Source organism: Cibotium barometz, chromosome 29 (assembly GCF_041138505.1).
Source record: "Cibotium barometz isolate CiBa-2024 chromosome 29, ASM4113850v1, whole genome shotgun sequence".
NCBI classification, from domain to species: domain Eukaryota; kingdom Viridiplantae; phylum Streptophyta; class Polypodiopsida; order Cyatheales; family Cibotiaceae; genus Cibotium; species Cibotium barometz.
The window spans coordinates 22,071,383-22,215,561 of NC_141074.1; the positions used below are offsets into that span (position 1 = coordinate 22,071,383).

Consider the following 144,179-nt stretch of genomic DNA (forward strand, 5'->3'; position numbering starts at 1 on the left):
ATTTAACATATTGCCAAGTAGGCTACATGACCAATTGTTATCTCGTAAAACGATCCACACATGGAGTTGGTAGACTTTACACTTGGATACCTTGTCCTTACGTTATGGGGCCCGAATGGCCATGGGAGATGGGGAACTCATTCCATGTCGATCTTTAAAGTTGTGACCCCGATAACAAGGGGGGAAGGATATTGGCACTTGCCTTCCCCTCAAACAAATTTAAGTGCTAACTTTTTTCTTTTGGGACGGTAGGCATGAATCCTTCCCCTTCGGCTTTGTAGGTTGAATGATGGCATGTGGTCTACTACTCCAATAAAACATCAAGCCTTCAAGACTAAATTTGACATATGTGCTTGTTTCTTAAAACATCAAGCCTTAAATTTGACATATGTGCTTGTTTCTTAAAACAGTGATTGCATCTTTCACACATGTGTTAAGGAAGCATGTTTCTCAAAAAGAAAATTATTTATCATTCATACTCTATTATATAGCATTGTATACATGTGTATGGTCCAGTATCATGGGGTTGTCAAGTTCTAACACACACACACACACTTTCTTTTTCTTAATTATATCATAATTTTTTTAATATCATACGTACACATATGTATGGGAATAAAACCATACTCTTTTATAAGGCCTTTTTTCTTTAAGAGCCTCTAGTATGGCTCATTTCTTGTTCACACAAAGCACCTTCAATACATCAAATCCCACTATGCATGTATAGCTGTAAGATGAAAGCAAATCCAAGCTTTAGAAAGATTCTATTTTTTGGGATCATGGCACTCTGTGAACATGGATCATGATAATCCCGCTCTGCTCAACAATCCCACTTAGCTGAATCGATCCTACTCTTAGTGGATGATTGCACTCACGACCGATGTGACTTGGCCGATTCACCTGATTGACCGATTTGATTGTTGGTTGGTGATCCGTTTGTGCAAACAATTCTAGAATTGGACCGATCCTAGAATCGTGCCAATTCTGTTATGTAGTTGTTCATCAACTATAAGGCACATGAATAAAATTATGGCTTGCTTACTATTGGTTGATGTTGTGATGGACAAGGAGGTTTGTTTCCTTGCCACCAAATAGTTCAAAAGGCACATTAAAGGGGGTCCAAATCTGCTCTTTGTGTGCAATAATGCTCAAATGGCACATGGGCTAGACAAGAAGAGCTCAAATCTTCTCTTTGTGTGTAGCAATGCTCTCTGCCCCCAAATAACCGATAGAAAAGAAGAGCTCAAATGGCATAGGAGGCTAGACACTTACCTAATTACAAGCTGAATCGATGGGCGAGGTCAATGGATTTGGAGAGCTCTCTGCACCAGTGTTTGCCCCAGTAGGGTCATGCATGTTGAAAATACAAGTGAATAGGGTGTGTGCGAGAACAAGCCCTTGGTTAGAGGCTGTAAAAGAGGATGAGTAAATGTGAAAGAACCTGTGAAAAGGTGAGAAGAATCTACTGGGAGAGAATAAAGGGTAGCATGAGAAGATTTAGGAAGTGTGGAGATATTCTGGGAAGTGTGGAGATATTATGGGAAAAGTGAAGAGGTGGAGAGAATCAGGGAAAAGAGGTGGAGTGAATCATGGAGAAATCAGTGAGATTTGATGCTTGATGTAAACTCTATAAATTGAGGCATTGTCCTAATGAGAATTTGTTGGTTTTTGAGTATCCATGCCTACATTAATCTATTTGCTAATTACCCACTAATTACATCTTAATTATTTACTAATTACATCTTAATTATTTGCTAATCACCTTGTTAAGGATGTTGATTCTAGTATTTGATCCACCATAGCTCATCACAATGCCCTAATTTCAACATGGTATCAGAGCCATGCTAATTTGTGAGCCAATTATCTTGCTAATTATTTTGCTAATTAGGATTAGTAGAAAATTATAATTTTCCCTCTTTTTTCAACTAGTTTTTGCACCCCCAGCTAGTGGAGGAGCTCCCTCTCCTTGCACACATCACATTAGGCCAAATACTTCCAGCCATAGCTAGCCAACATCATTGGGCTCTAGCTTATGCAAGAATCGTAGCAAACCGCCGAGTAGAAGTGCCGATTTTTGCAGCTTAAGGGGTGCCGTTTTTCTGAGCTGTTTTTGACATTACTACTTCACCAAATCAAAGTTCTCTAATTCCTCTTAGACCAAGGTGTTTTCAAGCATGCTCTACAAGCTGGTGAAGACAGAATTCAGTTTCATCAAGTCTACAGTGAGATCCAAGCTCTTCATCAAATCTGCAGGTGACTTTAGTAAAACAGAGATTAAGCTTTCAATATTTGGTCAAATCTTCTTAATCCTCTACTAGACTCATTGCTATTGATGCCTTTGAAAGCATTTGAGCTCATTTGAAGTCTAAAGCACCAGATCTGGACTCCCCGCATACTCTGTTTTCTGCACACAAAACAGTGGATTAATTTGCTAATAAGTGATTAATCAGTGCTAATCACTGTATTTTGGTGCAATTGAGGGTTCAAATTAACCATTAGGTATCTGATACAGATCCCTATAACTTCAGATTGCAATTCGGAGTTGGTTTGATACTCCAACCATTCCGTACAAATTGGTTACCCTTGATTTAATGTAATTTTTGGTGATTTTATGCTGATAAATTTATTGTAATCATCTATTAAACACCAGATTGAGTTGTAAAAGGGTAGACACTGCCCTTGAATCTTGAAATTGGATCAAGAGGTAATACCCCCTTCACATCACTATGAGTACAGCACAGGAAATAGGGGGAGCAATTTTACACATGGCAGACAAAAACCATGTATTTACTCATGAGGAAAAATCTGTGGGGATTAGTTGAGGGAAGAGATGAATGTAATTGCTGGCCACTTGTATTACATTTTAATTAATTTTTTCTGAGCATTAAAATGATGGTTAGCCATGCTACTCCTCTCTTCTTTTCCTTGTACTTCGGGTTATCACACCCAGCCCATAACTTTTCAATACCAGAGCTGCCCACCGCTCATCAGCATCAGCACCCACTTACCAAACCCGACAATTTCCCAGTCGGTGCTCTGTATTTAGCAACCACCCGCACATCACACAGTTGTAATAAAAACTTCGAGATCTCCATCATCCGCTCCAAAAAAAACACGTGCTTATACCAGCTCACTGTCTGCCAAACCACCCGGCCTGTACATTTGCTAGGGCATTCAGAGCAAAGTTTATTCGCACACCACGCGTCCCATATGTACACAGACCCAAAATATCTTTCAGATTTTAGCCTGACAATTAGCAAATAATTAAGACGTAGGGTAATTAGCAAATAGATTAATGTAGGCATGGATACTCAAAAACCAGCAAATTCTCATTAGGGCAATGCCTCAATTTATAGAGTTTACATCAAGCATCAAATCCCACTGATTTCTCCATGATTCACTCCACCTCTTCTCCCTGATTCTCTCCACCTCTTCACTTTTCCCATAATATCTCCACACTTCCCAGAATATCTCCACACTTCCTAAATCTTCTCATGCTACCCTTTATTCTCTCCCAGTAGATTCTTCTCACCTTTTCACAGGTTCTTTCACATTTACTCATCCTCTTTTATAGCCTCTAACCAAGGGCTTGTTCTCGCACACACCCTATTCACTTGTATTTTCAACACCTCCCCTCAAGTGAATACTCTCTAGCACACCTGGACCCTATACCAAGTTTCTCTCTTACTTGATAGCCCACGACCAGTGCCTCAAGTCCCTAAACTCCATAGTCCTTGACACACTCTCTCTCTATGTGTCCAAGGCTACTATAAGTGTCCGCGACCTTGACTAAAGTGCTCACACATACATCTACCACGTGGCCTACATCATCGGTGGCTCAGAGGTGGTTTTACTTTGTTGGGGCAGGTTACATTGGGTTGTGGGGTCTCTCTCTCTCTCTCTCTCTCTCTCTCTCTCTCTCTCTCTCTCTCTCTCTCTCTCTCTCTCTCTCTCTCTCTCTCTCAAAAAAGATGATCTGACTCCACTTCCTTTGGAGTCTCCATGAAGTTTGCCGATGTCGTTCCTTCTCCACTGGGTTTGCTGTAGCAGTCTCTCGCCATGTGTCCTGGCTTTCCACATTTATGGCAAGTGAAGGTCCTTCCTCCTACTCTGCCTCTTCCTCGTCCTCGTCCTTGAAAGAATCCTCCTCGGGTGGTGAAGAATGCTTTTTCTTCTCCTGTTGTTGAGTCGAGCCATTTCTTCTATTTGCCTCTGCTGTCTTGCTCTAGTAGAGCTGCTTCTATCTCGTGTAGCTTCAATTCAGGTACATTCTTTAGTGTTGCTACAATATTTTCATATTCACCTTTGTCCACACTCTTCAGAAGCACTGCTAGTGCCTCATCATCTTCTACCTTTTTGCCAATAGCCAGCTGTTGCTTAATGCTTTTATATTTGTTCAAGTGTGTGATTAAAGATTCACTTTCCTTCATCCAATTTGTAGAATTACATTAATAGATTTATCTTTGAATTTTTTGCTTGTGTGCCAAATAATTTATTGAGTTCATCCCATGCATCTTTTGCCCACACTTGGAAGCTTTTTTGGGCCGCCACCTCGACATCTAGAAGGGAGGAAAGGAAGAAGGATGGCCGCTTCGGAGGAGTGGGGTCGCCGAATAAAAGATGGAGTCATCGCCCTTGCTGAGGAGCTGCAGCTGCGGAAGGTGAAAAGGCGGCCGCCTAGTACGAGAGCTGCTGGAGAGATCGCTTGTAGATAACAAAGGTGTTGGCACTAGCTGGAGGTGCCTGGGTGTGGAGACCAGAGGCGACGGCTGGACGTGGGCTGCTGGGGCGGCTCTGGGCATCTGCAGAGAGGAAGGAAAGCCGCCTGGTGTGTGTGTGAAGCGCTTTGCTGAGGCGCTGCTGCTGCTGCAAACGTGAAGAAGAGGCTCATGATGGTATAAAGGGTGGCAGGTGTGAGCGAAGGGTTGCTAGTGTAAGGTAGAGCTGGCGGCCGTGGGTCCAGAGGAGATGTTGCACGCTGGAGTGATTATGAAGAGCTGCTGGGCTCTGGATAGCGTGGCTGCAGGTGAGGCTACAGAGCTTCAGGAGTGTTCCCTGGCGATAGACAGGAAGGGTAGCGCTAGAGTGCTGGAGCAGACAGGTCGTCGAGTAGAAGGAGTGGGGCCGTCGGGTAAAAGAGCCGCCTGGTGAAAAGAGTTGAGCAGTGTGCAGGCAAAGTAAAGCTGGCCGTCGTGTGTACAGGAAGCAAAGGCTGGTGAGTTTGAGGCTGGTTCAACTGAGGGCAGCAGAGAGAGAAGAGCTGTAAGCAGCATTGTAGAGATGCTGAAGGTGGCAGCCGGGGTGTGAGAGAAAGAAGATCCCTCTGGAGAGCACAGTGCAGAGGTCGAAGAGAGCCACAGTGTGCGACCGCCTTGTGAAAGCTGTGGGAAGAGAGGCTTCTTGAAGGGCTGGAAGGTAGTTGGTAGCGCAGGTGAGGCTAAGGGATGCAGGTAAAGGGACAGGCTGGTGTGGGCCTTGGGTGATGTGGCTTGGGCTGGATGCTAGAGGAGGTGATGCTGTGTTGAGCAGTTGGTGTTTGTGCTGAAGAGATTGTGCAGAGGCTCTGGTGGTTGGCGAGGCTGCTGGTCACGACACACAGAGAGTGGGAGCTGCTGAGTTGAAGGGTTGCTGGTGTGGGCGCCTTCTGAAGAGTAGTAGCTGGTCTTGTGTGGGCGACGATTGCAGGCAGAGAGTGGATGCTGACCAGAGAGGGAGCCTTGGGTTTTTGTGTGTGTTGGATGCAGAAGAGGTGCTAATGTGTGGGCTAGAGACAGTGAGCTCGCCTACGACACTTGGCAGGTAGCAGCTGGACAGAGAATAGCCGAGCTATAGAGGAAGTGAAGAAGGGTTGCTGGTGTGGGCGCCCTCTGGAGATTGCAGAGACCAAGAGACAGAGGCTTGGTTGTCAGACGCAAGGGTGTATTCCCTTGGCAGTATATCCTGGCCAGAGTCCTGGTTTTTGGTATATTTGCTGAGTTGTACATGGTTGGTGCTTTGTATCTTTTTGCTGAAATAATCATCTGTTTATGGGGGTTTGAGTTATCTTTATGGTGTGGGTGGGTGGTGCATGGTGAGAGAGTGTTTCTAAGTTTGGGAGGTGGAAGAGCTATAGAGGCAGGGTTTTCTTTCTTTTTTTCACCTCACATCCTTCTGGTGCCCCCACTGAGGAGTTGCTCAGGCATTGTTTGACTAAGGATAGCTCAGGGATTTCTCTTACGAGGGTGTATGCCCCAGAGTAGGAGATTGAAGGAAGGTGTTTCTGGTTTTTGCTTGGGGTCTGAAAGTGAAGTTTGAGGATTAAAATGATGTCTTATCCAGAGTTTTATAGTAGCCCTAATGAGGATGTGGCAGATTTCTTGGAAAGGATGGAGGTTGCATGCATAAGCAACCATATTAATGAGTCGGTACAGGTGTTGCGGCTACTGAGCATCTGTTTGAAAGGGGATGCAAGGACTTGGTACAGAGCTTATGAGGAGTCATTGAGGGTTGCTGTTCCACATCTTGATATGACTGAGAATGGATTAAAGACAGCACTTAGCAACAGGTTCAAGAAGGTAGAAGACCCCGACAAGGTTTGGCATGAGGTGCAAGCTCTGACACAAGGTGAGTTTGAATCAATAGATGATTATATGAAGAAATTTTCTTTGCTATGGGAGACTCTATGCAGGGCTTTAGGGGAAGACCAGGTACCCCCTGACATGATGAAGAAAAACAAGTTTGTAACCGGGCTTAAGAGGAGTATTCGCTGGAAAGTGGAATTGAAGAAGCCCAGGTCTTATGAGGATGCGATAGAAATTGCTAAATCAAAAGACTGGAAGTTGCAGCGGATGAATCAGCTGGGGATGATTCCAGTTGTAGCACAGCCGGAGATTCGTAGAGTGGAGGCTACACCCATGAATGCAGTGATTGAGAGGATGAAGCCCTCTGAAGCCCAAGCTATGCAGATGGTCCCACAAGCTAGTCAAGGAGTACCTATGGTTCCTGCAGGTTCTACCCGAAGGTGCATGTTCACACATGGATGACCATGGGGAAAAACCTAGTGGGACAAAAATGCCCATGGCATAAGTGTATGACCTCATGGTGAAGCACTACCAAATATCTAACAAAATCCCCTATAGTACAAATGATTGCATATCAATATCTAAAAGGGAAGAGGCCCAAAGCTTTGGAGAAAGCATCAAACTTTTCACGGGATAAGGCTTAGTGAAAAGATCTGCCATATTATCATGTGTACTAATAAATCAAATTGCTCTCTCCTACATGGAGCCTCTCTCTAACATAGTGATAATACAATTCAATGTGTTTGGTCCTAGCATGCAAGACAAGATTTTTTGCAACTACCATTACACTCTAACTAATGTTAGGAGTGAGAATAGGAGTAGGGGTGTCTGAAGGGACATAAAGATCCTCCATCAATCTTCTCAACCATATACATTCAACTGTTACAGTGAATGATGCTTTATATTTAGCTTTATAAGACAATGTTACCATAATTGGTTGTTTCTTGCTTAGCTAAGGATATATACGAATTGCAATTTCCAAATGTGGATTGCCATGTATCATAATCGCCAGCCTAATCGGAATCACTAAAGGCCTACAGTTATAAATCACCCCCTTGGCATAAAAAAATCCAAGGTCTTGAGTGCCTCTTGCAAGCATCAAACTATACGTTTAACTACCTATGATGATGCTTAGTACATGGGCAATGCAATAACTTTGAAAGTTGTGACACACCATATTGGATATATGGCCACGAGTTGCATAAATAGATTAGGCATCGAACAATTTAATTATAAGTGGTTATGTCAATGTTCACTAATATCCTACAAACCAAGTTTTACACCACGTTTCATTGGATCCGTTTATAACTTTCCATATTGAGGCTCTTAAGGAGTGCCTTGATGTACTTTGACTATTTATTTAATGACTATACCATCATCTTACAACATAAATTGCATACCCAAATATTGTTGCTGAGACAAAAGAAAAATCTTATGGAGATGGTTAGAGTACACGGTAAAAGGTTAGCAACTTCCATGCAAGTTGTGGGTGGAAGCAGTTCTTTGTGCTACCTATGTGTTGAATAGGTGTCCTACTAAAGCTTTGAAGACTATCGCTTCTTTTGAAAGAGGACTCTTATAGAGATGGTTAGAGTGCATGATTAAAGGTTAACAACTTCCACATAAGTATTGGGTGGAAGCAGTTCTTTGTGCTACCTATGTGCTGAACCGTTGCCCTACTGAAGCTTTGAAGACTATCGAGGCTTAGTTCTATAAAAAACCTAAGGTTGAACACATGCGTGTTTTTGGTTGTTTGGCATAGCACATTTGTCAACACAAAGTAGAACTAAGCTTGATGACAAGGCAATGAAACGCATTTTTTCGGTTATAGTGTTGAAGAAAAGGTTATCATCTCTACAATTCTCTCACTAAGAAGCCTATTGTCAGTATGGATGCTGTTTTGTAGAGGATTCTTTCTATCCAATGACAGAATTCTCTCACTAGACTATTATCATTAGAGATGTTGTTTTGTAGAGGATTCCTTCTATCTAATGATGAAATTCAATAAGTATGCCTATGCCAATTCGAACATATTTGGTGGGTTGTTTCTTGTGGCAGTTTCTATTGATTCTTTGCCTAAAAGGGGGGAATGCTCAAGGAATTGATGCACCAACTTCAGAGATCAACTGAAAGATGTAATAAATATGAAAGACTAGCAATCAATAAATACAGGGTTATAGTTAGATGGATTAGAAGTGCCTTGTATGATATTAAATCATCTACTCCTTTGTAGAGTAAAACCAAATCCGGTGTGCTCAACCCACTTCTTTAGCAGATGTTGCTGAGTTTGCATTTCGTAGTTCTCCACGTGATGAAGATGAACCTAAAGTTTCTACATGATGTAGATGAACTTGAGCCTTTTGAAGAGGCTCAAGAAGATCCAAATTGGGTGAAAGATATGGAGCATGAAATTCATGTCATTCATAAAAATGGGACTTGGGATTTAGTGGATCTACTATTTGGCAAGAAAGCTATTAGTACTAAATGGGTTTTTAAAGTTAAAAGAAAGGCAAATAGATGGATCCGTTCGCAAATTCAAATCCATACTTATTGTTTGCAAAAGGTTATGCCCAGCAAAAAGGGATTGATTATGACCAAACTTTTGCTCACACTTCCCGTATATGACCACTATTTGGTTTGCAATTACTTTGGCATAGCCAATCATGAATGGAAAGTGCACCGATTGGCCATCAGAACAACATTCTTAAATGGTGACTTGTAGGAAGAAGTTTATGTGAGTCGACCAATACCCAACTCGGTCAAGAGCAAAAGGTATACAAGCTTAATAAAGCTTTATATGGTTTGAAACAAGCTCCTAAAGCTTGGTACCAGAAGATTCATGCCTATTTGACTTGACAGGGATTTAAAAAATAGTCCTATGGAAAGCATTCTATATGTGAAAAAGAACAAGTAAGATTTTCTTGTTGTCATTCTTTATGTAGATATCATGCTATTGACATGCATCAATGAGGATTTCATTACAGCCTTCAAGGCTAACCTTGGCTCAAATATTGAGATGTTGGATCTTGGTCTTTTGTATTATACACACTAATACTTTATGTCATAAAATCTTTGAATGCACTAGACATATATCCCCCCCCCCTTCTGTCTGAACGAAGAGTTTAAATTTATAATCCAATTTCATTTTCAACCATAGCAACAAAGTATTGAAAATGATACAATACCTCTAATTTTTCCTTCATAGGGTAAGACCAATTGTACTTGCTATAATCTGAGAAAGGTTGGTGAGCAAGTTTACCAAGGAAGATCAATGTGACAAAGGATAAGTTTCCTCCAAAAGAAGTAGTCCTCATTAGACCATACACATCACTATGTATGAACTGCAATTTGTGATCAACTCTCTCTGCTACATTCTTTGGAAAAGCTTGGCAAGCAAGTTTGCCAAGGAGGATGAATCCTTCACAAACATATCTTGGTGGTGGATCAACTTGAGGAAGATCCTCCAACATCCCATGTTACTGTAAAAGCATCAAACCACCAATAGAAGTGTGGCCAAACCTAGCATGCCATAACTGGGCATCTTTCATTACATGAGAAGTGTCTATTATGGGGTAGATAAGCAATGTTACACTTGTCATATATGTCCAATTTGTACAAATCACTTGTTCCATTAAAACACAATCTATTTGTCATGTTCTTGAAATGAAAAGTACATTTTGAAGACAAAGATCCTCACCGCTTATAGTAGTGGTGAGAGCTATCTCACTAATACCTTTGACGAGGTAACATGCATTGTTGGCACATGTAATAGTGTGATCACTTTGCGTAGTCTCCGTACATTTGACCAAAATTCTTTGAGAAGTTATGTTCTTAGAAGCACCACTATCAAGAAACCAACTATTAAAGACAGTTACACTAAGACATGCATCCTGTTCATGATTATAACTACAAATAACCATTAGTGAAAAGTCTTGATAGACAACAATATTGGTAGAGTCCTCTTTCTTGGAGTCCTAATTATTAGAGGCAAAACTATTGGAATCTTTGTTAGATTCCTCTTTTGTTCTTTTCCTTCTTTTGAACTTTAAAGTAAATTTTTATTGCATGGCAGGGGTTCTTGTAATATCGACAAGTAACCTTCTTGGCTATTCGGAATTACCCTTTAGTCTCATAAGTTTTATTGGAATTGGTCTGTATTGCCTCTCAAAGAAAGCTGAAGGGAAGTATTTAAACCTAAATAAGATTCAAGCAACGAGTTAAGGGTGATGTTAATTGTATCCTTTTTCAGGAATAACTTCATCAATTTTGAGAAGTTGTTCTCTCAAGTCTTGTGATTTTGCTAAATGTTCATTCATGGATCCCTTTTCTTGCATATTTTCATTATCAAGTTGCCTTCTAAAATAAGCAATCCTTGCATTATTTCTAGCCTAATACATAACTTCTAGAGTTTTCCAAGCAAGCATAGATGTTTTACAAAAGCGATTGTGTGGAACAATAGACTTACTGACAAGGCAATCTTAAGCATCATGTGAATCCCATCTTCTTTAGTTACCAGTAATTTGAGAAACTTATTGTTAGATCTATTAGTCTTGATGTGTTTGAGGATTAGTAGAAACAATAACACCAAGGTGGGGATCGTCACCACTAATATGACCCCATGCATGAACCCTTTATAATAATAGTTATTGGCCATACTTTATTGGAGAATTTGAGAATGAAAGATGCTAAAATAAAGCTTGAACTGATGACAGCTTGTGGTGCTGATGAACAATCTATAAACTATTGAAAATTAGTAATAGAACCTTAAAGGTGAAATCGAACGATCCAAGAAATTAGAGTCAAGAGATTCAAGAAAGTAGTCATTTGATCTGAAAAGTTGAATTGGGCAATCTCGAGAAGTGGAATCGGTCAATCCCAAAAGGTAGGATGGGACAATCCTAAAAGTGGAATTAATCGAGGAACTGGAATCACAAAAAAGTGGAATCACCAAAATAGGATCGTGAGAGTACTGGAAATCGTTTTGCGATTCCAAACAAGGATCGTTGATTGAATAGTGGAATCGGTCGGTCCAAGAAATCAACAACTCCAGAGTTGAATTGGCCAATTGCAAAATCGGCAAAAAAAAATTCACAAAATTGGACGGTTGCAACCAAAAACAACCCACGATAAAAAAAATTCCAAGAAACGAGTGATTTTATCCCACATGCACTTGCAAGTAAGGCAATGGAAACTAGAGTCAAATCATTATGGTGACTAATTAACCTAAATAATTAGACCGAGATCAAAATGATTTGACTGTGAAAACTAGTCGTTGTGCTGGAATCGCTTGTACAAATTGTGTGTTATATTGCTTTTACTTCAAATAAAAGATCTTACACAAGAAGAGAAAGAAGTCTCTTTCACTATTGAGAGCGACAACTTCAATGGAAGCTTGAACAGTAAGACTTCAATCAGCACCATAATAAAGAGCTTTAACTTGAGCTGCAACCAAGTAGAACAAGCTATATAAGGCTTGTACACAACCAAATGAAAAGACAAAATAGAAAAAGTTATGGAAAGCTTATACACAAGATATATAAAGCTTGAACAAAATGTAGAGAAAACCAGAATGCAAGGTATGGAAAAGTGTAGAGTGAGAGAGAATGCCAAGCTCAAAGGAGAGAGATAAAAGCTCTCTGCAAGTACAAAAAAGAGAAAGTACAAATGAGCAAGTGACCCTAAACTATAAATAAGGTTTCTTATATACTAACTAACCCTAAGGTGTCCATTCACACATGGATGACCATGGGGGAAAACGCAGTGGGACAACAGTGCTCATGGCATAAGTTTATGCCCTCATGGTGAAGTACTACCAAATATCTAACATTCGGTGCATAAGTCGTATAACATCATGCAAGTGCTTGGGAGATCAAAAGATATAAGAGTGCCTAACGCTTGTATCAATTAGTTGTGACACCAAATGTTTTAAAAATAATGTTCCAAATCAGGCATACAAGGTACAAGCAAAGTTGTGAGCAAAGGGTCTTAGGCTTGTTGGCGAGATTCACTAAAAGTGTTCCTATTGTGCCTTTTTTGTGTATTTTAAGGGCTTGACTCTGCCACTCCTCTAGACTCAATTGGACTTGACACACTTATGCCAACTGCATCTCACATATGTGACTCAACTGAACTCTTATGTTTGTCTCTCTAGCATAAATGACTCAACTTATGAAATATCAATTGTGTTTATGTGTATAAGTAATGTGAGCCTTTTTAGGAATTATGCTTGGACACATTTTGGTGTTTTGATAGCAACTCGACTCTTGAATCTTATGCCTTAGGCTCATTTTGGGCCTTGACGACTTAATGTGGCAGTCTTGACACCATGCTCAATTGAGGTTTCAGGTAGGGAAACTAGGACTTCTTGTTGAGCTGTAGAAGAGGATAGTTCTTGGATTTGCTTTTGAAGCTACTCCTACTCTTCAATAGTCCGTGTTTTCTCTCTACTTTAGATTTACTTTTATCTTGTGTAAGGGCAACCTGTGCTACGCTACTTCCTTTCCAAGACAAGGAAAATAAAATTCGGGAACCTCTTTCTGAGTGTGCTTACCTTTTCCCAGGTAGAACCTTCTTATGGCCTATCCTTCCACTTGACTAAACACTCTTGTCGTACAGAGTATTGAGTTCTTTTTTCTTGGAAATCCAAGACTTTTTCTGGTTTGTGTGGTAAGGATGGGGGTTCAATAAGTTCTACTAGGATCTCTTGATTGACGAGATTATCGTCATCACCCAACTTCTTTTTTAGTCTACTAATGAGAAAAACTAGATAAACTTTAGAGCTTTCTGGTAAAGCTAACTTATAAGCAACACTACCAACTTTTTTAAGTACTATGAATGGACCACAATACCTTGGAGATAGCTTTGGACTTTTTCCCATTTTCAAAGATTCGGAGTGTGCGGGAACCTTTAAAAACACTTTATCACCTTCCTTAAAGATGATTTGTCTACGATCTTTGTCTGCATAATGTTTAGCACGGTCCTATGCTCTCTGAACATTATCTTTCACAATTTTTGTCATCTCGTGGGGAGATCTTGAAGAAAATCTTTAACCTTTTGTATCTTTTCTTTTTCGAGTCCAATGGCCCATGATCCTCGTTTTTGAATATTTGGTATAGTTGTTAGTAAATCAATATGGGAAAATACGCATCCAATTGGTTTGCTTCTTAATTATGCTCGTAGCATAACCTTTTGGATTTGATTCACTCTCTTAGTTAGATCATTGCTATGGATCATTAATCGTACTCAAGCTTAGCATAGTATCCAATATTTTGAACACAGTATGCCAAAACAACTATTAAACTTTATATCACTGTCGCTTACTATATTGGCAATCAGCCCACATATATACGATTGATATACTTAATAAATAGGCGAACTAACTCTAGCATACTCACTATCTTTTTGTTGGAATGAACCAACACCTTTTAGTCAACCAATTCATTTTATCCAAACCAAATGATGGCCTCTAGTCATTGTGGATAATCCTTGAGAACTCTCGAGTTCTAGATCTTACTCGTTAACAGACATATACTTTACTTTGGCCAAATCTTTATATAAGTGTCGACTAGCTTGACATATCATTAGATGAGAAACTTCTCAATCGGTCAACAACTTTTTGATTACCTCATCCTCATTATCTACTAAGTATACCATACCACCTAGTAACAACAAGATACTTTGGGCAATCCACTATTGCGACTAGACCCTCTTAAATGCAGATGTCCTTTGGTCTAGCCAATAAATCCTTTAATATCTCACTAATTAAAGTGGGACAATGTCACCTCGGACATTCTTTTTATGGTAGTGTGGTAAGCTTAACAATTCTGATTACAATGGTGAATAGGGATCCCAACATCATATCTACCATCTAGGGAATCATGTCACTTATCACAAACTACCCTCTTTAGGAGACTTATCGCTAATAGTTGTGTGTGTCTTGAAAATGGGGCCACTATACTTTAGGATGAGTACCATCTGATCACTATGGCACACCACACATGGGCATCATGCGGATTATCAATGCACTACCCCTAAAATGATTACAAGCAAGCACTCTTTACTTTAAGTTGAAGGTTAAAATCTTGACAACTCTGTTCGACGAGCCTTTTGACCTTTCAACTCCTTTATCTAGACAGCCATTTGATACTCAAAAGGCTAAAAGCTATTTCAAACTAGGTACCATACCAATGACACTGTTGCCTTAACGTATGCACCATAGCATACAATTCTCTTTCATACTAAGTACTTTTCTTGGACCTTGTCCAACTTCTTACGGAATAGGTTTACCATCTTACAAAGAATAGTTCCTATGCCATCATTAATCATATTCGTTTCCACCACAAGGGTTTAACTTGGATTGATCATTCTATAGCAAAAGCTATCATAAGCTCTAGAAACAGTAATATTGGGGACTTTCCCTTTCCCTTAAAGTTAATATGTCCTCTGAAAAATTAATAGATAGAATCCCAAAGGGACATGCGATTAAAGTTAAATAACCAAAAGAAAGAAACCCACTCAAACTGCAAGAATGAAAGCTTCATAAATACATATAACCACATGCTGAAATTCTTTGTGTTGAGGTGATCCAAATATAACCGAAATCTTTTGATGTTCACAGATAACCTTAATCTTATCACTTCATTGCTTTAGTAAAAGCATCAAAGGACAATAAATAATAAAAAGCCTAGAACTCATAGACACCAAAAGATGCAGTCTGTAAAAAAATTAGAAAGTACCATAACTCGAATTCCATAGAGTCAAAAAATAAATGCCTTCCCATCACTTCGGACTAGCTATAAATAACATCAAACGATTTACAAACAACATACTAATAGGACACACAAATAAACTTTCTTGTCCTTTCCATTTTCTTTGGTTTGTGAACCCTCTACCATGCTCAACAAACCAAGCTTAAGGTAGTGGGATTTATTATGTCCCTTGCCCATGCACAATAGAAACTTAGGTTTTCTTGATTTTCTTTCTCATAGTCCTTTGACCTTAAGAAACACATGGGTCCCTTAGTTTTCTTAGCTTGATTGCTATTTTTGCATAGGTCCTTGCTGTTTTATGGGACCTTGAAACATAGGACCGCATGCCATCATAGACGACTTTTGTGCATCAACTACACGCTTGCATTTGTCGACCGTGTCGTCAAATAAGTTGCCGATGTAATGAGTCAAAGTGAGATTACGCAATGATCCCATGTATCCCAATTTTATTCCATCTCATTTTCTGGGAGGAACTTCTTTTTTAATAGATTCTCAAACCCGCCCAATCGTGGGGTGGGTCTTAGACTACGTGAGACTCATCCACCACTTTTGCAAGAAGGTAGTCACCACATCTTTTTTTTTTCTTTCCTTCTTCTCCCCATTGAAGGTGGGAGACTTTAAATCCTTTAGAGAAGAACGGTGGTGGTAGAGACCCACTGACATTCACCTGGCCTCTAGGGGCAGAAGGAACGTTAGACATCCCTTCCCCACGAGGAGAAACATTCGATGTTTCTACCTTAGACACAAGTTGTGGGGAGGATGCCCTCAAATTGTTCTGGATTATAAGAAGAATCCTTTCATTCTTAGCCTCTAGGCTAGGCTAACCGTACAAGACTCAAGACTTTTGAACTAAGTTAGACAATAATTTACACATAGAAACATATCAAACAAAAAGAGCCGTGAACGAAGCATAGCTTACAGATTGAGCACTATAAAATGCTGGTCCTAAATGCTCAAACAGGTCATATAAAGAATTCATACATAATGTGACTACTCATGAATGCCTTCAGCCAAAAGTAAACTACTTTAATCCAAACCGGAAAACAAAATTGCTACTTACCTTTATCTTTATCCTTGTCCGTACTGTCGACGACAAGCTTAGAAATACTAAGACCTAATATGAGCACTTCAAAAACATAGATTCTCTTTACGAGCCCCTTTTGAATTCTCATATGAGAAAAATTGACTCAAACCTACTTGTTGCTTAGATGAATTTGAAGCTTTATGTTTGCCATCACTTCTTTGATCATACAGTATGACCAAGATAGTATACAAGAAAGAACTTTTACATGCATCACATTGATGAATGTTACATACATAAAAATACCTCTTTATATGCATAAAACACACCTTAATTGCTTTCTCATATGTGAACATGCATACAAACTAGCAAAAACTTTCTAAATAGGCTAAAAACATATGCAAAGCAATGCAAACATGTCCTTAAGCATAGTCGGAACTTGTTATACCTATGTGCACACATTAAAACCTTCACATGCAAGCAACTCTAGTTAGGAAAATCTCACACACAATCATGCTTTTCAAAAATCGACGATTTGCAATCGTGGAGAAACAAGCTCTTAACTGATCATCACAACTGGATGCTATTCAAGAAAAAGCATGTGAAAAAGATTGCAAGGAAAGAATTCCCTTATCTTGTTATCTTGTTAAATTATTTCCCCTTCTGTATGCACACATTCGTACTCCTCATGACCTACAAATTTCAAGTCCAAGTTCTCTCGATCGTCGTATAAGGGATCGAAATTCCACTTGAGTAATTCCTCCGTGGGAATAAGCTCTTGGTTACAAAGGTTTAAACCTTAATAAGGTATAACCTTTGATTTTATTTTATTTTTTAAACTCTGAGATTTAGTGAATTTCCAGTGCTCTCTGCAACACGATTTTTTTCTGAATCCGGCAACTCCATGTTTTCTGTTTAGTGAGTGGCAGGGGGTTGCATCAACCCACGCTAATGATGGCTGAGGGTTGTATTAGCTCCCGCTGGCTATTGGTCGACTGCTGTTGATGATATCGGTGCTAGCTATTGTGCCGACCAATCACCTTGGTGGTAGCTATGGACAATATAGGTCGGCTAGCTTGCCTGCTTGCCAACAATGATAGTTGGCGTTGAAAATTAGGGTGTCTACGTGCCTAGTTTGACAGATGTTAAAAGAGTTGTTATGCGTGATTGCGCGCCTCGTTACTTGTGCTCATGAGCTACGCGATCACGGATTCAAATAGAGCCGGCTCTGGGCTTTCTTGCCGGTGTTTGTTGTTACAACGGTAACAACATTGGTGGCAATGGCGAATCCGATTGGTTTATGGGCAGTTAGGCTAGCGATCTCCTTCCCAATTTCATAGCGTTCAGCGCTTAAGGATCCAAGCTCTAATACCAGTGTAAGGACAGCTTATGCTGCACTACTTCCTTCCCAAGATAAGAGTGCTAAGAGCTCCTAGTTCTTCTCCCAACCATAGCCAAAACTAGGTCACCTTCTAAGATTGGAATCCACTCTTTTATTAGCTAGTAAGCTCTTCACATGTGCCCGGCCATTCTCACTAGTGTCCGGCCACTCTTAAGTTCGTACCTGGTCATTTTGGCTCCCCTAAACCCCACCCGTGATTTATTTGGATGGTCGAGCTCTCTAGGCTCCCAATAATTCCATTGTCATGAGATCTTGCCTTTTGGGCCTCCACACCTATATTTGTGTAACTTTGTAAGGTCTTTGAGCATGATGATGATTTTCTTTTCTCACTTTAGGAGGGTTGCATCATTGTGTGGACTGCATCCTTGGCACCCAGATTTGGCTCCTCCCTTGGTAGTATCCTTGGGCTACTAGTATGGCTTTCTATTTCTTCTCGACCTGGGTATCCACACCAGCTTATCTTCAACTTTAATCAGCATCGGGATACTCTCCTTCAAGATCCACACTTGTTTAGGTCTTCTAATCTTGGGCTCTAGCTATTTGGTAGGCTCACGAGTTGGCTTCTTTGGTGTCTTTTTGTATCCAAACTTACTTCAATTGGTTCTTTGGGGGTTTTAAAAAATAGAGATAGAAGGACTGGAAGTATTAGTTGCTCGCCTTTGGTTTCTCTCGTAGTTCCTCCTTGGTTTTTGATGAGGCTTCACCTCCTTTGCTTGAGCTTTTGGCTCCTTGGATTTTGGTCTTGAGGGGTTTGGTGAGGGTTAAAGGGATGAGGCCTTGAGTTTATAGACGATCACACTTATCAGCTCGATAGGGGACCAACTTGTAGTAATGTTAGTTACCTATGGATCTTGATAAAGATCTATCTTAGCTCTCCTTTAACGAGAAGAACATTCATTGTCCGTTGTGCTAGCTTGATAGCGGCCATCCTCACACGGTCCAATATATGGTTGCAATCATGTTTGGCAATCTATCCTCTTCCAATGATGATCTCTTCTAGCGTAGTTCCTATAGTCATAACATAAAAACTACCTTCCTTGGGGTAGGAATTGATGTGGAACTTAAGCTTTAACATCCCTTCACATTCGTTATAAAGGCATGAGACTATTTATATATTGAAGCTTTTGTCAAATTGAGGGCAGGTTTTCCTAATAAGACCCAAGTCTCATATGACATCAGATTTCTACCTACTCATATGTCTAGTAAAGCAAGTTTGGCCATGGTTTGATTATCTATGGGGAAGTCTAGGTAAAGCCTTGCGGGCTTAACCTCTTCCTCCTCATGGTCATTATGCATCTCCGCCATGTGGATAAGCATAATACCTCTCCTTTGCTTTTCTTTTTTATCCCGAGCTTTAGCTTTCCATTTGGCTTGTCTCTTCACCTCGGTGTCTTGTTTTCTCTTTCCTTTAGCCTTGTGAATGGCTTAAAGTTGCTCGTAAGATAGGGCCCATAGTATTTTCTAAGTTTACTCCAATTGATAAATCCTTCCATTTTGGACTCCATCAAGGGTTTTTAGGCATGCTACACCTCGAGTCATGAGTTCATAGATCCTGAAAGGTCCCATCCCTCTCAGTTTTAGTTTTCTTTTATTTTTCTTACAGTTGTAGAGTAGGACTAGGCCCCCTTCCTTGAACCTTTTGGTTTTGACATTGGCATCAAACCATCTTTTCCTTCTCTTTTCTATGTATTCATGACCACAACTGAGTGTAGCCTTTTTTCATCTAGTTTCTTGAGCTTTATGAGTCATTCAAATAACTCATTACTTGTCCATTTGATTTACTTTACTACTCTCGAGTTTGATTTACTTTGTTACTCTCAAGTGTTTGGGATCATGAATTCAACTGGGAGTATAGCATCAAGTCCAAAGACTAGGTTGCACAACTTATCTTTGTAAGCATAGTATTCGTGCTTTCAATATGTCAATTCGTTTGTGGATAATATGGGGAAGAATTGTGGTGCATCATCATCAATTCTTCTAAAATAAACTTCACCATATCACGTAAGAAGTTAGTCGCTTGGTCACTAATTGGCTCCAAAGGACATCCAAATCTACTGATGAGTACTCACAAATGAACTTGGTGGTGGTTTCCATATCAATGTTTTACCGTGGCCTTAACCTCAACCCACTTTGTCACGTAGTCAGTTGTTGTCATATGATAATGTATTGCACACTTGAATACTTTAAGTGGTTGGACTGATCGGTCCTACAAAGTCAATGCCCCATTTGGTAAAAGGTCTAACAAAACAATCAAATGTATAGTGGAATCCTATCCTTTTGTTGTGGGCTGTTGAAGCATTGGCACTCATGTAACATTTGATGTATTTCATTGCATCACCGAAGAGTGTTGGCCACCACCATAGTCTTGCATAATAGAGGACTTTTCTTACTACGATGTCTTTCCTGAAGTTTCCTATCGCGACTCCATGAGCTTGTTCAAGAATATCAATGTACTCATGTCTTTGCATATGCAGAGTCTTAAGACGTCATCTTCTCCTCTCTTGTAGAGTTGTCCTGAAATGAGTTGGTACATGCCTACTGCCTTCACCAACTGGCATTTTATTCTTAAGGACATGATCTTATCTAAGGGGAGTCTAATGCTCAAGTAATTAGAAATCTTGTAACTCCACCTTGGCACTAAGCTTATTTGAAATAGAGACGCATCCGTAAGATCATCCTTGACCCTCATTGGTCCCTCTCCATTAGAAAATATCAATAGGTGATTAGCTCTAACATGAGATGTTCCCTTATAAATCAACATCCTGAAATCAAATTCAAGAGAAGAAGTAATAACCACCTTGTAATTCACCTTATGGCACATGGTTTGTTTTACAAGTTGTTTACAAGGTAAAGCAAAGCCTGATGGTTTACAAAAAATTTAAACTTGTTTACTAAAAGATAATGGCATAACTTCTTTATAGCATAGACCATTGCTAGGCCCTCCCTCTCTGTGGTTATAAAATTCTTCTATGGCTCATTAAGTTCTCTGCTAGCATAACAAATAGGAAAATCCATGTTCTTTTTGCCAAGTTGTGCCAATATGCATCTTATAACATAGACTGATGCATCTACATGTACATGGAAGATGACATCCCACCTTAGCTCTCTAAGTGAGGACACCATTTCTGAGGGGATATCTCTACTTTGTGACTTTTATTAATGACTACTCTAGGCACGCCTAGGTGTTTCCATTGAAAGGAGAGTTTGAGGTTTTTACATACTTTAGACATTTTATTTCTATGCATAAAAATGTGTCTACATGTAAAGGTGGCACCCTTCATACAGATCGAGGGGGGGAATATATGTCAAAGGAGTTTCATGTATATATGATTAAAAGAGGCATAAAACATCAATGCATATCTATTATGGGGATGGCACATTGCATGTTATGATATTGGCACATTGTTCAATTACTGACATATGTGCTATGAGTGACATCGAGCTATGACATGCCTGCTTTGGTCACTTAAATTTTGGTTGTTTGTTACATCTTAAAGGGCAATAGATGGTGTCAGAGTTGCCAAAGTTTGAGTAAAACATGCATGTGAGGGGTGCATTTTGGGCAAGATGCAAGAGGCATCATTCTTAAAAGATGGATCAGTAAGGATTATCTAGAAATTACAGATTATACATAGTGCTATATGTAGTCCTATGAGGACACCATTGATCGGGGAAAATCTCTAATTTGTGAATTTTATTGATGACTACTCCGAGCACACCTAGATGTATCCATTCAAACGTTTTTACATGTTTTAGACATCTTGTTTCTATTGGCTGAAAATGTGTTTATATGTAAAGTTGGCACCCTTCATATAGCTCAAGGGGGGGGAGGGATGTATGTTAAAGGAGTTTCATGTATATATCGCTGAAAAGGGCATAAAAGTTCAATGCATCTCTCATAAAGATGGCACACTACATGGTTAAAGGCTAGGATTTGCATGACGTTTTTTGGTTGTAGGTAATCATGTGTGCCACTTATGTGCTAAATAGATGCCCCACCCAGGCGTTGTAGACATATACTCTTTATGCAGCTTGAAATGGCAAGAAACCCTCTATGACTCATTTGTGTGTTTTTGGTCATCTTGCTTATGCTCTTGTACCTGAGTAACAACAACCCAAAAAGCAAAGGGTATAGACTCTACCATCTAACCACAAAGTGGATTTTGGTGAGTAAAGATGTTGTGTTTATTGAGAACTCAATTCAGCCCATGCTTTTCTGCAAAAAAAAACTCCAAAATATATGCTTACATGATATCTTTGATATACTCCTACATTTGTAAAATATGGGCAACCATATGTGGAGCAAATGAAAGCTCAACAAAGTGCTACGAATCAATCCATACTGGCTAAAAATAAACTTGAATTTCAACCCATAGATTAGCCTATTGATGAGGCAACTATGGATGATGCAATGGGGGTGAGGACAAGGTGACCATACAAGCATTTAAGAGTATGCCAAAATGGTTGGTGTAGACATTGCAAGATAGCAAATTAGCTACTCTCATTTATTAACCTAGTAGGATACGTGTAGGTTCTCATCCATAAATTTTATTCTTTTGTGGATCACGCTCTCATTACTAGTATATACAATGAAGAGGAACCTAATTCCTCTAGAGAAGCACAAGAAAATGGATGTAGGCCATACTGGATGAGTACGACTCTATCCTAAAAAATGACACTTGGTATTTGATAAATTTGCCTTATGGACAAAATGGCCATTGGTATGAAGTAGGTTTATAAGCTTAAGAATAAAGCTGATGGTAGTGTTAACAGCTACAAGACAAGGCTTGTTGGCTTGTAAAGGGTTATGCTCATGAGAAAGTCATAGATTATGATGAGACCTTTGCACCTATGTCTCGTATGACTACTATGATCAGGTGTATCATTGCATTGGCAATGCATCATGGTTAGAGTGTACATTAGTTAGATATCAATGCTTCCATTTTTAATGACGATTTGCATGAGGAAGTTTATGTATCTCAGCCTCATGGTTAGAATGCACATTAGTTTGATATCAAGATTGTCTTTTTGAATGGTGATTTGCATGAGGAGGTTTACATATCTCAGCCTCATGGTTTTGTTCAAAAGGGAAACGAGTCTAAAGTATGTAAGTTAAGATATGGTCTTAAACAGGCTCCCAAAGCATGGTATGAGAAGATAAACACATACTTGGTTGCAAATGGTTTTTACAACAGTTCAATTGAAAGTACCCTCTATGTAAAGAGGATTAATGATCGTAATTTGGTCATTATTTTATATGTTGATGACATGCCACTCACAGGCCCATGAGGACAAGGTTTCAACCTTGAAGGTTGAATTACATGTCATTTGAGATGAGAGATTTGGGCTTGTTGCATTAATATTTGGGCATACAATTTATGCAACATATGATGATGGTATTGTGATGTTATAGTCAAAGTACATACAGAGAAGTTGTAAGCCTATTTCCACACTAGTAAACATATGTGCTAGGCTTAGTCTCTAGGATGCAGGTGAATGATTTGATTCATCACTCTATCGGAGCAAAACTATTTGTGTGTCTCATCTATCTATGTAATAGGAGGCTAAACATTTTATTTGGGGTCTCCCAAAATTGAGCAAGTTTATGCACAGTCTGAGAAGTAAGCATTGGCAGGCTACTAAGCGAGTATTTACTTATAAGGTACTCAAATCCTAGGCATATTTTATACTAAGGGGGTTGATATTCACCTATATGATCTTAGTAATTTCATTTGGATAGGATGTTATGACACACGAGTGTTCACTAGTGGCTTTTACTTTCACCTTGGTGATTCATGTATATCATGGCTTAGCAAGAAGTAGCAACACTAGTCACTTTGAGCTATGAAGCTGAGTATAGGGTAGAAAAACAACTATGCAGTGTGTATGGCTAAGATGCCTTTTGGTAGATCTTAATGTTGGATAGTAGTCCCCCACCTCCATCTTTACTAAAACAACCATAGTGTATTAGTCGTTGTTGTGGTGAGGAACAACAACGTTGGATAGCAGTCCCCCACCTCCATCTTTACTAAAATAACCATAGTGTATTAGTCGTTGTTGTGGTGAGGAACCCAATGTTTCATTCTCGCACAAAGCACATTGAGGTGAATTATCATTATGTTAGGGAGAGACTCATTATAGGAGAGATTAGACTAGCTTATGTCTCAACACATGACAATAAGGCATATATGTTCATGGAGGCTCTCTCATGAGAGAGCCTTCATTCCACGACAATGTGGAAGATATGTTCACAAAGGCTCTCTCATGAGAGAAGGTTAAAGCTTTTGTTATTGCCATTTGTGGACTGATTAGCCATGTGATCTAGGTACATGTTCACATCATCACTACATGGGGGATTTGTAGTAATTTATATGGTAGTGATGTGTAGTGGGTTGGGGTTTTCCTCTTTGGGAGGTTTTTTCCCTCAAGCGTATGTACACACTCTTATGAGTGTGTGTAAGTGACCTTATTACGTCGCTTCACTTGTACTTCAGTTATTCTCATCAATCTACTTTGAGTGTTATGCTTCTATGTATCTCTCCTTGCTTACTACATCTCTGTGTGTGTTGTTACCTTGATCTCCACTCCAACAATAATAATGTGTAATTTTATTAAAAGTAATATCATTTTCAATCTCCACTCCAACAATAATAATGTTTTTTAAAGTAATATCATTTTCATCAAAATTTTGGCTTCATATAAAATGAAGGAAAAATGCGCATATTTTGTGAAAACGTTTCCTGAGTGTTACTTTTATTATGTGACACTACGTTTCACCGTGCATAAACCGTATAAAACCTTGCTTCATAGGTGAAGGATTCAACATGTGAGAGCCAATCACAAAACCAAGAACGATGTTGATGGGTCCCATGTCAAGAACAAGTAAATCAGCTTTGCATGTGTATTCTTTTGATAGCTCTAAACTCACATCTTGACACATCATTGTAGAATTGCCACTTGAACTTCATAAAAAGTTGCCAAAGATATGGGCTGTAATTTGAGACTGCATAATGACTTCTTATTCACAAAACTGTGCATATTTTTGCTATCCACCAAAACATGAGCCACTCTACCATTGACATTGACCTTGAACCTCGAAGTGTTTGCACCCTTGCATCCCGCATAAAAATGTTGAGATAAGGGGCATAAGGTAGGCTTCATGCTAGCTGGATCAAAAGTACACATAGTCATCTCATCATCATACTCTTCTAAAGTCTCTTGTAATGTACCACCAAGGTCAAAAGGCAACTCCTCATCTAGTGTATTTGGCCTAGAACCACCACTATAAATGGTAGGATACCTAGGAATAGTGGGAGTTGACGAGGCATCCCTTGCAAACTTTCCAAATATTGAGGCATTTAAATAAGCTTACCTCCACTCTGCCGGTCCTCTATATTCATATTTGTCTTCATAAATCTTGGCATACATAATTTCTTCATGGATAGTAGAAGGCCTTTGTACTTTTATATTTGCCCTAATTTTTGCTTTAGACCCTTGATGTATCTTAGCATCTTGAACTTTTGACTAAATCCTTCCACATGGAGAATGAGCTTCAAGAACTTTTGTGTGTAGTCCTTAACCTTGCCAAAGCGTTGTTCCAAGTCATCCCATTCACTAATCAACTTGTCATTTCTCAACTTGGAAGTGAAGGAATTTTGCATTTCACCTTTAAAAGCACCCCATGTGGTGATCTCATTTCACCTTTAAAAGTAAGTGTTACCACTAAGTGTGTGTATACTACCCAGAGTGTGGTGATCTCATTTCCCTTTAAAAGCAAGTGTCACCACCAAGTGTGTGCATACCCCTCCATGTGGAGTGAAGAAAAGTACACCTTAGCATGATCACTTCTTAGCAAAGTACAATTTCGAGGTGCCCTAATATTCTCTGTTTTAGGGTTTATGTAACAATGCTTAAATTCAAAATTTGTCATCACAACTAGAACTCCTTCTAGGAGTTCTAGTTGTGATGACATGAAAGACTCTAGCTCTACATGCCAAATTCAAGAGATTAACGTTTTGAGCTTGAGCATCATTTTACAAGAACTAACATGAATATTAAAATAACTAGTGCAACAATCACACTACACCATTTCAAGGCACTGTTGTAAGGCTATGTACAGATCATGGTATCACAAGTTGACATTTTCATTGGCTTGCAAATGCTATCATAGGCCACACGAAACAAATGGAAACTATCTCAAGAAAGATGCTACTCATGGCATCACAAATACGACAAGTATGCAATTTGTGTAAAAGTAAGAAACATAAGGAGAACAAATCAAAATAATTTATTATTTGATATCATTTTGATTTTAGTTTGTCATTGTTGCATTATTCCATATACGAAAAAAGATATGTACAAATCTAAGGTCTTAACACATTACAGGACAAGGAAAAATATTCTTACACACTCTCATTCCAGAATCAATGAAAAATAAATGATCGATTAGTTAAGATGCATCAACATGTTGAAGAACAATGCCAAAGCAACAAAGCCTTTATCATGCATAAAGTTACACACCTTATAACAAAGTAGATACGATTGGCTAATGATGGGAGATACTATGGAAGAGAATTTGGATACAATAACTAATTCGAAAACATGAGGTTATTCAAGCAATACTTATTTTCAAACTATAGTGTGACCATGTGACTGCATCAATTAAGTAAGTCTAAGCCTAGAGTCACATCCCTCTTCTAATATCTAATATAATAGTAATAATATGAATTGAGAAAGTACCAAGTGAAACCACAAGCACCACATTGACAGTGCTGAAATTTGAAGCCTTTCAAAGGGCATCCAAGCCCTTCAAACCTTCTAGAGAAGTCATGGGTTGCAAAAGAAGGCCATTGTTTTAAAAATTTCTCTAAAGTTTAAACATAAATATATATTTTGAAGGTCAAGACTTTGCAATTTTATGTTTGCGAGGATCAGTTTGAGAATTGAAGGCAAGTGAGAATGCCTAAGCGAACGACTCACACGTACTCCAGCGAGGATGCTGCACCGGATGGCCCCGAGTCTGATCTGTACGTTTACTACTGCAAACATTGTGGTTCGCACGTGCTAATCACGGGTATTCTCTCTCTCTCTCTCTCTCGCGTAATCATTTTTCTACACATTCTTTCCGTCGATGGATCTTAAAGAGGAAACGCGGAAATGAAAAGCCTTGACTGATTATCACACATGAAAAAATAAAGCTCAAGGGATATGCCTGCCCGTGGCACAGGCTTGCTATGGCAACATCCACACCCACATCCAATAGGCTGACTCCTCGGGCGATTCTTTCTCACGAATATTGAAGACTGCACATACAAACTATTTACCAACCTTGGATGTGCAGTATTTTATTAAAGGGAATAGAAGACATCAGGCGCATATTAAAAGTATGTGCAAGATTTGGGGACGGTAAGTCATGAAGCCCAACCTTTTGAAGATAGAGAAACGCCCCACCACACCTTGGGGTGCGAGGTTCACATGAATGTTTGTATCTGGGTTTTGTACTTGTTGAGAGTTGTATTAGGAGCCACCATGTTGAAAAACATTGAAGTGGAGGCTATGGTGGATCAAATAGAAACATGGCTATGGCATTTGATGAACATAGAGAAGTAAGGGGCAGAGAGAGAGAGTTAGAGAAAAACAATGGTGAGAGAGATAAATTGCACGACTCAATGATGTGACTTGTATTACTTCAATCAAGTACAATGCTTTAATAGGCTTATAACCTCTCCCGTGTGACATCATTGCTTGTGTCATTATAGGTATAATATCTAGATATTTTAGTGAACCACTATAAGAGTGGGTTCATACACAATGCATATGTAGCCCTTTTTAGAGGTTGTTTACACACCTGTATCCTTTTTACAGGTTGTTTACACACCTGTATCCTTTTGTACTTGGATAAGACTTGTTCTCGAACACTCGCCCTCAAGTGTTATCATAGTACACTTCATTTAGATAAATCAATGTCTATGACATAGTTTCACTAGAAGTTGTGTTTGGTTTTGTCCTTGGACTCTGGAGTAGAGTACATTGTAGTCAAGCCACCTTCCATATAGTAGACCTTTAAAAGGACCCACGAGTCTTTATACATTGGAAAGTTTGCATCTTCTTTGTAAGTTTCTTCTTCTTCTTGTGTGACATTGGCCTTCGCTTTCTTGTGAAAGTAATTCTTCTCATTGTGGTTGTTTTTCCCACAATGTCTGCAAGGCTTCTTTGAATGGCAGTCCTTCTCTACATGATTGTTCCTTCCACAAAGGGAACACTTTATATTTTTGAAGTTCTTCTTTGTGAGAAAAAGCTGTCTCTCTCTGCATTGTTCTTAATCTTTCTTTCTTCTTCCTTGAAGAAGGCTATGACCCTTCCAAGGTAAGATTTGGCAAGGTCTTTAGTGTGGTGATGAGGTTCTCGTAAAGCTCTTCCGGCATGGATTTTATGATGAGTAGTGCAAGGGCCACATTATCTTCAACTTATATCTTTAGATTTACAAGCTGGTTCATTAAGGACTTCATACTGTTCACATGAACATTAAAGTTCTCATGTGGTTGTATCATAAGACCAATTTTCATAGGCTTCTTTGAAGGTTGGGAGATCTACAACATGGTTTATAAATTATTAGAGAGGCCAAGGCCTATGAGGCCAAAGGCTCTTTGATCTCTAAGCTTCCATGCTTTCTAAGCTGCATCTTCATTCTGGGGCAGAGAGTGATGCACATGCGATGAACAAAGGGTCTACGTGAGGTTCTTGAGTTGGTGCTAGTATTGGAGTATAATTACCATTGTTTGCGGAGGTAGAGGCGACCACGGAGTAGCTGCGGGTAGTTGAAGGTGAGCGTTGAGTTAAGGAAGGAGGTGAAACTTCTGACAATCGCCTAGCTCTGATACCAAATATTGAAAAACATTGAAGTGGAGGCTATGGTGGATCAAACAGAAACATGGCTATGGTATTTGATGAACAGAGAGAAGTAAGGGGGACAGAGAGAGTTAGAGAAAGACAATGCTGAGAGAGAGAAATTGCACGACTAATGATGTGACTTGTATTACTTCAATCAAGTACAATGCTTTTATAGGCTTAGAGCCTCTCTTGCATGACATCATTGGGTAGGTCATTACAGGTATAATATCTAGATATTTTAGTGACCCACTCTAAGAGTGGGTTCACACACGCATACACATGTAGCCCTTTTTAGAGGTTGTTCACACACCTTTATCCTTTTGTGCTTGGATAAGGCTTGTTCTCCAACATGTTAGAATATGTGCATCTCATGTGTTGAATGGAAACTAGGCCTTGTACTGGGTTGGGCACATGGTTACCATGAAATAGCCTTGAAACCATGAAACACAACACGTTTCGCGTTTCGTGAAACCTTGAAATGCCATTTCATGTGCTCAGTTTTAAGTCTCTCTCTCTCTCTCTCTCTCTCTCTCTCTCTATATATATATATATATATATATATCCGTTTTGCTCCAACGTTTCAGTAAGCACTTGTCGAGGGGTGAAACGTTTCGGCGTTTCTTGCTCCGTTTCGAGGTGAAACATTTCGGGGTTGAAACGTTTCGCGGTGACGTTGGTAACTTGGGCATTTATCACATGCTATATATAGATTTGTGCTAGTCGTGGGTGATTCATGCAAGTCGGCGAGGTTCATGATGCCAGTCGGCTAGTTTCATGGCCTCCTATATAAAGGCCTCCTCTCCTCTCTCTTGTATTCATCCATCCACAAGGCATATGTCCTCAGTCATTTGTTTGCTAGTATAGCTCTTGTAAACCTCATGCTATGATACAAAGGTGATTGTCACGTGGGGAAGCTCTAGGGGTCTTCTTTCAGCCCTAAACACCATCTTGCAACATGCTTGATGCAAAACGCATAGAGAAGAGTGAGAGAGAGAGAGAGCTGAGTATAAAAAGGATGTACAAATCTTGCAGCCATAGGCTGCCTCTTCAAAAAGGTAGAAATACCTATTCTAATAAGACTCAGCTCCTAAAGAACTGAATGAATCACAAGAACACAACACAATACTATTTATAGTGTGGAAAAACCACTATGAATCGGTTGACCTGTTGTTGGCGAGATCCTTGGACAAGTCTCGTTCATTTGCTGCAGTCGATTTAGATCAGTCTCGTTCATTTGTTGCAGCCGATTTAGATCAGTCTTCATAAATGCTGGTCGACAGCTCCTTGGGTTGCTCCAATGTCTTCCCTATCCACACGTAGCTGTTGCATTTCTTCAATCAAGTCCTGATCTGCTTCTAATCTTATTCTTTACCTTGGTGACCTTCAAGGAAATAGCTTTGGGTTAAGCCTATACGTCTTGCACATGAGAATGATTTGTCTGATATCGCTTTGTCTCTGCCTCTCTTCCTCTCGCATTCTGCAACTTCATCATGGTATCATCGCTCTAGGTACCCGGTTGCGTTCTCGCACTCTCCTCCTTGTTCTGCCGTCTGCGTTTTGGTGGGCTGCGTTCTTTTGGTGGTTGCGTTTTCTTCATCAAGAGCTTCTTGTTCATCAGCGTTTTGCTTCTAGCGTGCTCCTGGAGGTTGCCCTTGCGCTAACCACAAGGCGTCTAGGTGCAAGCCTGGTTGGTTGCGTTTTTTGCTTCTTTGAGCATTTTTTGTAGCGACTGGTGGTGTTTGGTCTGATTTTTGCAGCAAGGACAGCAGTGGAGGGTGGTGTGTTTGGGTGTGGTGTGGCGTGACAAGTGGTTTCAACGGATCCTCTTCTTCCCTGATTTCCCTCTCCTTCTGGTACGTTTTGGTGGACTGTTTGCTGCTGTCCAGCCCCTCTCTCTCTCAGTTTTGAGAGGGGGCTGATCGATCCTTGTGCCTTGTTCCGTTGGAAAGTGCTCAAGAGAAGTCCTGGAGTGTTGTGATTCAGTTGGTTCAAAGGTGTGCTTATGGAGAGTGGACTCTTGTTGTGGATACGGCTACCCCCTTATGAACAAGGAGGACAAGCTTGATGGGACAAATTATGCTCATTGAAAGCTAAATATGTGGGTCTGGGTCATTCATAAGGGTTTGTGGAATATTGTTGAGTGTCCTAAAATCTCGAGGCTTAGATCTAGGTTCATGAGGATGAATTTCTTGCGGAGCTTGAAGACTGGGAGGATGGTGATTCTAAGGCACACTCGGTGCTTATGTGGACCATCACAAAGGAGGTCTCATTGGCGGTGCAAACCCTCGGTAGCGCATACGAAGTTTGGTCTAAGTTGGCGAATCTCTATGCTCGGGATTCCTTGATGCGGGTAGTTACTTTGCAAGGTTATAACTTGTTTTTTTGTAGGTAGTTCTATGCAGGTGTTCTTAATGAAGGCTTGGGTCATCCATGACCATTTACTGGCAATGGGTGCTGCCTTGTCATAGCTACGGGAAATGATGGAAACGCCTTTGGAGAAGGGGTGAAACGCCGTTTTGTGTAGCTGACGTGCTGGAAACACGGTTTCTGTGTTACCAGCATGGGTGAAATGTTTCATAGGACACGAAACGGCCGTTTCGTGTGGTCATATGCCACGTGGCGGGCAAGCCCCAAAAAAACCCCAAATGAAGATGCGATCCATGGCGCCCAATGGACTGTACCAAAAAACGACCAAAAAACGGTGGCCAGTACGAATAATTTTAAAAAGCCCAAGTCGTCATCAAAACGGTCGCCGCAACTTGGGATCGTGTGGAGATTAAAAAAAAAAGCCCAAATCCTCATTGGAACGGCCGTAGGTGTGGGGGCGAAAAAAAAAGGTTAATTCGGCTACCTGGTTGCGCATAGCACTGAGAGTACAAGCCATTCGATTCTCTCTTTCTGTAGGGACCCGTTTTTCAGCTTTCTTTCCTTACTTTCTTCCACTCCCTTTGCACTGCAAATCCTCCCCTTTTCTTTCACTTATCTATTGCATTGCAATTTGTTGGATAGTACACATTGTGCCGATTCTTGTGTTTGCCCCTTTCTTTTCCATCCCCATTCTTGCAGGCTTTTCTTTGTCATTCTCATGGCATCTAGGTAGCCACATCTTGAGAGAGAATGAGAAGGAATTCACCCAAGTGGATATTGTTAATAAATATGACTCCAAGAGAGGTGGGGCAAGAAGATTTCGTTGCCGATATTGTGGGCTGGAAAGAGGTGGCTCTGTCAGAATATGCAGCAGAGATGAAGACAAAATCTGAGAACACAAGAGCAAGTGCACTGCAGAAAAACAACAATAGAGAAGAAGAGAGAGAGGCATGTAACTCTGCTATATATACACAAGAAAATCTCAAATACTGAATACATGATGGGGGGGGGGGGGGGGGGGCTAGGGGCCATTTTATATGGCCCCTAAGAGCTAGTCGGCCAGCCCAAAAAACAGCTGACAGCAGCTACAGGCCCATGACCTGCTCCCACCTCTAGTCGGCTAGCAAATCTCTGTCGGCCAGCACTCAAGGAAGATCAAGGAGAGGCAGAGACAGTCGGCCAGCATACAAAACACTCAGACCAGCAGTCGGCTAGTGTCTGGATCAGCCAGAGCCACAGAACAACCTCCCACACCTGGTAAAAATAGGGAAAAATATGGAGAGGGGAAAAATGAGAAAACACCTAAATCGGGCGAGCACACCCACAACAGAGGCCCTGGTGTAAATATACAGACAGGAGATGACTGTTAACACCCCCTCTTAGCTCCTTGATGTGAAACCAACCCCAAGGATGTAAAGCTTTTATAGCTTTATTAACATGATTAAGGCTTAATTAACAAACATAAGACAAATGCTGATAGAAAGATTGAGTTGAGTTGTTTGCATTGAGACAGGGGCCTTTCTTAAATAGAGGCCGAAAGAGTACAAGTGAAGAGACACATCCCTGGGAAGGGGTGTGGCTCGTGAGTCAACGGTTATGTCCTTTGGACTTAGGGGTGTGTCTTTTAATGAATAGACATGTCCTTTGATAGTGACCCATGTGTAAGGGTTTGACCCTTCACAGGTGTCCTTTCAGTTAATAAGGGATTAAGGAGAGATTAAGAGAGTTAGTCACAATCGTGACATTCCCTCCCACTTAAAATAAGACTCCGGCTAAGGAGATGGTTGTCTTTGAAAGAATTCCCGAAGAAGTTCTGGATATTCATGTAAGTCTTCATCACTTTGCCAAGTAGAGTCGGAATCATCAAGATCTCTCCATTTAACCAAAAATTCTGTAGTGAGTTTATGTCGTGTTTCTTTCTGTTTGACATCAAGAATTATCTCTGGAATTAAGAGTATGTGTTCATCTTCGATTTCTGGAACATAATCCAAATGATCTAAAACTGGAAAATCACTGTCCACAAACTTCTTGAGCCAAGAAATGTGGAAAGCTGGATGAATTCTACCCCAAGAAGGTGGTAACTCCAACTTATAACTGAGAGATGAGTTCTTCTTAATAATACGAAAGGGTCCATAATATCTTGGACGAAGCTTTGGGAAAAGTGATTTCACTGTCTTGTATCGATGAGGGGCAATATATAATAATACCAAGTCTCCTTCTTGAAATTCAATGTGACGACGACGCTTATTAGCTGTGCGTTGATATTGCTCTTGGACGCTGATCATCTTATCCTTAATGTGTAATAGAATATCTTGCATTTCCTGAATGAGGTGGTCTGCTAAAGCCACTTCATGTTGAAGAACAAAGTTGGCAGGAATAAGGGGAGTATGGCCATAAGCTGCTTGAAAAGGTGTCATTCCAATAGCTGAATGATAAGAATTGTTATAAGCAAATTCCACCAAAGGTAAATATTCTTCCCATGAAGCTAATCGAGACTGAACATAATGTCGCAGCATTTCTTCCAGAATCTGATTAACTCGTTCCGTTTGTCCATCTGTCTGAGGATGATAAGCAGAGCTAAAGAGTAAATTTGTACCAAGAGACTTGAATATCGAAGTCCAAAAATGTCCTGTAAACTTTGGATCTCGATCCGAAACTATAGATTTTGGCAATCCATGAAGTTTGAAGATATACTGTATAAATAGTACTGCAATATCTGAAGCTTGGGCTGCTTTCTTGCACGGGATGAAAATTGCCATTTTAGAAAATCTATCAACCACCACAAGAATCTGTGTATTGCCTTTAGAAGAATGTGGCAATGAAGTGATAAAATCCATACTAATACTTTCCTAGCGTTCATTGGGAACTGGAAGTGGTTGAAGAAGACCAGCTGGAACTTGTCTGCTAGCTTTCATACGTTGGGACACGCTGTAACAAACTTAATAACATCTTGCTTCATTTGAGGCCAATAGTATGTAGCTGTCAAAAGACGATAAGTCTTGTTGATGCCTGGGTGTGCAGCATAAGTGACCTCGTGATGTTCTTTCACCAATACTCTTCGAACATGAGTATCATGAGGTACACAAATACGGTCCTGATAATATAATAAACCATCCACTATTGTATATGCTCCATAAATCTTTAAGTCGGAAGGAGTTGCATTCTGAGAATTGAGAATTCGAAATGCATTTCCAAAATCACGATCTGTTGAATAACGGTCCTTGAAACTTTGAGGTATATCCATTTCAACTGTAGAAATAGCCAAGACCGAAGCTGACAGCATACGACTAAGGGCATCCGCAACCACATTGGTAAGACCAAGAACATACTCAATTGTCATATGAAAATTGGCTAAGAATTCGACCTAACGTGCTTCCCTAGCATTCATAACTGGCTGCGTGAAGATATATTTTAAAGAATGATGATCTGTTTTCACCACTGATCCGCACCAAGGAGATAATGTTTCCATGCATGATAGGCATGAACAATAGCTAAACATTCCTTGTCATATACCGGGTATCTTCCTTGAATTGCAGAGTGCTTATGACTGTCAAACGCAATAGCACGTCCTTGTTGCATTAAGACGGCACCAGTGGCAATATCAGAAGCATCTGTGTAAACATCAAAGGGGAGAGTAGGGTCTGGAATAGCCGTGACAGGAGTTGTTGTCAAAGCTGTCTTTAAATTTGCAAAAGCTTGTGTTGCGGCTTCAGTCCATTGGAATGCAGGAGCGGACTTTAAAAGTTCGGTGAGAGGAGCAGCTATTTTGAAAAATCGATGAACCTTTGTGTGATAGAAGTTGGCAAGTCCTAAAAAAGAACGAATATCATGGATGTTTGTGGGAGTTGGCCAATTGACAATAACCTGTATTTTCTTTGGATCCACGGAAATTCCGTCTGTTTTGAAACAACATGTCCAAGGTATTCCAAGGATGTCTTGAAGAATTCACTTTTGCCTGGATTAATATAAAGAGCATTGTCTCGAAGCACCTGGAAATGTGCCTTGTGGTCTTCCATATTACGACTGAACACCAGGATGTCGTCAAGATAAATAATGACGAACTTGTCCAAAAATGGATGAAAAAGATCATTCATCAGACTCATAAATGTTGCAGGGGCATTGGTTAATCCGAATGGCATGACCAGGTACTCGTAATGACCATATTTTGTGCGAAAAGCCGTCTTACATTCATCACCTTCGCGAATGCGAATTTGATGATATCCAGACTTAAGATCAATTTTGGAGAAGACCTTTGCATGGAGCAATTGATCAAACAATTCATCAATGCGTGGAAGAGGATACTTATTCTTGATAGTTAACTTATTAAGGGCACGATAGTCGATGCAGAGACGCATAGACTTATCCTTCTTTTTCACCAAAAGCACTCGAGCTCCAAAAGGGCTTTTACTTGGTTGAATATGTCCTTTCTCCAAAAGTTCAGTAAGTTGTCGCTGTATCTCCTGAGATTCCGTAAAAGAAACTCGATATGGAGCACGAGTAGGTGGAGCACTGCCAAGAAGAATATCAATAGCATGGTCGACTGGTCAACGAGGTGGGAGAATCGCAGGAAGCTCTTGAGGAAAAAGATCCAAGTATGGAGCAAAGAAAGTTGCCTGAGATACATCACCTTTGTATCTATGTCCTCGGGAGGGTCGTTGGCTGAATAGACCATTACATCAGGGCTGATCATTAGTGTTTTCCTCTCCGGCTGCTGCTGCTGCTGGTACAGTCCGCCTACAATAGGTGGAACATGCATTCTGCTGCTGCTGGATTGGTAGCATACATCTGCGTTTCACTTCAGCATACATCTGCATTTCACTTCAGTAGTGATCAGCGCTTACATTTGTGCTTACATCTCAGCTCACATCAGCCTTACATCAGGCAGACATCGGCGCTTATATCAGGCTTACTTTGGGACTGTTATCTGCATCAGGCTATCGGTGCTTACATCAGGCTTACTTCGGGACTATTATCTGCATTTTTGGGACAACAGCCTTCTCTACTTCTTTGGAGTCTCAGATAGAGCTCCTATATTGGATTTTATCATTTATACATATATATCCCCATTGCATGCTATGTGATTTGCTCTGATCTTTCGTATATTTGGTCCTTTGGTCTCTTTTGCCCTCACATTTTGGCCTTCTATAGAGCATTTTCTCATGTTATGTTGGCCGATTGTTAAGGTTTTGAAACATGTGGATGGAGATGTGCCTTACATTGGGAAGATTTATTAGGCCATGGATCGGATGGTTGAGAACATCCGTTTGATAGAGACTAATGTAGATAGAAGACAAGAGTTGGAGGATCTTGTATTGAGTAGATAGAACCAATATGATTCTCCACTACATAGAGCTGCCTATGTGCTTGATCCAGAGTTTCAACACAAGGGGAGACATCAGCAAGCAGACGGTGAGGTGGCACGTGGTTGGAATGCCACTTTGCAAAGGTTGGTTGGTACTCTAGAGGAAAGACGCAAGGTGGAGGATCAGCTTGCAAACTACGACAACAAAGAGAGAATGTTTGGATGGAGTGACGCACAACATGACAAGTTGAAAGTTGAAATTTAAACCTTTATTTAAATCTATGTCATATGAACCTTTATTTGATGTTTGAAGTTTAATTGTGGTTTTTCAAATTTTCATGTTGTAGGTTTCATGTTGGTGCTGTCACTTGGTGGGAAGACTATGGTGTAGAAACGCTAGAGCTTCAGTACCTGGCCATTCGTATTTTGGGGCAGGTGTGCTCTTCATTAGCTTTGGGGCGTTTATGGAGTACCTTTGGTCATATACACTCAAAGAAGAGGAATCCCCTTGGGAGCAAGAAAGCTGATGAGCTCGTCTTTGTTAATGCAAACTTGCGTTTGGTAACAAAGATGAAGCACGAGTACATGCATGATAAATACATTGGCTTTCATAAATCAAAGGTAGACACGAGCTCCATCATTGGTGATGTAGTTGAGGAGGCAGAGGGTGATGGTTAAACACATGAAGATGGCATGGAAGAAGCTTCACTAGAGGAGGAGCTTTAGGAGGATGAGGCTATTTCTATAGCATAGAAGAGTCTTGAGGTGTCAGGACTCTAGAGGCTAGACTCTAGAGAGTAGCTTCCTTTTGGCATTTGATTTTACACTTTTTTGTAATGACTTGGTCTTGACTCGTATTGATGATTGAGTGATGGATTTAGCTTATTTTGTGATTATGGTAAGTTCTAAATGCTTTGATTTCTCGTGCAACTTTAAAGTTTTAAATTGTGAAGTTTCAAATCATAAATGTAGAGTGTAGTATGTACACTATAGACTCTAGATTTTATTTCTTTAGCACATGTTTTACATTATAGTATACATGTGGCCTCTCAACTTAGTGACTTTCCCCGTAGGGGCTCTTAGGATAACCTAGGATGACGTGGCATTTTTGTTTTCCCATCCTCAAAATTTCCATTTCCGTTTCCTCGTTTCTTGTAACTATGATTGAGTTGGTTGCACTTATCCTCAGGAAGCTTTCTCCGGAGTAGTTTCTCAGGCTTTGCGGTGCCAGGCCACAGAAAACAAGCTAGATTTTGATGACCTCAGCTCCCTTCTTTTGGAAGAAGAGTCCATCCTCATTTCACAGGATAAGGTCAGGATGTCTCTTAATGTCAGGATCACGTAGTTGCTACAGTGCAGAAGAAAGGTTGGAGCCGGTGCTACTCTTGTGGGAAGAAAGGTCACTTGGCAAAGGATTGTTTGTCTAAGAAGACCATGATGCTTTTATTGGAAATGTTACAGGTTCAGGTACACTAGATGAGGGTGAAAGTCTTTTGGCTTCAGCCCAATCCACCACAGGCAGGAAGAGGGCACGTATTGCCGATGATGAGGACCTCCTGCCACAAGATGTGAGAGGTACAGGGGAGGCATCAAAGCAATCCACTCTGCGTTCTTGTATCTCATCATCACAAGCTTGGGTAAAGGAGCGGCAAAGGGTGGCAGAAATGGAGATTTGTCGTACTCTTATTGAGTGTAATATATCCTTCAATGTGTTAAGGACAGACCAATGGAAAAGAATGGTGAAAGCAATTGCGCAGGTAGGGCCTACTGAGACGTGGATAGGTCTTGAGTATACGAAGATGCGTACATCCATGCTGTCGAACTCATTCACACTCAGATTCCCGAGGCACATGACGAGGATGCACTGGAGCTTGTTGCTGCTGAGCCAGAGTTCGATGAAGAGGGCAATGGTATCAATGATGGAGGCATGCTCTCTTCAGAAGACTCATCATCTTCATCTGATGATGAGATTTGAGACTCTTGCGTCTAGACTCTAGAGTCTAGACAACTGTAGTGTTTCATTGTTTTGCTTTTTGCACTTGTGGACCAGGACATGTGCTGTAGACATGATATTTGTACTCTCTTTTATCATCTATGACTTTCATGGTTCTTGCTTATATCACTATGACTGTTGACATGAGGTATTGTGTAATGGGCTTGGTAACTGATAATTGATTTAAACTTTAAGTAATGAGGTTCAGTCTTTATTTTAAGTATTTTGGTTGCTATGTCTACAAAATATTCAGGTTTCTAGGACTGTTTACAAATGGTACGTACTGTTTACGTACCTTAAAATTTGTTCCGTACAGAAGTACGTTCCGTACGTATTGATAGCGTGCCGTACACTACGTACCTTTCCACCTTGCTAGAAGGGCAGAGGAGGAAGATGTAGAGCCACTTGTCTGGCAAGTTGGCAACACCACATGCAAGAAACTCACCACCAACTGATGCTGAAGCAGAAAACGCAGCCAAAAAAACTTCACAACCTGCCTCTGTGTAGAGCAAAACGCAGCCTTGACGGCTGGCTGATAGCAACAAGAAGATGGTGGCTGGACCAAAAAACGCACCAAGGTACAGAAATGCAGCCATTGTAGAAGACTGATCTGCAGCTAGGAGAAGCTATGGAAGCAAAACGCATAGCACAGTTGAGGAAATCGGTGAGCAGATTGCAGAAATGATGTAGTAGCTTGAACCTAAGCGAGTGATACCATGTTGGAGAATGCACAGGCGGAAGCATGAACTGAACAAGAGAGAGAGTAGAGAGATCTTGTGAACAAGATCACCTTTTATAATAGCAAACAGCTTTACAATGGCTATAGCCAGCAAGAGATGTTGAACAGTGTGTAGCAAGGGATTGGATGACGAAGTGAATAATGGGGAGGCTTATTACAAAGTGAAGATGTGAACTTGGCCGATTGCCTCTGGAACAGGCCAGTCTGCTCATAGTTGTCAGGTACTATACCGTAGGATTTGTACGATACAATATCGTATGGGAAAATACTGTATGATATAATTTTTTTTTCTTACCGTACGATAAAATACGGTGTTTTAAAAAAATAGTTATAAACTTGGGTATTTCCAATTCGAGATATGGAGTATTTTAAAAGGAGGGAAGCATCATAGAACAGAGGAAGTCCGCACGGTATCGTATCGTACAATATTCTGTATGATATGGTCTCGTATGCTGTGTGGAAACAACTATGGACCTATTGACGACTCATAACACAAGGAGAAAATACATAAAATACCCAAAATAGGGTTTGCCGAAATAACACTGAGATGCACTAATTCTCACAGTCCACTGTCGGGGGATAATGGGCACGGTGTGTCCGTAGGCTCATGTTTTTATACTTGGAGTTCACTGCACACTAGTGCGGAAATTCGGAGCCAAGTAGATTTCTTTGTTGTTCAGGGTGACATTGTGTTTTGAGGAGATAGGTGGGTAGGTGCATCTTCTGCTGTCACGATTGTGACTAACTCTCTTAATCTCTCCCTAATTACTCCTTAATCTCTCATTAACTATAAAGACACCTGTGAAGGGTCACACCCTTGCACATAGGTCACTATCAAAGGACATGCCTATTCATTAAAGACGCACCGTTTCACAAGGATGTGCCTCTTCAATTGTACCTTTTTGGCCTCTATTTAAGAAAGGCCCCTATCTCAATGCAATCATTCAATCTTTTCTTGCAGCGTTTGTCTTATGTTCATTAATCAAGTCTTTAATCATGTTAATTAAGCTATAAAAGCTTTACAGTGATATCAAAGCAAACTTTTTTTCCACCTGTGACATGCCCAAACCCTAACCCTAACCCTAACCCTAAAATCAATCCTAGCCCTAACCCTAAAATCAGTCAACCCAAACCCTAAAATTGGGTGTAGCAGGCATTGAATGGAAGAGAAAGAGAGAATGCCCCATCAAATTCAGCCCCAAACTCCCAATTTTTGTTGATTAATGCCGGGCCAGCCATATGCAGAAAATTCTTGAACAGAGGCAAGACAACATGCAACCTACCCAATAAGGGAGCTTACTTCTTTATCCGGTACCCCTTCGTGGAAAGGCACCCCTCCTACCCTTCATCGAGTAGACACACCCCTTCGTGGGTTCGCTCCAGTCGGTTGTCCGTTTGAGAGTCAAACGACGAGTAGATGTTTTTTTAAATTAAAAAAACACAACACAAAAAAAAAAAAACGCTAAGGGCCTAAGGTGTAAACTGCCATGCATACAAAAAAAAACCATACGTGAGCCACAACAAACGGGTGCCACCTGTTCGTGCCTCTTTCTGCGTGCGCCAGCCTACAACCGCCTCCTCCTTGACAGCTCCAGCTCGCCTAAGCCCTTCGTTTGAAGTGTGCATCTTGCTGTCTACACTCTTTGCTTGGACCAGCTGCTCCCCTTTGAAGACTCTCGTATGTTGGACGGCAACCTTCTCCCTGGTGCTTCTCCTACAGCAGCAACATCATTTATGGCAACATTTTCCAGGTGTGATTTTTCCATCTTCTTGGGCACTAAAATCTCACATAATGTGGCGCATTAGAATATCGGAAACCCGTCACTTCATTCTTTTGCGTGCTCTCCACTCATCAGGGGCCGATATCAACTTTTACGGGTGTAAGAGCACCTCCCAGATCACGTGGACTCACATTACCCACTTCTCCGACTTCTTATGGGTGGTAGAGGAAACCTATGAATTCAGTTATTTACAGGATACACCCTCACAGTCCATACTGCCATCTCCTACCCGTGTTTCTCCACCGGTCTCTGCCCTTGTTCCAATGAGTGTGCTTGCCTCTTTACAGCCCACTCATTATCGTGTTCAGATAGCCACACCAGCTTCTCACCTCCGAGAGTTCGATGTGTGGGTGATCCGTGTTCGTACTTTCGCACAGGATTTGTATCAACTGTTTTTTTATACTCAGGTGTCATCCTTATCTGGGCGCTATCCTTCCTGAGCGCAGCATCATTTTTCATGAATATTGCACCTATTCTGAGAACATTTATCCATCTTCGTTCACGATGCACCCTTCTACACCAGATTATACACCTTTGACACCAGCAACTGTCCCTACCCCTATACCTTCTTCTCTAGTAGCAGACTCTCATGCGAGCCCAATCCCAGAGGATCGCCCTCATTATACTAGATGGTTCATAGCCGCCTCACCAGCACGTAGCCTCTCCTCACTGGATTTACAGATGCCGCACCCTCTAGCCGATGGTTCTTACTAGAGCCCAACGGCGTCATCAGTAGCAAAAACCCCCAGAGCCTCGTCACCCTGCAGCCTCTACATCAACATCTTCTCTCATGGCGGAACGTGTTGACACCGGCTCCTCTAGAATGGTAGCAAGCTTTGCAGCAACTTCAGCAGCAGTTCGAACAGCAACTCCAGGAGTCCATGGCATCCTTGGCTTCACAGATCCAACAGCTCCATACGGACCGCCACTCCCACACGAGTTCAGTACCAGCAGCAGATGCTTCAGCAACAGTACCAGCAGACGAAGACGTCATTCCTTCCGAGGTAGAAGGCCACGACCTTAAAACTCTGTATCGTCTTTTACAAGCCAGTAAAACAAAGAAATTGGAAATTGAACCCCTTGAATCTTATGGTGGTCAACGCAATAAGCGCATCTTCGACCAATGGCTCTACAAATTGCGGTTATACTTTGAAACCATGACCCTTTCTAATTCCAAAAAGGTGACTTTTGCGGTATCCCCGACTCATCTCACTAAAGGTGTTTACACACTTGCGATGGGTGTTTGATCGTTTGATGAAGGGCATTAAGGAAATGCCATTAGGCTGTGGAAAAGCTTAGGAATAAGCAAATATAGCCCATTCAGCTTGTAGTTCCTTGTCCACCATGTTTACATGTGTAAAGCCCTAAGCTACCCCCCAACCCTAACACACACACACACACACACACACACACACACACACACATGCACATGTATGTACATATGCATGCACACACACGCACGCACGCACACGTGTGCACGTGCACACACATCAAAGACACTGCTTTATTGTGGTGGCAACGACAACGGCACGCCGGGAAATCGCTTACAATGTGGGAAAAATTTGAGCGGGTCCTCCGTAAGCAGTTCATATTGCCAATGCAGATTTCCAAGCCTGTACTCGCTTACGCCATTTGGACTAAAATGGTTCCTTGGCCTCTTATATCTCCTTGTTCACCAACTTGATACTGGAGATTGACTCCTTGTTCCCAGCGGACGAACTCCATGCCTTTGTTGAAGGTCTTTACTCCACACTGCGTGCCGATGTTTAGAAATATAATCATGTTGATCTTGCTGATGCCATACGTTACGTCGAGCACGTGCAGACATTAATTCTCGAAATTCGGCCTCTTTCGATCAAGCTAATGCCTTTCAGAAAGCCAATGGGTCTCGTATGAACCGAGATAGTCGAAGAGAATCTTCTGGCACTTCTACCTCCTGGCCTAATCCCTAATAGAATAATTCTCAACAACCTTGCCGACCAGAAGGATCGTCCTCTTTTCAGTCACAATGTCCTCAGTCCTTCCAACCATGCAATTCAGATCGTGGATGGGACCAAGGACGTGACCAACTCGCAATCCTCGTCCTTCCACTATTCCTTCTGTATGGGATCAACTAAAGATAGGATTGTGCACAATTTGCAATGAACCTGATCGTTGGTTTGAGTGCCCCAAAAGACCAATCCATCGACAGAATTCCAATGCTGAACCCTCCACTTCCGAGGAGAAACCTCTAGTTGCTGGCAAATGAAAGCGTGCAGTTAATCACCATGCTATTGCACATGCTTTGGTGATCACCTCTACTGCCATAGCTCAATCTGCCTCTTCACCGTTACCCCAACAGTCTACTCAGGTTTTGGTTCTTCAAGGTTCTATTTCCAATCACCCCATTCATGTGCTCATAGATAGTGGGTGTTCTCATATTTTTGTGGGAACCACCTTAACCCAGAGATTGAAGATTTGGACTTCTCAAAGTGCTGTTATTTATGAAGTAGAGCTTGCCGATGGTTCCACATCCTTGTGTAACACCGTTGCCAAACATCTCTCCTTTCGAATTCAGCACTGTCATGACAAATTGGATTTCCAAGTCATGTCTTTGGCACATTATGATATGATTCTTGCTCAAGAATGGTTGTACCAATATGATCCCCTCATCAGTTTTTGGAACCATTCCATACAATTTGCTCAAAATGATGAGCTTGTAGCACTCGAAGGCATCAGAGACCAACCCTCTACACCAACCCTTTCAGCTCTTCAAGCAAAACAGTGGGTCCGCAAGAGTGGTTGTTCCTTAACACTTTTAATGGTCTATTCAGCCAAAGATCCCATTAATCCAAGCAGAAGTGAATTCTTCAAGACATCCTTGGAGTATCTCGGACATGTTGTTTCAGCAGACGGTATTTCTGTGGATCCAAAGAAAATACATGTTATTGTCAATTGGCTAACTCCCACAAACATCCATGATGTTCGTTCTTTCTTGGGACTTGCTAACTTCTATCACACAAAGGTTCATCGATTTTCAGAAATAGCTGCTCCTCTCACAGAACTTTTAAAGTCCACTCTTGCATTTAAGTGGACTGAAGTCGCAACTCAAGCTTTTGAAAGTTTAAAGACAGCTTTGACCACAACTCCTGTCATGGCTATTTCTGACTCTACTCTCCCCTTCGATGTTTATACGGATGCTTCCGATATTGCCACTGGTGCCGTCTTGATGCAACAAGGACGTGCTATTGCATTTGAGAGTCATAAGCAGTCAGCGATTCAAGTAAGATACCTAGTATATGACAAGGAATTTTGGGCTATTGTTCATGCCTGTCGTGCATGGAAACATTATCTCCTTGGTGCGGATTTAGTGGTGAAAACAGATTATCATTCTTTGAAATACATCTTCACGTAGCCAGTTATGAAGGATAGGCAAGCACGTTGGGTCGAATTCTTAGCCAATTTTCATATGACAATTGAGTATGTTCTTGGTCTTATCAATGTGGTTGCGGATGCTCTCAGTCGTATCTCGCCAGCTTCGGTCTTGGCTATTTCTACAGTTGAAATGGATATACCTCAAAGTTTCAAGGATCGTTATTCAAAGGATCGTGATTTACAATGGTATTAGAGCAAACTTTTTTCCAACCTGTGACTTGCCCAAACTGTAACCCTAACCCTAACCCTAACCCTAAAATCAGTCCTAACCTTAACCCTAAAATCAGTCAGTCCAAACCCTAAAATTGGGTGTGGCAGGTATTGAATGGAAGAGCAGGAGAGAATGCCCCCATCAAATTCAGTCCCAAACTCCCAATTTTTGCTGATTAATGAGGGCCTGCCATATGCAGAAAACTCTCGAACAAAGGCAAGACAGCATGCAACCTATCAATAAGGGAGCTTATCTCTTCAGCTGCGGCACCCCTTCATGGAAAGGCACCCCTCCTACCCCTCCATCGAGTAGCCACACCCCGTCGTGGGTTTGCTCTAGCCGGCTGTCCGTTTCAGAAGCAAATGACGAATGGATGTTTTTTTAATAAAAAAAAACACAACACAAACAAAAAAACGTTACGAGCCTAAGGTGTAAATTGCCACGCATACAAAAAAAAAACCTATACGTGAGCCACAACTACCCGGTGCCACCTGTTTGTGCCGGTTCGTGCTTCTTTCCGCGTGCGCCAGCCTGCAGCCGCCTCCTTCTTGACGGCTCCAGCCCGCCTCAACCCTTCGCCATGTGCTTCTTGCTGTCCACTCTCTCTGCTTGGACTAGCCGCTCCCCTTTGAAGACTCTCGTATGATTGACGGCCACCTTCTCCCTGGTGCTTCTCCTACAGCAACAAGCAACAAGCAACAGCAGCATCATTTATGGCAACATTTTATAGGTGTGATTTTTTCATTTTCTTGGGCATTAAAATCTCACATAATGTGGTGCATTAGAATATCGAAAACCCGCCACTTCATTCTTTTGCGTGCTCTCCACTCATCAGGGGCCAATATCACTTTTTTACGGGTTTAAGAGCACCTCCTAGATCACGTGGACTCACATTACCCTCTTCTACGACCTCTTATGGTAGAGGAAACCTATGAATTCAGTTATTTACAGGATACACCCTCACAGTCCATAGTGCCCTCTCCTACCTATATTTCTCCACAAAGCTTCGCCCAAGATATTATGGACTCTTTCGTATTATTAAGAAGAACTCATCTCCCAGTTATAAGTTGGAATTGCCGCCTTCTTGGGGGGTAGAATTCATCCAACTTTCCATATTTCTTGGCTCAAGAAGTTTGTGGACGGTGATTTTCCAGTTTTAGATGTTTTGGATTATGTTCCAGAAATTGAAGATGAACACATACTCTTAATTCTAGAGACAATTCTTGATGTCAGACAGAAAGAAACACGACATAAGCTCACTACAGAATTTTTGGTTAAATTTTTGTGGACGGTGATTTTCCAGTTTTAGATGTTATGGATTATGTTCCAGAAATCGAAGATGAACACATACTCTTAATTCCAGAGACAATTCTTGATGTTAGACAGAAAGAAACACGACATAAGCTCCCTCTCTCCCTCTCTCCTATGTTTTACTTCCGCATTGTGCAACTTTATCACAACACACCATACTAAAGTAGGGATGCTTAAGGTTGTGGGTGATGAGTGGCCAAATGTTGCATGTGTGGAAGCCTTGCTGTATCTAGAGCCATAAGCTTGATTAAGAATGAGATGCTAATCAAACATGATTAAGACAGAGGAGAGAGAAGAAGAGAGAGATAGTTGGTGTTAGGTTTTCTTGTAATATGATAGAAAAGGTTACTGAATGATTGTGCATGATGTAGGCCCTTGGTCTACCCCCAAAGGGGTGAGCTCTCGCCCCTTCGACATTCCCTCCATTGAGTGCTACTTTTGAATATGCTGAATGACTGAATATATGTGTAAGGATTACTGTTATTACTTAGTATTTCATCCACTATCTGTGTATTTAAGACTGAAACTGAAAGTAGACTTGAACACAGATGTTTGATTGATTGATTGAAATTGTGATACAACAGGCTTCTTATATAGGAGTTCAAGAGACACGAATGAAAAGACACATCCCATGACCAATACTCATGACTCTAGGCGAAGAGACACATCCTTTGGACGAATAGCTGCAACCATTGGATGAAGAGTTGCAACCCGAGCGAAGGGGTGTGACCAGTCGTCGAAGGAGTGTGGCTCTTGATGAAGAGGCATGTCTCTAAAGCGAATAGTCGTGACCATCCGAGTGTAGGGGTCCTCTGTAATCATGTCACTTCACAGTATGTGTAACCATGAGGAGACTGTGTATAATGAACTAAGTCACAATCGTGACATTCCCTCCCATTTAAAATAACACCCAGGGGTAGTTGTTGTGACTCTGGAAGTAGGGAAATGATTGTATTGCTTCTGCATCCAAAGCTCTAGCTGCTAGATCCCATGTCATGGCATTATTGTTGACCATAACAATCTTGCATATACCAAACTGAATATTAACTGCATCTGCAACTTGTCTCATCTTTACCAAAAGCATGAGAATCATATCTGTAACTTGAGTAGAACTTTTGTTAACATCATTGGTAACTTCGAGCTTTGTCCAAGAAAAGATTGAATCTTTATCTGCTTTTAGAGAAACCATAAGCAAACTGTCTTGAATCTCCAATATCAAGGGTTGTGTCACCAAACTTTGCATTTGGTTAGTGACCATCATTTGGAAATCTGAAAGGGATTCCATTGGCTTGTCTGGAACACAAAAGTCTTCAAGTGTTGTCGTAGGTTGAGAAGAAATATCTTCCATATGCTTTTCTTTGCTCAGAAAGTTGTTCTCGGGACAAGTTATGTCCAAAGATTCATTTGCACCACTGGAGGTAAGGACTGGAGTCTTCATTTTTGAAGAAGAAGCATCAGTCATCACCACGGCGTCAGGTATCTGGTTAGAGGCAAAGACTTCGTTTTGCACGGGCGGTGACGAGGCTAGTGCTTCTGCCTGGGTCACGGCAAGAAAAGGAGTTGTGGACATTGTATTTGTCACACATGTACAAGAATCTTCTGAATCTTCAGCTTTCTCAGCGGGTATTAAGGCTTCCAATGTAGAAGGGGGAGGTTGAGGTTGTTTGCGCCTCTTAGACCTCTCAAGGATGCTCTTGCACAACGTGAGAATGAGTAAGTCTTCAACACTGCCACCAAGAGCTTGCAAGGACTTGAATGTAGGGCATTGCTCGCGAGGGGAAACTTGTCCAACGTCGCGGCGTTCACGACCGAGTACTCGACTAGGGTCGGGCACACGTGCCACTAAGCCAGCCCATCTTGGTATGGCTGATTTCTTTCCAAGATGTGACGCTCTTGATGAAGAGGCATGTCTCTAAAGCGAATAGTCGTGACCATCCGAGTGTAGGGGTCCTCTGTAATCATGTCACTTCAGTATCTGTAACCATGAGGAGACTGTGTATAATGAACTAAGTCACAATCGTGACAATATGAATGCAAATGATGATGTATGCTTTTATATATGCTTGAGCTGCTGGTCGGCTAGCTACAGGTGCTATCTGACTTCTGCTTTGGACAAATAATCATAAAATAATAATCTTAAATGCTGCGCTTCTCTTCACTGCTTACCCACACTTGATAGCCTTCATCTAGATGCCTGGCCGCCTACTGCTTGGGTCCATGGAGGGTGCCGACTGGTCACTAGAGCCCTCCATGAGGCTTATGCTGATGATGATGCCGATGATGATGATGATGATGATAATGATGATGATGATGGTGATGGTGATACTGATGCTGATGTTGATGGTGATGATTCTATTGTTGATGGTGATGATGCTACTGCTTATGATGCTCTAAATGTTGTCCTAATCAAGAATTATGCTGTTGATGTTGGAGATTAAGCCATGGCATGGGCGTGCACGTGACATCCCCTCCTGCCAAACTTGATGACGGGGTGGACACTCTGTCATCCTTCCTCGGACTAGTGACTTCTGATTTTGACCTTCTACTTTAACTTGACTTTGACTTTGACACTTTTTGTCTGAACACCTTTCACTTCTGATCTCGAGTTCCAAGTCTTGTGAAGAATTGAGCATCTGTTCCACTGCTGTCCCCATGCTTGCTATCCTTTACCCTTTACACAACGGTGGGTTACCTGTAGGAACTGATCATGCGTGTTGCTAGGCCTTTGGAACTGATCTGAGAGCTTAATGATGTACTGGTTCTGAGTACATACCCTTAGGAAAGGCTTTCCTCTAGCTTTGCTTGTTGTGGACCACTCCATCTAATACCTTGCTGCATTCTTCTGATGGATCTGTGGACCTCCTTGGGACTATGCTTAGTGGCTGAGCTTGAATGCTCTGATACCAATGCTGCATGCGTGGAAGCCTTGCTATATTGATCCACAGTCTTAAGCCTGATTAAGAACGAGATGCTGATTAAACATGATTAAGCCAGAGGAGAAAGAAGAAGAGAGAGATAGTTTGTGTGAGGTTTTCTTGTACTAATATGGTACAAAAAGGTTACTGAATGATTGTACATGATGTGGGTCCTTGGCCTACCCCCGAAGGGGTGACCTCTGGCCCCTTCAACATGACTTCTATTGAATGCTACTTCTGAATATGGTGAATGACTGAATATATGAATGCAAATGATGATTTATGCTTTTATATATGCATGAGGTGCTGGTCGGCTAGGCATAGGTGTTGTTTGCCTGTTGCTTGGAGAAATAATCATAAAATAATAATCTTAAATTCTGCGCTTCTCTTCATTGCTTGCCGACGCATGATGGCCTTCACTCAGATGCCTCGCTGCCTACTGCTTGGGTCCTAGATGGGTTGTCGAATGGTTACATGGAGGCTGTCGCGACTGGTCACCAAAGCCCTCCATGAGGCTTATGTTGATGATGATGTTGATGTTGATGGTGATGATTCTACTGCCGATGGTGATGATGCTATTGCTTATGATGCTCTAAATGCTGTCCTAATCAGGGATTATATTGTTCATGTTAGAGATTAAGCCATGGCACGAGTGTGCACGTGACACCAAATATGATGGAATTAATAGATGCGCAACTTGTAAATGGTCTGCATGTTTAATTTATTATGTTGTGTACCTCCATACACACATTAATCAATAAACCCTTATAAACATTAAAAAGGGCCAAGTGTAATTGTTACCACTTGCAAAATCCCATATGAAACACATATTATACTCAAATAGGGTCATGCACATGCGCCCCCACAGGGTTTCTAGATGTCCCCGGCCCTATGGACATTCAGAGGCATAGGTTCACTCATGCACGTCATATGTCAAATAAACATGCTTAATGCATAATGCATCATTCTATTGGCCCAAACTCCCACTTTACAAGCTTGTACTTTGGTGTAATTTAACATGCGGAAGCTTCGTGGTCGAATCGCTAACTTCAATGCTCAGAATTCAACAATCTTTCATGATGAATATAACGCACAAAACTGAAGTAGAGGTGCAGAAAAGAGAGAGAGAGAGAGAGAGAGAGAGAGAGAGAGAGAGAGAGAGAGAGAAATGAAATGAAATGTTATATTAACGTCTTCAAAAGGCCAAAGTGACCTATGAGACCAAGTTCCAACCATGTGACATCTGATACACCGTCTGGAAAAGAAAAGAAAGAACTGAAGGTAAGTATCTAGCCCTACAATACATCAGGAGGGAGCATTCGGAAGCAATGACTAGGGAGAGTGGGAAGCTAATGCTACTAGTCAAAATGGGATACATGAATACATGAATATGGGGGAGTACAAAAGTGATAGTGAGTACAACAGTATATGGCTGGAGTGGAGGGAGAGAGAGAGAGAGAGAGAGAGAGAGAGAGAGAGAGAGAGAGAGAGAGAGAGAGAAGAGAGAGAAATGAAATGAAATGATATATTAATGTCTGTAAGAGGCCATAATGGCCTATGAGACCAAAACTGAGAGTACATCTGAAGTTGGCGTCTCATCAAAGAGAACAACTAAATGAAACTAAAAAGTACAATAAACTGATTGTCTTACAGTTATATGAACTGTAAGTAAGACTCCTAGATGATACTGAGTAGAACATATTGGAAAATGTATATCAAGCAGATCCATGACTCCTAGATGATACTGAGTAGAACATATTGGAAAATGTATATCAAGCAGATCCATGTTTGTTGATCAGTTGAAGTATTGTCCTCTCCTCAGATCAAATATCCGTGCCATGGGGCTGTCTAGAATGGAGAGGTCGTAGAAGGGAGGTAGGCACCTCTGATGCCGAGCGATAATGGATTTTATCTGGCGATGGTGAGGATGCCATGGTCGGGATCCTGGTGGGCGTGGCCGACGAGCACGACATAAGATGACTACTCTATGAGTGGTGACTCCCTGGGAGCGTGGTTGGTGCCCTGATGGCCCAATGGAGGAGGTATTAGGAGATGTGTGGGCTGGGTTGCTGGTGCTGGTGTTGGTGCTGAAGAAATCTGTCAAGATCCTCTGTCTAGGTACATCATGGCTCGGTCTCCTGTCTGCCAATAGGGTCTCTCTGTGTCTCCTGAGCTCAAGTAAGAACAATCCTAGGCATCTTTGATTCTCAAACTCCATGACCTTGCGTAACGGCCCAAAACCCTCTCGGAAGAGGCAGTGATATCTCCCTCGGATCTCATTATAGATTGTACATCGGCAAATGTAGTGCTCCTCTGTCTGTGCCTCCTGGTAGCATAGCTGACAAATGCGGTCATCCGAGATTTGATGCACATATCGCCTTGTCTCAATCCACATCTGATGTGATGAGGTCCGGATTTGTCCAATGGCACAACGTATCCCATGTGATAGGTGTACATCCATGTACGCTGGGCGGTTGATAAAATCATCTGGAGAGAGGTGTAGAAAATGGCTCTTGTAATGAGCCATTTTCGTGCCTAAGGCCTCAAGGGGACTAGTCCATGTCCTCTCTGTGTCCACTGTGATGATATCCATCTTGATCACGCAGTTTTGCTCTGAGCAGATGATGAGATCCAAAAATGGACAATTCAGACTGTACTGAAAGGGTGGTAGTGCCTCTATCCGCAAACCATGTAGGTCAAACTATGATCTCATCATCTGAGCATACCAGCAATGAGTATCTCCATCCTCTGCCAACTGTATGGATGAGGTCTATGCCAATCGGGAGTACCTCTGTTGAGGGAGCTCCCATAGCCGTTGTAAAAAGGTAACTGCCTGGAATAGGGCCTCGGTCACTACTGGTGCGGCATTCAGCTCAGCCTTAACAATCTCATGTGGTACTGATGATTTGCTCCGAATCATGCAGGCAATCATCATAATGAGTGGTCTCTCCATTTGCCTCCATCCCTCTTTGAGATCTGTGGTGTATGCTGGGCCCCCAAATTGGAGCTCTGTACTGGAGGGTCGGTATGACAAGCTAATCAAATAGCCACAATTTGGTGTGCGGCTCTTGAAACTGTATGTGTGCTCATTGTCTCTCAAGTGCCCCCAAGGTTGCATGCCCTCGAGCTAATCTAGCTGCTACTGCCTCCTTCAGGGAGAAACGCGGTCCTGTGAAAGTAACTTCCAAGTAGACATGACCTGACGTACTCAACCAGCTCCCCTCGGAAAGTGAACTGAGGCTTTGATCTCGTCACCCATGCGTGTGTGGTGTTAAACACCATAACCTTGGTTTTCCCAAGGTTCATTGTCACATCTCTATCCGCATAGAATGCCTGTAATGCATCTAGATGTCTCTGTAATCCCTTTGGAGAGTCTGAGATTAGAACAATATCATCGGCATATAATGTAACTCGCGGCGGGTGCCCGGGGGACTAGGGTCTTTGACACACTTGTTGATACCATTAATGCATATTAAAACACTTAAACATAAAAGCTGGACAAAACATCCACAAATGCTGAAAATGGAGTTTGCACGTGTGACACCGCATAGAGGCCGGAATGGGCCGACCCCCCATTTTATTACCCGAGGAGAATAATATCATGTACAAGCTTTGAGGGCCTTACTCTCCCCACGGGAGACGCCGGATTATCCATATACAAATGCCATAACACAGCCCAACACGAGGCTACCAAGCCGGAACATAGGCTGTAGAAATGCCGAGCCAACAATATAATCCATATACCTCCGTGTGGGTACTGATTCTTTCCCAAAAACCATGGGTCTTCATGCAATAGAGCTGGTACAGCAAGAACAACTCTCCATTCAGCCGGTACAGCAGGTACAATGGTTGGTACAGCCGGTATAGTGGCTGGTACAGCAGGTACAGTGGTTGGTACAGCCGCTATGGTGGTTGGTACAGCAGGTACAGCAAGTACAACAAGTACAAGGATTGGTACAGCCAATACAATGGTTGGTACAACAGGTACAAAGACTGGTACAACAAGTACAATGGCTAGAAATCATAATAAATGATTAAATACCCTTGCCTTCAGTATTTCTTCGCGATGGAAGCCTCCAAAACAGTCCCCAACAGCCAGTATTCTTCATGGGCAGCCTTCAAGTGAGAGAGAAAGAGAGTAGCCATCATTAGGGCAGCCTGTAACAGTGGCAGAGGCTAGTGTGCAGCAAGAGAGCCTCTATTAATGAAGAGAGAGTGCTCCAATTTATAGATTTGGGCCTCCCATGAGCTAAAATGGCAAGAGAAGGCTACAATGACAAGTGGAGAGCCACACAATAGCTGAAGTGACAAGTGTGAGGCCACTTGTCTCAACACTTTGATCCACTTTCTGACAAGTGTCAGGCCACTTGTCTCACTTTGGTCCACTTTCTTGCCACATGTCCCAATCTAAGAGATGGGTCCTTCCATAAACTTTATCTCTAAAAATATCTTAACTAGTAGACATTCTGTCACAGGCACTTTGCCAACTCTTGGTATATACTCAATTCTAGATGTAATGACGCGAACAGAATTTCCATCGGAGTCGGGCCAAAAATAGCAGCTCTCTCAAATTTTAGGAGTGTGGTCCTTTGTATTCAAGGATAATCCCCCATTCCCAAAGCTTGTACTTTCCAAATATTTAGACATCCTGGAGTCCACTAGACCCCTTTCATACTGGGAAATGTCCAGGCTGGTGACATCCTCCCCAGCTTCTTAAAAGTTGTCCGCAACTTTAAGCTTCAAGCCAGATATTCAAGATATAATCATGTCCCTTCAAGTGAGCAAGACGAGACAGTCTCAAGAATCCAATATAATGGAAGAATCCATGTCCCAAAGAAATGAGTGAGACTAAATAAGTCTCCATAATACCAATATCAAAATCATGTCCCAAAATAAATGGGCGAGAATTCCGTGGATATGCTAGACACAGGCACAAGAGCCAATTGTGTCTCAATCACCAATATCAATGAGATAATCATATGCCAATGAAAATCACCAACCAAGTGCTAAGACACTTAAATAAGTGCCATGCACAAGCAACTAGTGCCTCGCACAAAAACATATGCTATGCACACAAGCTGGTGCCATTCAAGAGCACAAACCATGGTGACAGAAAAGCTAGTTCTCCATAGTTCTGGCAATCCTTCTCCCAATCCCAACAGTTCCCATGTTCTCCCATACAATCCCAACTCTGATCAACAAGCATGGTGTGGAAACAATGAAACACTCACTCCACAATCGCAACGCGAATCCACGTGTATGGTGGAGTGTTCATTGAATTGCCCTCTCACAATCCCAACATGAATCCACATGCATGGTGAGATGAACAAAACCTCTTGGCCTCTGTATGGGGAGATAGTGATTTCAATAAGTCCAGATATCATAATCATGTCCCAAGTAAATGGGCGAGACAAATCAGTCCCATAAGTTCAGATATCATAATCCAAGCTCAAAGCACACAAACATGTGCCAATCCACATGACCCTTGGCGTACACATAAGTCCCTTGCCAACCAGGTATCATGTCCACTTTACCACTTGCACTCCGTGTTTGTACTCTGACCACATGTTGGGGTAAAGGCGTTATGCCCACCCTTATAGTGTGTACAAGCCCATAAGTTATAGTACATAGTACACTTAGTACTTTTAATGTACTAAGTGCACTATGTGTACTAGTGCAATATACATGTGTGATAGGGGAGTCACACACTCATGCCTCATGAGTTGACTTATCCCCACAACTCTCTCTCTCTCTCTCTCCCTTGTTCTTCTCTGTGTATGTCTCCCACATAACCTAACCCTAATTCTCATTCTCCCACACAACTGGTATCAGAGCTAAGAGGTAAGCTCCTGAGTCCTGCCAAACTGCCTCTCTATTCCTGTGCTGGACAAGCAATTGGGGGCCAACCCATCACCAAAGCTGTGCGAACTCAGGCGATAGCGCCATAGGCAAGAAGCGATGAGCATCAAGTAGTCAATGGTGCGGTGAGCGTGGAAGGTCGCAGGCAGGCGTGTAACGAAGGGGTGTCAGCGCTGAACGTTAGACGGCGTAGAGCTACCGGTCGGAGGCGCCGTCAACGAGCGAACACGTACGAAAGAAAAACGCGTTGGTCGTCGGCTGGCGGGCGGACCTTTACGCGTGGTCGCTTAAACTCTGCCGTGGCCGTTTTTTTTCGCCACACTCCAAACCTGTCAAGCCTCACTTGTGTTCCGCGAGCTACGCGTGTTATGGGACAGTCGTGAGGCGTTGCTGCAGTCCCGCCACTGGTATCATCGTTGCTACAGTCCCGCCACTGTTGCCTCACCGCACTTCATCACTGCGAGAGAAGCCATAGCTTGTCCGTCTGGTCTTTCGCCTGCCCAAACTGGTCCTTCGCCTGCCCAAAAACAGCCACGTGTCCTCTACAGCAGCAGCAGCTAATTATCCACACGAATCAGCAGTCAACATCAGAATTGCCCCTCAAATCAGAATTGCCTCTCAAATTCAGCCCAAATTAGAGGTATTTTGCTTCAATTTCGGGAATTTTTATGTCCATTATTTGCAATTGAGCAGGTACAGGTGCCAAATTGCTCAAATTTTGAGCAAAATTAGCAAAATTGGGTGACATTGGTCACACCCTAGGTCAATTGGCAGGAAATCGGTGACATTGGTCACATTTGCAGTCAATTGACAGGACATTGGGCATTATAATTTGGGGCTTTTGATGTAATTGTGCAATTAAGAACTCATACATGCTGTATGATGTGAAAAATCGCACATTTGGGCAAAATTGCAGCAAATTGCAGTGCAAATCAAGGGGCTTTTGTGCCGATTTGGTTGATTTGCATGCAGGCAATCGCATTTGATGCTGTGGATAATGTGCTGATGCCTTACAAGCACTCAATGTGCCTGTAAATCAAGGGGCTTTCATGAATTTGATGTATATGTGGCCAGGGGGAAGCATCGTGAACACTCTGGATGCCTTCATGTGCGTCAATGTACCATGTATGATCAGAAATTGATCTTAAATCAAGGGGCTTTTCAAGTTCGTATGCTTGTTGAGCTTGGCAAAGCAGCAGGCAAGACATTTATGCCTTGAATCCTCAGAAATCAGCTTGCAGTCAAGGGGCTTTTGCCCAATTTCTGTTCGGGACTGTTGTATGCAGTGTACGGGACTGTAAAAGTCTGATTTTCACTCATTTGGACAGCCAGAAGAGCATTTATTGCTATTGTACCTGCTGGTACAGATTTGGCACAGCTTTGTGCAAGTTTTGGCATGGCTGCACATTGTTTTGAGTGATCAAAAGGTTCAATTTCAGTTGCTGTACTTGCCGGTACAGGTTTGGTACATCATTGGTGAGCACTTGGTACTGCTGTACAGTACTTTGGAAGGGCAACAGAGCACATTTAAGGTGCTGTCCAAAATCTGCAGCAACCAGATTTTGTTGATTTCATCACATAAAGTGGGAGAAAAGTTGCATTTGTGCTTCCGCAGTGGGAGATAAAGTTTGGGAGAAAAAAACTGTGAGCACTTTGTGTGCTTTTGGTGCAGTGTTTGCACATTTTTGCAGGGAGTCAGGCATTGACAGGTTGCATTTTGCTATGGCAACCACAGGTGAGAGCTCTTCATTGCTTCACATCAAGAAGCTTGAAGGCTCGCATAATTATGATATTTGGCAAACCCAGTGCTACAATGTGTTGCTCCAGAAAAAGCAGCACAAGCCTATCAAAGAAAGGGGTGTAATGCCCGCTTCTCTTACTGCTGAAGAGTGGGAAGATATGGATGAGCTGGCAAGATCTACTATCATGTTGTCTGTGTCAGACTCATTACTTTTCAGCATTCGTGAAGAGAAGACAGCTTGGGGAATGTGGCAGAGATTGCAGGACTTGTATGCCCAACAAAGTGCCTCAAGCAAAGTGTATTGGTTGAAGAAACTCATAGGTCTTCAGATGAAGGAAGGGGCGTCTATGAGACAGCCCATCTAAATGAGTTTAATGGTATTGTCAGCCAGGTCATTAATCAAAAGTTGGCAATGGACGATGAGTTCAAAGCCACTTTTCTGTTATGCACTTTGCCAGAGAGTTGGGACACATTCAGGACAGCCACTAGCAAATCGCATGCTATGCTGTCATATGCAGATGTTGAGGGTGCTCTTCTTCAAGAAGAGATGAACAGGAAAAACAACTTTGTTGGAAAGTCCAATGCAATGAATGCACGTGGGAGATCCCAGCAAAGGGGGAAAAGCCAAGAAAGGGGAAGGAGCAAGTCTCGCTCCAAAAAGGATTTGGAATGCCATTATTGTGGCAAGAAGGGACACATTAAAAAGCAATGCTACAAATGGAAAAATGATCAAAAGGAAAAGGGAAAAGGCAAAGACAAAGAGAAAGATGAAGCCAAAGATGTAAAGCCAAAGGGCAAAAGTGGAGTCAAGATTGAAGAAATCAATGTGTCACATGCAGGTGGCAGTGAGGATGAGGTCCTCTTTACGTCTTCACTTGATGCCCATTCACTTTTTACAGGTGGTCATGGTATGCACTCATGGATCATTGATTCAGGTGCCTCCTTTCATGTCACAGGTTGCAGAGACTTGTTTGTCAGGTATGCACTCATGGATCATTGATTCAGGTGCCTCCTTTCATGTCACAGGTTGCAGAGACTTGTTTGTCAGGTATACTGCTGGCAATGAAGGAGTGGTTTATTTGGGTGATAACCATGCATGCAAGATTCTTGGCAGAGGTGATGTGAGGCTTGTGTTTTCAGATGGCTCACAGCTTATGCTCCATGATGTCAGGCATGTGCCTGAGATCAAGAAGAACCTGCTTTCTACTGGACAGCTTGATGATGCTGATTATGTTACCACATTTGGTCGTGGAAAGTGGAAGATTAGTAAGGGCTCACTGGTTGTTGCCAGAGGCTCTAAGGTGGACACTCTTTATTTCATGCATGCAGGTGTTTGTCACCATGCTAATGTAAATGCAACCGAGCTGCCGGAAATCTCTATGTGGCATAGCCGGTTGGGACACATGAGTGTCAAGGGAATGGAGCAATTGTCTCGTTTGGGTTACTTGCCTTCTCTAAAGTTTTCAAGTTTTCAGTTTTGTGAGCATTGTATATATGGTAGGCAACTACAGTGCCCCCACAAGAAAGCTCTTGGACAGAAAGATGCTCAGTTAGAGCTTGTGCATACAGATGTATGTGAGATGCCTCAGCTTTCTTTGGGAGGGGCAAAATATTTTGTGTCTTTTATTGATGATGCCACACTCAAGGTGTGGGTTTATCCTCTTCGTTTGAAGAGTGATACATTCTCAGTGTTTGAGAAGTTTGTTGCTCTTGTTGAGAATCAAACTGGCAAAACACTGAAGGCTTTGCGTTCCGACAATGGTGGAGAGTATATGTCCAAACAGTTTCAGGACTTTTGTGATGCTAAAGGCATCAAGAGGGAGCTCTCTACTCCTTATGATCCTCCACAAAACGGGACAGCAGAGAGGATGAACAGGACCATTCAGGAGAAGGTCCGTTCTATGTTGCATTACCTCATGGTTTTTGGGCTGAAGCTGTTATGACAGCCGTTCACCTTATAAACAGGTCACCTAACACGAGGCTTGGTGGGAAAGTGCCAGAGGAAGTATGGACAGGGAAGCCTCCGTCATACAAGCACTTGAGAGTGTTTGGTTGCGTTGCGTACGTGCACATACGCAGGGAAATGCGCACCAAACTTGATCTTAAGTCTCACAAATGCATATTCCTAGGATATGGTGACAGAGGTGAAATGGGGTATAGACTTTGGGATCCCATGAATAGAAAGATCATACGCAGCAATGATGTCATTTTTGATGAAACATGCATGTATAAGGAGCCTGCAAGGCAACAGGAGCCTGGCAGAGTCATCTTTGATGATGATGGACATCATGGACAACAACCAAGGGCTGTAAATCAGCCATTACAGCATGAAAACCAGCCCTTAAATGGTGCTGAAAATGGTCCAAATGGACAGCCAGAGATGGCAGAAGATATCCCTATGGATATACCACAGTTAGAGGAGATACCGCACATGATTTTTCAGCCTTATGGCATGGAACAGGAGCCACCAATGGGTGATATGCAGGCTGGACAGCAACCTGCAAATGATGGTCATTGGGTACGGAGGTCCACTAGACCCTCTAGAGCCCCTGACAGGTTTGTTCCAGGGGTTGACTACTTGATGTTCACTGACTGTGGGGAGCCCTCATGTTATAAGGAGGCTTTACAGAGGGCAGACAAAGCTCTATGGGAGCGTGCCATGAAGTCAGAGATGGATTCTCTGCATAAAAATGGAACTTGGAAGTTGGTGCATTTGCCTGCAGGCAAGAAGGTTTTGCCAAGCAAATGGGTATACAGGCTCAAAGTTGCATCAGATGCAAAGCCAAGATACAAAGCCAGGTTAGTGGCTAAGGGCTTTAAGCAGGAATATGGTGTGGACTTTGAGGAAATCTTCTCTCCAGTGGTCAAAATGACCACACTTAGAGCTGTGTTAGCTTTGGTTGCACATGATGATCTGGACTTGATTCAGATGGATGTGAAGACTGCTTTTCTTCACGGTGATCTCCATGAGGAGATATATATGCAGCAGCCAGAGGGTTATGCAGTGAGTGGAAAGAAGAAGCTTGTATGCAAGTTGAAAAAGAGTCTTTATGGGCTCAAACAGGCACCAAGGGAATGGTATCATAAATTTGATACATTCATGAAATCTCAGAAATTCAGGAGAAGTGACATAGATCACTGCTTGTACACCAAAAAAGCTTTGGATGGCAGTCTATTGATCCTCATCTTGTATGTTGATGATATGTTGATTGCCGGGAAATCTCGTAAGGAGATGGATGCCTTGAAGCAGAGGCTGCATCAAACCTTTGATATGAAGGATTTGGGTGATGCAAATCACATCTTGGGTATGCGGATACTTCGGGACAGAAATCAGCATGTGTTGTATTTGTCTCAGAAGGAATACATTGGCAAAGTCTTGCAGAGGTTCAATATGGACGGGGGGAAGAAGACTAGTACTCCTTTGCCTCCATATGTGAAACTCAGTGCTATGGACAGCCCACAGTCAGATAGAGACAGGGCTGATATGGCCAAGATTCCGTATGCTTCAGCTTGTGGCAGTCTCATGTATGCCATGGTCGCTACTAGGCCGGACATTGCATTTGCAGTGGGAGTGGTTTCTAGATACATGGCCAACCCTGGCAAGAAGCATTGGGAAGCAGTGAAAGGTGTCATGAGATACCTGAAGGGCACACAGGATATGTGCATTTGCTTTGGCAAACAGGATGCATTAGTGCATGGGTACACGGATTCGGATTATGCCGGTCATCCAGATAACCGGAAGTCTACTACCGGTTATGTGTTTACATTCACAGGAGGTGCTGTGTCATGGATATCCAGGATGCAGAAGTGCACTGCCTTATCTACTACAGAGGCCGAGTATATTGCAGCCACAGAGGCTTGCAAGGAGGCATTATGGCTATCTCGGTTAGTGGTTGATTTGGGATATACAGGGGATGTTCCATTGTTGCATTGTGATAGTCAGAGTGCCATCCAGTTGGCAAAGAACCCTGTCTTTCATGCAAAGACGAAGCATGTGGATGTGAAGTATCACTTCATCAGAGAGGTGATAGAGAACAAGCAAATTCAGCTTGTTAAGATTCACACGGATGACAACCCGGCTGATCTGTTGACAAAGAGTTTGCCTCCGGAGCGGTTTGCTCATTGCAGACACTTGATGGGCATTGGATGAGGCCAGTTTCAGCCTTGATATGGCCTTGTATATTATCATGTATATGCTGATTTTTCTTTTCCTTTACTTAAGGGCACTTTGCCTTTAAGTGGGAGGTTGTTGGGGTAAAGGCGTTATGCCTACTCTTATAGTGTGTACAAGCCCATAAGTTATAGTACATAGTACACTTAGTACTTTTAATATACTAAGTGCACTATGTGTACTAGTGCAATATACATGTGTGATAGGGGAGTCACACACTCATGCCTCATGAGTTGACTTATCCCCACAACTCTCTCTCTCTCTCTCCCTTGTTCTTCTCTGTGTATGTCTCCCACATAACCTAACCCTAATTCTCATTCTCCCACACACCACACACTTTGGATGAGAGGTGGGCTCAAGTAACAAGATAAAACAATCACTCGCAGGCATAAATAGCCTGGTGTTCCTTAAGCATTTTTGCTGCACATAGTTTATAGGCACTTTGGCCACCAACTCACTTTACCCTCTTAAGTGCCCATGTTTCCTTCCCTCTGCTCTCTATTGTTCCACCCATACAAGGTAGAAACAATCTTCAAGAGAGCACGTAGGACAAGAGAACACTACACAGGGTATGTTGTGCTTGACACTACCCTCTGAAGTGCCCATGTTCCCTTCCATCTGCTGTCTATTGTTCCACCCTCACATGGTAGAAATAATCTTCAGGAGAGCACGTAGGACAAGAGAACACCACACAAGGTATGTGAACCATGAGTTCCATAAGTCCAATGCATCCCAAATAAAGGGAGCCAAAAAGAATAATCCATCCCAGTAAAAGGGAATCATAAACATAATCCATAAACATGAGGATGGATCCAAATCCCTAGAAAAGAAGTCTAGGAATCCATAGACCTATATACGATAATCCTTGTATACCATAACTCTTACCACATACTCCGTGCTAAATGTTTTTGGCTCTGAGGAGGAGTAGAGTAACAGTGCATAAATACTATTAACCTTTTACAAAGGGGGAGGCTTCTATTTATAGGAAAAAGTGAGCCTCTAACCAAGCAAATTGATTTTAGAATTTACCAGATCAGTTTGGTCACTTTTTGATCGTTTTTAGGTCAGTTTAGCTTACTTTTTGGATCTAGGTGAAACAGGAGAGAGGAGAGATGAAAATATCTCATTATTTATGAGATTAAAACTCCTCCTCACATGTGAATTAGGCGCCTCTTTCATGAGGGGAATTCCCCACACTGAGGTGTCAAAAATGCATCATTTCTTCTAAATATCTCTTCTTTTTTTAACTAATAAACTTTGTCCTTAGTCAACTCTTTATCTTATGTGAGTATTTACTCATTTTTTGGGAGATTTTTTTTTATTTTTCAATTTATCTCCTCCCTACATTTGGATTAATCTTATTGGTCTATAGGAACCTTAATTGGAGCATAATTCAATTTTTTTTGAAAATCTGGACCCTTAGATACTTATTTTTTATTAATTCCAATTGCATATTGGAAAGTTCTTTTTGAATTTCTGATTCAGGGGAAACCATTTTAGACACTAGGAGGATTTTTATATCCAAAAATATCTCAATTTTGAATTACCTCCCTCTTGACATTTTCTCTCTCTAGATCAAAACAGGGTAAAACAGGATCTTTCTTTTATTTCAGAGAGGGGAATAATTATAAGATCAGAAGGGGAGGTTCTTACACCTGCACACCTCAAAAGCTGGAGGGAGGAATCTTACAGGCATGACCATGTGCATGTACACATGATACAACCGAAAATGTGACACAAAAAATTTCTTCCACTACTCAGTGTCTGGAAGGAATCCTTTGATCGCTAGCTTGCAAAGTAATGCTTTGCACTCTATATCCGGATCTACAATATTCAGCCTCTTTTCTTGTCTAGGACGTATAACAGTCTTCCAAGTCAGTCAAAATTGGGTGTCTAGTGTACCATCCATCAAAAAAAAGGTACAGACCAATCTCTCTAGCTGGCCAATGCATCCACGAGAGAAGCACTGATAAGAGGCAATGAACCAGACTGAGGAAAGCACTTCTTGGTTAACCACCAAAGCTCTGGAGGCTAGATCCAATCTCCTGGAACTCCAATGAAGAAGTTTCTTCCTCCTGCTCATAAGTACTAGTGCAAATTGTTCTGTAGGCGATATATGAACCCCAACTTGACACCCCAAATATATAGCAGTACAGTCTTTGTCAATCCAAGTAAACTCAAGCTCTATACCCCAATTGACTCTTTGGGAGTCACTAATCCAAAAGCCAACCGACTTATGTCAATTAATGATATAGCCCTTGCAGCCAAGCAAAATTCCTCCAATGCAATCTGAAAGGAACATAAACATATGTGTGAGGCCTGGAGGAATATTGTTAAAATATTGCATCTTTTCTGGTGTCGTGGAGCTGTCGGCCTGTTTTCCTACAGCCGACTGCTTCCTTCACTAGTATATAAGAGTTGCTCCCTTATTCATTCCAACATATCATTTCTGCCCTATTTGCTGGCTCTTGTACTCTGTAACCTCAAGCTTGCAATCTTTCTCTCTCTTATGTTCATTGCTTCGGCTTGTGCACATTCTTTTATGGTATCATTCGCCTAGGCTCTGGTTGGTGCACAATCTGTTTCTCTACGTTTTCTGCTTCCCTAGATTCTCCAGGTTGTAGATCCTTCAGAACAGTGGCTGCGTTTCTCTCTTAGCTGCGTTTTTTGCTCTACAAGCTCTCCAATTGCTGTCAGCCAGTCCCCAGGCTGCGTTTTCTTCTACGGAGGCAAGTGGAGGAGGTCTCGCTGCAGATTTAGCAAGTGCATCAGACAAGTGGCACATCAGCTCTTCTCCCTTCAAGATCCTCTCCCTCTACCGGTAGGAGGTTCTCGGTGGTGTGTTTTTTTTTTGGGTTTCTTTTGCTGCTGTCCAGCCTGTATCTTCAGAGGGGGCTATTAGTTCCTAGTTGGATCCTGTGGAAAGGCGCTCGAGAGAGCACGTGGATTGCTTAGCTACAGAGGTTGTTTGAGACATAGCTTCTTTGAGGCAGACAAGGGTCCCCCCTGCATGAACAAGGAGGACACGCTTAGTGGTACAAACTATGATCACTGGAAGCTACAGATGAAGGTCTGGTTCACACACAAGGGTCTCTGGGAGATTGTTCAGGGCCACGAACGAAAGCCTGAACGCCCTACCAGCTCTAGGAAGTGGACTCAGGACTAGGAGGATGCCTTTCTCACTGAACTTTCAACTTGGGAGAATCAAGACTCAAAAGCTCACTCTGCACTTGTACGAGTCATCTCACCAGAGGTCTCCTCCGTCGTGCAAACATTGGATTGTGCTGCTTCTGTTTGGAGAAAGCTGACAGACCTATATGCACCGGACTCTACAATGCGGTCTGTCAACCTTTTGGGTCAGCTCTTTTCTCTGGAGTTTACAGCAGGGACTTCCATGCAGTCATTTGTGATGAAGGTTGAGGTAATTCACAACCAATTAGTGGCAATGGGTAGTGCCCTGACCTCTTCTCAGTTAGCTGCTCTCCTTCTCATCAGGCTTCCTGCAGATTATGACATGGTTTCCCGAGCTTTGCGGGTTGAGATCACAACACGTTCCCTTGAGTTTGATGATCTGTGTACTCTCCTCTTGGAAGAGGAATCCATCCTAGTTTCTCAAGGGAAATTGAAAGTTTCATCGTCTATTGGACCTGATTAGGCACGCTCGATAGTGTAGAAGAAAGTTCGGAGTCGGTGTTACAAATGTGGGAAGAAAGGCCACCTATCAAAGGATTGTCAGTCAAAGGACAAAGGAGGACAAGGGCAAGTCTTCGAAGAAGGGCAAAGACAAGTCACAAGACACTGACAGACTCGTCTAGTGACAACCTCAGCTCTCCCAAGGCCTTACAGTCTGGAGAGAACATGATTGGTGTCCTGCTCTGATCCCAAGGGCATCCCCTGCGTGCTGTCTTCCAGAAACGGCCTGTGGGCGGGTGAGGGAGCTTTCAAAAGCTCTCTTCTATTAAATCTGGAGCATGGGACCCGTGTGTCGGAGTTCCAAGTATAAAGACAGGCAAGTTTACTTGATGGCCCGGATGAGTTCCAGGATCAACCAAGTTTCCTTCATGGTTCGGATGAGTTCCAGAACTATTGGTTAGCAGAGACTATGGTCAGGATGTGTTTCATGTTCATTTGTTTGAGGTTATTGGATGTGATGTGTTCACAGTTCTACTTTGAGTTTGGAGCCAAGCAGATTTTCTTTTGCTCTTTACAGTGGCATTATGTTTTCTGAAGACAACAAGCTGACATGTGCATTTTCCGAGGTGTACTCAGTACTGGCCATGCTGAGGTGTCCATGATCGCACTTTCGTCATCAGTTTTCTTCCGACTTTTTTGCACACTTCAAGATGCAAAGGGGGTTCGGATGAGTTCCAGAACTATTGGTTAGAGAGACTATGGACAGGATGTGTTTCATGTTCATTTGTTTGAGGTTATTGGATGTGATGTGTTCACAGTTCTACTTTGAGTTTGGAGCCAAGCAGATTTTCTTTTGCTCTTTATAGTGGCATTATGTTTTCTGAAGACAACAAGCTGACATGTGCATTTTCCGAGGTGTACTCAGTACTGGCCATGCTGAGGTGTCCATGATCGCACTTTCGTCATCAGTTTTCTTCCGACTTTTTTGCACACTTCAAGATGCAAAGGGGGTGTTAAAATATTGCATCTTTTCTGGTGTCGTGGAGCTGCCGGCCTGTTTTCCTACAGCCGACTGCTTCCTTCACTAGTATATAAGAGTTGCTCCCTTATTCATTCCAACATATCATTTCTGCCCTATTTGCTGGCTCTTGTACTCTGTAACCTCAAGTTAATAAAGCTCAGTTCTTGCTTGCAAACTTTCTCTCTCTTATGTTCATTGCTTCCGCTTGTGCACATTCTTTCAAACATAGCAGTATCATCAGCAAGCTTTGAGTCCAAAAGCTCATCCTCACTACGCAAGGGTAGACTCAGACCAAAAACTCAAGTAGTGGAGTGAAGAAAAATCTCATAGCCCCGGTAATAATGAAATATAATAGGGGGGCTAAGGGGCATCCGTAGCATACAAAACGAGAGATCTGGAAACGATCACCTCTACCACCGTATGCAAGCACACTACTGGCAGCATCCCGATACAAGCATGAAACACTTATGATCCAGTTCTGAGAGAATCCCATAGCCCTAAGTGCCATGTGCACACATGGATATGGCAGCTTTCCAAGGCTAATCCCTGAGTAGGCAACATATAAAACAGTAGGTTTGGGGAATAGCAGCCTTAGGTCCAGACGAGGACCTTGTTGGCGAGCTAAAGGATCCCACACATGTGAAAGGGCGCCTCTTTGTTGCTGTTTATTCTGGTCGTGAGCAGGCCGACAGGGAGAAGGGCAGACCGACCAGCCTTTTTTGGGCCCGCAAAAGGCAAGGCTTTGTCCATTGTTTATTCACAGACATATACACCCTTTTGTACCATATGAATATAATGAATACACAGCCATCTTTCTCTCTTCTCTCTCCATCTATTTGTGTTTTGCATCAGGATGTTCCCATCTCAGTGCTTAGGGGCTGAAAGAACACACGGTGACTTGCCTCACCCGTGAAGAGTGTCACCATCAAGGTGTCTGCCTCACCCGTGAAGAACACGAAGAAGCAGAATGGTAAGGGCAAGGAGAAGTAGAAGGAGAAGGATAGTTCGTCCGTCGGAGTAATATCTACGACACCGACACCATCCACCCCTCTTCCTACTCCCACCAGTACCACAAGTGCTCTTTACTTGATGTGGTATGGGAGGATCTGAGTGGTCCTTGGCTGGCATTATACGGTGATGTGCCGAGGGATGATTCATGGACATCCGGTGTCCATACTCTTTGATGGAGGAGCCTCAAAAAACATCATTAGAGACCGTGTGGTTGAGTGGTCGAAGTTGCCTACATCGGTAGACACTAGTGTAGTCCTAGCCACTGTCATGAGAGGCAAGTGGAAGAAATCGAATCAGTTTCGGGTTGGGGAGACCTTGGAGGATGCTTGGTTGGCTTTTGGGGAGTTTTGTGGGCTTCGGACGTTGAAGGTGGCATGTTTGGATCAAGTGGATACACTCATTTTCTCAGTTGGTCCCTAGTGCAGGGTGACCCTCTCCCCCTCAGAGGACTACAATGGTGGATATCCTCAGAGCGGGTGAGGATTCTTGGCTTTCATGATCACCTATGGCACAGGGGCCCTCCTTTAGCCAAGGTGGCTTGCTACAATTCTTGGTGCCTATGGCTTTGGGAGAGCTGACCTTTGACTTGCATTCAGTGGGATCCAGGTGAGTGGGAGTAGCAGGACCCCTTCAGCAGCCCAGAGAGCCCGACCACCCCCTTTGTTCATTTAACGGTGAGGATGGGTCGCATGATCCAGATTTATGAGATAGATCGCACCCCGGCAATGACAAACCACTGGGCCTCCTAGGGCATCCCCTCCCACTTTCTTGGAGATATTTGGAAGCGTCTGTGGGACAGCTTCTCGGCCTAGGAAGGCCACACTCTTCCTATGGCAGTTAGCCCACCCTAGGCTTACTGTCGGCACTTAGTTGGCAATTGGAGGATGGCCGGCATTGTGCATGGGATGCAACCACCCCACGGACTCACAGCGGTGCTGCCTTTGGGATTGTCCCAAAGTGCACAAGGTTTGGCAGAGGATCTTTCGCGTACTATCGCCTAGGGGGGTAGAAGCCTCGGTGACTGAGGCTAGCCCCACTCTTTTCCACGTGCAAGCATCCAGTGGGCAGGCCCTCTGATTCTCTCTTTGCAGGATTGATATAGTTCACACCCCGGACATGTCAGCATGGCCCTTGTCGATGGGTACCAGTCTGAGATGGGAGATTATTAGTAGCATAGCTACATGGCATATATGGCGGGCCTGTTGGAGTGAGGCCATCAAGGGTACACTCACCCCTCCAGCTTAGTCCATCTGCCCCATTTGGACTAACATCATTCATATCCTGCGCGGTCAGTGGGGGAAGCTTCAGTGAGATGCCTTCCTGTGCACATGCTGCACGGGTCCCTTTCTTATTGATCGGGCCGACGAGATTACTTCGGCATTACAGGCCGTCGGTCTCTTCCCCCCCCCCCCCCCCCCCCCCCCCCCCTCCCCCCCCTCCTCAAGTTTGTTTTTTGCCTCTTATGAGGGTTCTGAGCATGTACATTTAGCCCTCGGACTGCTGTTTTTTAAACTAATAGAAGGGTGTCTTTCCTAGGGAGAAAAACAGTTAGCTGTTTTTAGAAAAGTAATGTTTGGGCTGATTTCGTATGGGTACGAAATGTAACATATGGATCCAAAGTACAGAAAGGATTTTATGGTTCCAAACATAGGTACATAATGCAACTTTGGATGGAATCTTGGCCTTTTGGTCTTCTTTGGCTTTTATGGATTCTTCTTGTCTGCATTTGCTCCTTGCTTTTCTGATCTTACTCCAAGGCTGCACAGGTCTCTAGTGAGCAAAGATAATCCTACTTCTGGTGCCTTCTAGAGTTCGTGACTTGTTCATCTCCATGTCCATGTGCCTCTAGGTGGCTCTCTCATTATTGGCTGCACCTACTACTATTGAGTGTGCAAATGTGAACTAGGGCCACAGTTTGGTCCTGTACGAAATGCATTTTTTTCATCATGCATATTTTAAAAACCCAAAAAACAAATCGTTTCGTACGGCGCACTTTCGTTCACGTTTCCCAGTGGCGGCCGCCTGTGACTTCGCCGATTTGTGTGCCAGCCTTCAATCGCTCGTGTCAGCCCGCCTGCTCCTTGGTGTCCTTGGGCCTTGTGGAGGTCTTCCAAAGGGGTAATGTCATGTTTTGCTTTATGTTGGTTACTTTGCACAACTCACAAAGCAGCACACTTTTTTCTCTTCCATCAATATTTATGGCATATCTTCCACGTTCCACCCTTGCTCTATTGAGGCCTAACTTCTAAGGCTATCTTCTCTTCCCCTTGCTCTATTGTTGGCCAAGATGACAGTTAAAATCATGAATCATATAATGAGATTAGTTTATGTTCTGTGTCGCACTTGCAGGGCCAACAATCTGCATTTATCCCTGCCTTGTAGGATGCCTCGAACAGGTGATTCTCTTTGGAACAATGTCACCTTCGAGTCTAGATATGGTGGCTCGGGCTCCGGAAAGTGGAAATGCAACTTTTGTGCTGATAAGCACCATGGCAGTGTCACCAGGCTGAAGGCACATTTGTCACAAACAAAGGGTTTTGGCATTGGGCCATGTAAGCATGTGCCACAAGAAATCTATGATAGCCTCAAGGCTTGGAAGGCCATGCAGCTAGGTATCCCCCTTGAGGATATCCCCAATCTGGGAGAGCATGAGGATGAGCATGAGGATGCAGATAGTAGCTAGCAGCTGCTGCCAGTATCATTTTATTTGGACATGTTATTTAGTTTGAACTTTGGACATGTTATTTATTTTAATCTTGGATTTTGAGTCATGACTCATCACCCTTGTGGTGATCCTTTTGATTTCTATTTAGTCATCAATGATCACCCATGTGATTTGTGATGTCATCATATCTTACATGTATTTTGTTTTTATTGAAATGAATTCAATGTGGTCTCTTATAAGTTATGTCAACAGTTTTTTCTTTCGTATATTTCAAGTCAAAAATATACATGCTTTTTCTATTTTGTATGAAACCTTTTTGTACCCGTTTCTTACCTTTTATGAAATGTTTCAAAACGTATGAAACCCGTTTCATACCTGCCGTTTTAGAAACGCCTGGCAACACTGACTAGGGCTAGGGTTATGTACAGAATGAGGCTATGGAGGATGGAAGCGCTCCATGATGAGCATGTGTAGAGAGATAGAGAGAGAGAAGAGAAAGAAGGGTAGAGCCTTTATGGGTATAAAGGTTCAGCTCATGACATCATTGCTTATGTCAAACACACACAAAATATCTAGATATTATGCTAATTGCTCTAAGAGTGGGTTCACACACAAATACACACATAACCTCATAAGTGAGTGTTCACACACAAACAAAATCGGGTACACACATGTGAAGACTTTGAAACCTAACAAACCCCCCTTTAGATCGAAGATGGAGATGTTCCGAGATAGACCTTCAATAGGCAAAGTGATTTGGGCTCAACGCTGAATATGCTCCATCTAGGACATGTTTCCTACTACAGACTCAGAGGCTAGTAAGCATGGTTCGGAGGTCAGTGAGCTTGGCACAAAAGGCTCAGAGTCTCAACAAGCATGGCTCAGAGGCTTAACAAGCATGGATACACAGAGACTCAAAGGTCTAGGGAATAGGTGCCAAAAGAGCTTGACCATGCATGACTTTCTCTTACATTAGTCTCTCAGAAAATCAACCCCCCCTTGATCTAAATTGGGTAGACTGGAATAGTGGAGCCTTTTATAACATTAGGTGATGACAAACACTTATTACAAATCTTTTTGTGGGGATGACCCATGACACTCACACATAAAATAGGGAATGGAAGTATAATGAACTTCCATATCGATGATATTTTGATGTAGGCCTTTTGTGTTGGCGCTGCCAAGCAATTGACACTTGGGGGGTCTTTTTGGCTTTGGGGCCAAGGCAGAGAACCTTGATGTGCACAAATTTGAAGTTTGAGCACATGAAGAAACCAAGGTTTTCGTTGGTGCATAGGCTTCAATTTGATGTAGGATGCCTGATTTTGGAAAAGCTTGTGGCTATAGGAGCTCTAATTTGTCTATTTTCTCCATATTTGGGAAAAACCCCAATTTTTGCTGAGGCAATGCCTCCAATTTGATGCTTTAATGAACATTTATGGGAAATCCCTAAATTTATCATACTTCCCAAATTTCTGTAAATGCGATAGTTCTAATTTGGTGATTTCTCACCTCTTAAAAGCCCCAAATTTGAAGTGTAGCATAGCCTTTAATTCATGCAAAGTAATGAAATTTCAGAAGAAAACTAAATTTCCTGTGAGTGTAAAAGCATCAATTTGATGAATTTCACCCAATTTTTGAAGAAACCCCAATTTTAGAAAAAAGCTTTAATGTTGATTTTGCACGTGATAATTGAGGATTTGAATCTGCACGTACTGTGGGAGATTCTGCAAGTAACGTGCCACTCGTTGATGGGAGGTGCCTGTGTGGGAGCAGGGAAGTGCATGAGGGAGACTGAAGAGGCAGAGGTGTGAAGGATGGTGTTGATAGTGAGCAGCAGCGATGGTGATAAGCATGTGGTACAGGTCCACTTGTTGGTGACGAAGCTGACGTGGTTGCAGAAGTGAGGAGGTGGAGCAGTGTGCTAGGCGATTGCTGTAGGCGGGCCAGGCCGCTGGTGTTTAGTTGGCGGTGGTGGCCAGGGTCGCGGGGGAGCGTGTAGCTGGTGACACCAGAGCTAGGGGAAGTAGAGGCGAACATGGAGGTGAGGTGTTGCGCGAGCTGAAGGTGGGTGACAGTCCACAGGGCAGAGAGGAGATGGGAGGTAAGGGTGCTGAGGCGAATAGCCGACTGTTGATGGTGCTTCGAACAAAAGGCGAAGGTGTAGGTGTACATGTGGCATAGGGACGATGAAACCCTAAAGGAGCAGAGATGATGGCGATATTAAGCAAGCTCTAATACCAATTGTGAACTAGGGCTAGGGTTACTTGCACAGAACTAGGCTATGGAGGATGTAAGCGCTCCATGGTGAGCGTGTGTAGAGAGATAGAGAGAGAGAACACTGCTCAAGAGAGAGGCAGTAATGCACGACTCAAATGATGTGACTGTTGTCTTTCTTCAATCAAGTACAATACCTAAATAGGTGTAAAGGTTGAGCTCGTGACATCATTGCCTATGTCAAACACACAAAAAAAATCTAGATATTATGCTAACCACTCTAAGAGTGGGTTCACACACAAATACACACACAGCCACATACGTTAGTGTTCTCACACATATACAAGGGCTGTTCACACACAGACACAAGCAGGTACAGATAATTGAAGACTCCGAAACCCAACATCAAATCCTAACTTATTCTCATATTCACGGAGTCTTTTTGAGGTTTCACAAAGGTTTGTTAAACCCTCACTCTCCTGGACTACCATGTACATGTGCTTAGTTGTCTTGGCACATGCGTCTGAGGACTCATGTTATTATGTACCTCATGTTAACTATAGGGTTAGCCGACCTAATCTGGGGGCTATGGGGGCCTGGGGATCAAGAAAGCAAGCTGATTATAAGGGTCAAGGCTTATAAATTACTCATAAGTGAGTTATAAGCCAATAATCCCATATTTATTGGAAAAAGGATATGTAAGTGAGGGTTATGAATGGAGTGAGCTATTGTATTGTTGTAGCCTTGTCCTATGATAGATAGTACCTAGGCGAGAGTGCTAACCTACTCTTGCCAGTCCATAGTGATGCAAACAGTCTGCCAATCTTGGTGGTAAAGGACACCAGGACTTATTGATTGGTATGGTTTGTATGGACAGGAGCCTTGAGCTCTATGGTCCAAGGTGATCCTGCTTTACTGGATCTGTGGTTGGGTGGTGAGCGTGAGCTTGCCGATTCTAATTTGGATTACCGTGTGTTTAATTTGTGTTTAGGGGATCTTGGAAAGGGTTTGATCGCCAAGATGCATGCTTTGATTTCTTCATTGTTCCTTTTTGGGGTTCTAAAGAAAGTGCACTTTTGTGAGCTTCCCAAGTCTATGCAAAGGCACAATATTTGCATCACATACTAGCTCCTCAAGGCCCACGTCCTTGTTCCAAAGGTACTTATTGCAGTTCCAAAAGCATGGTCGACGACACTTAACCAACCATGCATCTGCGAGTTATAGTTAGTTCATACTTATGTATGGTTTTCATTATTGACTTGGACTCATGAATATAAGGGAATAGGCAGCCATAACAAGAAGAATTGTCACGGCATGCTAATGAAAGCATATGAAGGGGCAGGTCATTATGCTAACTTGGATAGATCCCCTCAGATCTTTTAGGTGGGTGAAAGGTATACTTGTGAGTCCTAATGAATAAAAGACTTTGAGAAGTGGATGCTATGTGAAGTTAACTCCTCATTATTGTGGACCATTTCTTATTCTTCGCAAAATGGCAATGCATAAGTAAGATCCAACATTTCATGAAGCCTACAAAGTTTCCTAGTTCTCTTGTATCTTCTTTTAGAATTCCTCTTATTGTACAAGGTATGGAGAATGTGAGTCAAAAGAGGACTTATCATGGTTATTGAACTTGTCATTTGTAGTATTCCTTGATGTTTAGTTAGGGACATTTAGTTTTGCATGCAGACTTGCACTTACATTTACATAAATACTACAATGCTGGTAATAATAGCTAGTTATTGCAGTTGTTTTAAAGCTAATCACTGTAGTGCGGTGTTTTTGACAGACACTCAGTTGCAAAAAATGCCAAGGCGCAAGACTGATAAGGCATATGTGCTAGACAGGAAGAAACATTTAGCAAGACTAAACGTTATGGAGGCTGGCAAACAACTACTAAAAAGGTTTGACTAGTAGCTCCATTTTTTAAGTGTTGAAAATACACGTTTTTAATAGTTTAGCTGTTTAATGAGCTTTTAACGATAGAATTTGATGCTTAGTACTTGATTTTGGTCATTTCCGTGGACTGTGTCTGTAGCACCTCTTAAAGATGGTTACATGCTACTTTTCATGTCAGCATTCAACACTTTGTCATATGACACAAAGGTGTCTTGGCACACTTTTCTGTCCCATTAAGTTGCTATCTTTAGGAAATTTTTACAAGCCATCTACAATGATTTTTCACATGCTCTCTCTTTTACCTTTTTCTTATGACCTAAACTTTATTATTGTATGGTTAGATTTGATTCCCACAAACAGAATCATGAAAAACTATACAACCTACATTCTTGGCAATAAAACAAGCGCTAGGGCAAAAGCAGGTTTGGACAAAGTAGGGGTGTAGAGGGCCTAACTCACAAATTTTTGAGCCATTGGATCAAAATCAATTTTCATGATTCAAGAAGTCTCATTTGCCCTAAAACTTGCAGGATTTGTTGATGTTGCACGATCCCAACTTTCTCCCTATATTGGCACAAAATTAGTCTCCATTCCCTCATTCTAAAATCTATATGCATACATAGTTTTTCCTTTGCATCTTGAGGGTAGTTGTAGTTATTTTAGAGCCTTAAATGGTGGAACTGTGGAGATTACAATAGCCTTTTTCGGACATACCTAACCTAAACAAGAGCGTGGAAGCTCCTAGGACATTTTTACACTTATATGAGGTGCATCATCTCTTAAGTTTTCAAATGATCATTGGATTGCATTATCTCGTGGGTGTAATCCTTTCTTTTCTTTTCTTTTGTGATGGTTTGTTTGCATATGGAGAGTGTATTGTTTCAGTCAAATGGCTTGTGGACTTAAAAACCATTATCCTTAGATGGCTATGAACCCTTTTCTTGTATCTGGCTACTTTTTGGACTTGATATGAGATCTTTGGGACCCTTATCATAGCTTTTGAATGTGCATTCATACCAAGCGTTTTGAACTAGTTATGAAAAGCATGTTTTGAGACTTCAAAATCTCCTCGTGGTTTTAGAAGGTTTGTCTGTGACTAGGTTTATTGCACATGTTGACTTATACTTGTTTATTGATTTCTTTTGGAACTTCAATGATTTTTAGGACCTCAAACTTTTATTCTTTATGATAGTAATGATTTGGGAAAAAATATTAGTGTAGAAGCTTTATTTTTTTTGGGCACTAGAAAATGGCTTTTCAAAGCAATTGCATGAGGCACCAGGCACCGGGCACCGTATCTCTGCATCTCTTAAGAGGAAATAGGATGCCTTATTGAACCTTTTCTTTTGTGCTAGTATTTTCTCCAGGTTCTTTCAGTCATGTTTGCTACACACCTTGAAGAAAATTGTAATTGGAGAAGATCTTCATTTTTTTTTTGGTAATCCTTAAAAGAACATTTCTGTCCTGTTAGGCTACCAAACTAATGTTAAATATTTTAGAATGCATCATCTGGATAGCCAATGGGCTCAAGCCTGAGTAGTAACATCCGGGCTTGCTGAGAAGCTGGTACCAGGTTTAAACCTTGGCACCCTGGATTAGGTAAAATCCTTCTCAAAAGAAACAAAAGAATACATCATCTTTGTGTGAGGGTTGTGCACCTACTTTTGGACTTTAATGCAGGATGTAGCGTTGACATGGGTTCAGTCTGAGCTTTCTTTCAAGTATTCAGAAGTGACAGCCAAAATAATGATGCTGTGTTGACATGGGTTCATTCTGAGCTTTTTTCAAGGACGCAGAAGTGACAGCCAAAAAAATGTGACAAAGTGTTACATAATCCATCATCCCTGCATGCTTTGTGTTGCATTTTAATCAGCATGCATGCAGAGTATTTTTCAAGCCCATCTAACAAGCAAATTCTACAGGGGAGAGGGGAAAGTAGAAAAGCAGTTCCGATTGAAATGTACGGGTTGTGAACTCTTTGTATGTTATCATTCGGAGGAGGATTTTGAAATGGCACCTTTTCTATATGTTGTGGATGGCGCTTTGAGCTCAGTGGCAGCAGAAACCAATCCTCAGGTTGGTGACTGGTCTATTTCTTTTCATGCAAATATACACCGGTAGTTGTAAGTTGGAAGCTTTCTACTGATCCGGTTTCTCATGCTAATAGGTTACTGTATATTCCTCTTTGTAGTAGTAATCTTTCTACTGATCAGTTTCTCGTTTTAATGGGTTAGTGTATGTTCTGCTTTGTATGAGATGATGCAAATTTAATCACTTTTAAGCATATGTGTGGACACACGTGTTTGCACACATGCATGTGCCCCACCCACCGTTGGTATGAGATGATCACTTTGAGGCAAAACAGGATGCTCCTGTCCCGCCGTGCATATCGCAGCTTGAGGGAGGCTTAGTTCAAGTTGCTATTGAAGTCGAAGACCGTGCACAACGCTCCGCAATCACAAGTAATGTTTCTGATTTGTTATTTGTTTTGCTCATCCTCAAGATCTGTTGAATGTTTGTGCATGGATGCCTAAAATATGCTGTGAAGATAGAATTGGCTAATATATTTTGCTTTTGTCCATTCAAATTTGTACATCGGCGGTTAATTCTTACGTCTCCCCTACATGCTTTCAAAATTTGATCACCATCAAAGCATGTTTGGGTACGATGACATGGGGAAGAGCTAGATTTTCCATGGCCTCTCAAGTACTAAGAGACTTGAAAAATCCACATTGGGTGCTAATTACTAGCCTAAAAAAGCTCTGATACTGACTAGACTTTTCAAGCATGCAGGGGTCAGTCCCCTCTACATGCAAAGTTTGGTCAGCATATCGGAGCATGTTTGGGTATGATGGCATGGAGAAGAGCGGGATTCTCCATGGCTTCTCGAGCAATAAGAGACTCGAAAAATGTACACTAGGTGCTAATTGCTTACTAAAACATGCTCCGATGCCGACTAAACTTTGCGAGCATGTGAAGGTGGGGCCCGCCACATGCTCGCAAAGTTTCACGCATATATGAGAGATCCTGATGATAGGCCATAGTAACAGCATGAACTTGACGCCTTTGGGAAAGCGTATCAGCCACTACATTCTTCTTTCCGGAAGTGTATAAAATTTGAAAATGAAACATAGAGAGGAAATTTGCCCATCTAATATGCTTTTCAAACACATTTGTTTGCGTAAGAAAGTACCGAAGACTTTGGTGATCCGTCTTAATGGTAAATTCAGCTCCCAACAAGTAATCCTTCCACATCGTGAGAGCATGAATCACTCCTTGAAGCTCTTTCTCATAGACTTGCAACAAGTGGAGTTCCACATGTTGCAACCGGCGGCTTTCATATGCTATAGCATGTCCTTCTTGGTTTAATACTGCACCAATACAATCACCACATTCATCACATTCAACAGAGAATGGTGTATGCAAATCTGGCACAATCAAAATTGGTCTGGACATGATGGCTTGCTTTAAACCATGAAAAGCTTTCTTTTGTATATCATCCCACTGAAATACAACCTTTTTCTTGGTGAGATCATGTAATGGCGAAGTAATTTCAGTAAAGTACTTAATAAATCGACGGTAATATGAGCATAATCTTGCAAACTTCGAACTTCATGAACCATCCGCAACTCTGGCCAATTCTTGATTGCTTGCAATTTGGCTAGATCCATATATACCCCTTCTTTGGATACAATGTGACCAAGATAGTGGATTTTTGATAAAACGAATTTACTCTTTTTATTGCTAATATACAGCTTGTAACTACGAAGCTCTTCGAACACAATAGCCAAGTGCTTTCGGTGTTGTTTCTGATCTTTGGAAAACACAATGATATCATCAAAGAAGGTACCAGTAAATTGTTTGTGTTTCCTAAAAATCATGTCCATCATCCGATTAAACGTGGCCAGTGCGTTGGTGAGTCCAAATGGCGCTACCAGAAACTCATAGAGTCCAAGCTGTGTACGAAAAGCAGTTTATGTACATCTTGTGATGCCACACGTATTTGATGGTAGTCGCTCTTGAGGTCAATTCGGCTAAAGCAAGCTACACCTTCCAGCTTGTCCAGAATGTCATCAATGCGCGGAATGGGAAACTTGTTCTTTATCGTTACCTTGTTAAGGGCACGATAATCAACACACATTCTGTATGTACCATCCTTCTTTTGCACCAATAACACATGGATTATATCAACCCTTTCTCAAGCAAGTCATTTACCTTGTTAAGGGCACGATAATCAACACACATTCCGTATGTACCATCCTTCTTTTGCACCAATAACACAGGTGAACAATAAGGAGAAGAGCTGGATTATATCAACCCTTTCTCAAGCAAGTCATTTACTTGCGCCACAATCTCTTCTTGTTGACTAGCACTTAACCCTGTATGGGGGCTAATTGGGCGGTGTGCTACCGGGTATCACATCAATACGGTGATCTTTGGGATGCTTAGGTGGTAACTCACCAGGCAATACATCTCGAAAACAATCACCTTAGAGATGTAGGAAATCTACTTGCTCTCAACTTTCATTCTTTCATGCTCATCACTCTCTCTTACAAAAACCAAGTAAGAACAAGTTGATTTCTTTATTACGTTATTGACCTGTACATAATTGACAATAGGTATGGTACTTCTTGGAGTATGAGCATCTATAACAATATCTCTACCTCTATGCATCTATAACAATATCTCCACCTCTGCATGAAACTGATCTTTTTCGTTTTGCATGATTTCTTTGGCTCCATACGGAGCATGCCAAGGCATTCCTAACAAAACATCACAACTTGTGAGAGGAGCAACCATAAAACTCTCATGATCAAGATAGCCCTGTATGTGACTGCGGAGTTTGCCAATGATTGGCATTACATTAACTCCTTTACCCTCAAAAGCTGCATCTGCATCCATTTGAGTGCCATAATCTGATACATCCAACCCTATGGCGGAAGCCATCTGCATAGAAATGTAATTGTAGATGGATGTATCATCAAAAAGAAATAGTGCAAATTGATCTTTTAATTGTCCCCATGCTTTACATATAAGTCTCTCAATTGAAGTATGTCTTGTGTTCCCCAGTACATCCGGCATAGCATTTACATGAGGCTTTTCTGTACCACTATCTGCATTCTTTGGGTTCCGTGGGCACCTAGGAAATGTATGATCTTTATACCACATCCAAAACATTTTCCATCACATGCATATTCCATCCTTTGCTGTCTTGACAGTCCATGTTCATTACGTTTGCCCCACGGCTTCTTGAACAAGCATTCCTTTGTATCTTGGGTAAAACTCTTTGCAAATCAGGATCTTTTCTCAAAGATCGTCACTCTGCTATCTCAGCACGATAGCGTCTGACTTGGCGTCTCAGGGCCTCCAACACAGACATTACATCAACAGGAATTTGTATGTGCAGTACCAACAATCCCTTCTGCATATGCCCTCTCCTTCTTAAAAGGAGTATGAGTAGTTCCAACAGGTCCTTCGGCATGTGTCCTCTCCTGCTCAAGAGGCTCAGTGTGAGTGCTCATATTATTTGTTTTGTATGCTTAGCTAAATTTTTTGTATGCCCATAAATTATCCTTTCTCAAACAGAGAAAGAAACCGTTGCTCTTATACCAATGTCACAGGTGGGTACGTGAATACAGAAACTAATGGCCAAAACACGACATACATTCAGCATCCATCACATCATCAGCATGTATCAATACATGTGTTCACAGGCATCATAAACATATACATCCTCATGAAACCACATAAGATAATCTTGCACAAGATACAACACTAGGGGCTGAGGTTGCCCCCCTGCGAGGTATCTTCATAAATTATTACCAACAGAGTATTCTCTTGTACAAGATGTGGGTGCCTGGGAGATCCATTCCTCCGTCAGCACCAGATTTATCCAAATCAGTGAAAACAGAGAAAAACAAGCCCTCGGTCACCAACCAGGGCGAAGCAGTCACCAATTTCTCTCCACAGAAAACAAGCTCTTCGTCACCAACCAGGGCAAAGCAGTCACCAACTGCCTTCCAATGAAACCAAGCCCTCGGTCACCAACGAGGGCAAAACAGTCACCAACTATTTTCTTGGTTTCACGACTGTCCACACAGTTGTGCAATCCAACAGCCCCAAACAGGCCCAAAACAGCACTTTGGCCAAATCATCTAGCAGCCGGAGAGCAAGGTTGAAGCCAGGCACAAACTGTATCAGTTTCGACCCAAGAAACCCTTGATATCTTTCGGAATTATGCTGTAAAACAGCACAGCAAGCCTGTAGAGAAGCAAGAGAAGATGTCGACCAGCCCTAGAGAGCCTGCATGCGACTCGATTGGCTCCATGTGGTGTGTATACAACTCGGCCAGGATAGGAAAAGAGGGAATTCCACGTCGACCAGCACTACAGCACATGCTCATGAAGTCGACCAGCCATACAGCACATGTTTATGAAGTCAACGAGCTATACAACACATGTTTATGAAGCCAACCAGCTATCTAGCACCAGAAGAAGCAGTCAGCCAGCTTCAAGTCTCATCTCTCTGCTGTCCAGCAGCCCTATGCTCCCTCAAGAAGACGTCAACCAGCTTTTTTTTGGCTGCCCTAGCTTGTTCAGCACACCATGCTCCCAGAAAAGCAATTCGTGTTCTTAAAATACCTCCTTAGCCTTTTTTAGCAACTCATGGGCTTTGGGCCCAGTGCCCGGGTGCCCATCACTTATAACTTGTCCCGGTACATTAATGAAGTCCAACCCGATGTGAACTTTCTTATAATTAATAAGATTGTCCTCCCAAACTTTAACGAGTTTGAACCTGCAACCTTAAAGTTTAGTAGACAAAGGAATAATAACTAAATAAGGTTGAGTGTGCACACTTATCACCTGCAAAACACATAAAATCACCACCTTATCCTAAACAGGTGTGCACACGCATCCACGGGGTGTTCAGGCGTCCCCGATTCCTGTGGACATTCACAGGCAAAATACCAAGCAATGTCCAGGCAAACAAAACAAGTCACACATGCAAGTGCATTTCACAGGCAAATGCTTGTGCGAAATGATTTGGATTAAATCTCCCACCTTGCCATCTTTCACATCAAAATAGTCACGACCATGGGCACCACCCATGTGATAGAATGTGCAGCGGAAGAAGGGAAAGTGGAAACAGAGGGGAGAGAGTGAGAGAGAGAGATGGAGAGGAAACACAGGTGAGAACGTGCTCTCAATATCGTCACCAAAAGGAATACATGTCCCGAGCAAGAGGAGAGAACCTCGTATGTGAGGGACTGCAGTTAGACAAGCTAGGCAAGCAATGAATGAATGAGGGAGGCATGCCGGCTATATATACACACCTACATGAAGGTAGCCAACTGGAGAAAAAGAACCTCCACGACTGGGAAAAATACCCAGGACCATAAATGGGAAATAAATATGGGTAAAATATATGTGAGGGGTGACCAGTCCCTCAGACTGACATCGTCAGCCCTAGAGGCTAAAATGGGACACCAAATAGGAAGCCAGCAAGTAGGGGATGATGTCTAACACCCCCTCTCAGCACCGGATGTTGAGTGAACTCCAAGAAGCCAAAGACGCAAGACTGCAGAAACAGGTACCAAGAAAGCTCCACAAGCAATCTCCTCAGCAACTCAGCTACAAAAGCAACAGAACAAGCTGCCAGATACACCGCTCCTCTAGAAGAAAACAACCATATAGGTTGCGACATGTTGCTCCAAATAATGGTTCCAAAACCAAGTGTAAGAACACTCCCGGAAGTCGAATGTCATGTATCGAGCGTGGAGAAGGTATGAAAAACCTCATAACCAACCTAGATCAAATCCTGTATATAATGAATCCTGGGAGAAGTAAATTGCTCCTCACTGGAACCCTCAAAAGAAATAGAGTCAATCTGCTCCAACTCTGTACCAAGAGTAGCCAAATGCTATATAAAAGCATCCTCTGAAAAGGTTGGCATCGCAAGATGTAAAGACTTTGTAGAAAAGATGGGGTCCATCTGCTCAAACTCCATAACATGAGTTGCCCAATGTTGTACGTAAGTACACACCACTGAGGTGGGCATCGCAAGATGAAAGGACTCCACAAAAAAGATATTGTCGGACTGATATAAGCCCAACCTGATTCTGATCCAAATCCAAAAAACTCTGAAGTACCACTGTGCCCCAGGCACGGTTAGCAACTACAGATCCAAAGCATCCCACTGGGTCCAAAAAACCATCCTCTGTAGAACTGGCAGGGGGAAGGGTATCCTCAGAAGCATCACAAAGAGATGTAGAGGTAGACTCCTCACAATGAGGAAGGGAAGCAAGAATATAAACTGTAGTGGTAACAAAGTCCTCAAAAGCATCACAGATAGCAGAAGACTGTTCTAGAAGTAGAACTACTTCCCAAGAATCAGCAAACAAATAAAGGATCCATGTGAAAGGATCACACCGCAAGGGTAAAACACCCTTCTTGTTCTGCAAATACTGCATAGAACACAAGCTCGGACGAAACAAACTTTGCTCAGGATCTCTGAAAAGATCACTGCTCTCCTCCAGAAAACTGGAAACTCCTGTCACAGAATAAAGTCTCCACAGATACAAAACAGCTCCTGAAACTGATCCTCAAGTGAAGTAGCTGGAGAAAGGTCCCCCTCTGAGTGTAGAAAACTCTTGTGGGAAGAAAAACGCAACCAAAACATTGCTATCCAACAAAAAATAGCACTCCACCGCCAACAAAAGTTAAGGAACATGTAGAAACTGGGAAACCGTGTAGGCCAGGAACAAAACACAGGTTTAGATGCTCCAAAATCAGCAAAACGCTGACTGAAATCTGAAATTCAGAATCCTCCTCAAGACGTAATGTACCACATGGTCGCTAGAAGCACCTGATTTGTCACCACCACCCTCCCAGCCAAGGATAGCCGAGCTGTACTCCAATACAAAAGCTTCTTCCGAATACTCAAAAGAAGCGGGGCGATCTGCTGCTCAGGTGACAAATCAAGTCCAATCTGGCATCCCAAATACCGCACTGCTGTGCCAGGAGGAATCCATCTAAAACCCGGGTCTGGGCTCCATGCCGGAGTGGGAGCGCTACTGATCCAAAAGGCCATTGTCTTGCGCCAATTGATCAATGCTCTTGAAGCTGTCCCAAAAACCTGTAGTAGCGACTGCTCTGCCCTCTGAAGATTGGCCTCCTGGCCATGCAAAAATAATCCCGTGTCATCAGCAAACTCAGAATCGAGCAGATCCTCTCCGCGGACTGGGAGTTGGAGTCCTCTCAAACCAACCTCCTCTGCTGTCAGATACATGCTCATGGCCTCAACAAAGAAGAGAAAAAGAAACGGGGCGAGAGGGCATCCTTGACGGACTGATCTGGTCAACTCAAAACCCTTTCCTCCTGCCATCAGCACCTGGCTACGGGCTGTGGAATACAGAGCCACCACCCCTCGAATCCAGACTGGCTCAAAACCCAGGCGAAGCATAGTGCCCTCTAGGAAACCCCAATCGACTCTATCGTATGCCTTCTCAAAGTCGAGAAGCATAATGACCAGGTCCTTGCCGAGAAATCTAGCTCGGGCCGTCGCCTCCCAGAAGGTGAAGATGTTGTCAATGATACTGCGCTTCTTGACGAATCCGGTCTGGGTAGCATGAATCAACTCCCCAAGGAAGGGCTGGATCCTCAAACTCAAGGCCTTGGCCAGGACCTTGTAGACAGTATTGAGGATCGTAATAGGTCTCCACTGCCGAATATCATCGGACACTCCCTCCCCCTTGGGGATAAGAAAGATCAAGCCCTCTGAAAAGCTCTGTGGCATCACCCCAGTGTCCAAAACATACTGAAAGCCCCTGCGGAGGCCTGGCCCCAAAATGTCCCAATAACGCATAAAAAAGGCTGGCGTCAAACCGTCCTCCCCAGGGCAACTATGGCGTGAAAGGACCCTCAAAGCCTCAACCAGCTCATCCTCTGAAAGAGGCTCACCCAGAACTGTGCGCATACGATCTGTGACCCTCCTCTGTACATGGGTCCACACAATCTGTCTGCAAGCATCACGTGCCTCCGTGGCTGGCTTCGCTGAGAGCAAGTCTCTATAGAACTCAGTGGCAATGGCTCTAATCTCCCCGGGCTTAGTGGCTAACGAGCCGTCTTGTCTCCTGAGCTGGCGTCCACCTGCTCGAGCATGGCGGGGTCCGGTAATCTCAAAGAACTCCCCAGTCACTCTATGACCAAGTTGCGTCGGCCTGGCGATGATAGTAGAACTCATGTCTCTGCTCCTCTGCCTCTCTAACCTCCTGTCGTGCCTGGCTCAGCTGGGGCGCCTCCCACTCACATGTAGGCTGTTGCTCCTGAAGGCCCTGAAGCGAAGCAAGGCTACGCCTCAAGCGACGCTCCCGCTCTCGTGTCTCTCCCAGCCGTGTCAAGGCTACAGCGTGCAAAAAAGAGCTGAGCTCAATGAGTCCCTGGGCACACTGGCCTGCTGCATCCAGGTCAGAGCTCTGGCTATCATGCCCTATCCTCTCAATGTCATCAGAAAGACTGGAATCTGTGAGTATCCTCTCTAGGATCCTGAACTGCAAGCTGGTCTCCCTAGTCCCCTCCTCAAGTGTCAAAATAACTGGCGCATGGTCGGAAAAAGAAGTGCTAGCGAGAATGCCAACGGAGCCCCCACGCTCCCCGAACCTGTCGCCCACATAGAAGCGATCAATCCGTGATATGTTAGTCCCTCCCTGCCGGCGATCCGACCGAGAGAAACTAAGACTGTCCTGAGAGCGAGAGAAAGCCTCATGATGCCATGCATCAGTAATCCGCAGTGTCATGCAAAATCGCTCCCAAGCTGCAAGCTCCGTGCCGTGCACGGTAACATGACTGCCTCCCACCCTATCTGCCGGGTCCTCAAGCATGTTGAAGTCTCCTCCGACACACCAATGTGCGGCCTCGGGCAATGCATCTGTAACAAGGGTCCAGAACTCTTTTTTTTTTTTTTCGAGAAAAGATCCTTTCATTAGTTATAAAAAACGCCCATAGGGCTACAAAAGATCCTCTCCTGCTCACAAGAAAAAACAGAGCAGAGAAAACAGCAGGGCAACCAGGGAGACTCTCCCTAGGTGCTGAAAAGTACAAGTATCAGTACAAAGAACTGAATGGCTATATCATACAATAGGAGGGGGTGAAGGCCAAAGGAGTGTTAGGGTTAGGGTTTGGAGATGCTGCAAACAGGCGTGGAGAGCAACAGAGAGAGAACACGACTTCTTTGTATTCAGCTGATCAAGAATGTGAAGTACAATAGCCACATGATAAGTGACCTAAAGAGATGTGTTCACATGTCCGGCCATAAAATGTGCCGGGTGGACCAAAACACCTATAAACTGCTTATAAGTGAAACTAAGCTAAACTGGGGGAAAAAGCCTCCACTAACTGAAGTAAAAAGTGCCCCAGTAATCTACTGATGATCACTAGCACTCCTCTGGGTGCATACACAGCATAAAACCCAACAAACCCCCCTGGAGTGATATGCTATATCATCCACCAAAAGGAAACAAATTCAAAGCAGTGCGGAATGCTTCGAATTTCGGACGTGGTAATGCCTTGGTGAAGATGTCTGCCACATTCTGATCTGTAGGACAGTAGATCAGACTGATATCTCCTGCCTGGAGTCTCTCTCGAACAAAATGATAGTGAATCTCAATGTGTTTCGTGCGAGCATGAAACACAGGATTCCTGGCCACAGCAATGGCACTCTGACTATCAGTATAGATAGGTGTAGGCTCCTCCACTGAAATATCCATATCAGTCATGAGACGACGCAACCAAACACACTCAACAGTAGTAGTGTAGGCTGCTCTGTACTCTGCCTCACAAGACGAAGTGGCCACTGTGGTCTGTTTCTTGCTTAGCCAAGAAATGCATGAAGAGCCAAGAAAGAAACAATTTCCACTAGTGGAATGTCTGGTATCAAAATCACCAGCCTAATCTGAATCACTGTAAGCGTATAACTGCATGTCACCCCCCTCAGGATAAAGCAAACCAAGAGACAAGGTACCCTGCAAATACCGGAATACACGCTTTACAGCTTGCCAATGTGACAACCGTGGGTTGTGCATGAATCTGCTCAACTGAGAGACTGCATACTGAATATCTGGCCTTGTATTACACAAGTAAATAAGGCACCCAACAGCCTGAGCATATGTAGTGGCATCAAAAGAAATACTATCATCTTGTAGTGACAGTTTCATCCCAGGCTCCATAGGAGTACTAATAGGCTTGCAATCCTGAAATTTAAACTTCTCCAGAAGTTTAGCAACATACCGTGATTGCAACACCCCAATGCCTCTGTTATCCTGCACAAACTGTATTCCCATAGTATACAAGCCCCAAGTGAGACATGTCAAATGTCTGTTGTAGTATCTCTTTAAAAGCTGCAATTTTGTCATCATTTGATCCCATGAGCAAGAGATCATCCACATAAAGATTGATGACCAGCAGATCTGTCTCTTCTTTCTTTACATACAGAGTGGCTTCTGATGGACTGTTCACAAATCCCTGAGTGAGTAGGAAAGCATCTATTTTTGCATACCAAGCTCGTGGAGCTTGTTTCAAACCATACAAGGCCTTTTTCAGCCTGCATACTTTCCCCTCATGACCATGTTCTACAAAACCCATGGGCTGAAATACATAAACTTCCTCCTCGAGGTCCCCATGTAGGAATGCAGTCTTTATGTCCAACTGGTGAACAACCCAACCACGATGTGCAGCCAATGCAATGACACACCTAAGTGTCGACATACGGGATGTAGGAGCAAATGTCTCCTCATAATCAATGCCCTTCTTCTGTGCATAGCCCTTTGCAACTAGACGGGCTTTGTACCTGTCAATGGATCCATCTGCATGTCTTTTCAACTTATAGACCCATTTAGTACCAATTGCTTTCTTGCCTTTGGGCAGATCAACGAAATCCCATGTTTGATTCCTTTTAATAGAATCAAGCTCATCCTGCATGGCTTTGTTCCAATGCACATTATCTCGTGCATCCACAAATGAATCAGGCTCTTCATCATCCTGTAAACTGGCTGCCATAACCAGATTCAAATCCATGATGTGTGCATGCTCATTGGTCCGTGTCTCCCTACGAGTACGACCAGCAAGAGGACCCTCTAAATGGCTGTCCTGCAATGTCCTCAAATACCATCTAGGTATGTGTCTAACCTGTGGTGCCTGCTGCCCCATATTTGGTTCAGCTTCTGGCTCAATTTGCTGCTGAATTTCTGCACCACCTTCATCATTTGCTGGCTGTCTTGTACCCTCATGAGTTGGATCACCAACTGTGGAATGAAACTCCATAGGTAGTAGACCTTCAAACACATCATTTTCAGCCTGATTTGCCTCATAACCAGCCATGGATATTTCTGATTTTTCATCAAAAATCACATCCCGACTAGTGAATATCTTCCTGGATAGTGGGTCATATAACCGGTAGCCCTTGCTCTCACGGCTATACCCAACAAAAATGCATTTTGTGGCTTTATCATCCAGCTTCCTCCTCAACTCTTTGGGTATGTGTGCATATGCAAGACACCCAAAGATACGAAAATGCGATACAGAAGGCTTGCAGCCATGCCAAGCCTCAAAAGGAGTAATGGAAACCAATGCCTTTGTGGGACATCGATTCAAAATATGACAAGCACACATGACAGCTTCCACCCAAAAGATATGTGGTAGCCTTTTTGCCTTTAGCATACATCTGGCCATCTCCATGAGTGACCGATTCTTCCTTTCTGCAACCCCATTCTGCTGTGGAGTATAAGGAGTAGTATACTGATGTTTTATACCTCCACTCCCAAGAAAGGAATTCAACATGTGTGACATATATTCCCCCCCCTCGGTCAGAACGGAGAGTCTTAACCTTGCATCCTGAGTCTGTCTCAGCAAGTGCTACAAAGGCCAAAAATGCATCATATACTTGTGATTTTTGTGTCAAAGGATAGACCCAGCATATACGAGAGAAGTCATCAATAAATGTTGCAAAATAGAAGCAACCACCTAATGACTTCGTTTGCATGGGACCACAAAGATCACTGTGTATAAGCTGCAACTTTGCAGTTGCTCTTAGAGACTGATCACGTGGGAAGGAAAACCTATGCATTTTTCCCAAAATACATCCTTCACAAATGTGATCTGGAGGCTTCTCCATGAGAGGTAGATCTGTAAACATGTTATGTCGCTGCATAAGCATAAGACTACCAAAATTTACATGCCCCATGCGAGCATGCCATAACTCCGCATCAACCATAGCTGGAGTAAGAGTGAATGCATTATAAGCAGACTGATCCACTGGCTGAAATGCATCCAACTGATAAAGTCCATGACATAATGTACCAGTAAGCATCAAGGTCAAGGCATTAGCTTTGTCTCTGACCATGCATTTATCATCATCAAAGTGGACTTGCATTCCACAATGTGCTAAAGAAGAAATGGACAACAAATTCTTCTTTATCCCTGGTACATATAAGGCATTTGTAAGGCGGAGAATGGAGCCATCAATGGCTGTGAGCTGAATCTCCCCAATGCCACGAACTGGATATGAAGCATTGTTGGCACACTGAACAGTTTTGCCAATAGGGGCAGGGCCAACATGACTAAACAAATCCCTGCGAGATGTGATATGCTTTGAGGCACCACTATCAAAATACCAAGAACATGCATGCTCTGTCATACTGAGTGCCTGTGAAGACCAAGAGGCATCATAGCTGCATGTATAAAAACAATAATCCCTGTCCTCAACAAAAGAAGCAGTCTTTGGAGGAGCTTTAGAAGCATCATTAACAGACATCCCAACTTCCTTTGCCTTCTCTTTGGCAATCCTCTTCCTACATTCAGTGATGTAGTGACCTGGCTTCTTACAGTAATGACATTTGCCCTTCTTCTTGGGCTGTCCATCACCTTTCTTGGTATCCTGAGAAGAACCACCATCACCTGAATTCTGATTTGAACTCTTTGGCCGAGTTTTTCCTTTCCCCTTTTGACCTGTAGTAAATGCTTGTTCAGCATTTGTGTTCATATTCATATTCTTCCTGATTTGCTCTTCTTGTAGCAAGAGAGCAACAAGTTCCTGATACTTGAGGGGTTCACATTCCTCATGCTGAGGTTCAAAGAGGTATGAAAAGCCAAGTAAGTCTTGGCAAAGAGTGCAAGATGGTGGACACAAGCTGTGTCTCAGGAATAATCTCATCCACATTGATGAGTTGCTCTCTCAAATCCTGCAGCTTGTTTAAGTGGCTAGACATATCATCTCCTTCATTCATTTTCTGATTTTCCAGCTCTCTTTTAAAAAATGAGATCCTAGCCTCATTACGAGCAGCATACATCTGCTCCAAAGTCACCCATGCATTCTGTGAAGAGCCAGCTGAACGAATATGAGGTATAATAGACCTCTGTACTGACAATGCAATGAGTGACAAAGCTTGTGCATCCCTAGCATCCCATGTCTTTTGAGCATTTGTTCTTTGAACAGGCAATGGCTGCCCTGGAGCCTATACCTGTTGTCCTCGTCCACGAGCACCCCCTTGGGGAGGAGTCTCTGGAGCCAATGGACCTGGACGTGGTTCATCACCACTAACAAAATACCAAAGGCCTTTTGCCACAAGCACATTTTTCAGCATAAAACTCCACAAGGAGTAGTTCGTGCCGTCCAATTTGTCTTCCTTAGACAAATACGTGAATACATCACTCTGCTGTTGATTTGCCATTATGCCTACGCACAATGTTGTACCTGTGTATCAAAAAACCCAATAGCAAGAACCCTGAAAACAACTGTACTCCACTGAATACAGTTCACCCAAATATGCTTGCACTCTCAATCCTCTGAATGTGCAGCTCAATGCACCAATGACTGAGTAGAGCAGCAAATGGCGTACACAATGCCAAAATGCCCCAAAAATGCCCAAATTTACTGCACCCAAAACTGTGCAAAAAACTTGTAGACTTCTTTGCTAGAAAGTCTGCCTGTAGTGCCTGTAGATTTTCACAGAGAAAATAATATTGCCCAAAAACAAAATTTTTAATGCTTACCACAAGTTGACTGAGCAGGTTGTGGTACATATGCAGGTACAGTCCACCAAAAGAACACGTACAGCTGACTGTACTGTGTAGGTACAGTCGACTTGTACTTTACAGAACTGAAGGTGATTGGAGATGTTTACTGTGTGTAGGTACTGACAAGGCGGCGCGGACTGGTACGGAAGGAAGGCGGTGCCTGACAGGTTCTGAAATTGCAGTACAGCTGCGCTTGCAGTAAGGTAGGTACAATACGGTTGCGCTTGCAGTAAGGCAGGTACGTACACGCTGACAGATGCAGTCGGCGTTGACAGGTACAGTCGGCGCTGACTGTATGGGCTGTACAGAATGCACGACTCCTGCTGACGGCGGCGAACAGGTACGGCAGCTCTGCAGGCGAACAGTGTACGGGTACTGTAGACGGCGCACAGTGTACGGGCAGATGTACGGATAGTGCAGTACGGACAATAACAGAAGGCGGCTGTGTACAAGCTGGGCAATGGCAGGCCAACACAGCTCTGATACCAAATGAAGGCCAAAGGAGTGTTAGGGTTAGGGTTTGGAGATGCTGCAAACAGGCGTGGAGAGCAACAGAGACAGAACACGACTTCTTTGTATTCAGCTGATCAAGAATGTGAAGTACAATAGCCACATGATAAGTGACCTAAAGAGATGTGTTCACATGTCCGGCCATAAAATGTACCGGGTGGACCAAAACACCTATAAACTGCTTATAAGTGAAACTAAGCTAAACTGGGGGAAAAAACCTCCACTAACTGAAGTAAAAAGTGCCCCAGTAATCTACTGATGATCACTAGCACTGCTCTGGGTGCATACACAGCATAAAACCCAACAGGGGGGAAAAGCCAAACAGGTGGCCTGTAGTGCCAGCGGGGGGACCCCGCATGAAGGGTATAGAAGGGGCCGCTGCGCGAGGTGGTGTGAAAGGCCTGGCGCCGCAAGATCGCCTCATCCGAGTCGCCCCGAATGCGGTCGTACTGTCCCCGCAAGGTGTGGATCAACTCCTGCCAGATCCCCCGAACACTCTCTGCTGGTGGCTCCAGTCTCCCCTCAAAGGCCCTGAAACACCGGGCCTTCCAGGTGAACCAGATGGTGATGCTGCCGAGGAGCTCCCATTGTAGATCCCTCTCCTGTGTCCAGCTGGCGGACGAGAAATCCGGTGAAGGAACAAGGCGAGGCTGGCCCCTAATGAATCTGATGGCCTGGCTGTCGTGCTCCGTCTCATAGCCCATAGCAGGCCCTGACGAAGTCGACCAAGCAGCGGCACCCCACGTATACGTACAAGGGTCCAGAACTCTGCTCTGGCACTATAGGCGCATAGACATTGAGCACGCCAAAGAGCTCCTCATGCATCCTCAGAATAACATACTGTGCTCTACCCGGCACAATGACCGCGCGATCCACAATGGCCTGCCGCCATGCATCTGCAATGACCATACATACTCCTCCCTACCCACCCAAGGGGCCAAACCCTGCAGACCAAAATGTGTCCCATCTGCCAGGCATCACGGAACCATATCTCCAAATCCTGCTCTCACTCAATTGGTGCTCCTGCATCATCAGAATATCAATACTGCCCCCAACCGGGCATCTCTGAAGCTCCTGCCTCAAGCATCCACGATAGCATACATAGTGTGCGCCGCCAAGGCCCTGTACATTCCATGAGATGATCCTCATGGATGACCTGCTGAGGTGGAGGCTGTCTCAGCCATACGGTGGGCCTTCGCAAGCGGCTTGGATGCAGAATAGTCCCCATCCGAGAATCTCGGATCAGGCGCCAGTGGCTGTCCCCCATGGCCACTGCCTCCCGCTCAGAGAGAGCAACCTCGTGTGTACATACATATCCTGGGTCGCGTGCTAGGTCTGCCACTATGCGAACCACCAAGTGGCGAACCCCGGAGGCATCCGCACTCCCGGAATCAAAGAAGTGAGCCAACTCCCAGAGTCAGCCTATTACGTCTGTCACCTCCAGATCGCTCACATGGTGAGAAAACTCAACTGCCTGAGTCTTCAGAATGCTAAGAACGAGATCCAGAGTCCACTCCCGGTCACTAGTGCCGTAGAGAGGGAAGGAGAAGGCCATTGCTGAATCAAGTGCCTCCCCCCTCGGGCCGGAGGTATCACCACATGCACTCTGATGGGTGCTGGCTCATGGGGGCCCTCCGCTCCAAAAAGCCGTGTGAAGCAGTAGTCAAAAGCCTCCGAGCACTGTCGAGCGTCGAGCCTACTCAGCCGACTGCGCATAGAAGATATCCGTGAAGCCCGAATCGGCATGGTGGGTCTCCTCTGCGGAGCTCGAGCAAGGTCGGTGCTCAGTGCCCGCCGGACAACAGGTGAGCGCCAGGGTGGTCTGGTCTTTGCTTGTGTTGGTGTACGGGACTATTAAAGGTTATGCATGCAACTCCAGCATCACTCTAAAACATAGTCACATAGAAACACGTTTCTGGGTTGAGAAACTCTGAAACCCTGAAACTGTTGGAACTCCTGAAATGCGTTTCAAAAATGGGGATTTTTTTTCGTTTCTAAAAAAAACAAATTAAAAAAAAATAAATTGTATAAGTGTTTTTTTTAAAATGTTGGGCTCTCTCTCTCTCTCTCTCTCTCTCTCTCTCTCTCTCTCTCTTTCGTCTCATAGGTCACTTTGGCCTTTTGAAGACGTTAATATAACATTTCATTTCATTTCTCTCCGTGCGACCTGCAGCCCAAACATCCTCTCTCTCTCTCTTGCACACGATCTGCAATCACCTCTCCTCCTGCTCCTGCTCCTCCTCCTCCTTTCCCCCAATTCTCACAAATTCCCTAATATTCCCAATTTCCTATATTCTCAATTGCCCAATTTCTCATGAATCCCTAATTTCTCACAATTGCCCAATTTCTCACGAGTCACAATTTCACAACTCCCTAATTGCCCAATTGTGACCACAATTGCCTAAGCTTTTACCATCTTTTAAGTGCCTAGCTAGCACTAGGTAGCCTACAAATAATTCTACAATCTACAAGTTCTAAACCATTTTATTGTACTTATATAGAAAAAACTACGAAACCTTTGCGTTTCTTAGCCAAAAGACAAAACGTCAAAAACCCTGAAATTTTCTTGTGACGTTACTTTGGAGGGGAGGTTGTTGGGTATTTTGGAGTTAGTATGGAGTCTAGTCAAGTGTCCTTAGTGGTGTGAACACCCTCTTATTTAGAGTCAAAGGATAAGGCTTAGTGCCTTTAAAAGCATGTACTTGGGTCCTTCATTCACACATTATGAGTACCATTCAAGTTGTGCAATCTCTCTCATACTTGAGCTCTACTATTTCTCTCTCTGTCTCTCTCCCTCTCTCTCTCTTCTACACACTCTACCATGATGATGATATTTCATCCTCCATAGCTCCATGTGTGATCTCCTATGATATCCAATATCCCATCCACTCAACAATCATCTCCTTGAATATAGAGAAAAAGGTGGCTACTCTTGGCATCTACTTTGTGGTGAATGTAACTAGGGAAAACTTGATTCTTTACAAATAAGCGTTGAACCTTTGCTCACTCTAATGATAATGGATGCTTATTTTCTTCTTCCAATACTCCCCCTCAAGTAATTATCCATCACTTTGGATGTGTGTGGATTTTACTAAGCTCTACTAGGCTTTCATTTCACCACCTTAGTCTTAGACATGTTTGGATTTACCAAGCTCTTTTTGGATTTGGTTTCACCAACTTAGTCTAGTGAGGTTTTTACAAAAGAGTAGCGATATTTTGTAAAGTGTCTTTGGCTCAAGGAGGCTCTAGAAATGCCCATTCATTGTCAAGTGTGAGGTTGGCCTCTTCTTTGGAAGTTTCTACTTCATTGCTTACAAGATGTGGTGAGGATGCTCTCTTTTTGAAGATGCAATCCTTTTCTTCATGGTTCATTTTCCCACAAAAGTTACATTTCTTTTTGAAGTAGCAATCTTTTTCTTCATGGTTAGGTTTACTACGAAAGTTTTATTTTTTAATCTTTACCCTTGGATGGCCTTTAGGAAGGACCTTTCGTGGAGAAGAAAGCTTGGTCTTCACCTCTTTCTTTAATCTCTTTTCTTCTTCTTGGAAGGAAGTGATTATCCCTTCATGTGTTGGAGAAGGAAGGTTCTTGGGAGTAGTGACTAGGTGTCCATACTCCTCATCTGGCATGCTCTTCAAGAGAGCGCCACTGCATTATCATCACCCACTAGTGCTCCAATAGCTGAGAGTTGAGTGATGAGACTGTTCATGTGTGTAACATGGAGTGGGATAAGCTAGAGCAATTGTTTGGGGTGAAGGGTAGAAACTCTATAATTACATTAAAGGTTGAGTTCTTTGAGCTTAAGCTAAACCATCATGAGTCATTCGCTTGCTCCTAATATGACTCCATGTTAGAGATATGATGAATGTAGTTTACACTAAGTGCCAATGCAATGATAGGAAAAGCTGTCACCAGCCTGGACATTTCCCAGTCTGAAAGGAGTCTGGTGGACTCCAGGATGTTTAAATATTTGGAAAGTACAAGCTTTGGGAATGGGGGATTATCCTAGAATACAAAGGACCACACTCCTAAAATTTAGGAGAGTTGCTATTTTTGACCAGACTCCGATGGAAATTCTGTTCGCGTCAGTACATCTGGAATTGAGCAGATACCAAGAGTTGGCAAAGTGCCTATGACAGTATGTCTACCAGTTGGGATATTTTTAGAGATAAAGTTTATGGAAGGATCCAGCTCTAAGATTGGGACATGTGGCAAGAAAGTGGACCAAAGTGAGACAAGTGGCCTGACACTTGTTAGAAAGTGGATCAAAGTGAGACAAGTGGCCTCACACTTGTCACTTCAGCTATTGTGTGGCTCTCCACTTGTCATTGTAGCCTTCTCTTGCCATTTTAGCTCATGGGAGGCCCAAATCTATAAATTGGAGCCCTCTCTCTTCATTAATGGAGGCTCTCTTTCTGCACACTAGCCTCTACCACCGTTACAGGCTGCCCTAATGATGGCTACTCTCTTTCTCTCTCTCTTGAAGGCTGCCCATGAAGAATACCGGCTGTTGGGGACTGTTTTGGAGGCCTCCATCGCGAAGAAATACTAAAGGCAAGGGTATTTAATCATTTATTATGATTTCTAGCCATTGTACTTGTTGTACCAGCATTTGTACTTGTTGTACTTGCTCTACTAGTCCTTGTACTGGCTGTACCAGCTTTTGTACTTGCTGTACCACCCATTGTACTGGCTGTACCAGCTTTTGTACTTGCTGTACTTGCTGTACCAGCCACCGTACCAGCTGTACCACCCATTGTACTTGCTGTACCAGGCCTTGTACTAGCTGTACAAGCTTCTGTACTTGCTGTACCACCCATTGTACCGGCTGTACCAGTTTTTGTACTTGCTGTATCTGCTGTACCAGCCACTGTACCTACTGTACCAGCCACTATACCGGCTGTACCAGCCATTGTACCGGCTGAATGGAGAGTTGTACTTGCTGTACCCTTTCTATTGCATGAAGACCCGTGGTTTTTGGGGAAGAATCAGTACCCACACGGAGGTATATGGATTATATTGTTGGCTCGGCATTTCTACAGTCTATGTTCCGGCTTAGTTGCCTCGTGTTGGGCTGTGTTATGGCATTTGTATATGGATAATCCGGTGTCTCCCGTGGGGAGAGTAAGGCCCTCAAAGCTTGTACATGATATTATTCTCCTTGGGTAATAAAATACTCCAAGGGGGGGTCGGCCCATTTCTATGCGGTGTCACACGGGCAAGCTCCATTTTCAGCATTTGTGGTTGTTTTGTCCAGCTTTATGTTTTATGCAAAGTGATGATGGGTATGTGTTAAGGCTGTGGCCATGTTTAAGTGTTTTAACATGCATTGATGGTATCAACAAGTGTGTAAAAGGCCCTAGTCCCCCGGGCACCCGCCGCGAGTTCCATAATCTCTAGTGACCCATGTAAGGTCAACATCTCTAGTGGTAGGCTTCTTTCTTTCCCATTACCTACACTCCGAATGCTCTCCCTCATAAAATGGTACTTAACCTTCATTTACTATGTAGGGAATGTTGAGAAAAGTGGTGCCAAAGTTGTAGTACTAGGATATTTCCACAAAATGAATAGACTGGAGGTTCTCCATTACCTTAAGGTTTTGGGGTCTGGATGGATAGACCAATTTGTGAAAATCTCCAGTGAAGCGCGTATTGGTGTGAACACAATTGGGTTGGGTAACCTCCCGGGACTTGGCCCCCCATCCAATTTCCAACATGATATCAGAGCCATGACTTGAAGTGTAACCTCTGAGCCACAAGAAAACCCAAATTGAGCCTCTGAGCTAAGAAAAAGGTGGACAAGTTGGCACCAAGGGGGGGTGTTGAGAAAAGTGGTGCCAAAGTGTAGCACTAGGAGATTTCCACAAAATGGATAGACCGGAGGTCCTCCATCACCGTAAGGTTTTGGGGTCTTGATGGCTAGACCAATTTGTGGAAACCTCCAGTTAAGCGCGCATTGGCGTGAACACAATTGGGATGGATGACCTCCTAGGACCTAGTCCCCCCCACTCAATTTCCAACATGGAAGCCTTGACCATCAAACTTGTCTAAATGCATGGAATGGGATACCCTCTAGTTTTTTACAATAGGGCAGCAGTGTCTAATCCTTATTAGGTGCTTAATGACACTCCTTAATAACCATTAGTGCAATGCTCGCCCTAATGACATAGGCAAAAATGTAGTGTAAGTTGGAAGATGCAATTGAATGCCTAAATCAATGGGGTTTTAAAAAAGAATGATATAGTATGAAATAGCAACTCCTCAATCTCTAGTTTGAACCCTCAATGGTAGGGATTAGTGCATATAATTAGCCTTAATTCATTGTTAATGACAAATAACAGAAAACTGAGAAAATGCTTGATTCTCACCAATGAGTGAATGCTTTGTTGCTTGCGTGGACACTCCACAGCCCTAAGCCTAATTAAGAACAAGATGCTAATTTAAACACGATTAAGACAGAAGAGAGAGAAGAAGAGAGAGAGTTGGTGTCAAGTTTTCTTTTATTATATGGTACAAAAATGACTAAATGACTTTACATATTCAAAGGCTGTTGGTCTACCCCATAGGAGTGACCGTTAGCCTTGTACATACTTCTACTGAGTTCTAGACTTCTACAATGATGTGAATGATGAATATGAATGATGCAAATGCTGCTTTATGCTTATATATATGCTGAGGGTTGCTGGTCGGTCTGCATGACTGCTGTCAGCCAGTTCTTGGACAAAATATTCATGATATATCTTTTTAAATGCTGCGTTTTCTTCAATGCTTGACCTTTAGCCTTCTACATACTTCTGCAGACTTCTAGAATTCCACAATGATGTGAATGATTAATATGAATGATGCGAATGCTGCTTTATGCTTATATATACGCTGAGGGTTGCTGGTTGGCCTGCATGACTGCTGTCGGCCAGTTCTTGGATGATATATTGCTTTAAATGCTGCGCTGTCTTCAATACTTTGCCCCCTTCTGCTGCCCTAACACTGATGCTGCCGACTGGCTGTCTGGGTCCCCAACTGGCTGCCAACTGTGGTATGGAGGCTGCTGACTGTGGTATGGAGGCTGCTGACCAGGCTCCCATGTCCTCCATGATGCTGATGCTGATGATTGTGATGATGATGATGACCTAATGCTGTCCTAACTGCTGTCCTAATCAGGGATTATGTTGTTCATGTTGAAGATTAGCCATGGCACGGGCATGCACTTGACATGCTTCAAGACTTGATGTGTGTTCTTCTCATAGATCCAATCAATGATCCCTAGAAGTGTTTAGTTTCACTTCAGTTGTAGGCACAGAATTCACGACTTTCTTCGAGACAGGTTGGGTTGTTTGTAGAGACGATTCGACCACAAAATGCTCCGAAGTGGTTAATGCCCTTTGATATGGCAAGAGGTCTTTGTGGTTGGTTTGAAGTAGCAAGCTACAGAGAGGGAGATTTCAACTGATTTGCAGAGAGGGGTATTCTTGCTAAGAGGAAAAAGCTAGTTAATCACTAATGATGGGCTTAATAACCTACTAATGAGGCTTGGATCAAGGTATGCTCTGATACTGCTGTTGGCTTGTGATGTTAGAGAGCTTAGGGTGGATAGAAATGAAGATTAGACATGGTGGTTAATCATGGCAAGCACACTAAGAAAAATGAGTTACACTCTTGAGAAATGATTAAGACTCATGACTCAAATGATTAGCGTAAGCAAGCGTACTCATTGATTCATGGCCTGAAATACTGCAAGTGCAAACCTTTAGGGCTGAGAATCCACAAGTTTTTGAGTAGCTAGGAATCAATTCAAATGAACCCCATTCTCTCTACAATCATCTCCTTGAATATAGGGAAAAAGGTGGTTACCCCTGGCATCTACTTTGTGGTGAATGTAACTAGGGAAAACTTGATCCTTTGAACCTTAATGATGATAGATGATTATTTGCTTCTTCCAATAGTGCCATCCCCCACAATCTGAGCATTGTCATTTTTGTTGCCCGCGAGGCATTGTGAATTTGGGATTATAATTTATGGGATTAAGGAGATATAGAAGATAGGGATTAGGGAAGAAAAGAGATGAGATAAAAAGAGGTGAAAAGAAAAGAAGAAGAAGAGGAGAAGACAAAAAAGGAGGAAACGAGAGGATGTTGGTATTCACAGGATCATAGCTCATGCTATGGTGGATGGAAGATATCCATGATGTGAGTGTAGGTCTTGTGCGTTCTCTTAATAAGGGGGTATTCACACATCACTAGACACTAGACTCGGAAATATCCAACCAACCCCCCTATGGAGTGAAGGAGGTGTCATTCAAGAGAAAGACCTTCAGTATGATGATTTTGGCTCTTAGACTGCAATCATGGGATACAAAAGAACACAATGATGCCAACACCTGAAACTTTCATGTTAGGCTTGATACAATAGCTTGACCGTACAAAATGCCTGTATTAGTCTATCCATAGACACCCTTGTGGCTAAGTAGGGATAAATGAAAAACGGAGCTGAGCTTTTAATAGAAACAAGGCTTTACAAAAAAACATCCAAAATATTTCATTCATGTCCAGGCGCCCCTCCAGGGCCCTCGCTTCCTTCCCTTTCCACCCTTGCCTGTCGCCCCTGTTACCTGCAGCTTTTAATTTTTTCTCTTTGTGTGTGTGCGTGTGTGTGTGTACACACAGTCCCGTCCTGATTTGGGCGACCTACACACGCCACTTATACGACATCCCAAATCAGCCCCAACCTGACTTATCCCAGATCCCTTGCACCATCTCAGCTAGCCTATTCACAACTGGCAATGTCACTAAAGCCCTACTGAAGTGGCACAATCCCTCCCGCCACACACACACACACACACCAAAAAAAAAAAAAACCAAACCCTTGAGCCTCAGCTCCCATTGGGGGACCTTCCTTCTCTTCCCCTCGTTTAATACCCCATGTATTGGTGCATGAATGGTCTGCTGTGCTTGTAAAGTAGTTTTTCAATAGACTAACCAGGTGATCTGTGGTTTTAGGAGTAAATGCAGATGATGTCCGAGTAACGGTAACAGCACCAGCAGCGCGAGGTGAAGCTAACAATGAACTTCTTGAGTACATGGGCAAGGTGAGCATGCCTTTCTATCATCCATAAGAGGACCAATTATGGAAAGAGTTTGTAGAGGTCACAGGCTTTCAATATATTTTGTCTGTTGGGAGGTACAGGTGCTTGGTTTGAGGCTTACTCAGATGACTCTTCAACGAGGATGGAACAATAAATCGAAACTGCTAGTGGTGAGTCTTTATCAGAATCGTTCATAGGCTTAGTAAGATCCATCCCCGCATTAGACGCAGGGTACACGTTCACTGCCTCCAGCAAAGGTGTTGCTCAACATGGAGTGTTGAGAGCCTTTTCATGAAATACATTTCATCCATGTATGTTCCTGTACAGAATGTTCCATATACAGGGGTTGGGGAAAAGGGGTTTTGGGGGGGTGGGGTGGGGTGTGGTGTGGTGTGGGGTTTGGGGGAGCATTTGTTCAAAATAGGGCAGCATGGGCAGTAAAGAGGGGCAAAGCAAGATTGTGGAGCACAGTTGCGTGTGGGCCAGCTGGGGCAGCACAAAGCCCACAGCACAGTGGGCAGCTACCAGGGCCTGAGGGGGCAGAACAGCACCTAAGGCTTTCAAAAGGAATCCCATCTTGCATTTGCTAAGGGGATTGTAGTTGGTGTATAGTTGGCTCAGTCTGCATGGATTTATTATTTTCAACCAACCTTCTTGCTTCTGGGTTTGTTCTTGGGTTTCGTGGTTTCTTATTTGGAAACTTACATGGTACATGCTCTTCTCTTTGTTTTTGTGCTCGGGAGTGAACTATGCACCAACCAGATTGAAGATCTGACAGTGCGGGAGGTTTACGAGAAACTTTTGGTGGCAGTGCAGCCATAAGGTTGTTAAATTGGTGAGTCACAAACATGACAATATCATTCCCAACAAATAGGTACTTAGAATAGATATTACTGCATGCCCTCTATTGACCTCATTAAAGGCATGCGTTTCTTAACTCAAGGCGAGAGAGCAGGGTACCAAATTGTCAATTGAGTTTAGGGTCTACCCTGTGAAGCAGATACAGAGGTGTAGCCACATTTTGAGGCTGCTTTACAGCCTGATATACCATGATCCCAGTAGCTGTGCCCGTGCTTTAATCTCATCAAGGCCTTTGTCTCTTTCTAAGTGTTTACAATGCAATTATGATCTTCTTGTTGCATCAAAGTTTTCCTAAGCGCAGGAGTCCAAAACTGCTCTATTGTAATCATTGGATTGATGGTACTTCCTTTTCTCCAGGGCATGATGGTTTTATCGAAGAGCGTAAGAGAAAAAAAAAGGTGAGGACTTGGAGAAAGGGGGTATGTCTTGCCCTCTTGAATACTTTTTTCAGCTGAACAATTTCTTATGCCAGTTAGATAAAGTGAAAACTTTTACTCTGCAAAACTCTATATGGCAAACATATCACAGAGGTTTTTGGGGGTCTCGTTAGCTTTCCATTAACAGAAAGCAGAGAACTTGGTGGAGTAGTGCAGAGGCCAGAGAAGTATTAAGAATACCACAGTTCATATATCATTTTGTTGAGGACCTTGATTTATGGTTCTCGTTTTTAACCGTAACAATATGGCAGTGCTGGGAGGGGTTTAAAAAGGATGCAAAAGCAGGGGGTCATAATTCTGAAAAATTTCTTGCTCCATACCTGCATGAAAAAAATTCAGGTCTTTAAAAAATGGTAACATTTCTATTTCATCTAAATATACATGACACAAATATGTACATACATATATACACCTTGTCTTCTGGTTTCTAACTTAAGGGTCTCCCTAAGTCCAATCTCATATTGGCTTGATGATGCTATGACTGTTTCAAGCTAAAGTTTGATTCAGTTGTTTTCTCTTCAATTACAGAAATAATGTGACAGTTACATAATATTCTAAGTTTTGCATGTCTAATCCTTAGACTTGGATGCTTGATGAGCAAACTAGAGGTGCAAGGGTGCATGATTATGACAAAGTGCCGTCTTTCAATTAGAAATTGTTGGTTGGTACATTAAAATAGGGTTAAAGCCCATTACGGAAGACAATGCATATGGAGTTTGGGCAAGTCCAATTATTGGAAAGGTGAGACCCAGATAGATACATTGAGGTGCCATCTCTCTTTTTGTTCATTTGACTTGTCTAGGTGCACAAATTATAGATGGACATGTGCCTTGTTAAAAAATCTATAGTTTTTATAAACATCACCGGGAACTTCAAGTTGACTACGATGATTGTGACTGACGCCGAAAAGCCATGTCAAACTTTGAACAAACTTGAATTTCGTTTGCATTTTATGAGATACGAGAAGTGGAAATCTCTGCTCATCTCAGTGCCCTGTATCCCCCCCTTGCCATTCCGCTCACTTTCCCCTCCTCAAATAAGTGGTTGCATCGCCCAAACTTCTATGGCATTTTACATAAAACATAATACCTCTAGAGAGAGCTCTCTCTCTCTCTCTCTCTCTCTCTCTTTGGAAGTATCTCTGCTCTTCGAGCATAGCCAGCTTTGTAGTTGTGTTCTCACATCATTACTAATGCGATTGATAGTTGCAAGTAATCAATAATAGGTGATACGCACAGTGCTAGGGTATCGATTGAGTTGTCATACAAATGATGGCTAGTATACAGTGTGTGAACATCGATCGCAATGCCATACAAAGTATTTTATGGCCATATCCGTGTTCTTCAAATTTATTATCAGTTCGCTTATGTTGGCTGTGTTGGATTTGTAATAGCAATTTCTACCTATTATATATATATATATATATATATATATATATATATATATATATATATATAGGAATTAATATTTAATGTGTAAAAGAATTTAAAGCTAGCGCCATGCTACTTTTGTAAAAGAAGACCCAAGTTTGGATAAAAATCATGATTTGGTTCGTTAGGAAAGTAGACGCATTGCAAGTATGCAAAAATGAATACGATTTTGCAGTGAGTTATTTAGGAAACATAGAGAGAGGTGGTCATGTAGTTGATATATTATGGTAATCTTCTCATCACTCTCGAAGGCATGTGGCCTTGAAAATTCATGTATTTTGGGTGCAAGTTTTTCATGGGTTTGCATCGGAAGATAACACACAAAGGGCAATTGAGTGTTGGACGTTATTAAAATTGTGGGAGAAGATGAAGTGGCCGTCACCTTTATGGCTAATTGAAGCATGCTAGTTGGGACTTGGCCAAGGCATAAATGGTGACAAAATAGTGGAGGTTCACTCTCTTAAGGATCAATGACAAATAACAAAAGATCATATATCAACCATGACATGTATGAAGTATATAAGGAGCATGACATTGGAATCATTGTGGTAGAGAAATGGATCCAATATGATCATTAATATCACATACATAAGAAAGAGGGATTAAGGTAACTCCAACGATGAAGGTTATCAACCATATAAAACTAGGGACAATCAGGTGTGGAAATTTACTAATGCTAAGCAAAGCCATGTCTAGATGTAAGAGATAGCTTCTATAATCCATATGCTATGAAAACTTTGAGCTAGATGAGCTATACATGTGTACTCATTCGAACATCCAAAGACACGATCCATTAGGAAAAACGTGGATAAAAAAGTGTCCTAAGATAAAGTATTAAAAAAAGAATGGTCCAGCCATGAGAGAGCTAGCAGTCAAGATCCATGTAACATAGATCTTTTCGAATCTTCAGTCTCCAACTTTGGCAAGGCAATAAAATATTACGAGGTTTACATTAAATTATTAGAAAGTGACAAATATATCTTGTGCTCCTAACAAGAAGGTGATTTGATCGTAATTCAAAAAAAAGTTAGCCTTCATACTTTTTCGTTTTTTCTTGTTCCTTTTTTTTCTGGATCCCTCCCTCCTTCCCTTGCCCTCTCTTTTTGCTTACTCCTAATCCAACTTTACCATAGCTTTTTCTATTCTTCAACTTTTGCTAGAAAACATTTACAAGTACGTTGCTTTTTACTAGTCTTCAAGACTTTATGATTCTAATCTTTTATAACAACTTGTTGATGTTTATGTTATTAGTTAAATAGTTTTTAGGTTCCAAGTTATTGATAATGCATGTCATGTTGTAGGTTTAAGCTTTTCATTTTGAAGTTTTTGGTGCTTTGAAGTTTTTTAGAGTAGGAAGCACTCTTTAAGGTTTTTAAGTTTTTTGGAGTAGGTAATAGCTTTTTAATTAAGTTTAAAATTTAGGTTTGGAGGTTAATCTTTCACAATGTTTGTAGATTTTTTTTAGAGTTCATAATAAGCTATCATGTTGTAGGTTTAAGCTTTTCATTTTGAAGTTTTGGTACTTTGAAGTCTTTTTTAGAGTAGGTAATAAGCACTGTTTAAGGTTTTTAAGTTTTTTGGAGTAGGTAATAGCTTTTTAATTAGGTTTAAAATTTAGGTTTGGAGTTTAATCTTTCACGATGTTTGTAGATTTTTTTAAGAGTTCATAATAAGCTATCGCTTTAGACTTGGAGAGGTTGGGTGTATGGGTTTGACTTTTTGGTATTCTTCCATGATGTTTACCTTTGCTTAGTTTGTTGCTCTACAGGTTAGAGGATTTTCTTTCTGTGTCAATATCTTCTTTAAAGAGCTGTAAGGTAACAATGTATATTGTAATGTGGTGGAGGCTCTTTTGTTGGGATTTGTTGTGTGTTTTTGGTCGTGAGACCGTGTTGTTTTTTTTTCTTCATTTGGTGGAGCTTGTGGCTCACATTAAAGCTTACCTAAGCTTTGGAATGGCTTAAACAAGCATAAGATTCATAATAAGCTTTGCAATGGGGTTTTCTAGTCGATTTTGGTCGTGTGGACGTCCATGGAGTTGCACGCATTTTGTAAAAAATGGGAGTAGGTAAGGCCTCTCTAATGTGTAAGCAAGACACTAATCTCTTCAATGTTTCCATTTCTCAAGTGATTGCATATTAGGGTTTTCATTAAAAAAATTAGGGTTTCCATCGTAAATTTGGAAAAATGTCTTCAATAATCTCATTCTTCATGCTTATATCTGCTCATATATGTAATTAAAGATGCTTAAGCATGGGATTTCATGGGATTTTTTCTCTTTCTTATATATGTTGAAATGTTGAGAAATTAGGGTAATCATTATGGGGATCCATGGCCATAAGCACAATCAATAGACTTTCCTCTATCCATCCATAACATCATTGCATAAAGAAGGTGGGAAGATTAGGGTTTCTTGAAGAAACAAGGTTTTAGGGTAAATGCTCTAAAATTAGGATTTGCCTTCGGTTTTTCTTCATTTTAAATGTATACACATATGCCCTAGACTTCGTTGATCATGCCATGCATTGTTTGCACCTTTGGGAAGTGCATACATCCAAGTTTTACTCATAAAGATCAAAATTGCTCTTTACTTTGAGGGTTTCTTTATGCATTGTGCATTTGACTCATTTCCATGGAGCTTTAGTAATGAAGACAAGGAAGAAGGATTTGAAGACAATCAAGAGGCCTTATTGCACTACCATATAGCCTCATCAAAATGACATTAAATTGTATTGGATGGATATGGCATGTAATTATAAGTGTCCTGTATAAGTGATCTCAATCATCTATTTGAGATTCAATCACTTTCCACATCACATTTTACTACACTTCTTATTTCTAGCCACTAGTGATGTGTGAGGGTACCCTGGTATGCGGAGGTGAGGCCAGAGAGAGCATGGATTGAACTCACAATGTTGTGATTGCCATGGGAAAGCGGTACGGTGAGGGATTAGGTCTTGATGGTGATGACATGGCTCAAACTTGTGCCCTTGGAATTTAAACTTGGGTACAAGGGTTGAAAGAGGTTGGCTAAGAGATTAGTAAGCTTCAACGCACTTCATCGACATTGTCACATTCTCCATTGGTGGATTGCAATTCCATGTGAAAGAAGTGGCAATTTGGCAAGGCAATTGGCAAGAGCAATATGCATTTTTTTGGTTAAGATTTGGATTGCCTTGGTGGTCAATTTATTTTCAAAGTGGTTGGCATTGTACTATCATTGGGTTGAATTTGGTTGGTATTGCATTGGATATTTGAGATTTGAGTTAAATTACAAAGGAGATGCTAACAAAATTTGGTCAAAATCTATGTATAGTTGTAACCTGAAACCCTAATTCAGTCCAAAACCAACAAAGCTAATTTAAAGGGTTATATATAGCTCGAAATCTTGCACTTAGGGCTACAATTAAAGCTATCAAACACTTGTTTCCGATAACATTTGATTGTCTAATCGAAAGATCTTGGAATTAGGTCAAAGTTTGGCCCAGACCAAAACAGCACGCTAATTTGGTAAAGTGAGCATATGGGAGTGTTGTAATTGTCAAGGGCTTCCTTGCAATACAAATATCATTCAATTCGAACAACATTTTTGTTGAGATTTTTGTGATGTAGCATCCATTAGCATTAGTTCTTAGTTGATAGATATCGTGCGCACCTTAGGAATAGACATCCTAAGGTCATTTGGCCTATAATTACCATGGTTTACAGGTGTAGGCATGGTAGGTGGTTTCCTTGATGTAGGATTCACTTTATGGTGAGACTGGTGAGATAATTAGGGGATGATGGAGCCAATCTAGGAAGCTTTCACTCTTTTTCCGTTGTTCTCTATATAAACAAGGTCCTACACTCTTTGGCTGTGTAGAGAAAAGCTCTTGTAAATGCTTTGTGCAAGCGACCATATGTTGGTAATATAACTTGGTGGATCCTTTGTGGCCATGAGCTTATCTCCTCATTGCATTCAGGTAATCTTTGTGGCATTCATGTTTATCATTTAATTCATGGTCTTTTCATTTGTTAACCCATCACATGCTAAGTGCATCTAGTATTGCTTATGTGGATTGATAAGTTTGGTTATGCATCATTATCTTTCTGATTAACCATTATTGCATTCCACTCTCATCCCTATTTCTTAACATGGTATCAGAGCCCCTTTCTATGGGAGTGTGCTCTTTCATGTGTTGAGAGGTACATCTTTGTGTTGTGGGTCTTCTACATTGTTGGTCTCTTGCCATTGTGTGGGAAAGTGTTGAGAGTCTCAACATATCATGTGTTGATTGCATTAGTTGCTCCATTACAACAAACTGGTTCTTGGCATTAGTTGCTCCATTACAACATTTGTTATTTCATTAACTTACATGCTTGAGTAACAAATAGTAAAGCAATCCTTGAGTAGTGGTCATTGCTTTGTGTAAGTTTAAATCCATCATTAATCTAGCTCTAATTACACTCTTAGTGAGTTACACTACATCCATTGTAGTGAGCATTATTGTCATCTTTGTGAAACCTCTTATGTGGTGCATAGGCATTTGTTTCATTCTCATGAATGAGTGGCACATTGATGAGTATTGTCTAGTGTTGCATAGGTTATAAAACCTTGATTAAGAAACTTATTAAATGCTTGAACTAAGTGGCATGCTTGAGTAGCAAGAGTCAACATTATCTTTGCATATATTTCTTTGTGAACACATTGCTTTGTGTAAACCTAAAATCATATCATTAGTGAGATTAAGAGAGGGGATTTAATGCTTAGGGACACATCATTGTGGGTGTGAAGATTCTTTGTGAAAACATCTCATGTGAGAGAGAAAAAAAGGCTTAAGCATTGAAGGAAAAGCTCTTAGAGAAATTAGAGCAAGGTGAGTACTGTGTGTGCAAAAGAGGAATGGTTTGGAGGAAAAATTAGTGAGTATTCTGTCAACAATCTCCTGCATCTGCTTAGGGCTTCAGTAGCTACCTCAAGACATTGGGAGTGAGCACTATAGCTCCATGTAGCTGCTATTAACCACTCAGTAATTAGTACAAACAGCAGATAGTCTCTTAAGCGAATTCCATGGCTACTGTGTCATTCACCTAGTGGATTACCAGAGCGTATTTGTTGCTAAGCTCACGGAATCGGCATTCATCATCACCTCGTCTTTGAATCTGGCCTGGTTTATGCACATTATGCTTTAGAGCTGCCGACAGCAGAGTACAGGGCACTCATTTGTGAGCTTAGTCAACATGGATTAAGCGGTTAATTCATTTCCTTCGTTGGTTTACTTACTAGCGACAGATGAAGGCGAATTTTCTGCAGTACACCGTCCTCGATTTGGTACTGAATCTTGGTGGCGTCACTGATTGCAAAATTATCTCCTTAGTTTTTAATGAAAGGGAACGTTTCATTTTATAACGTTTTCTCAACCTTAGTGGTTGGAGGTTTTTTGGTGTTCTTTTCACCACATTGTGATAATCCGTGATAACCTTTGTGGTGTAAAGGGTTAGTGATTATAAGGGTAATTCAAATATTGGATATCCTTGTGATGTTGTGAGATCTAGTGTGAGCACATATGATACATACTATGCATCCCACGTGTGAGGCTCCTTGGTGGTTCTTATCTTTGTGAAAGACATGGTGACCTTATCTTTTCCATGTGTGAGATGGAAGCAATAAGGTCATCTTCTCATCTACTTTGTGTGTATTTTGATGACTCTAGATACTTCTTGTGTGAGAAGGTAGTGGTTTTGTCATCATCATGTGAACTTCTTGAACAAACCTTTGTAATGTCCTCATGTTATAAAGGACTTGGATCAACCCTTGTGATAATGCATGTGATACTCTCCCTCTGTGAGTTGAAGGCCACTTGCATACCTTGTGAGTTTTACTTCGTGGTTATTTCTATGTTACCTTTGTGTTATATTCACTAAGTGAGCACAAATATTGTGCACATCTCTTGTTGAGATCCTTGGTGATACTACTTTATGATCTCTATGTGAGATAAGAATCCTTTGTGGTGGTGCACTTCATTGACTTCTTGATGGAGATTAATTCTTGGTGGTGGTTTCATTCCTATGTGCTAGATGGTACTTCATTCATGATGACTACCTTGGTGGTACCTACATTGACTTAATGACTTCTTTGTGGCTTCTGTGTGATGATTTCTTCTTGAAGATAGCATGGGTTGCAACATGCTCCTATTCAAGACCTTCAACTAAGCATGAGTGGAAGCATGCTACATTTGCTAGTGTCTACCAATCTAGGAAGCTCCCACGTTGTTCTCTATATAAACAAGGTCCTACACTCTCTGGATGTGTAGAGAGAAGCTCTTGTAAGTGCTTTGTGCAAGTTACCATATGTTGGTAATATAACTTGGTGGATCCTTTGTCGGAATGAGCTTATCTCCTCATTGCATTAAGGTAATCTTTGTGGTATTCATGTTTATCATTTAATTGATGGTCTTTTCATTTATTAACCCGTCACATGATAAGTGCATCTAGCATTGCTTATATGCATTGATGAGTTTGGTTATGCATCATTATCTTTGTGAGATTAACAATTATTGCATTCCACTCTCATCCCTATTTCTAAACAATTTTCTAGGACATCCGAGCATAGGTGACTTTTTGGTCAAAGTCAAAACAAAATTGACTTCTAATAAACCGTTTGGGGGGGATGATGGTACTTTCCAAGACAATCCTAAAAATCTACAAATCATTAAAATCTGGTTAGTTTTGGTCATCTTATAGCCAACTTTCCATTTTCAACGCAGTACTTAAAAAATCGTAAAACAGAGAGTACATATCCCATCCGAAAATTTATTGTTTTAACATATTTTGTTAGTACACATCATTAGCTCTCCATAGAGCCTTGAGCACCCAATTCCAATCTCATTTGACCTTTCATCCACTCAAATCCAAATTTGCCGCTATACTAAGGGGAAGGCCACACAAGATTGTGAATGAAACTCATGAGATGTTGGGACCTAATCAAGGGACATGTGGAAGACATTGATGGTGGATTTGACATTGGGGATGACACACATGTTGAGTAAATTCTGGTACATGGGTTGGTTTGTGACAAAATGCTTGGAGATGGCAAATGTAAGAATGCTTGTGAGAAGGCTACCTATGCGAATGTGGTGGCATCATAAGGCAAAGGAGCATGTGATGATGTCACTAATGCAAGGGTAAAACCTTATAGAGCCAAAGACGTACCATCCGTCTCCAATGACATGTATGAAATAATGTGCATGATGAGGAAAATGCTGGATAGTTGCAATAATAGCAATGAAAATTTCAAGACCAACTCATCAACTCCCGAAATCAATTTCTCAACACTTTAAAAAGTGAGATGGATTTTCTAAGAAGTGAGTCAAGGAATGGTGTTGTCTATCCACCGGCATATCAAGATGCAAGGATGCATAGTTATAATGGGACACCTTTGCAAGATACTTATATGGATCAAATTCCTCATGTGGCAATGGAATGTAACAGTACTTCTCTTTTGGTGATGGGATGCTAAGACCTATAAAAGGAGTAAACATTATACATGGGAATGACATATACTTTGGCAACAAGGAGATTGTTCTTTCCTCTTAAGGGTATATGCAACATGCTATGCTAAATACATCTTTGATTCCACTTCTTATGCATCTACAAAAGGAAAATCATTGGCACATGGTTCTACTCATCATTTAGGTTTGAATCATATTGAAAGAGTTCCAAGGATATAAAGGAAAGAGTTGCATGATGATGATTGGCACATGCAAGATGATTTTCATGATGGTTGGCAAAAGGAATTTGATGCTATATAAGCAAGAAGCAATGTTTATACTAAGCAACTTTCTTCAAGCATGTATGGTATACAAGGACGAGGCTTCTCTCAAGCAAGGCCAACCACCACCGGAGACTTTTCATCTTCAAAGGCAATGGATGGAAATGCCTATCAAAGTCTTTTATCAATCGAGAGTCAAGAGAAAGGACAATATGCTTTTGAAGACATAAGGATTATGGAACATTATGATCGTAATGTTCAAAGTCAAAAGGTTGTGGATGCAAAAGAAAGATTTAGGTTTTCCACGATGTATGGACTTATACATACAACGTTCTTGAAGCCAATGAAAGTGCAAGATTTTCTTGAGTATATGGTGTCTACTCAAGTGGGTTGTTCAAAAGAGGAGAGCCATTTGCACAAAGATTGTTTGCATTTGATGGGTGAAGGAGTCACTTGCATGGGACTCAAGGATTGGATTCATAATTGGGATGCCTATTTTCATGCCTTTCCTTGTGGGTGGCGAGTTTGACAAAGTGAAGAAAGTGACTTCTCATTTCAAGGGAAGAGCTAGATCTTAGTGGTTGAAGGAAATGCACAAGTATAATTGGGATTTGTAGAATTTGGCATATGGTGTTGTGTAACACTTTGTGACCACCCAAGAGCAAAAGTTCTTTAGAGATCGATACATGGTATTCTCACATGAGGACTCTCTATCTAGCTATATGGAGAGATATTGGTACCTTTGCTTTTTCGTTCTTCCTGACATCAAAGAGAAGGAAAGTATAGAGGCTTTTGTGCAAATACTAGACAAATACTTCATGCAAGTATCTCAAAGTATTGTGCAAATTGAAAAGGACATTGGTCTTGATGATGAGATCATGGTATTGGTGGAACTTGTCTGCATGCATCCCCAAAGGGTCAATTATAAGGGCAAGTTTGTTGAGCTAAGCAAGTTAGAAATGAATGAGTTGGTAGTACCCATTCTTGGTTACACTTCACGTTCAAGTGGGGATGGAATGCTTCGACTCATGTTGAAAGATTTAGATATTAAAAGGGATAAAAAGAGGTTACGTGCCCACTCAATCTTTTGGTCATTGCATGGACTATGATTATGTGGGCCTTTGTGAGTTCATTGAGGCTATCCTTAAGGACAACACACTTGCTGAAATTTTTGAAAATCTAGTTATTGTAAAGCCATATACTCAAGTGCAAGAAGTTTTGGACACTATCTCATATGCCGATTGTGTTCTGGAATGCATAGATCTTTTTTCCTATGTTGGAAACATCCATATGTGTTGATGTAGTGGCCCATTGTGAGCCAATGATGAGCTTTGTGATGGCTGGAAATGCACTGCTCATTGATGGTTGTGTGAACAAGCCTCTTTCACCTTTCTTAAGGACTCTTCACACTTGGATTTATGATGCACTGATTGATGATTGTTGGAGGCAACAAGCACGTGGGTTGGCACCGAGTTTCTTGGAATGACTCATTTTTTCTTGGGGTTGACTTGGAGTCGTCTTCAAGAGATATTGATGTGCATGAGATGGAGTCCGTACGTGTTATGAAGGTGGATGGTTTTGCTTTAATCACTACACTTTCTATTGATGCATGTATCCATGGGTATGATGACTTTGCGGAAGAGATGGATGCCTATGTTCACAAGAGATTTTATAGTTGTGCATCTACTTTGTATGATGCTCATGATGTGGGCATATGTGATCCTCATGCATTGTTTGGTGTGGACAGTCCTGCCTTGGATTCTTCATCTATGGATAGTGTTGGTGGATACGCATTGATAGGTGGTTCATGGACTACATTTGTGAATCGAACTTATGATGCTTTTCCAAGAGTTCGGAGTGGAAAGTTTATGTTTGTGAGGTCTATGAGATTGCTTCATGTGTGGATGCCTTATCAGAGTCTAGTGTTGATGAGGATCATGCTTATGATGGTCTTGAGGATTGTACCTTGGTTATGCACATGATGATTTGATATGTATTGATCAGAGTGTTGTGCATTACAGTGATGCCTTACACACACCTATTCGAGATGCTTCTTGTTTCCGTGATGTGTATGGCAACTCTCCTTGTACATGGAACATTGACAGGTGCTATGCTCATTGCATAGAGGATGACATAGAGAGAGTCATACCTATGGAGGGTTTACGAGATTATCATTGTAGTACCATCTATCATTGACAAGTGCTATGCTCATTGCATAGAGGATGACATAGAGAGAGTCGTACCTATGGAGGGTTTACGGGATTATCATTGTAGTACCATCTATCATGTGGACATGGATGACTATGATGATGCATGCTCTATGCTTGATGGTGGGTTCGTACACCTATGGAGGGTGTGTCGGATTATCATTGTACTACCACCTATCATGAGGACATGGATGACTATGACGATGCATGCTCTATGCTTGATGGTGGAGCATGTGATGATAGTTTTGACAATGGAGATACCCACTATGATGATGTTTTCTCTATGCTTGATGGTGGAGATTTCTGTATGAAAAGTGAGCATGTGTATTTGGATGTCACACCTATGCCCATACAGATGTCAGCTTTAGACCTTGTGGATGTGGTGACACGAGGTGATGGTTTATGCAGTTGGGGAATTCACTTTTGGATGTTCTTTGTGCCATTTGGAATATAATTTTGATAGAGAGCACATGACTATCTTTGTCATAAACAATGGTCCTTTGCATTTTCCATTTGATCCGGGAGGATACATGTTTAGCCTTGTCTCTGATTGTGATTTTCGACATTGGCCATTTGACCCAGGGGGTTCTAGAGTCATTGTCTTTGGTGAGTGCATGACGTGGATTTTCATTTGACCCAGGGGGTTACATGGTTTTCTGTATCTCTTGCATGCATTTAGTGGATCAAATGAGGAGGCATAATAGTGAATTTACTTGTTGGAATTTTTTGTAATTCACTATTTGGAGGCCAAAATGATGCTCAATTGGGATGTTATTGATATATGCAGTTAATGTGGAATGTATACTATATGGTGCTATGTTTTAGCGGTTGTTCGAGGAGCATCACATGAGATTGTGAAACTCTTAAGCATGGCTATGCTCTCTTGGATAGTTTTGGGGCAGTTTTGTTACATGGTACATCTACATGTATATCGTGGCTTGATGGTCTTCGTTGTGACATCCTCATACCAATGAAGTAGAAGCATGTTTTGAGGACAAAACATATCTGGGTGGGGATGGTCTGTAATGTGGTGGAGGGCATGGGCTCATGGACGTGTTCATATGTTGGGCTTTGGGGCCTAGGCTTATGGGCATGGGCATAATAAGTGAGTGTGAAATGGGCCAAGGTATATAAGATAATGGCTCAGTTGTAAGGGTGTCTTTTGATAATATTATGATAACTTGACTCTTATTTCAAATACAACTACCTTGATGCTTCCATGGTGAGTTTCTCCTTCATGAGATTCTAGGATGTTTTGATAATTTGACTCTTCTATCAAATACAACTACCTTGATGCCTATTGCTCAAGCTTCCATGATAGTGAGCTTCTCCCTTCATGAGATTCTAGGATGGTGACCTACATCCTTGTTTTCTACTCCATATAATGAGTGGGCCTTCTTCTTCTTGCACATATTGTTTGATTGCTAGTCTTATTTTTAGTGTAACATCCGTTATATGCATATTTATTTTAAGATAGAAAACATAATTATCGTACCTACACCTATCGGAAAGATGAAAGATTGTAAGTTCTACACATAATATTGCGGTTAATAAATTTTAGATAATGAGGAAAGATTATAAAATACTGAGGTTAAAAAAATAAGAGATGATGAGAAAAGATGGATTAAGGAAACATACGTGTTTGAATGGGTATTATACCCCAACAGCTAGGGTTTTTTCAAAGTCAAGAAAAAGGATAAAAGGGGGTTGAATAAAGCATTGGAAATGTAGAATAATAGCCTTTAGAAGTAGAAATACAACAATGGAGGTATTAATTCAACATGTGTATATGCACAAAGAAATATGCATGTATCCAAACAATTGAATTACAAAACACAAGCCTAATGGTAACAATATAATTTTTTGATTAATCACACATTGTTTTTATATTTAGATTTCTGAGATAAAAATATGGTATGTTTGGTATGTCTTTCAACTATATATCCATAAACGATTGAAGAGTGGTAATCTGTAAAGTGCTTAAGTGGAACTTTGTTGTATGAGAGAGAGAATGCTAGGTTCTTGGCATCACAACGTATCATTTTTTCTATCAGTCCTCCTTGTATGTCATGCCATCAAGAAATATTAAGCATGATTCCTTGTAGCCCATGTCACTCCCATCATTGTCGACTCTCAAATGGCCAGAACCTACTATGAATGTGATTGTCAGCTTGCAGGCTAGAATATCAAGTATGGTTCCTTTTAGCCCATGTCACTCACTCCCATCACTTTCAAGTCTCAAATGGCCACTTACTATGAATGTGATTGCCAGCCCATGTCACTCCCATCACTTTGTCAAGTCTCAAATGGCCACAACCTCCTAAAAATATTAAGTATAGTTTCTTGCAACCCATGTCACTCCCATCACTATCAAGTCTCAAATGGAACAACTTGATATAGATGTGATTAGTAGAACTTATAAATGATGTGCAAGATTCAATGAAACCAAATAGAGGCTCAAAATATATTCACCTAAGTTGGATTATTCCCTTTGGGGCGGGGCTTCCGGCAGAACTAATTATAGCACTTGCATTGTGTGAAATGGCGAGTAACATTACTGATGATGAGCTTAGTAAATGCCTCTTAGGTCAATAACTCCCTAAATTGACTACAAAGGAGATGCAGAGATTAACACCTAGAGAGCAGAAGTCAAGGGAGAGATTGGAGCAACAATATTAGAGGAGAAATTCTATCTGTTCTTGGTCAGTACTCTAATTAATTAACATAATACCTTGCTAATGGTTTGAAAATTTACCAAAACATGATAATTCTTATATATTCGAGTAACTTTCGAAACTACTCGAAACATGAACAATCCAATAGAACTAGCTGATCCCAAGGATAGGAACAAAGCATAACTTTATGTAGAAAACATTACAACTTGGAGTCAATCGATGAGTTAACGTGCATGAACTGCTCTCTAGTAACATAGTCTCACTAGAAATAATTTGAATTGGTGATGCTCGAGTTAGCTTGAGTTAGCCACATGTAGTCAAGTGTATAAAGATCTTGAGAAAACTAAACAAAATAAAAAACTAATAATATTACAAACATTATTCTTTAAGTAAAATACCAAGGTGAAAGATAAAACCATCATCTAATTGCTCACCTTCATATCATTTGTTTGATTGTTATAAACAATCCTCTATAAATTTATTTGCATTAGCGATTACCACATGTTTACATTGTTTTGGACAGCAGGGACCTGCTAAGCCAAAAGATTCAATATCATTCTAATCTCAATAAGTTAACCAAAAAATATTAAAATAAAGTCTTACACATTTGTTGAAGTGTTTCATTGATCAATACAAATCTTATACTGATGCCATACACTCTATTATTATTATTGTACATTTTGCTTTATGTATACATCATAAATTAAAAATGAGTAAACATCGTAAAGAGAAACATTGCAAAAGATGGTGTAGTTTTGATATGTTCCAATGGAAGGAGACACACTTTCCCTTATTGTACGCGGTGAGGTACCTTGAAACAAATACTTAGAGTTTTGCATCTCCATGAAGACAAAGAATCAAATTCATGAAATATGATGCGTTTCATTCAATATCGATCACTATTAAGCTCTAGTCGCTCTTGAAATAAAAGGTACTTAATAAGGAGCATTTTCATTAGGAAATAAAAGATACTTAATAAGGAACAATTTCATTAGGAAGTACTTTTCTCTAGAGAGAGAGAGAGAGAGAGAGAGAGAGAGAGAGAGAGAGAGAGAGAGAGAGAGAGAGAGAGAGAGAGAGAGAGAGAGCATCTTTCATGATTAAGTAACAACAAAACCTTGACAATGTCAAGGGGGGAGACACAATAAAACCAATGTCTTAATTAATCTTTTGTTTGATTTAACCAATGTCTTAATTTATCTAGAGAAGTACTTTTCTCTAGAGAGAGAGAGAGAGAGAGAGAGAGAGGGAACAAAAAAGCTTTGACAATGTCAAAGGGGAACCAATAAAACCAATGCCTTAATTAATCTTCTATTTGATTAAACCAATGTCTTAATTTATCTTTTATTTTGTTTACATCTTTATAAGCTAAGAAGTTAGGATCCACTATCCAAACTTATCTTTGGATATAATCAATTTTTTTTCTATAAAGAGACTTAAGTTATTTTTATAAAGAATGTCTTTTGAATATTGTTTTGGACTACATGAAGGGCCTACTGTATACCTTAAAGAGATAAGAAAGTGTACATACCTAGTAGTAGAAGGTAAGGATATGGAGAACCCCTAGAACTCAAAGTGGAGTAGAGCCCAACAAAGGACTTAACATTGCAATGCTCAAATCAAGCAAAATAATTGAGAAGGAGTATATCAGTGGGACAGGAATTAGAAAGATCAGTGAACTTGCCATGCCGACCATCATTTAGGATCCACTATTACAAGGATTTTGTCTTGCTGTCAAATATACAAATGATGTTTTCCTTAAGGGAAGATTAATGTCTTATTGCTATTGCACATATGGCTAAAGATGAGGAAGATTGGGTGGACTTTAAGACCAATTTCTATTATTTGGACACATATGCAAAAAATTATGTTGGTGCATCTAAGGCCCTTAGTGTCTTATTTAAGGAAGTAAAGCAACACATTATGCCCCCTACCCTCCCCTACCCCGAGAGGTGGTTTGGCTTGGGTTTTTATGGTTTTTTTAGATGTTTGGGACTTGATGGGATGGGATTAATGGTCTTGATCCTAGTTAATTATTGTTATACAATTAGTTAGTGTTTTTTGATGGTCTAACATGCTTTTAAGCTACCAATTCCAATACTGCATGAAAACTTATAAAATGCATGAGCAAAAACATTGATAATAACACTTTAATTCAACCTAATGGAGCTCAATGCTCATGTTTTTAGAGTGGATTCCACTCCTAATCACAATTTCTAAGACAATTCTTAGATCAAATCCTCTTGGTCTCTAATGTCATGCAAATCCCAAAGAACCATTTCTGTTTACATGCTCATCGTTTGTGTACTTATGAAAGCAAATATTGTATACTTATTTATCATGGTTGTATACTTATCAAATCAAAGGCTTGTTGTAGGATTATTGAAAGTCGTTGCTACTTTTCTTGACTTGTATGGACACCCCTTGATGAAGTGATCTACTCCACACTTTATATGGGTGAATGCTTGAGTCATTATTCTTGTTAGGGAGCTTACTATTGGAGTAGGAGCCACCATTTTGAGTGGGCACTCCGCTACTACTCGATGAGGTCCTTGATAATAATAACATTGTAATGGGGTTATTTGAGATGTTGTATTTATTTCTCTCCCCTTTCATTGGACATAAGTTTAAAATACTAGTACTAGTCTCCTTGCATAACATAAAAGTCAAGCATATTATGATGTGGCTCCTCATAATAGTCATGGTTTAGTTTTGACTCACAAGGATACTTATTTTTTTCTCAGGTGGTTTTTCAACCAAAACCTGATTAATTTGGTGTTATCTTCAATGGAGTCAAAGCTTAAGGTGGTTGGACCGGTGGTGGTAAAGGTGAGTTGGGTACCCTATACATTCTTCGTGCATAACCTTGTCCTTGTGTTTGTCATGGTCCGTAATTCCTAGTATGTTGGTGGTGCTAGTAAAGCTAGAGTTAGTCTAGCAATGAGGGCACTCCATGCTTATCGAGGTTCTAAGGTCTAGCAAATAAGGGCACTCCATCAGGTTCTATCTACATAGACTAGCTCTCTCCTTGGGTAGAAATGTGCATTATTTGGAGGTTCCCTTACCTCATTTAACTTGACCTTCTTAAGTTTGGCTAAGTCAATTCATTGTGATTGTCATGTTTTTTACCTATCTTTCCCTAGTGTGTGAATCATGTCAACTTGACACCCGAGATGGCATAGCCAAAGATGGAGTCTTATTTCTTCTAGCTGGGGTAATTCCAACATGTTATTCAGACTCAATGGTGGTTATCTCTTATAGCACGCATCTAATGTAGCTAGTCTTGAGATAAGAGTAGATACTCATGCATTCTTGAATCTTGTACACTCCCTTTTAGAAGCACACTAACAAACTGTTTTGGTCAACCTCTCCTAAAGATTACACCAAGAGTTTAAATGATTGAGATGAGAGAAATAATGTTTCATCATAGGCTCATGCTCTTTGTTGTTTGATATTATAGAGCAATTGGGCATTTTGAATGTGTATGCTCCTAATCATAGAGATTTGAAATTTCTCACCTCAAGTGATTTCAAATGCTTACTTAGACTAAAAAATTTCTACAAGTTGGATGGGATCACCATCTCCATTGAAGCTTCACATGAGTTTTGTAATGTGGTATAGCTTCGTGGGGTTCAACCTCGAGGAATGAACCTGAGTAGTTCCCAACTACATTGCCACTCCTTGCCTATTTATGTTGCCATTCTTAACAAAATAGCTGGGATTATTGTGTTAAGACTGGAGCTAGCTCATAAGCTAATATGATGAGGTTGTTATCCCTCTCCCACTTCCCCTACCCCTTCCCTAGGTTGGTTTCTTTTAGCAATACTCATCTCTTTCCAAAGTCATGGGAAAAGGTGGGACTTCCTTATTCAGTGCATCTTCCCTCGAGCAAAGCCTTTCTTGTCCCTGTATAACAACATAGAAGGCAACCTTCAAGTCACTACCAGAGATCTCAGGGGATGAGGATTAGGGATACGAAAAGGAAGGATTAGGCACTTAAAACCTCACAAACTAAAAATTTTAAAACATGCAAGGAAGGACTTGAGAAGAAGGAAGAAGCAAGATTTTCCCCCGCATAGCAGGACCAAAAATGTTATGGCCCATTTCTACACGCAAGTAAGATCAAGGAGATAATAAGATCCCACTTAGTATGGGGATTTTGTCCTTGCATTATGAGAAAATTTCTTATATTGATATGGCTCTTATTCACATTTGGTCACCTAAAACTTAAAAACTAACTAGTAAGCTTGGCCAGCTTTTCTCATAATATCATTAACTTTTATAGCGCATTTTTATGACACTTATTGCTACTCCCGTATGTAGTAAAGAGTAATTTTGTTAATGGTTAATGCTATGATGAAGGCGACTACAACATCGTATGGATGGAGGCATGTACATTATCATTTGTGGTATTAAACAAAGATTTTCATTATTTACTTGGCCTTGTGCTAACCTTTTATTACTTTATGTATCCCATCAATTTTATATTATTGGGCCATAATTCATATGTACACATGTGAGTGTAATTATATATTATTACAACCTTAGTTCCATGAACATTGATTATTTTTATAACCTCAAGCATAATTTTATAAAGGTATTCTATTTATAGTGCCACGTGAGGAAGATGGTGTCACTCACGTTGGGGGGTGGGGATTTTACCCAATACTTGTGTTATGTTAATTTTCTTGTGCTTTCCATTCTTTTGCCAAGTTTTGATTTATTTACAAGAGGTCGTCTAATTCTAAATTGATACATAAGTATATGGTAGAGATTTATTCTTATACCAAGTTCTTGTTGGTAATATATTTTAAAAGATATAGATGGGTTACCAATTGAAATATGCAACTTATGTAGTGTAGAATGGCATAACAAAAAAGTCATGACTTAACAAAGCATCTAGAATGGTCTAGAGGCTTTTAAATTATAGAAGTTGTCGCAATAGTGTGTGAGAAAGCATTCAAAATCATAATGTAAGGTTGTATGTTGTAGAAAACAGGATGGACTCGGATATTCTTAGATTGTATAGTATTTAAGATGTAGATAATTTTAGCATTGAATTATGAAGCTTATGTAGTATAGTACATCATGAGGTAAATTTGGAGTCAAAAAGGGATCTAAATGCTAGTGTCAGAGGTTTTTTAGAAGTTGTCTACATTCATGTAATACATTACAAGATGGGTAATATGGCATCGATATTGGGTAAGTAGGTGTTGAAATATAGGAAATCCAAGTATTAGAAGTGTTGTGGATTTGGTTTTATTTAGCCTAAGGTAGAGTGGAGTGTCCTAGCATTGTGACACATGGCTCACATGAAAAAACCTCATGTTTGTATATAGGTGTACTATCTATTATTGTATGGTGTGAGAGAGTGTGACACTTGGGTGAGAGTTATCTAGTTTGTTCGGGTGCAACAACACATTGTGTCTACTCTCTCTCTCTCTCTCCCTCCTCATTTCATTGTTTGATTCATGAGATTAATTCATGTATGTTTGTAAGAGCTTGTGAGCTCTAGTTTCCCCTCATCTCATAATTTCAACATGGTATCAGAGCCTAGTGCCCTCTATTAGGGTTTTGTGAGTGAGTGAAGAAGAGGAAAATTCTCATTTTTGGAGCTTTCAATTGAAGCTGTGGAGAAAAGAGAAGCTTGGAGCACACATGTACTTAACAGATCTGAAAGCTAAGGACCACGGGTAAGCAAAGCTAAACTCCCTTGAGTGGATTGTAGGTGATTTCATGAGATTTGAGCAAGGAGGTGGTTGCTCAAGCAAGAAAAGGTTGAGGTTTCCATTAAAGCTGTGAAACAAGAGGAGCTTATGTACTTGCAAATCTGGGAGTGGCACATGTATGTGGCAGTGTTGGATGTATGATCAAGTTGAAATCTTGCATTGGCATTGATTTGAAGCAAATTTGTGAAGTGTTGAATAAGACTACTCACTTTTTTGGAAGAGCTCAAAAACTAGAGAATGTATGCCCAAAATCGAAGCCATTAGAGGTGATTAGTGCAAGGAATTGAGGCATTAATGTGTCGGGACATTTGCTAACTCTTATATGCCATCACTTGTAATCACATCATCTCCAAAATCCCCTAGGAGCAGGCGATGCAACCAAACATGCAGGGTATAACAGTTTTTTTGCTATTTCTCACTATCTTGGAGCTCATTTGAGCTATACCACCAAATGGAGTGCACATTAAGCTTAGGAAATGTGTGTATGTGAGTGTGGAGAAGCTTTGTAGAGTATCTAGGAGCTGGAAACATAAAAAAGGAGCTGGATCAAGCAAGATTAATAGGGATGTATAGTGTAATTAGTGAAACAAGGCATCACTAATTAAGCAATTACTCTCACATTACTCAAAATTGGTCAAATTCCTTTTACACGGAGGTGGAGAAACATCATACGGAGCTAATGAATGTTTGGGCCTTGAAATTTATCACACTTGAAGCAATTAGAGCTGGATTAGTGATTGTTAATCATTATTTTTAGGTTTACATCAAAACAGAGAGCTAGCTTTAATACTTGGTGACCTCGGATGATGTTTATATGTAACATGAAGCATGTATGGATGTAAAGGTAGGTGGTATACACTTGATTGAATCATTTCCTAGTGATTATGACACATTAATGAGCTCGACATTATGCAGGATTGCAAGCTATAGTGGACTGTGTGTACCGGAGAGTGGATGTATGTGAACAAATGGATGTAAATCATCAAGATTGAGCTCGAGTGAGTACATTAGAGCGTTTCAAAAAGTGGAGGACTATTTTGCGTTTCTCAGATTTTGTGAGCGGCACCAAGTTATTTTCAGCTATGCAAACAGTGGTTTTGAGTCCTGGATTCTGTCTCGCCCATAAAAATTATAGAATGTGCGGACAGCATTGGTGATGAAGTACATGTATGTATGTGTGTTTAAGTTGATTGTTTGCAATACTCATTGAACATTGTGCATAGCAAAATGAGTGACAGTCCAAACAAGATTGTTGGGGAAAAGCTTGATAGACACAACTTTTGGATTTGGAATTATCGCATGACAAACTTTCTTAAAGGCAAAGGCCTTTAGAATTTGGTGACAGGCGAGGAGACGGAGCCAAGGGTTCCCTCAGTGAATGCAACACCCACTCAACTTACAACACATAGGAATTGGACAGAGAGGGCTTTTAAAGTGCTACACTATTTCTTAATTTATGTGACAAATACCATGTTCTACCATATTCAGGACACACATAATCCTAAGAATGCATGGGATACATTGGTAAAGCTGTATGATACAACTACACAACCAAAGAAGATGTAATTGAAGCAAAAGATACATGGTGTGACTTGAAACAGATGATGATTTGGTTGCCATTACATTGAATGGTTTGGGCAAGGATAACAAAGCATTTGAAATCTCTATCATGGTTAGAGGTGGATACTCCCCAGATTTTGATGAGTTGATCTCTCTGCTTATTGTGGAGGAGATGAAACTTGGTTTGGTGCTTCATTTAGTACTAATGGACATGTAAGGGACCAAGCATTCTACAATCATAGAGGTGCTAGAGATAGGGGGGAGATCTAGTTTGAGAGGATGTATAGGTGGACATGGTTGGCATGATAGGCCACCACAATAACAATAGGATTCATAGCCATCATTTGGTGCACGTGGTGGTAGAGGTTTTTCCCCTCATGCTAGAGGGAGGTTTGGATCTCGTGGTAGAGGTCGTTGGCAACCACAACAGCAAAATATGCATGGCATTGAGTGTCAACAAAAAGCAAAATGATGTTCATGGCGGTAGAGTACAACATGAAAATTATGCATCATCTAGCAATGAAGGACATATAGATCATTTGTTTGCCATGAAGCATGTGATGGGCACTATGACATCTCGCAAGAGAGTGATGACACATGGTACATGGATTCAGGTATATAAACCACATCACATGTCATGGAGAGTGGTTTGATAACATGATGCCAACACAAAATCAGGGTTATGTTGCTATAGGTGATGATACTCAACATCCTATTACACATGTTAGTAGTGTGCCATTGAGGATGCATGATGGAAGGGTGAAAACTATGTCTGAATATGTGCCATTTATTACAAAGAGTTTCGCATCAGTTGGACAAATGGTTGAACAAGGATTGCAAGTGAGATTTAATGAACATGGTTATTTTGTTGAGGACTTTAAGCATGGTTGCAAATTGATTGCTAAAGGTCAAAAAGAAGGAAGATTGTTCAAGCTAGATGCATCTGCAACAATAGAATTGAGTATTAAGTGTGCTACTCTCTCTCTCTCTCTCTCTCTCTCTCTCTCTCTCTCTCTCTCGTCATCATGGAGTTTTTGGTGTGGTTTAACCCACCTTAGTTATCATGCTTAATCTATGCTAATCACCATGATCAATCCCAGATTAGGATTCTCAACACTAGGGTGGTTTACAATGAGTGTAATAGATATTTACATTATTTATGGTGGTAGGGTGTAGTTGAATGTAATGCAATATAAGATATTACAAGAGATATAGATGGGTTGGGAGTTGGAGTATAAAGTTTGTATAGTTTAAAATGGCATAAGGTGAATCAAAGGGTCTAGAATGGTCTAAGAGATCTTTGCATTGTAAAGTTTCTCAAAACAAAATGTAGGGAAAAAGATTTTTAAACCATAATTTTAGAATGTAGAGAAAGCATTTAAAACCATGATTTAAGTTTGTATGGCGAGTGCAATATAATGATCTTTGGCATTCTTAGATTATAGATGGACTTAAGTATGGTTGTAGAATTTTAGAGGGTGGTATGAGTATAGTAGGGTTTAGATTTTGTATGGTGTCAAGGTGTAATTAAGTGCAATGTTGTATAAGATATTTTAAAAGATATAGATGGATTGGGAGTTGGAATACAATGCTTATGTAATGAATGGTGTAAGGTGAATCATGAATTGACAAGAGTCAAGAGTGATCTAATATGTTTTTATATTTTACGAATTATTTTAATAGAATGTAGAGAAAGCACTTAAAATTATAATTTAAGGTTGTAAGATGAGCGTTGAAGCTAATAGGATGGTCTTGGATATTCTCATGATGTTGGAGATTATACAAGATGTAGATGGTTTTAGAGTTTAAATATGAAGCTTATGCATTCTAGAATGTTATAAGGTGAAATGTGAGTAAAAAAAGGTTCTAGAATGGTCTAAGATGTTTATAGACCATAGAAGTTATTGTTAAAAGATATAGAATAATTGTGTACCTCCCACTAACTCCTCCTTCACCGCATTTAGCAATGCGGAATCTGTTGGTCAGACTGGTTTGAGAGAGAGAGGCTCCAAAACTGGCTCTTTTTGCGGCTTCTTAAGAATGGATACAATTTTGGTAAAGGCCTTTGGTACACTTTGAGGTTCCCCCACATTAGTTTTAAGGCCTTTGGTACACTTTGGTAAAGGCCTTTGGTACACTTTGAGGTTCCCCCACATTAGTTTTAAGATTGTCTTTGGAATGGGGTTAGGGATCTACTTATCAGGAGGAACAATGGTTTGTACTCAACCACTTTTTCAAGTACTAGCTTTAGTTCAGATTGCACATTCCTCACAAGCTCTTAGACTTGTTTTATTCTCTTTTTCTCTCTCTAACATGGTTTTGGGATACTCTTGGGGTACTCCTTGAGTTTTTTTTCCTTGGGAAGAGTGGGTTTTAACGAGAGATTATTTGTTGTCTTACAAGGGAGGCAGCTTTCGAACTATCGTCCAAACCACTTTCGATGGTGGTTGGTCACTGTTGAAAAATCACAGCTACTTAATCATGGAGCTATGGAGGATGAAATCTCTTCATGAAACTGTGGAGTATGAAGAAGAGAGAGAGAAGGAATCTTGAGCACAGAATGAAAAGCAAATTGGGCACATCACAAAGTGAATGTATTATGAATGAGATGAGATGAATAAACCACCACCAAGTACAATACCCTTTTATGGGCATCAAACCCTATCTTTTGACTCTTAACTACGAGCTAGAATGTTCACACCAAGTTGGCTACAGAACTAATGAACAATATGCCCATATCCCCAATGCCACATGGTATTTTGGTGTATTATTTCAACACCGTCCCTCAATAAAATATAGCTATAGTTATTGTTTATGATAACCATCCAAGTGCTTGTAGGTCTTACTCATGGTGGTTTACAATGCCAGTTTGATGACAGATGCTAGACATCTAGTTATGACTACATTGGGGTGACCATAGATGGGCTATGGTCTAGGAAGCCACCTATGCCTGTTTATAACATCAAGGCTTTTTAATAATTCCAAAAATTTAAAAAGATTCAAATTTTTGGAGGAGGAAACCCAGCCAGAGAACCCTTGACCCAACATATAAACTTAATTAGAAATAAAGGGAGAATCCCCTCTCGAGATGACCAAAATGTTGATGAAAATCTTCTTGATGTAGCTCGTAACGTTGATGTAAATCTTGATGTAGATGTAGCTCTTAATCTTCTTCATCCTTGATTTCATTGTGTAATGAAATCCATGTAGGTAAAGATGGATCATGTTATCAATGTGTTCATGAAGGCCCATATGATGATGATGCATATCCCTTTTAAATGATAATGCATTAAACTTGCTTAGGGGGTTCTTCGCCTTATGGCCTAGTTTCTTGCCCTTTTATAATTTATTTGTGAGTATGATAGATGACTTACATGAATCATTCAAACTCAAAAATCCCATTGTCCCAAACAATGCTAATATAGATTTATACCCGATTTTGGGTTAACAAATTGATCACTCAAATCAAGGGAAAAATATAATTTGATGCTTTATAGAGGTTTAACAACACTTGAATGTGAGATATGAACCACTAATGGACCTAAAAATATTAGATGATTAACACTAATCAAGGTATTAGTAAAAGTAAATTTTTATTAATTGTGCACAAAATACCTTGACTCTTGTAGAGCACCATTGGAGAGACAAATCAAGGGCCTTTTTCAAGATGAAGCTTTGGCAAGCTGTAGCAAGTCCCCAATGGTAGACTTGAACCCTCAATTGTCCAAAAATACTTGGATTAGTGTTGATTAAGCACATATTAGTAGAGAAAATTGGCTGTTTGTAGTGCAAAAGAATAGGCAACTTGGAGTGTCAAATTGATAGCCTTTCACAAAATTTTATAAAAAATGATTGAAGAGGCTTCTAAAGCAAGGGGTTAATTATGATCTAAGATGATAATCATATATTTAGTGATAGTAATTAAAGAGCAATCCAAAGTTTAACAAAGAGGCTTACTGTGATGCACAGAGAGTCGAGGCAACTGCTACTACGAGCATTTATTCAAAAATTTGACATCGCATGGGGGATGCATAGCACTTGAAAACCCTTGAGGGTGTGATGAATTGAGTCAAAACATAGAGATCAAGCCGCCAATGCATTTTCCCAAAAAATTAGTGTTTTATTAATCGCTTCTTTGTTGGTCTACCGTGTGTGTGAATCCCCTCAATTGAGATGGCAGGGGGCTGCATCTATGAGCTATGGAGAGGCTCTAATAAGTGGCTTGGTCAATAATTAGGTGTGGGAAGCGAAATCGATGCTCCAATGGTTGTGTGAAGGAGATGACCTAACTAGAAGAAATGGTGAAGAATTGATTAATCACTAATTATGATTCGTTTAAATGATAAGCTAAAGCTAATCAAACTAAAGGAGAGTTTAGTAGATGATAAGCAGAACATAAACATTGAGAATCATGGCTTTGATACCATGTTGGCAAATCACAAGTATTCAATCATGGAGACATGGAGGATGAAATCTTTAAATGATTATGGAGTGTGAAGAAAAGAGAGAGAAGGAAGCTTGAGCACACAATGAAAGGTAAATTGGACACAACACAAGGTGAATATATTATGAATGAGATGAGATGAATAAACCACCAAGTATAATACCCTTTTATAGGCATCAAACCCTATCTTTTGACTCTTAACTAAGAGGTAGTTCACACCAAGTTGGCTATAGACCTAATGAACCATGTCCCCATATCCTCGATGTCACATGGGATTGTGGTGTATTATTTCAACACTTGCAAAATCGTTACCCTGACAGTTGATCGTGCATTGTGTTTTTGCATGCTCTTCGAGGTCTTCTTCTTCTTTTGGAGCTCTGGTTCTAGTCCATTAGCCTTTTTAGGTCTTGCTGCCTTTGGGCCTTGCACACTGGCCCTAGGGCTATGAGCCTTAAGGTCAAAGCTTGAGATTTATGCTTCTTCTTTGCCTTGGATGTTTCCTTGGAAAAAACTACCCTAGACTTGGTTTGGAGCCTTATGATAGCATTAATGGGGATTGTATATGAAGAAGTCCTCTTGTATGCTTTAACAAGTTAAGGCTTGTTGAGGTGGATGATGCTTCAACCACTAAGGTGATTATCACTCTATTTGAACTATTCTTGAAAGCATGTTCAACTCAACATTTATAACATGTGCCTCTGTATCGAATGACATTGGGTTTTGGCAATGCATTTGGGGGGAGTAGAGGAGTTGGGGCACTAGGTGTGATGGTTCTATGAGGACACTTGACAATGCTACTATGTAAGACCTTATAATGGAAACATTGCATTGATATCATGCATGCCATATTTTTAGGGTCTCTTGCTCTTTGTTGCACCATGGATTCAAATAGAGAGGTATAGTCTATGGGGCTAGAGGTTGCTCTAGATATCCATATGAATAATATTGCTCATATGACTCATAGCTCTCTTATTATGACCTTTGAGTCTATTGGAAAAGTCACAGAGTATTGTTGTATTGGTGTAGTTCCAAGAGGAATACTAGAGGTGGGTATAGAATTGGTGGTCGATGTCTATACATAACCATGCCCATGGTAAGAGGTTTTAATATGTAGGCCTTGGAACTTGTGCCTACTATTAAGGAGCATTTGGTATGGGCAGTAGGGCTAGTGGGGGTTGCTTTGTTGTGGCAGAGGTTGGGGTGATTTCCCTAGTACCAATAATGGGTTGTATCATGGTTCCCATGGTGCTGGGGCAATGAGCATAATACTATTCTTGTCTAGGCCTCAACATCCGTACTTATATGATTTCGCCCCAGTAAATTGCACACCAAACCATATCTCTTTGTGGAAATGGATGTGGGTGTCTTACTTGAGGTGTTATGGCTCTGGGACTAGCCTTGGGGTTGCCGTTGGGGTTATCCTTACCATTGCTTGCCTACTATAACAACTGAGCAGATTCTCTACCAACTCGTCCATGCTCATGTCCTTAACTAGGACACTACTTGGGCATTCTTAGTTTCTATTTTGAGGCTTTGGATGATGCATCCCCTGTCTCTTAGTTTGTGTGGACAACTTCTACATCCTTATCTTGGAGATTGTCTACTAGTCTATTGCATCATGGAAACGCTCACATCACAAAGATGTAGTGTCTAGACCTATAAAGATGGTCATGAAACCTCTTGCTCTTAAGACCAAACATAAAATCGATCAGTAAATTTGATCCTCTAGGTAGTGAAGGAGTCTCCAGTTCCATCAAATTTGGTCATCATCTCGAGATGTGGACTGACTTCAACACTGAGCCTCTAGGTACTATGTTCCCATTTCAAACACAATCCTCAATATGTCTTCTGCATATTCATGTGGTGATGGAATGTAAGGGAGTGGCTATGTAAAACCCTCTATTTTAGAGGTACATGATAGCTTGCCCTATGGGGTTAGCAGAATACATGATTTCCAATAGCATTTATCCTCCATCATCCTAGCTTTGAGTATGTAAGCTCACTGTAGCCTGAGGACACGTTCTACGAATATCCTTGTGGATCCCTTTGTATTGAGGTAGTCCTAGACATTGCCTCTTTCCCCTTCCCTATTTTCCCTGTTACTTGTCCAAATGGAGAAAAACTAGAACTGGGTTCTGTGGTAAAGTTGCTTCTATTACGGGCCCCTATGGAGAGAAAGACTCTTGCTTACATTATGCACTTGCTATTGGGTGTACTATGAACACTTGTCCTTGGTGGTAAAGTTTCTTTTATCATGGGGCCCTATGGAGAGCAAGACTCCTGCTTGCACCATGCGCTTGCTATTGGGGTGTACTATGAACTCTTGTCCTTGGTGGTACTATAAAAGAGACATGACCCATTTATGGTTGTTGGGTTGCCTATTGGTATGCTTGGAATAAACCTAGCTCAACACCAAATGTTTAAAACATTATGGTATCGAACATGGTTTGACTACTTCCTGTGGGAGTGAACCTTGAAGTTCCAAACCTTCTCTCACTCCTTCATTGGAGTTACACCCAAAAATAAGTCGACTAAATTCTTTCGTTATAAAATTTAAGTTGTTTGTTAATAGAGCCAATTAGTGAATCCAGAGCTCAGAGGCTCGTGTGGGTAGCTCCTATTCTAGGGATTCTCCATTCACATCTGTGTTCCATTGGCTCATTTCCAAAGGAGTGTATTCTTCTTAATAGGAGAGCACTCTGCTAGATATTGATCATTTATTAAGATCAAAGACTTGGTCGGTTTGAGAAGGTGAGGTTTGATGCATTATAATTGACTATATTATCGTTTCCAACAATAAGTCTAGATCAGGGTCATATCAAAGGTCCATGGTGTCTTTGGTGGAGGCCTGAAAATGGTTTAGACAAGAATTCTTTTTTGAAGTTGATTTTTTCCCTTCTTGTTTTGAAGTTAAATTTTTCTCTTATTTTTTAAAACCCGTTTGTAGGTTCATGCCTTTAGGTCTAAGTTCACATATGTAGATTCACATGTCCAAGTTCACGTTTATAGATGCACAATTATAAAGCTCACGTCGATAGGCTCACATAAGATTGGGTTGACTCTCCCTTGGAATGAGTGTGGGCCTTGTATCACTCGCCTATATTTATATGTATTAGAAAGCTTACTTTTCAAAAAGATAACTCCAAAAACAAAGCACAAGTGCTGTTTAGTTTTTGAGCATAAAAGCTCTGTAAAAATATAGTAAGCTACAAATATAAAATCTTGGGTCTACCAAAAGTATAAAGTATGTACAAAGGTTTGAGGCCTTAGCTTTACAAAAACATTAATGCCAAAATATGAAACCATATAAGGTGCTCACATGTCTTCCAAAATATCTCATATTAGTCTAACACATGTTCCACCTATGATCAACACATAATCCACCCCTCCATCGTCGCCTACATCCAAAATAATATTAGTCAGTGCACACAGTTCATTAAACACAGTAATCTTGACTGTATCATACCAGCATGCACACAAATGATTAAACACATTAATCCTGGTAGATTATATAAATAAAAGGCACATCCAAAATAAAATATCCCGAAATAAAATAATGGGTATCCCCATAGAGATTATGACTAACAGTACTATTAGGGATGAGTGCTCCATAATACACCCAATAACAAGTGTAAGCATGAGTCCCACTCTCCACAAGAGCTTATTATAAAAGCATCTTCACCATCATGGAATGAAGTTCCAGTCCTTATCCATTTAGACGTCTCTGTTTGGAGACGAGGAGGAACAATGAATACAGGGAAGGGTAAGGAGCCAATGTCTAGAACTACCTCAAACTAAAGGGAACCACGAGAGCAATCTCATAACATGTCTTTGGCCACAGTGAGCTTACAATCTCAAAGCCAAGCTGATGGAGGAAAAGTACCATTGGAAACTGCACGTCCCATAACCCCATAGGTAAGAGATATTGTATCACCATAAAACAAAGGGTTTTGTGCAACCGCCCCCTTATTCTCCACCACCACGTGAGTACATATAAGACATGCTAACATTGGCATTTGAAATGGAAAACATAGCACCTATTGCTAATGGAAACCACACATCCCAACTCCATAGGAAAAGAGATATCGTACAACCCTAAAACATAGGGTTTTACGTAATAAGCAGAAGACATGCTAAATTTAGTGTTTGAAATGAGAAGGGGGGTTGTGATAAACATGGAACCTAGAGGCTCAAAGTTGGGAAAAACCAGGCTAATTCTTTTGCTAAGGTTGGTGTTTGAAATGGGAAGCACGTGTAGGCTTAAAGTTGGGCAAAACCAAGCCAATCCCCATCTCATGAATGATGACCAAATTTGATAGAACTAGAAATCCCATTCAATACATATAAAGTTCGATCAAATTTTCAAGGCCATGAGATGGATTGATGAACCCAACAAGATCTTCTCATTCGGACTTTGCCTTGAAGGCAAAGTAGTAAGCCAATAATGGTTTAGATCCCTAAACTTGCTTGACAAGGCAAGATGACAAGTTGAAAGGACCCAACTACGCTCATTGGAAGCTTCAGATGCGGGTCTGGTTCATCCACAAGGGTTTGTGGGACATTATTCAGGGCACTGACCCGAGTGTCCTCAAAACTCTAGGAGGTGGACTCAAGATCAGGAGGATGAATTTGTTGTGGAATTAAGGTCTCAAGCCACACTGTCATTGTAGGATTCTCACCTAGTGGGGCCAGATGGAGCCCCATTTTGTAAAAAATATAACCTGAAGTAAGAGGAGAGAGAAATAAAGTGAGATTACGTTGCTAGAACCAAGTATCCCCATATGAGGTGCAACACCCATAAAAGACTAGATGATTTGTTGCTCATTGATTGATTTATAAAGAGAAAGAGGCTTCATGACCATCCCTACTAGTCTAGACATTATATCTTCGAGATGAGTGTTGCTGCCATGCGAGACAATAGAACTGTTAGATAATTTGCAAGACAAGGATGTAGAAGTCATCCACCGAAACTAAGAGATAGGAGAAGCATCATCCAAAACCTCATTGGCCAATGGTGTACTAGATTCCGATTCAAGGACATGATCATGGACGAATTAGTAAAGAATCTACTAAACCATTTAGGCTAGCAATAGTTGTAGGGCTTGTCCCAAATGCAACCTCAAGGCCAGCCCCACCACAAGCAAGACACCTAAAACAATTCCAATGTAGAGATATGGTTTAGTACAGTATTTGCCATGAAAATCATACAAGTATAGAGAGCATCCAATGCTGACCTAGATTTATGCTCATTGCCAGTGCTATGGGAACCATGATACATCCCGTTTTTATTAGTAAATAAGGAAACCCAATAGGGTGGAATTCGACACCATGATAGCAGAATCTTCCCACACAATGATTTTGGTGGACTTCCATACCAAAATAATACAAGTACATAGCATCCAATGCTACGACCTATATTTATGCTCACTATACTAGTATGATACATCCCATTATTGGTACCCAAGGAAACCCCATAGGGTGGACTTTGACACAATGAGAACAAAAGCTCCCTGTAAAAAGGCAACCAATGGCCTTGTTAACCCCACCATTCACTCCTCCTCAATAGGAAAAATATTAAGTACCTATCTATCTCAAAACCCCTTACCAACGAGGTATATTTGCCAATGTGACATCAATGGTGACTTCATCTCGTACCCCCCTCAGCAGCAGAGGCACCACATCCCAAGGATGGATCAGTGCACATCCCTTATACATTAGCAAGTCCTAGCCCACCTCATAGTTGAGTATGAACCCATCAAGTATGAATATCCCCTATGGGACATAGTAGGGATCAAGCCTTCTTGTCCTCATAAGTTCAAGTTTCGATAAGTTCCCTTTTACAAGGAAATTTGCAACTTTGGAGACTTGTTGTGACTAGATGAATGGGAACATAAGAGCCCACATCATTGAACCTGAACATGAGGAGGAGGTTGAATCATGCCCCATTGAGCACCCTTGTTCCATAACCAAAGCCAAAGGATATTTAACAGTGCCCATGAACAAGCTAGGGGTGATTATTTTGAGAGAAATGAATGTCGTTTTACTTTTCATGTAGAAGGGACCTATGGTCTCTTCTACATGAAAAGTCAATAAAGATTGTAAGGAGGCCTAGGGAAGTCCACCACTCATAGGCACGAGCTTCGTGGTCAAGCTTGCCAATGGTGGGGACCTAGCTAATCCTTTGGGCATTCTTGAGGATTCCCAATGGTGGGGACCTAGCTAATCCTTTGGGCATTCTTGAGGATGCAAAGATTAAGACCTTCGAGCTAAGCTTCCACCACACAAATGTGATGATGAATTTTTAGTGTGGTCATACACAATGATCCTTGCAATGCCTTATATATGAGAGAAATAAAACTAGTTCATGATTTGAAAACCAATCACATTTACTTACACAGAGGCAACCATTACTTGAAGATAAACTTAAAGATAAGGAGGAAGACTCGTGATCCTCGGAAGGCCTTATATGAGAGAAATAAGACTAGTTCATGATTGGAAAACCAATCACATTTACTTACGCAAAGGCGACCATTTCTTGAAGATAAACCTGAAGACAGGTAGGAAGACCCATCTCATGTGTCAATGAGTCCAATACAACTGTCCAAATTGCTTCGGTGAATGTGTACAAATGTTGCAACAAGTTGTTAGATATTGAAAATAAGAACCAAGATTACGAGCGTCTCACAAAGACTCTGAGGATTGGGTCCATGTCTTTAAAACCATAGACACTCTTTCATAAAAGCTTGGAACACTGGGTGGGACATAAATAACATCCTCGTTCATCCTTAGTGCACCATCCCTTTTATGACCTAACATCAACTTTAAATGAGGAGTAGCCAGTGATGTATCTAGTGAGGAATCCTTTACAAAAGGATCAACTTTTGCATTGCCCACTGTCACAACCTGACCAAGAAGAAGAAAAGTGCATAGAAAGCCTAAGAAGTGTCTTTCCCCCATGGAGACGGACATTCACTTGCTTTGCTATGTTGAGGTTGTAGATTTGTTGAAACCTACACCTAATAGTGGGAAGTTGACCTAAACAAGTTAACCATTTAGACCAAAAACAAGGTCATCGTTCACATGAAACCTACACCCAACAATGGGAAGTTGACCTAAACAAGGTCACCATTCATGGTCTATAAAAGTGATGAGGAGCCCATGGGCTTTGAGCAAATGAAGATCTATTGCACCATCAGCAGATGCAAGCTCAATAAGGTCAAGGCTGAGGCAGAGAGAAGGAAGTTAAATTCAAAGAGATTGTTGAGCCGCACAAGAGGAAGATTTGAGGTAAGTGCCCAAGTACTTTAGTCCTACAAAGTCGGGGACAAAGTGGTACATGGTGAGACGGCTCAAAGAAGCCTGGGCAGAGAGCCACATGCTTTATATGACGACCCTGCCAAGGTCAAGGAAGTGTATCTTGCTGACCCAGGTGAAGAACCTAAGCCAATTTTCATTGCCAAAGACCTCTCCCTTGAGCAAGACGGGGAGTTGATAACCTTGCTCAAATAATTTCAGGTTGTGTTCGCTTGGAAATACACTGACATGAAGGGATTCCTCTGGAAGTGGTGAAACACACCATCCCTCTTTATGAAGATGCAAAACTATCCAAACAAAGAGCTTATCACATAAGTCCCAAAGTATGGACAAGTGGTCAAAGAAGATTTATACAAGCTCATCGATGTGGGATTTGTGTATGAGATCTAGCACATGAGTGGGTGTCATTGATAGTGATTGTTTCCAAAAATAAAGAAAAGTTTAGAGTGTGTGTTAACATTAAAAAAGGTTAATGATGCCCTTAGGCCTCCTCGAGCTTTAACACTGCACCCTCTAACTCAACCTCCTCTAGCACAACATTTTCCTCAACAAGGAGATCCCAACAACCTATATAGGTCATCCCAATGTGCCTCCCTAGGGCCCTTCACCACATCTGATGACCCCTCTTCCTCTGCACCTACTTTGGGCCCCTCCAAAGAAGGCAAAGAGAAAGTACAAGCATGAACGATGCCTTTCCCCTTGACCAACCCTCTACCTCTTCTACACCTCTCCTCATCTTCTCTTCACCACCAGGAACTCCTCCTTAGATATCCCCACCTGCCTACAACTCTACTCTCACCTCCAGCCCCACCACTAACCTCTCTCGGTGATGTCCAGCCCCACCACTAACCTCTCTCGGTGATGTCCTCAATGGAATACCCAAGGCCTTAACCTCGCAAGCCCACCACCCCTTTCTCCCACCACAGGTCTTGGAAGAGGGTGACATCCCTGAAGCCCCCATCAAAGAATAGTAGTAGATGCACCCCCTTGACTGCCCATTCAACTGGCATAATCCTCTCGTGACAAGATAGACATTAACCATGCCTTACCCTTTACACTAATAGGATCAATGATTACCTAGACATTAACCTCATAGGATCACCTAGACATTAACCTCATCAACTTAATGTTCTATCTAGAACAGAAGTTCCAATAGTGGTCCAGATCTCATAGGCTAGCGTAGACCCAATCCACTCATGATCTTATGGGCAAACAACCTGTGTGCCAATGCTTGTATTTTGTCAGGCCAGATATTGGAAGGTGGACTACTATGCCTCATGATATCTCAAAATAATCCCACTTTACTTTCTAATCGAACATAGATGGACATGGGACCTTTTTGAGTAGGAGCAGAATCCAAACTACAATATTCAACTTTCCATGGATCCCTCCACCTTGACCACCCCTTATCCTCACTGAAGAATGGATGCTTCGCACTATGTGTAAGCTCATCTAGGATTACGAAGCTGCGTCAGACCCAGATTTGTGGCCACCATCTACTTCTTCAAGATCATCATTGTTTTGGTGGTTCCTAGACTGGCATGCCTTCAATGAAGGTCTATAGGGCATGGCCTTCGACATTAACAAGAGTACCACACTTTTCCAAATACTTGGCTACTATAATGCAGCAGACACAATGTTGGCACATGCTCACTTTCGAGGATATGTTTGAGATTGCCTTCTGGACATCCTCCTACAAAGCCTTCCATCATACCACCTAGTTTATGAAGTCCTGCTTTGACTTCTACTGGAACTTCAACGACTTCTACTACTAGTCTTTCATGGAGCTTCATTGCCAATTCCAAGGATGTAACTATGATTAGAGAGGGGATATGTTAACCACATTGGCTAGCATTACTCCACACATGGCGACTTCTTCAAGCCCTATTTTGTACCATGTAATGCGCTTCATGTAAAATGATTATGGAAAATCTTCAAGCTTACGACTCGTGTAATGTTGAAAAATAGTCAAACACTAAGCTTATGACTTGTGTGATGCCAGTGATGTACATTTAGGCTAGGAAATTAGCCTAGACTAGTTTATTGGGTCCCCTAACATTAGTTGGATAGCTGGGCATTATACAAATAAGTATTGTATATAAGACATTTTGACTAATGAGAAAACACATAATCCTATTCTCACAATTGAGTTTGAGTCTTCATGCTCTTGTGATTGTGTTTCTTGTATGCCTTTGCTCTTCTTCCTTGTGGCATGCATGCTTAGGGATTGTGTGGGTGAGTGATGGTGTTGATGTATGCTTCTTTCTCTCTTTCTCCTTTTCTTGTCTACTCTGTTATACTCTCACTCAATGTGGCATAGAAGTAGAGGTTGAGCTTTCCATAGCTCTCTCGCTTTGCTTCCCAATCATTTGCAAAGCTCATTTGTGGGTAATAACAAAAAAAGCAAGGTTGAGAACCCTAGCTCTCTACAAGAGAGAGTTACTCTATCTAGAGTGGCTTATGACCTTTGCATTCTCCTCTCCTTCTCTTTATCTTGCAGGGCTCAAGTGTTCTCTCCCTTGAACACTTCTTCATAGCCACATGGAGGGTATCTTTCACCCCCTCAGGGCTATGTTCTGCTAACCCTAACCCTAAGTCCTATGCCTTTCATTTGGTATCCAGAGCTAGCCACCACCATCGATTCTTCCTCTCCTTCCCATCCGCTGCATCGCTCCTTTCTCCCCTATTCGCTAGCCCCGTCGTTACCTCCTCTCGCTGTCATTGCTTCCCTTTTTGTTTTTGTTTTTTTGCTGGGGCTGGCGGTGCCTCTGTCAAAATGCTGCGTAGCATTAAGCCTTCATTATAAGGCTTGTTAAGCCTTAACACAATAAGGCTTCAATAAGCCTTATTAAACGGTCCGCCTGTGCTACGCTACCTAGAGCACGACCACCACCTGCACGAATGAACTGACGTTTGTGCCTGATGTCTGTGCAACTAATTTTCTTCGAACCACTCTAAATTTGATGCTAACAGCACATCTACAAAAATTACGCTTTTCAAAACGGGCTTTAAAAATTAAGGTGAAAATCATCAAATTGAGGCTTCTACGAACTCCAAAAGCTAGGGCTTTTTGAAATTGCGGAAAAATCCACCTAATTGAAGCCCCTGCAAGTTTAAAAATTTATGGATTTTCCAACATTAGGTCAAATTTGGCAAAATTGAAGCTTCTAGCATGGAAAAACGACGCCAAAAAGGCTACTTTTCACCAACGCTTGCTCATTTGAAAGTATTAAAACTTCTAAAATTTTACTTTTTAAGAGTGTTTGAGTTGGGTTCTTTGCTCGAGAGATGTCTCTCGAAAATTGAAAAATAATCATGTGCGTTGTGTTTTCTTGCCTAAGTGTTTGTACCGCCTTGTGTTATAAAGGGCATTGTATTTTTTTCTAGTTTTTATCCTGAATAAGAGCTAAGGGGATGACTAAGTGCTGGCCTTACTTAGTGTGGCCTTACTGCCTTGGTCTTACCTTGATAGGAGAGACTACCTGGCACAGGAGGTGCAACAACAATTGGTTAGTCTAGCTTTGAGGCATGGCAGATGGGGTAGGTGGTAGTAAATGTTTTGTGTGAGGGTCTCACCACTTTTTCTCCAAATGGGGGTTTGTGTATGTGTGTCCATCTTCTGTATATACCCATGTTTGTGTACCTGCTTGTGTTTGTGTGTGAAATACCTCCAAATGGGCTATGTATATGTGTGTGAAATACCCCCAAATGAGCTATGTATAACATGTATGTGACCTTGTTCATATGTATGTGTGTGTGAACACACCATTATATCTAGATAAGATAATTGTGATTAATGCCATGTGGCATTTTTATACTGTAGTGTGCAATTTGATTGAGTCACAAGATAAGGTTTAAAGCATGTACTTGGTGAACATTCTATATCAATCTTTCATATCATTAATCAACCATCATCAAGTTATGCAACTGTCTCTCTCCTCAGCATTGTTCTCTCTCTCTCTCTCTCTCTCTCTCTTCTCCACAACCATGGAGGATATGTTTCATCTCCCTTAGGGTTGTGTGCTGCTAACCCTAACCCTAAGGCGTAGCTGTGGCCTTAATTTGGTATCAAAGTTGTCCATCGATTCTTCCTCTCCTTCCCATCTGCTATAATAAGTAATCGCTCCCCTTCCCATCTGCTATGGAGCGATATCGCTCCTTTTTTTTTCCTCTTCGTCGCTAGCTGCTGTTGTCGACCTCCTCTCGCTGTTCCCTTCCTTTTTATTCCCGCTGCTAGCACCGCCTCTCCAAAGTATCGCATAGCATTAAGCCTTTATTAAAATAATGGCTTACTAAGACTTAATATAATAAGGCTTTAATAAGCAAGCCCTATTAAAAACGGTCCACCCGCTCTGTGGAGCACGACTACCAATGAATGAACATTTGTGCAACACGTCTGCCTTCTGCATCGCCCGTTAACTATATCGCCCAAGTCGTTAAAAATGAGTTTTTACAAGTTAAGGTAAAATTCATCAAATGGAGGCTTTTGCAAACTCCAAAACTAGGACTTTTTGAAATTAGGGTAAAATCTACCTAATTGAAACCTCTACAAGTTTAAAAATTTGGATCATTTATGACATTGGGTCAAATTACGCAAAATTGAAGCCTCCCACAATGTATTGAAGTCCGGTGAAGTAGTAGCATGGAAACAATGCCAAAAAAGGCTACTCTTCACCAACACACATTCATAAGTTATTAAACTTCCAAAAATTTACTTTTACCTTTTCTTATGTGTGTTTGCCGTTGGGTTCTCTGCCCGTCGGGATGTCCCCCAAAAATTGAAAAATAATCTTGCGTGTTATGTTTTCCCACCTAAGAGTTTGTACCGCCTTGTGTTATAAAAGGCTTTCTATTTTTTCCCAATTTATCCCTGATAGGATTACTAGGGGGTGACTAAGTGATGGCCTCACTGCCTCGGTCTTACCTTGATAGGAGAGATTACCATAGCACAGGAGATGCAAATGGTGAGTCTAGCTATGAGGCAAGGTGGGTGGGGTAGGTGGTAGTAACTTTTTTCGTGAAGGTCTCATCACCTTCGCTCCAAAGAGGCTTTGCTGGGGGGTATTTTGGAGCTCGTATGTGGAGCCACAGGCGAAGAAGCATAACCTGCCATAAGAGGCCAGAACGAAAAATTACCATGTATGTAGGCTGTACATTGCATGCAAGCCTTAATTTAAATGGGTGCCATCCAACACTTGTCCAAAAGAAAAACAAGTGTCCAAAACTGTCATAATTAATTAAATAATCCCCTAAAAAAGGTTTGGGGTGCATATTAGGGATCTTGAAGAAGGTAGAGTTAGTATGGAACCAGGAGGAATGGACTTTAGAGAATTGCGAGGAAAGGGTGAGCAAGATAGGATAGTGATTAGATTAATAGAATGGAGAACTTGACTTTAAAGCTAGGAAAAGATGTTATCAAGTCATTAGACATGTAAATCCTATCGTCTATAGCTTTCCAAGGAAGGGGGGATCTTGCTTGTAAAGTCGAAGCTTCTTGTTGGAGAAAGACATCCTAACAAAGCTGGCATGGAATGAGAAGAGTGTTTTTTTTTTTGGCCCCTTGCCTTCTTTGTAACAAAGTCTCTGGGTGTGAGGGGGAGTTGAGGTTCCTATCGTTGGAGGGTCCAGCATTAGTTCCATGTTCTGAAGGAAGGAGGGCCTGCATGTTGCTTTGTTATGCATGGAGGAGCACATGAGAGGAGATGCTTTAGGGTTTCTCCATAAGAGGAGGGTTCCTACACCGACTAGGACGACAGAGAAGGCATAGGAGGGGGAAGGTTCAATTCCTCCTTGGTTATGTAGATAGGATAGGACGGGATGTTTTGCAAACATCTCTTACATGACTGTGACCATAGCCGATGTTGCTCTAGGGTAGAGTAGCAAAGTTTCATAGATAATGACTAGCTATGGAAGGGAGCTAAGGTAGTTGGAACTCAAAGGGGGGGGAATATTTTAAAAGATAAACAAGGAGAGGAAAGAGGGAAGGTTGCATGGATGATGGGGGGATGATAATAAAGAGGTGGGGGTAATCATTGAACAAGGGACATAGATGCTTGGCATGTGGACCATTGCTCTCATGTCCCATCATCATTAATGTTGTTATTGATGGCCTCTTATTAATTTGGTTGTTTTTATGTTGTATTTTTAATGTATTTCTTAGGTGATGAAGCATTAGAGTGAAGGATGCAAGGAGGAGCTACTGTAATTGTAGGTGAGTTCTTGAGTTTTCATGCAAATGTCTTCTTGGTTGTTTTTTGTTCTTCATTAGGTATAGACTAGATTTTAATTGATCCATTGATCTTAGTTTATTTGTGAAAATCGAGTGTTGTAGGCATCATGAGAAATCTTGGAAGAAATAAATTAATTAGGTATTTATATCATAGGCATTAATTAGATTAGTCAATTAATAGTACTCAAGAGAAAAATAGTTTAAAAAATCTTTTTTGTGTAAAAAACACTCCCTAATAAAAAACACACAATGGAGAGTGAGGAATCACATATATTATTCCTAGAGCCACACGTACCTTTTGTAGGAGCCTATGTGAATGTGCCCAAATAGTTTAATGAGAATTATTCCTTATAAATGATGGGATGTTATGCATATAAAAGTTTGCATCGGCTATTGGGTTGGCCTTTCTTGGAAGGTACTCGATCATGCCACCAAATTGCTAGAAGATTTGGCTCCAATGGTGGTGTCAGTCACTCCACTCTACACTTGGTATTGTCTGAATCCAGCATAATGCCTGATAGTCAGTGCGAACGTCAAATTCACGGCCATAAAAAAAAGCTTCCAATGTTTCAAGGCTTGAATGACTACTAGGAGTTCTCAATCGTAGACTGAGTAATTCTTTTCAACGGGCAGTAACTTACGAGACATGTAAGCTACTGGATGGCCATTCTATTATAAAACACCTCCAATTGCGATGTTACTCGTATCGGTAATCACTTGGAACAACTTGTCCCATGAGGCAAGTGCTAGACGAGGCGCTTCTGACAAAGCCACCTTGAGGTTCTTGAATGCCTCTAATGCTTGTGGAGTCATTCGAATCCGCTACCTTCTAGTCTTGACACCTTTTAGTAGATCGGTGAGATTCGCTAAGAGGTTAGAAAATTTGTCATGTGGGTGGAGTATGCCTGGCATATACCCACAAAGAATCTGATGCCAAATGCAGTCTATGGTACTTCCCAAATTGACAATCTCGACCGCCTTGGCTGGATCAAGTCAGATGCCCTCAACAATGATAAAAAGTTTGAAATTGACAAGCTCTGATAAAAATGTGTTAAGAAAAATGAATTAGCAAACAAACACTCTATTTATCTTAAAAATCCTATTAATTAAATTACATGCCGAAAGTAACAAATAATGTGTTTCTTGGGTAGGAAAATCTACTCTCTAAAGTTATTTTAGATGTTATTGATCAAAAAACATATGTAAGTTGCTTGCATGTTCATGCCCATAAGCAAAACCTATAATTTCATGCCATGGGATGCTAAGGCATTGATTGGATAACCTTATTTCAAAATTTAGAGACTCTCATGTCGTGAAAACTAGAGAGACATATGAAAAAGAGACTCATGTGGCGAGACACCAAGAGACTTGTATTTCATGAAAAAGAGGCTTTCATACTGTGAAAGACTAGTGAGACTTTCATGCCATCATCACGTCGTAAAAAATTGGAGATATTTTCATGTCGTTAAAAAAGAAACATTTTCACATTGTGAAAAATAAGTGCTTATGTTAAGAAAAGGAAACAAAAGAGCAAAGGGAAGTGGGGAGAAGCTTTGGAGAAGTGGGAAGATACTCTCCACAAGCCTAGAAGCTTTGGAAGTGGGGAGAAGCTTTGGAGAAGTGGGAAGATACTCTCCACAAGCCTAGAAGATGTGGAGAGGGAAAAAGTTGAGACTTAAGATTTAAAGCTATTTACCACACTGGTTAACATTGCCTTAATGTGCAAAAAGGTACTAAGTGTGTCTATATGATGTAATCTAGGGGGACTTTTTTGGCGAAAATTATAGGCGACCACTTTCCCAAATATGGCAAGCAGTACATCACTCTCTCTCTCTCTCTCTCTCTCTCTCTCTCTCTCTCTCTCTTTTTCTGTCTCTCTCTCTTTTTCTGTCAGTCTCTCTCTCTCTCTCTCTCTCTCTATTTATATCTCTCTTATCTATCTCTCTCAATAGCAAAACAAAATTACTCCAATAAAATAATACAAGCTCAAATAAAATTACTCCATGGAAATCGTTCCAATAACATGATACAAGCTCAAATAAAATGATTCAAGCTCAAATATAATTACTCCATGGAAATTGTTCCAATCAAATGATACCCTAGAATATTTTTGCACATCTCATACATCTCTAAAGTTAAATTATGAACATGAGTTGTTCACTAAACCAATTTAGGGTAAGTTCATTCTTTGTGTAGACATTTGGTTACCTCCCTTTTTGTCAAAATTGGTTGGTGAATAAACATATTTTCATTTTGGCTCAATCCCATGACTCTCATGTACACAAAGTACAAGTGCTTGCATGCTAAGTAGGATTTTTGCTAGTTGACCCTTCTCAAAAAATCTGGACATGAGCATGATGGATGCATTTCGATATCCACATCATTACTTCCCACATGAGATCCTTTTCCAAAAGTCTCAATGGTGAAAGCCTCATGTTTGGAAGATTGAAGCACCTGTGCTTGTGTAACTTGTGCAATTAATATCTAGTGCTTTCTCGATCCTTTTTTTAGCTTCTTCTAAAATGCCTCTTCTGTATCTTGTGCGACGGCCATCTCGTGACATATCATTTTTGTCTCTTCTCTAGGCACTTCTGGTTGACTTGATGTCAATGGAGTTTGGTGCTCCCTTCCTAATGGCTTACTCTGTATTTTATAGCCTGCAACAAACACCAATGCATTGACCTCCTCAACTATCAGATTTGTGCCTTCAACCACCACTGGCCATATAGTAGGCACATTGTGTGGGGGATGGTCAATGTTCTTGTCCACAACCCATGTATGCATGATGTGATTATTACAAAACCACATCATTTGACTAGTCTTCCCAGTAGCAACATGGGACCTTGTTGAAAAAAATGATGGTGTAGGTGCTCCTTTTGCACATCCTACAATCATGTGACCACACTTGATACTACCTATATAACCTAAACTCTTTACTCTGCTACCCTTTGGAGTTCCTTTCCTGATTGAGAATGCACATGCGGAAGCATAAACAAGACAAGAGAGAGAGTAGAGAGAGCTCGTGGACAAGATCACCTTTTATATTAGCTTAAAGCTTTACAATGCAATAGGAAAGCAAGAGAATGTTGTGAACTTGTGCAAGGGAATGGATGGAATAGTGAATAATGGGGGAACTCCTTATATAGTCCATGTGAGAGCTGGTTGACTACCTCTAGGGCTGGATGGAATAGTGAATAATGGGGGAACTCCTTATATAGTCCATGTGAGAGTTTCTAGGGCTGGTCGACTAGACATGACAAATAAATAGGAGAAAAATATATAAAATACCCAAAAATAGGTACAACCCCAAAACACTGAGATGCATAAATTCTAACACCCCCTCTGCAGCTCATAGTGTGCAAGAGTCGAAAGAAGATAAGTTGATGAAGATGTAACCATGGATCCTCCAGCACTGCGAATACTGGAATCACCTCGAAGAAATCATCCACCAACCTGTTTCCTCGAAAAACAAAATGCCACCACGAACAACAAGAAACTTTGCTTGGCCACGAATTCCTACACAAGTGTGCAGTGAACTCCAAGAATAGATGATGAGCTATTGGACACACCGCGCCCATAATCCCCAATAGTGGACGGAACACATCATGTCCCAAAAGCCTCGAACAATGAACTCGAAACAGATCGTCCATAATCTCTGCTATACAAAAGATAACCATGTCCTGCCAGATGCCTGATGCTTGGAACTCCAAATCACGGTTCCTATGCACCAGTAAGTGGAGCTGTAATCAGCCCCCCCCCACAAGCCTTCTCTGGCTGGAAGCACATGGGGAAAAACTACATGTGTACTAGAGATGAACACCATTTGGGTTCTCTTGAGCTGGAAGCACCCTAGGAGCCTTAGAAGTGCTACTAGAATCTGTATCACTATCTTGTGTCGTGTCTTTGCCTTTTCTCTGTTCAACTTACCTTGTGAGACGAGAACGAACTTCTCCTCCAAAGGTAGGGAGCTAAGATCATCAAAATCCAACTGAGTGGATGTGACCTGTGGCACTGTAAAGATAGAGAAATCACATCATAGTCCGGAGGAAGCTCGGTGAGGATAAGTGCAGCTAGCTGAGAAGAGGATAAGTGCAGCTAGCTGAGAAGAGGACAAAGCAACACTCACCATAGCCAGTATAACTAGTCATGGATAACCTTGGCCTTCATAAGGAATGACTCCATGGAACTGCCTTCAGGAAATAACAAAGAGATCCTCCAATTTGGGACCATACCTGATGAGCACTGGTGAGAGTTTGCACTGTTGGTGAGACCTCATCTATGATGGTTTACACAAGCATAGAATGCACCTTTGAGTCTTGATTCTCCTAGTCTTGTAATTTCGTAGCAAATTCATCCTCATGATCCTATGTCCACCGCCTCGAGTTTTGAGGATGCTCGGGCTTCTTTTCAGTGTCTTGAACAATATCCCACAAACCCTTGTGGATGAACCAGATCCGCATCTAAAGCTTTCAATGAGCATAGTTGGGTCCTTTAAACTTGTCGTCCTTGTTCATACATGGGGAGCCATATCCACAACAACAAAGAACAAATCTTAGCTCTTAAACACTTCTCTCAAGTGCTTTCCAATGAAGCGAGTCTCCAGAACCAATCATCCCCCTCTCAAACTTGAGAGAGGAGGAGGTTGGATAGCAGCAAAACAGTCCAAGAAACCACTAGGAACCTCTTACCGGAAGGGCAAGGACTCGTGGAGGAAGAAGGAAATGTACAATCACTTGTCTGGCAGCTCCACATGTAAGAGAACTCACCAAATTTGATGTTGGAGCAGAATTTATAGCCAAAAACTCCAACGCTTGCCTCTGTAGAAGAAAATGCAACCAAGAAACTAGGCCAGCTTGCCTCTATAGGAGAAAACACAGCCAAGAATTGGCCGGCAAAGCAAGGGAAAGGCTAGATGGACCAAAAAATACAGGAGTGTATGAAAACACAGCCACTATTTAGGACTGAACTGCAACCATGAGAAGGTAGGGTAGAAAAC

The 144,179-nt window shown here is 41.5% G+C and overlaps 1 protein-coding gene across 3 annotated transcripts; it reads left to right on the forward strand.

The window, feature by feature from the left end:
• The first annotated feature begins 26,644 nt into the window (after positions 1-26,644).
• On the forward strand, positions 26,645-100,162 carry LOC147621961 (UPF0235 protein At5g63440). Of its 3 annotated transcripts, none has more exons than XM_086822985.1 (8): positions 26,645-26,824; positions 72,782-72,896; positions 74,814-74,967; positions 75,257-75,353; positions 98,462-98,550; positions 98,649-98,717; positions 99,286-99,382; positions 99,766-100,162. In XM_086822985.1, the coding sequence occupies exons 1-7, from the start codon at positions 26,710-26,712 to the stop codon at positions 99,367-99,369; spliced, it is 723 nt and encodes a 240-aa protein (XP_086679111.1). In that variant the 5' UTR covers positions 26,645-26,709; the 3' UTR covers positions 99,370-99,382; positions 99,766-100,162. The 3 variants fall into 3 exon arrangements, 2 of the variants coding, with proteins under 2 accessions (XP_086679111.1, XP_086679112.1); XR_015269623.1 differs by having other exon boundaries at positions 26,646-26,824; positions 99,291-99,382; XM_086822986.1 differs by having other exon boundaries at positions 26,648-26,824; positions 99,310-99,382.
• Positions 100,163-144,179: the final 44,017 nt, after the last annotated feature.

Bases quoted from the DNA above. Each gene is read 5' to 3' on its own strand.
- LOC147621961 (XM_086822985.1), top strand. From the start codon at position 26,710: ATGCCTAAGCGAACGACTCACACGTACTCCAGCGAGGATGCTGCACCG. The intron at 26,825-72,781 runs GTATTCTCTCTC...TGTTTTTGACAG, and splicing joins TTCGCACGTGCTAATCACGG to ACACTCAGTTGCAAAAAATG. The intron at 72,897-74,813 runs GTTTGACTAGTA...CAAATTCTACAG, and splicing joins GGCAAACAACTACTAAAAAG to GGGAGAGGGGAAAGTAGAAA.